At 39.3% G+C, this 144,179-nt stretch overlaps 4 protein-coding genes across 9 annotated transcripts; 2 read left to right on the top strand and 2 right to left on the bottom strand.

The window, feature by feature from the left end:
• Nucleotides 1–6,963: 6,963 nt before the first annotated feature.
• Nucleotides 6,964–23,782, bottom strand: LOC120542557 (protein PERCC1). The gene is made up of 2 exons (XM_039775089.1): nucleotides 23,742–23,782; nucleotides 6,964–8,814 (listed from the first exon to the last, which is right to left on the bottom strand). Exon 2 carries the CDS (start codon nucleotides 8,794–8,796, stop codon nucleotides 7,921–7,923), a length of 876 nt encoding a protein of 291 aa, XP_039631023.1. The 5' UTR covers nucleotides 8,797–8,814; nucleotides 23,742–23,782; the 3' UTR covers nucleotides 6,964–7,920.
• Nucleotides 23,783–46,178: 22,396 nt separating this feature from the next.
• LOC120543377 (post-GPI attachment to proteins factor 6-like) lies at nucleotides 46,179–73,152 on the top strand. 2 transcript variants are annotated; one of them, XM_039776421.1, is made up of 14 exons: nucleotides 46,179–46,494; nucleotides 52,605–52,782; nucleotides 52,989–53,196; nucleotides 55,557–55,690; nucleotides 57,280–57,542; nucleotides 58,675–59,036; nucleotides 59,143–59,236; nucleotides 61,005–61,128; nucleotides 61,421–61,557; nucleotides 61,857–62,035; nucleotides 62,386–62,532; nucleotides 65,035–65,151; nucleotides 66,108–66,355; nucleotides 69,548–73,152. In XM_039776421.1, the coding sequence occupies exons 1-14, from the start codon at nucleotides 46,431–46,433 to the stop codon at nucleotides 69,576–69,578; spliced, it is 2,286 nt and encodes a 761-aa protein (XP_039632355.1). In that variant the 5' UTR covers nucleotides 46,179–46,430; the 3' UTR covers nucleotides 69,579–73,152. The 2 variants fall into 2 exon arrangements, with proteins under 2 accessions (XP_039632355.1, XP_039632354.1); XM_039776420.1 differs by lacking the exon at nucleotides 69,548–73,152 and having other exon boundaries at nucleotides 66,108–67,244.
• LOC120543378 (post-GPI attachment to proteins factor 6-like) lies at nucleotides 69,538–100,350 on the top strand. Of its 5 annotated transcripts, XM_039776422.1 has the most exons (15): nucleotides 69,538–69,606; nucleotides 69,702–69,756; nucleotides 76,524–76,701; nucleotides 77,575–77,770; nucleotides 78,494–78,624; nucleotides 79,408–79,673; nucleotides 81,589–81,911; nucleotides 83,014–83,104; nucleotides 83,316–83,439; nucleotides 83,701–83,837; nucleotides 84,323–84,498; nucleotides 88,517–88,663; nucleotides 90,922–91,038; nucleotides 96,200–96,461; nucleotides 99,216–100,350. In XM_039776422.1, the coding sequence occupies exons 3-15, from the start codon at nucleotides 76,574–76,576 to the stop codon at nucleotides 99,260–99,262; spliced, it is 2,145 nt and encodes a 714-aa protein (XP_039632356.1). In that variant the 5' UTR covers nucleotides 69,538–69,606; nucleotides 69,702–69,756; nucleotides 76,524–76,573; the 3' UTR covers nucleotides 99,263–100,350. The 5 variants fall into 5 exon arrangements, with proteins under 5 accessions (XP_039632356.1, XP_039632359.1, XP_039632357.1 ...); XM_039776425.1 differs by lacking the exons at nucleotides 81,589–81,911; nucleotides 83,014–83,104; XM_039776423.1 differs by lacking the exons at nucleotides 88,517–88,663; nucleotides 90,922–91,038.
• A 4,204-nt stretch (nucleotides 100,351–104,554) lies between these two features.
• LOC120542626 (retinal cone rhodopsin-sensitive cGMP 3',5'-cyclic phosphodiesterase subunit gamma) lies at nucleotides 104,555–127,013 on the bottom strand. Its single transcript, XM_039775213.1, has 4 exons — nucleotides 126,933–127,013; nucleotides 125,138–125,289; nucleotides 115,903–115,943; nucleotides 104,555–104,696 (listed from the first exon to the last, which is right to left on the bottom strand). The coding sequence occupies exons 2-4, from the start codon at nucleotides 125,275–125,277 to the stop codon at nucleotides 104,620–104,622; spliced, it is 258 nt and encodes an 85-aa protein (XP_039631147.1). The 5' UTR covers nucleotides 125,278–125,289; nucleotides 126,933–127,013; the 3' UTR covers nucleotides 104,555–104,619.
• Between the last annotated feature and the right edge of the window lie 17,166 nt (nucleotides 127,014–144,179).

Genomic DNA, 144,179 nt, shown 5'->3' with positions numbered 1-144,179 from the left:
GACTTTTGATATCATGAACGTGTCTGCAAAAACTGTGGTCTCCTGCCCAGCAAAAGTCGAGCAGCCAGCGCGCGCATAGCTGTGCCGGCCTTTGAGACGCTGACTGCGCTTCTGCTTTAAGTCAAAGTGAGCACTTTTAATTTTTTTCATCCTCCCCTGCGCTATAGCCCAGACAAGTGCAAACACGGGACCCCTTTTCTACACCACGGCAAAATAATATTAAGGCGATTCACACTTTCTTTTGCACGTATACGATTATGAGGTCCTCACCTCGGATTATGAAGACACGCACACGAGTGGAGGACTGACAGTGCCATCACAGCCGATTAATGGCGGGGACGTCTCACCAGTCTACACAAGGCGATCATAACGTCAGCGAACACATCTCTCTATACTATATAAAGAAAAAGGCAACTTTCCTTTCTTTACACCTTTTTCCTTTTATCCCAAACCAAAGCCTTTCTCTCTTAACACTGCAGAGGACACAAAACTAATTTTCTTTAAATGCCGGTAAGGCACATTACCACAGGCACAAATTTGAACGTTCACATAGAAAATGTAATTTCTATACCACAGCCGTCGTGTAGCGCCTTTCAAAAGGGATCAACTACCGAGAGATGATCCATATACATTTTAGCTGCTGTTAGTTACTTACCTGTTGTGTTACAGTCTTTAAAATGTAGTTTACCTGAAACCACTCCAGTAGTGCTCAATGTACCTGTACTTCTTAAAACGTTAATGTTTTACTGTTTAATAACTTATAGACTATATTTTATTATTTTTCCCTTGCACTCAGTGACCAAAGCTATACACACATATATATATATATATATATATGTATATATATATATATATATATATATATATATATATATATATGTGTATATATATATATATATATATATATATATATATATATATATATATATATATATATATATATATATATATATATATATGTGTATATATATATATATATGTGTGTATATATATATATATATATATATATATATATATATATATATATATATATATATATATATATATATATGTGTATATATATATGTGTGTGTATATGTAGATATGTATATAGATATGTAGATATGTATATAGATATGAAGATATGTATGTGTATATATATGTATGTGTTTGTGTGTGTGTGTGTATATATATATATGACAGCAGCAATCCAAGCTGTGAGAAAACACTAAAAAGGAGGCATGTCAGACGTTGTGGTACATTTTCTGATGCAGCTAGACGAAAAAAACTTTGTGACGCTGCCGCCAAATACACAAAACAATTACTTTGACAATCATGTTACATTATTTTTAAAATGTTTCCTTTTCTTTTCATAACTTCTTTAACACATGACATCACATAAGCTGGTATTTTATATATATATATATATATATATATATATATATATATATATATATATATATATATATATATATATATATATATATAGAGAGAGAGATCAATGACAAAACAATTACATTAACAATCAAGTTACGTTGTTTTTCAAATTTTTCCTTTTCTTTTTCGTACCTACTTTAACACACTACTTCTCCGCTGCGAAGCGCGGGTATTCTGCTAGTACAATATTAAAAAGAAGAGAGGACAAGCTGCAGTCTAACATGATGAGGTAGCATAGACATTAGACATTTCAGAATGTGTATCTTAATCTGTGTTCACCACATTAAAATATACAAAATCTGAAATTAGATGGCAGAGCAGCGCATTATTTTAAGCCATGCCGTCTATAGACTTTAGTGAATTTTGTTACTCTGTCCAATCCAGATAAATGCATTGTGTGCATAGAGCTCAGTCACATGAAGCCATTTTATCTGTGATTGAGACAAAATACAATACATTTACAAGCTAATAAAACTTACAGTTGTAATGTATCAGTGCATAGCTGAACCAAATTGAGGGGAATTTATCTTGCATAGATGTTGGTAACCACCTGGCAGGACAAGAGGGATAAGTGATCATCCCCCTCATAGTGGAGGTTTCCTCCTGAACAACAAGGTCTTCAAATAGTACAGGAACAACAGAAGTTTTGCAAAGCAATGGAGACCATACACGCCATCAGTCCAGTGTCCCAGTGTTTCACCAAAATGTGTTTTAAAGGTTGACGGGGTTTATTCATCTATACATAAAAGAGAATGCCTTTCTTTACTGAAGTGGATCTAGGTAGGATAAAACCCCAGTTAATTTCTTAGTAGAATTCTCCGTCTGAAGGCTGACAGCAAACCCGGCCATCTTAAAAAATCTATAAAGGATTAAGTGTCAGCCTTTATAGATTTCTGGCAACAATTGTAATTAAAAGTGTTCGCTTTTTATTCCTCCATGAGCTCCAATTCTCTAGAATGTGACCCTTTTATGTGTTTCCCGTTTCCAGGAAATAAAACGTACTTCAAGGCATCTGGTGCTCCTCAAGCTCTCCGCAGTGGATTTCTTTTTTTTTTTTTTTGGAGGTACTGTCATGAGATGGCTTAGGTAAATATTTGCTCCATAATAAGACATGTCTAAGCTGAGAACATGTTCATCTTTTCATTTTTTTTTTTTGGATAGTGTTGTTTATTTCAAACCAGAACCTACCTTAACAATATTAGCTCCAAGAAACAAGACATCTTTGGACAGAAGGGCTAGTCCATTTCAAGATACACACTCACATGGGGCCGAAGTAAAATGGGCATTTATTGTGACACACATTTAGAATGTTTGAGGAAAACTCATACAAACACTGAGTTGGAGTCTGCACTGTTAACCACTATATCTCCCTGGGAATGACGTTTATTAATTGACTACAAGGGGAAAGTTCAGTGTTATGGTAGCTGATGCACTAAATATGATATGCAGATTTTGGGGAAAAAAAAAACAAAACAAAACAAGTAGCATAGTTTTATCAAACCACTTAATCCAGTCCAGTTGCAGGGATTAAATGTTAACAAATAAAACTAATCAATTAAAATGGCAGTTGAAACCTAGTGTAGCCATCCTCTAAGCATGATAAATCTATTATTTGCATTTATTACATGATTGATGTAAAGAAAATTATTTTTTCTTATAGCAGTGGCAAAGAATGTTGTACTTCAGTAGTTGAGCAAGTGTGCCTGCAATTTCACATCTGCTCTCTTGCACTTACTTGTTCATCTCTTGGTAACTTTGGAATGCTTTTTAAGCTTTTAATTTACTTTTCAGCCGTTTCTGGCAAATATATAGCTAATGAGGGAAAAAGCTATGATAATACTTCTATATGTATTGCAAAATTGCATAGATAGATAGATAGATATATACATTACCACCAGTGTGTGTAGATATATCATAAGTTCACATTTCCACATCTATCATCCTTAAGATCTAAATATGCCATTAACTTTGCCCAGGTGTACAATAAACAACTCCCCAGTACAAGTCACTGAAATAGCAGCAGAGTTGCGCAAAGCTGCTCTGTACATGTGGGCTGACTTTAGCATAGATTTTAACTCTCGATTGGGTACATTTTTAAAAATTTTCATGTCTAACAAGTATGGATGAAATTTGCTCATAGTGAAAACTAACTCTGCAGCTACAGGCCTATTTGGGCTTGGTTTTTAACTGCATGATAAATTGTAAAATGATATTTAAAAACAGATTTTATTTACCCTACTAATACATGTAATTTGATGTGGCTCATTGTTGCAAAAATATATGTTTTTAATTAAGTGAATAAACAAAAATTTAAAATGCATTTGATACACAGAACAAAAATCTGTGAATATGTGATGCATATTTCTTTCTGGCTTGTTTTGTTGTTTCTTAGCTGCCAAGACAGTCCTCTAGAAGATAAAAAAAAAAATTCCCATTAAATGTGAATGCAAATATATATTGATACCTTGTCCAAGGAAGATTCCTTCCTTGAGTACATTACTGCCATTACTCATTTCGGGAGAAAGCAGGGTGAATGAATAAAGTGATGCTACACACCACTGACAAATCTTCCTAGCTTAACAACTTCATAAAAGAAAAAGCTGGAGAACAACCATTGATTAGTTAATTGTGAGTCAGTCTTTTTATTTCATGTAGCACCTTGTTGTTTGCAAAGATACTAAGCATGTTAGAAAGCAATACATGTTACAATTAAAAATACACAGTAGTGCATGCATATAACAGAAAATAAATACAGTAAAGTCAGAATATCATCACATGAAAGAGGCAGGAAGATAAAAACTGAAAAAAGGCATAATGTGTAAAATCAGAATATTACCTTTCTGATTCATAAAAAAAGACCTGTTGTACATGCCTAGTGGCCTGCTTGTGTACTTTAGCACCTCAGTATTTGCACAAATTGCTAACAGCAATGCTGAGGATTACTAGCTTTAGCCCTGTACTTGAAAAGCACATTCAGGAAATGGATGCATGCGTATGTATTTATCTATTTTTATATATATTTACTAATAAAGGTTTAGTAGAAAGCCAAATATTTCCAGCAGGGACAAATAAAGTTCTGTCTATCTGTTTCTCCATCTTTCTTTCTCTGTCATTATAAATTAAAGATTTTGGTGTTGTCAAAATGTTAGAAATCTTTTTGAATCCCAAACAACCTTTCCCAGAATGAACTGGTTCTTTGTTAAGCAAAGGTTCTACAATGAATTACACAACCTAGTAAAGTGCCAGTTAGGAACCAGTATTCTTAAGTGTGTACTTGAGTTCACTTCTCTGCTTTCTTGTTGTCTGTTTGAGTGTTTTTCTCACACCCCAAGCAAATGAGGGGCAGAGGCAGGTGTTCAATTCAAAGAGTCATTCCCATGAGGCTTTAGTTTCCTGTTTATGATGTTCAACATTATTTTAGCAAAATTATACACGTTTTGTACATATGATTGGATGATTGACATGTTAATTACGGAACACAAATAACATGGGATTTTCCTTTAATCCATGGACAATTTTGAAAATGTTTTTCGTAGTACAGTATTTGTCACTATTGGCATGTATTATTTTGTAAATGTTTTTCTCCTCTTTCTGTATTAAATCATGAGATTAAACCTTTTTCTTGATCTTGACTACAAACTACATGGGGGTAAGTAACATGTTAAAAGTATTTTAGGGTAAAGTATTTCTTTAAATCCTAATTTTTAGGTTCTTTCAGAGTAATAAAGACTAATGGCTGCTGAAACATGCTACTCTTTACCACTGCTATAAACCCAGTCTATCCCAGCTGAATTGACTCTACTCCTTTGCCTGGCCATAAAGCCAGTGTGAAGAATGGTCAAGAAGGGTCTGGTGATATTGTCCCTCTAATCAAGGACACAGACATGGAAGGACGATGTGGCAGCAGCTATGCTACTGCTGATATCTCAGCAGCCACAGATGGACATTACGGATGGTTTTGGGGGACTAGAATAGCAAGACAATAATTGGCTGCCTGCTATGGGCCTATGCACTGGGTGGCAGGGTCTCTTCTAGTGAGTCATGGTATGGATGCCTGCAGGGCAGCACAGGAGTTGTGGGCCCAGGGGGCTGCCCTGTCGAGATATTGGGTGGCTACCGAGGGAACTGTTGAGTATCGACTTCCCTAAAACCAGGGTGGTCCCATCTCACCTGCACATTATTTCAGGAGACAATGGATTAAGCAAAAGAAGTACTCCCCAGCTAGATGTTAAAAGAGAGTCCTCCACTGCCCCAGGGAGTCAGAGTTGGGTGAGGAGATGGGCAACACTTGACTGGGAGGAGTGTAAGAAAATGGAAGGAGCAAAGGAAATGACTGACAGATCTATCGAGCTGTACTGTGTTGTACAGGAGCCACTATGACACTGAGGGAAGGAAGCCTGTGAAAGGTACATATTTATGAAAATAAAACCACTGGATTTAAACCCAGGACTCTGTGTGTGTGATAGCTGTCTGAGGTTTGGGGCTGAGAACAAGTCACACCACCCTTTGACTATTTTTTTTTTTTCTGCAGCAAATAAGTTTTCCAAAAGTGTCTTTGAGTTCATGTTCGTGTCCTTCTTTTGCTTAATAATATGAATTTCCTCTTTTTTGTTAATTTTGCCATGATAATCATTTAAAATAAGTGTTCTGGTCCCAATCCAGGGCATGAGTCCAACAACTATTAAACCTGCTTAATACAGTTCAGGGTCGCGGTCTGGAGCCTGTCCTGGCCATAATGGGTGTAAGGCTTTAACTCAACAATGGATGGGGTGTCAGCAATTTACCGGCAGACTCATCCACACGCACATACTCACTCATACCCAAGTGTCACCAGTTAATGAATGGCTCACTGATGTTTGAGGGAAATTTCACATGGGCAATATAAAGGGTGGGTGTGCCTCAGTCTTCTGGAACTGTATAGCAGCAGCACTAACTTCTACATGACCAAAGCAGTAAACGTGAACTTACTTTACATTTTCTGGAATCAAAGGGGGAACCTTATCAGTATTGGGTGATGCTAAGTGTGGTGTCCCTCTAGGGTCAGTGCTGGAGCTGCAACTCTTTTTAAAAGACATAAATGACCTGGATAGAAATAAACAACAAACTGGTTAAGTTTGTAGATGATACCAAGCTCTCTGGATTGGCATAGAGCGACTTGGACCGCATAAAGGCATGGGCAGATGTGTGGGAGATGAAATTTATTGGAAGGAAATATAAACTATTACATGTAGGAAATAGAAGCGTTGTATTTGAATGTACACTGGGAGTTGTGAAACTTGTAAATTCCCCTTATGGGAATGACCTTGGAGTTGTAGTGAGCTCATCACTTTCAACTTCCAGTATAGAGAAGCCATTAAGAAGGCTAACAGAATGCCAGGTTATATAGCATCTTGATGTATGGAGTACAAGTCCAAGGAGGTTATGCTCAAACTTAACAACAAACTAGTGAGGCCTCATCTGGAGTACTGGGCCCAGTTTTGGTCTACAAAAAGGACATAGCAGCACCAGACAAGATCCAGGGAATAGTGATGAGGCTGATTCCTGGGCTACACGGGACATAAGTGAATTATTCAATATTATTAGTACAGCAGATCCATACTCTTACTTTATAATGAGTTCAACAAGAACATGGGGACACAGGTGGAAACTTGTTATGGGTAAATGTTGTACATACATTAGGAAGTATTAGGATAGGATTGGTAAGCTTTGTTGGGATAAATGGACTATCATCAAAATGTTTTCTGATGTTTTACTGTACAGGAGCACTTGAGTATTAAAAGGGCAGCGAGTAGCTATCCATTTACCTACTTTTAATCCCATTTAATCTTATGGGTAGGCAGCAAGAAGATCAAGGCTGTATTTTTGTTTTTTGTAAAGAAATGAAGTTCTCCAGTCTGCCTAATCTAATTTGTGGTCACACACATGCAGCAGTACTAGATGCAAGTCTTTAACAAACTAAAAATGGGTACTAGTTCATTTCATGCCTCACACACACAATCACAATCATTAACCCTAACCTGCACAACCTTGTGGATGTGGCAAGAAAACTGGAATATCCAGAGACAAAATAACATCTGGCTGACATCCTTTTGACCGCAGCGTTATCCATTATGTCACGGAGGCACCACAGTGTTGAGTGAAAACGTGTTATTTATTTTAATTTTTCAGACCTGCACCAAACTTAGTGACGCTGTCTTTCCCACTGATGCTGGTGTCCTCTTTGTGCTCTTTCTTGGGTGCCTTTCTCATGTCCAATGTGAGCTTTTTTCCGGGTATCCCAGAGACAGCTGCTGGGTTCATTCCAACCAAAGAGGCCAATTGCTGCTTTGGACTGCAAATAAAACAACTTTTGCTTACTTCATGTAAATCTGGATCCAATGTTTGATTATTTTTTGTGGAATTGTCAAAGGAATTTAATATTTTAACTGATCATTTAAATGTAAAAGCTGGCCTTTCAAAGGTTCAAATTATCTGGGGTCCAATAAGGAAAGTGCAAAACCATGGTTAGCAAAGATTTTGATGTCCTGCTGACAACATCTCACTGCACATATGAAAATGGCCCATTTCTTGTTTTAGTCTGGCTTCTTCTGAGGAGCTTCTGCTTACCTCATGGAGGTCGTTGCTACTTTCGTAAGTCCAATTTGCCAGGAGATCACTAAAATCTGGGGTGCTACTTGTGGGGAGCATACACACAGAATTGGGAGAGGGTTCAGTCCAAAAGGAAGGAGGTAGACTCCTTTTGCACATTGGAATGATCTGGTGGTATTTCCTTTCTCCTTTCTTATTCTCCAGACCACCTGGACAGACATACCTCCGCAGGCCATACTCGAAGAGTTCTGCCAGTGGTCCCAGCTTCTGGATGCTGTCCCTGTTGCAAACTGACTTCAGAATGTGACAACTGGCCTCCCGTGGTAGAGTGATAGCAGTATTGGTTTCTTCTTCCTCAGGGTCTCCGGATTGTGCCATTTTGATCAGATCTGCATAGTATTGCTCCCGTGCTGATTTTCCAGAAAAAAACCTGTCTTCATAAATGTCACATGCATCCGGGTCATCTTCCTTGCTTTTTTTACCAAAGTATCTCTGGATATCACAGTTAATGAGATCTATGAAATGCAAAAGCTGATAGGTCATTTCAGCGTTGCTTGGGCCAACATCGTCTGCCGCTGTCCAGCTATCTCCAGCAGAGCTATGGGCATTGTCTCCGGTGCCAAATTCTGCTTCTTCCACTTGCCCATCTTCCTCCTCTTCCTCTTCCTCTTCCTCTTCAGTAGATGCATCCTGAAAATCCATGTCATCTTGAGGTTCAATAAAAGTACACAAAGGGAGCTGAAAATAGATCAGTCTGAAATCATTCAAGCTTCGTATGACTCCAGCTGCCATGCTGTCAACACCAAAGTTCTATGAAAAGAAGAAATATTCTATTAGGAAGAAGAAGTTCTGTTTATAATAAACCTACAAATACAGATTAAAAAATATATTCAAATGCATTCTTGTGCAGCCCGATGTCATAACGGTTAGTCCTGCTGCCTCAAAAATCCAGGAGTCAGGAGCTTGAATCTCAAGTCACTTTCCCTGGGAGTTTGAATGTTCTCTCTGTATGTGAGTGGGTTTTTCTTCAGCACTCGTTTTTTTTTCTCCCAACATCTCAAAGATGTAAATATTGGGTCAACTGGTGTCTCTAAATTTTCTCTGAAGGAGAAAATATGGGTGTTGTAGGAAGTGAGGAGAGATTTAACTTAGTAAAATAATGATCTGTTTTGCCTTCGGTGATGCCAGCAATTAATTGAATAATTTGGTAAGGCTCTTACGTTATTTACCAGACCTTTCTTTCGGGTCTCCAGCTGCTAGGTTTATAGCAAGATAACTGCAGCACGCTTATTTTTAAGAAATTGAATAATATCTTCAGATCTCTCCACAAATACAGGTGCCAGTCATAAAATTAGAATATCATGACAAAGTTGATTTATTTCAGTAATTCCATTCGAAAAGTGAAACTTGTATATTAGATTCATTCATTACACACAGACTGATATATTTCAAATGTTTATTTCTTTTAATTTTGATGATTATAACTGACAACTAATGAAAATCCCAAATTCAGTATCTCGGAAAATTAGAATATTGATAAAAGGTTCAATATTGAAGACACCTGGTGCCACACTCTAATTAGCTAATTAACTCAAAGCACCTGCAAAAGCCTTTAAATGGTCTCTCAGTCTAGTTCTGTAGGCTACACAATCATGGGGAAGACTGCTGACTTGACAGTTGTCCAAAAGACGACCATTGACACCTTGCACAAGGAGGGTAAGACACAAAAGGTCATTGCTAAAGAGGCTGGCTGTTCACAGAGCTCTGTGTCCAAGCACATTAATAGAGAGGCGAAGGAAGGACAAGATGTGGTAGAAAAAAGTGTACAAGCAATAGGGATAACCGCACCCTGGAGAAGATTGTAAAACAAAACCCATTCACAAAGAGTGGACTGCAGCTGGAGTCAGTGCTTCAAGAACCACCACGCACAGACGTATGCAAGACATGGGTTTCAGCTGTCACATTCCTTGTGTCAAGCCACTCTTGAGCAGGAGACAGCGGCAGAACGTTTTGCCTGGGCTAAAGACAAAACTGCTGCTGAGTGGTCCAAAGTTATGTTCTCTGATGAAAGTAAATTTTGCATTTCCTTTGGAAATTAAGGTCCCAGAGTGTGGAGGAAGAGAGGAGAGGCACAGAATCCACGTTGCTTGAGGTCCAGTGTAAAGTTTCCACAGTCAGTGATGGTTTGGGGTGCCATGTCATCTGCTGGTGTTCGTCCATTGTGTTTTCTGAGGTCCAAGGTCAACGCAGCCGTCTACCAGGAAGTTTTTGAGCACTTCATGCTTCCTGCTGCTGATGAACTTTATGGAGATGCAGATTTCGTTTTCCAACAGGACCTGGCACCTGCACACAGTGCCAAAGCTACCAGTACCTGGTTTAAGGACCATGGTATCCCTGTTCTTGATTGGGCAGTAAACTCACCTGACCTTAACCCCATAGAAAATCTATGGGGTATTGTGAAGATGAAGATGCAATACGCCAGACCCAACAATTCAGAAGAGCTGAAGGCCACTATCAGAGCAACATGGGCTCTCATAACACCTGAGCAGTGCCACAGACTGATCAACTCCATGCCACGCCACATTGCTGCAGTAATCCAGGCCAAAGGAGCCCCAACTAAATATTGAGTGCTGTACGTGCTCATACTTTTCATGTTCATACCTTTCAGTTGGCCAGCATTTCTAAAAATCCTTTTTTTGCATTGGTCTTAATTGATATTCTAATTTCCCGAGATACTGAATTTGGGACTTTCATTAGTTGTCAGTTATAATCATCAAAATTAAATGAAATAAACATTTGAAATACATCAGTCTGTGTGTAATGAATGAATCTAATATACAAGTTTCACTTTTTGAATGGAATTACTGAAATAAATCAACTTTATCATGATATTCTAGTTTTATGACCGGCACCTGTATTCTAAAGATTTGGCTGGGCCATTCAAGGACAATCACAGACTTGTCCTGAAGCTATTCAAGTGTCTTAGCTTTATGCTTCAGGTCATTGTCATGCTAAACAGTGAACCATTGCTCCAGTTTGAGGTTGTGTGTACTCTGGAGCAGGTTTTCTTCAAGAACTCTCTGTATTAAGCCACACTCATTGTTTCCTCAATTCTGACCAGTCTCCCTCTCACTGCTACTAAATAGCATCCACACAGCATGATGTTACCAGCACCATACTTCTCTGTAGGGATGGTATTAGACAGGTGATGAGCAGTGGTTGTTCTTTGCCAGACAGAGTGCTCGGAGTTTAGCCCAAAGAGTTCAGTTTTTGCCTCTGAGTTCTTTATATAGTCATATGCTTTTTACTCAAGAATGACTTCCATCTAGACACTCTTAACATAAATGGCTGAATGATGGACTGCTACTGAGATGGTCATCCTTTTTGACAAGTTCCTTCATCTCATCAGTGGACTTCTGAAGCTCTGTTAGAGTGACCATTGAGTTCTCTGTCATCTCCCTGACCAACACCCTTCTTGCCCAGTTACTTGGTTTCACTGGAAAGCCAACATTAGGAAGAGTCCTGGTGGTTCCATACCTCTTTTTTTCACAATTATGTGATCCAAGAAACACAAAATGCTTTAGAATTGTTTTTTCATAACCCTTACTCTGATCCTTGCCTTACCACAGAGAGTTCCTTGGACATCTCGGCTTAATTTTTGCCTTGACATGCAGTGTGAATTGAGTAGTTGAATCTTCCATACTCAAGTGTGTGTCTTTATTCACAGTGTAAACAAGGCGCTTTATAGCGCCCGACCCGGCACAGAATACACAGAGGCACGTGTTCACACTCAAGGTCTTTTATTTTTTCCTCTTCAGCCGTGGGCACACGTCTTCCCCGTGTCCCACCGGCCCAACACAGTCCAAAGCACAAACACACAAAGAAACCAACACAAACCCACAGTTTCCTGCTCCACCACTCCTCCCAGGCAACCTCGTCCTCTTCCTCCCGATTCTTGCCTCGATTGCTGGGAGGCAGGCCCTTTTATACCCCACCCGGAAGTGATCCAGGTGCCTGACCAGCTGGTCTTAATTGCACCTCCGGGTGGGGCTGATAAACCGTCCAGTGTGGTGGCTGGCTCTCTGCAGCACCCCCTAGCGGCCACCCCATCTCCCAACCGGGCTGCTGTGGTGGACTCCATGTCCCATGGAGCCACGGGGGAGATTGAGGAGGAATCCACTGCCAGGGAGACTGCCCCCAAGCGCCCCGGGGGAGGTATTGCAAAGTCCATGATGGCTCCCCCGGGACGTATGCATCAGAGGCGTCCCGGCCGGGCATGGGACCCGACTGTCCGTCACAACAGGTAGAGTCCAATCAATTTCTAGACACATCTTAAGGAAAACTGAAGCAATCGGGATGTGCCTGAGCATAGTTTGGAGTGGCACATTGAAGGGTCTGAATACTGATATAAAAACAAGAGATTTTAATTTTTGACATTTAATAAATTTCCTAATCGTTCTGGTAATGTTTTCACTTTGTCATTATGGTTATTTAGTTCAGATTGATGGGCAGGAATGGCAAATTTATCTGTTAAATCTGCAACACAATAAAGTGTGCAGAAAGAGATGGGGTCTGAATTCTTTCTAAATCCACTGTATTGTTTTGTGCAAGGCAAGCCAAGATGTTATTAAATGTAAGCATTTTATCAGTCGAAGATTATTTTATTTAAAAGCAGCATTCTCAGTGTTCTTTGCAATATGCGGTCACTTGTGAGCTTTTATTAGATAGCTGGTGTTTAGTCCAGAGTCAGGGGGTGAGCACAAGCATGGCCATTTATGCTGACCTGGACTAATGACGCTGAGTCATGGGATAGTAGCATGTGTCTGGGTTGTGGAGGAAAATCACTGACAGCAAAGGGAAACATACTGAAACATACTACAATAAAGTCACCTTTGACTCTGGTTAATATCTCAGCAGTATGCTTTGAGCCGTTTTTCCTCTGTCTCTTTCTCTTCTATATAACTAGATGGCTGTGCCCCCTGCTTGCTTTGTTTGCCAACCCTCGGGTATGGCTAACCGGATGTACAATTTAAAGTGATTGTTATTTTCGAGGGAACTGTTACATATGCATAATAGAACTATTTTACATTACAGCGAGTAATTAACCATAGTTAAAAATAGTAAAACAATAAATTGAAAGAAATTTATGTTTCATGTTGCGTCAGAGGTATTTGTTGAGTTATATGTTTTCGTTCTTTTTGGCTTTGAAATTAACGCGCAAATACTTTTTAAACTTAAACTTTTACTGTAACACTTCAGTAAAAACATTATTTGGAATTAACTTTTCGTCAATATCGCATTAAATTTTGATTCCGTGTTTGGACATACATCTTGACAACACAACATATAACTGCCCGTGAGTGAATATCATTTCTTTCTCTGTAATAAATAAACCGACTTTTTATGTTACAGCGAGTAAATAACCATAGTTAAAAATAGTAAAACTTAATAAATTGAAAGAAAATTATGTTTCATGTCACGTTAGAGGTATTTGTTGAGTTATACGATTTTGTTCTGTTTGGCTTTGAAATTAACACGCAAATACCTTTTAAACTTACACTTTTACTGTAACACTTCAGTAAAAACATATGCCAAACAACAAATCTTTTAATTCTCGCGGATGCGCCTCTTCATTGGGAAGAAACACTAGTTTTCCCTGATGGAAACATGAATTAGACGATCTACAAGTTTCCGACTTAAACTTTAAAGATGAGCAGTATCTACATACTTCTGTCATATTACCTATGTCCATATATTCAGTCTCTTTTCGCTGTTCCATTATTTCACCGAACAATAATTTCTGTTTGTTAACGCTAATGTGATCTTTACTATCTGTTTTGTGAGAGTTTCGAATTTTAGTACTTTCATAATCTCTAACTTGCTCTGCTTGTGTATCACGCCAGTGTTTTTGAACCTCTACTTTGTCTTCTACTCTTTCTCTTTTGTTTCCGTTCCCGCTTGGACCTGCTAGATTTTCATTTCCACTTGGTCCAGGCTGATTATTACCTTCCTTGTTTGTACTTAGATTATTGTTCTTTTTTGAATTCTTTTCTCTCAAGTGCTTTTGGGACTCTTTTTGACCGCTGCCTTTTCTTCTTCGCTTAGTCGTTGACGGTTCATCTAGAACGCATACAGTAGAATTATTGTCCAGAAATGGACTATTACGAATGAAACTAATAGATTGTATGTATAACAATACTGTCCAGAAAAGCTTCTTTAAAGGATGAAACAGAGGACTTTTCATAAACGACTTAAAATGAGGAAAAATTTATAAGAGCTTAGAGTGCAGGAAGTGTGTCTGACAAAAGCATTCACATGAATGAGAGGTGATTTGACCGTGTGCGTGGTTGAATATGGTTGAGAGGAGTGCAGAACTTGAAAAAAATCTGCTAGCAAAAGTCTAGTCTTGTGGAACTTGAAATTAAGTCTTTGAAAAAGTCTCATCCCAGGATTTCCTTTTATAATAAAGAGTGTGACAGGCGCCTGGCGTCCATGCCCAGCCGGGACACCCCTGCACACTGTATTCAGGGGGAGCAGCCCTGGACAGTGCAATACCTCCCCCTGGATGCTAGATGGCCGCCCCCCTGGGTTGGTGTAGTGCCTTGGTTTCCCACAGGGCTCCCTGGGAATTGGAGTTGGGGGCAGCCCTGTTGGGTCCCGCAGGTACCGCCAGGGGGTGCTGTGTTTGGGACTCCTGAGCCCGTGTGGGCAACAGCTTCATCACACCTGAAAGTGCCGCCGGATCTTGGTGATCTCAGGTGACCTATAAAAGGGAGCCAGCAACCACCACTCAGGGGCCAGAGTCGGGTGGAGGAGGACAAGGTTGCGAGGGAGGAGTGGTGGTGCCAGAGAAGAGTGTGCTTGTGCTGTACTGGTGTTTGGGACTGTGTTGTGGCTGGGGGGAGTACCGGGAAGACGTGCCCTCCAGCTGAAGAACAATAAAAATCCTTTTATTTTACACATGCCTCCCGTGCCCAATCTGTGTCGGGTCAGGCGTTATATAGTGCCTTTTCACAAGAGAGATGTAGTCAGTGACAGAAAAATTAAAATAACATCAATAGCTTTTTTGGTTTTATGAAGCACTATGTTAGGCTAACTGCAATATTGGGAGTGTGCATGTTTTATGTGCTGTAATGGACCTGCGCCATTCCAGGGTTGCGCCCCCTATGACCCTGAGTTGGATAATGTGGGTTTGAGAATGTTACTGTAAATTATACAGTAAAAAGAAATGTCAGCATCAAAAAGTCTGCCCACCCTTCTTGAAATGTCAACTAAAATCAAAACAAATCTTGTCAGATCTTGTAACCAACTAAATTTAAGTAGAAAAACAATGGACAGGTATTGGGGGGAAAAAAATATTTATTCTAAAAATTGTTCATTGCCTTGTAGTCATGTAAGCAGACATATTTATAAAACCTAACTATTGTTCTCCTTAACACTAGCAAATGGAGATTCTTCATTTTTTAAATGTATGATTGTGAGCAAAACCAAGCTGAGATCTTGTTTTTTTTTGTGAAACATGAATTTGATTATTAACTTATTTTACAAAAGATCTTAAATTAAATCACAGTAACTCATCTATCTGCTTTTATTAAAGCTTAAGCGAGAGACTGTTATCTGTCCATCTATTGATAATAACAGATTGTTAGATATGAAAAGCACTACAAAAGAGATATTTTATCATGCCTTTCATTTGTATCTGTCAATCATATAGGGCCTTTCATATCTTAGTCTTATTTTATTTATTTTTTTCTCCAGCCTTTGGAGTTTTTTTTTGTTTTTTCTGTCCACCCTGGCCATCGGACCTTACTCTTATTCTATGTTAATTAATGTTGACTTATGTTTATTTTTTATTGTGTCTTCTATTTTTCTATTCATTTTGTAAAGCACTTTGAGCTACATTTTTTTGTATGAATATGTGCTATATAAATAAATGTTGATTGATTGATTGATTAGTCTAAGAACTGAAATATCACAACTTTCACAACTGTCTGTCATTCTCCCAGCACATACAGGTCAGGTCAGGTCTGGTTGAGGAGCATGCACTGGTACAGTGCATTGCCTCACCCACCACATGACGAAACAGCTCAAGATTCCAGTTGGCAACCACCAGGCAGACACATGGTCCAGTTCCAGCCCCCGGAAATGACCCTCAATTTGCCGCAGCCAGGTGTTATGTGGGCGTCCTCTTGGCCTGGTCCAGCTGCTCAGGTCCTCAGCAATGAGGCTGTGATCACCCTTTGGGAAATCGCACCACATGGCCATAGTGCTGTAACTGACGCTCCTTCACAATGCAGGTAATGTGGCTCATTTGGGACTCCGTGAGCAACACAAAGTCAAACCAGCGGTACCCAAGGATTCCCTAAAGAGTCGCAGCACTGAAGGAGTACAGTCTTCGTCACTGGATAGCCTCCATGTCTCGCAACCATATAGCAAAATAGGAAGAACCAAGACTTTTTGCAGGGATATCAGGAGTGCCACTCACCCCTTTTCAGCGACCTCGTGACCTCCCACACTCTCTCAATTGGTCTACTGCAGGGACTTCAAACTCTAGTCCTGGAGGGCTGCAGTGGCTGTAAGTTTTCATTCTAACCCTTTTCTTAGTGACCTAATTTTGCTGCTAATTAACTTACTTTGAATTAGTTTTACGCACATTTCTTTCACTATCTTCAAATCAGGAACTTTGTTAAACAGAACCTTCTAGAATTTCCTCATCTTGCACCCTCATCCATGCTGGAAAAAATATTGCTCAAGCTCAAGGAGTCAGACTCCATCTCTACAATATATAAAATCATTTTACAATCCCTCCCTTTCAAAGATCCAAGAGGATACTGGGAAAAAGATTTCTCAATTAATATATCAGAAAAGGAGTGGAAAGTAGCAATGCAGAGAATTCACTCGAGCTCCATATGTGCAAAGCATACAATTATACAAATAAAAATAATATATCGAGCACATCTATCTCGACTAAAACTCTCCAAAATGTTTCCAGGGCGAGAGCCAACCTGCGAACGTTGCAACCAAGCCTCAGCCTCACTGGGTCACATGTTCTGGGCCTGCACCAAATGAACATTATTCTGGACAAAAATTTTTAATTACCTCTCAGACAGCCTTGGACTCACAATCCCTCCTAACCCATTAACAGCTGTGTTTGGGGTTCTTCCAGAGGGGCTTAAAGTGGAGAAAGACAAACAAATTGTGATTGCATTCACTACACTGTTGGCACGCAGACTTATTCTGATAAACTGGAAGAACCAAAACTCTCCTCTTTTAAGTCAGAGGGAAACCGATGTGTTATACTATTTGAAATTGGAAAAAATCAAATACTCAGTTAGAGGATCCGACTTTTTTCAAAACATGGCAGGATCTAATCAGTAATATTTTAAAACTAGCAACTTGGCGCGCGCGCGCTACGCTGCACGTTGGATGACCACAGTTGAATGACTCAATCGTAAGGACCTCTCGTCGGGTGTCTCATTGGCACGCTTTTGCCTCTTTCTTTCGCGATCACGGCGTAATCTGTCTTCTCCCTCTGTAGGGGTTTCAGTTGCCTTTCGTTGTGCGGCAGAGACGCGTCGTTGAGCTAATCTGTGTGAATGCTGAGTGTCCGTTTCTTGCGAGCGACCGTCACACCTTTGCCTCTTTGCTTCGTGATCACGCTGTAATGTGTCCTCTCTCGCAGCAGCAGGTTTAGTTGCGTTTCGTTTCGGCATTGTTCTGTAAGGTCTCCTCCGTACAAGTGCACATGGGTAGCTGAAGACGGAAAGGCATAGTGGGCATAGTGAGACACACGAATTGGTGACCAGGAGAACCATCCGACTCAGACGCGGGGCTCGAAATACTCAAGTGCACATGTTATTTAAAATTAAATTTGTTTTTTTTTTTTTTTGTTATGAACTTCCCCAAAAGAGTTGATCCCTGTAAATAGTTAATAGTATATCAACAATATAATCTAGTACGGGCGTTAATTAGCGTCACACCTCATAACCTGCACACACTACGTGTTTGGCTGTAACGCGGTGGACGCTATAAGGGTAGGTTGTGGTTTCTGTTTCTTTCGTGATTTTTTAATTTCATTTTATTGGTTATTTAATAGGCAGAGGGGAGAAGACGTTAATGTGACGCTCTGTCTATTTCTTTACTTTTGCTTTGAAAAGATTTTCGGGAACAGGAAAAATAAAAGCAAAGGGGAAAGAACGGAGGGGGGTAAGCAGGAATTCTGAGAGGGGATGGACTGGGGCTTTTCTACGGGGCGGCTATACAGCCAAAAGGAACGCGGACCCGGACCTGGACACCTCGCTCGGCTTTTATTATATAGATAAGCTCATAAAGCACAGAGAATTTATTAATTTAGGTATGTTTACAAGCCTTAAATTTCACGCCATTTGGCTTGATCTCTCTCTCAGGGGTGGGGATCGAATTGTTCTTAACTCAATTTTTCTTTTCGTAAAAACTTGATTGATTTGTATGGATTGCAATAAAATTAATTAAAAGAAAAATAGTTTTAATTGACTTGTTTTTTTAAGATTTGTTCCCTGGAATTTCTATATCATTCCTCTGAATTGCTTCCTTTGTTTTCTTAAACAGAAATGAAACGAGAAGTGAGTGAGCCAACAGAAGACCAACTAAGTCAGGTTCTGAAACTCCAACCAATTTCACTTCAACCAGTTGCTTAATTAGGCGCCGAGTCTTGTGGTTAATTAAACCCATTCTTTAATTCCGTAGCTTGTTGCTGTTCTCATTGTGCAATGGAATACATTTTCAAAATTGTTGATTTTTTTCTTTACTTTTGTAAGAACACTGTTAAAATGTTTTGGGGACCTGAGCAAATCAACATTCCTGAGACCTCCACCCTTTTTATTTTCAGATATTGTATGATAGTTGCAGTTTTTTGGTCACGTTTTGGCTCATTTTGTATCTCATTATTGTTTGGCTGCTAATTAAGGAAAAAGAAACAATGATTGGGTTTAAGTCTTTAGGAGCAGGTCAATTTAAATTAATTCAAAAGATGTTAATTAGTAGCAAAAACAGCTCACTAATTAAGAAAAGGGTTAGAATGAAAACCTGCAGCCACTGCAGCCCTACAGGACTGGAGTTTGAGATCCCTGGTCTACTGACTTCATAGGAAGAGTCAACAGTCATCCCAACTGACTGGGAAATGGACTCTTATGAAGTCAGCACATGCATCAATTTATAATAATAATAATAATAATAATAATACATTTTATTTGAAAGCGCCTTTCAAAACACTCAAGGACACTGTACACAGTAAAAAATAATAATAAAAGTAAGAAAATAAAAAGCAGGCAAAAGAGCAGGTAATTTACAAGATCACAAAAACATAAAACAGTTCCAAGATAGGAAAATGGAGAAAGTTATGTGGGATAAGCTATTTTGAATAGGTGAGTTTTTAATCTAGACTTAAAAAGAGAGAAAGAGGTGATGTTTCTTATTTCAGGAGGTAGGGAATTCCAAAGTCGAGGAGCAGAGCAATTGAAAGCCCTGTTCCCCATAATGGCAAGACGGGGGACAGGGACAGAGAGAGAAAGAGAAGAAGAGGATCTGAGACACCAAGATGGGATGATGATCTGTACCAAATCAGAGAGATATGGAGGAGAGAGATGATGAATAGCCTTAAAAGTATACAGAAGTATTTTAAAATTAATGCGATATTTGACCGGAAGCCAATGGAGCTGCTGGAGAACAGGGTGATGTGGTGAATAGAAGGGGTCCTGGTGATGATACGGGCAGCAGAGTTCTGAACACGTTGAAGCTTATGAATTGATTTTGAGAAAGACCAAAAAGAAGTGAATTACAATAGTCAAGCCGAGAAGTAACAAGGCTGTGAACAAGAATGGCAGTGGCCTGTGGAGTAAGAAAGGAACGGAGACGATTGATGTTACGCAACTGAAAATAAGCAGACCGAGTGACATTATTGATGTGTGAATTAAAAGACAGAGTACTGTCAAGGATGACACCCAAACTTTTTACACATGGGGAAACAGAGACTGGCAAGTTATTGATAGCAATAGAAAAACTATTAGTTCTGGATAATGTTGATTTAGAGCCTACCAGGAGAAGCTTTGATTTAATGCTGTTGAGTTTCAGAAAGTTAGAAGAGAACCATGTATTTAGTTCAGCTAAACAGAGAGTGAGGGAGGATGGGGGGAGAGCAGAATCAGGTTTGGTGGACAGATAAAGCTGGGTGTCATCAGCATAACAGTGAAACTGAATATTATATTTACGAAAAATATATCCAAGCGGGAGAAGGTAGATAATGAAAAGAAGGGGCCCCAGGACAGATCCCTGGGGGACGCCAGTGACCAGAGGAAAGGACTGAGAAGTGAATGATTTCAATTGAATAAACTGAGTACGATCAGACAAGTATGACTTGAACCAGGCTAGAGGAGTATGAGAGAGACCGATTGAGACTAACCTACTAAGTAGAATGGGGTGAGAAATAGTGTCAAAAGCTGCACTCAGATCCAAAAGAATAAGAATGGAAAGTAAATCTAGTACAGTAATAGAAAGAGTGCCATTTATACGAGGTGAGAAACAAAAATAACCGGATTGGTAAAAAAAAAAAATATATTTACTGATGAATTACAGCATTCTAAACATCGTTACCTTCTACATACTCTCCCTCCCGATCTCTGCACTGCTCCATACGTACGTGTGTTCACATCCTCCATTGAAGAAAAATGTGTTCCCTTCAGGTCTGATTTTCGGTAACAAGTAAAAATCACAGGTAGCTAAATCATGCGCATAGGGAGGATGATCGAGGACAGGAATGTTTTTGTCAGTCAAAAACTGCTTTACGGAAAAAGAAAATTCGCGAGAAATTTGATGTTGATTCACTGTTCGAATTTTTTCACCCGACATTATCGCGGCAACTTGTGTAGCGATTGTTGTGCAAATACTTACTGGGCTAATCACAGGACATACCAAACTGATCGGCGGTTTGAGAGGACGTGTAGGAGGGGATATACTGTAGTTCTATGATTCACATCTGGCCAACCTCCAGACGGTTTTCCAGGAAAGCCCCAAGCCCAGTCTGTTTTTTTTTTTTTTGTTGTGCCTCACCTCGTACATTGTACTGGATGGCAGGCATGGGCTGGCTTCCAGGCCTGGTTGGTTTAAGACTCCTTACCTGGACGGGAGGCCATCCTACCAAATAAGTAGGGTGGTCCCTACTGAAAGCCAAGAAATGGACAGGAATGGATATGCTGGCATCCCAGAAGGACTTGATGAAATATCCTTAACCAGCCAGTACAATGGAGGGACAGGGGAGGCAACTTACTTGGGTTATTTACTTCCCTAAAATGCCAAATGGCCGCATCCCTGGGTTAAAGTACTTTAACAGATACCCGCCGGACATGTTGGGAACTGTAGTCCTGTGGGTCAGCCCAGTTGGATTTGAAGGGTGCCACTAAGGGGCATTGAAGGGATTAATGCTCCCTACTTAATGGGACCTCAGGGTGCCTGTTCTGGATAAAGCAGCTCTGGTTCAGTGCAAGGGAGTCAGAGTCAGGAGAGGAGTTGGACAACACTCATCTAGAGGAATGAAAGGAAAGGAAGAGAAGAAAGGAGGAATTGTGCCTGTGCTTGTGTTTGTGAATGACCCGTGAAGGTATTTCTTAAAATAAATTATTCTTTGAACCTGAGACTTGTGCTTGTGAGGTTGTGTTTGGGGATTGGGGTTCTGCAATGCCCCCTAGTGGTCACAACATAAATGTGCACAGTACATGTAAACATCAAATGACTATCTCTAGAAAGTAAGGCAGCAGCAACCAGTATATTAAAGTAAAATAAGATTGTTTGGCACTGAGTAAAAGAAAACAGATAAATAAAGATGCATGGCAACTCAATTCAGAATAATCAAGGGATTATGTATGGCTTTCATAATTAGTATAACCACAAGAATATATATTTCTTCAAATGAAAATACTATTACCCAAACAGTTTACAGGAGACATTTAAAATACAGACTTCAATCTCAGCAGAAATAAGAATGACAGTGGTCCAATATCTGCAGTATCAGTGAAATATAAAATGATTTATAGCAAACAGGGAGGCTGCTGGAATGTAGCTGACATAAGTGAAGAGGGCACATTTTTATTTTTGCATAGCCAGCATTTCTTGTGCCAGCTGTTTTCCTTTTTTTTTTTTTTAGAGTAACCACTTCAGGCTGGACTGTATGCCGCCTTCAGAAATACCAGTCACAGTTATGATAACCTTCAGAGACCCTAACATTGTGTGTGAACTACTCAGATGTGTCAGCAGCAAAAATAAATCTTAAAAGATTAAGCGCAATTCACATCCCATACATGACTGACTGTGACACTTTTGTTTCATTTGTTTTCTACAGGCCCTGCTTTATACTGTTATATGGTAAATATGAATTGAACATTCAGATGGCTTATCTGTTGCTGAATTGACTTTTGGCTGACAGGTACTTCTGAATTTCATGCTTTGGTCTTGTCACCTCTGCACTTCTGCAACTCTCTGCTGGCAGGAGTACCGAGATGTGTCGCCAAGCCACTGCAGATGGTTCAAAAGGCAGCGGCACATCTGATGTTCAACAAGCTGAAGTGGGCACATGTCACTCCTCTTTGCAGACCACTACATTGGCTCCCTGCATGTATTCAGTTCAGATCCTTGATGCTTGTCTACAGAGTATGGGTCACCACCTACAGTATATGTATAAAGACACTTGTGAACTACTACGCTGTTTCTCATCCACTCATGTCAGTATCTGGTGGCATCAAATCCCAATCCAGACTCTTTTCATCTGTAACTCCTAGCAGGTGGACAAGTTGCCCACCTCCATTTGAAATTAGGCTCCCTCAATGTGTATAAGAAGTGTCTGAAAGCTTTCTTGTTTGGTAAATTTCTCTCTAACTATTTATTAGGTTCCTGTAACCGAGGAATTTTAACTCACATGTGTTTTGTTCTGAGCTCTTCATGTGTGATGGTCAATTTTATATCTTTCTCCTCTAGCACTTGTTCCTAAACAGTCCTCCCAGACTGATGCTCACTTGTAAGTTTCTTTGGATGGAAGCATCTACAAAGCAAATACGTGTAAATGTGCATAATGCAAGTGTGCTGCACCCCCCGTACTGGCAGCTCTGGTCCTTTTCTTATGCCCAATCTATCATCACGCATGTTCACTTACATTAGAATCAGTTATAGTTCTCTAACCAGCCAAATATCCATGTCTTCAGTATATTAAATGTGAATTGGAGGTCCCAGAGAAAAAACCCATTCAGATAGTGGGAGAATATGGAAGCTTCACATAGACAGTGTCTAAATCAGCCAAACAGCACACCAAAATATAATACGTGCTTTCTGAAAATATTGTATCTAGAACTGAGTTGTGGATATAATAATAATAGTAGTAACAGTAATAATAATGTCAATTTGCTGAGCCTACTGTCACAAGTAAAAAATTGTGGAGAATTGTGATTATAATCATCAGTAGTCTGCTTTTTATTTATCAAATCTTGATTGAAGACTGTATGTAGTGTAGATCATCCACAGCAATTACTAGAATTAAGATGCATCTATTTTATTTTACATTCAGTAAAGACATCATTTTAACCCTAAGCAAAGTCAAGAGCTGGCGAAGAAGTGTCAAAAAATCAATTCATTTCAATCTACAAATTTAAAGGAATATACAGACAACATGTTAACATCTAAAGCAAAGATGCTTATTAAAAACTCCCCAAAGGACTTACCTTGATTATTTTTGCAGAAAACCCTTAGTAATGAATGTCCGTGGCTAATATTTCAGTTAGTTATGTGAGACAGAATTTATACCTTGACATTATGTTGAGTTTGGCGGGGGGGGGGAGTTGGCATGTGTGTTTTGCTAACAAATATTTGATGGCCGTATTGTCTTAGCGGACTAGGCAAACAGAGCATTGGTTTATTTTAGCACCCAGCAACCAGGGAACACTGGAGAAAGGAATAGCGGGATAGAAGTTTGGCGTCACCTTAATGGCCTGCTTGCCAGGGAATTCTCAAGTGCTTTTCCTGTAAATCCCGCTATCAAACTCACAGCCCCAGATGCCCACTGCCTTCATTGCAAAGTATGCCTTATCAGCTGGCTTCTGATCTGGGTTCCAGATCAAGGATGGGGCCAAACAGGCGTAAAATTAAATTACATGCTATTTTGACTCCTGGAGTACGCTCCTTTTTAAAAAGACATCATGCTTATCACAAAGGCAGTGGACTAAAGAGGTCACTTGGCTTATGATGAGGAAAAAAAAAACTGCCTCATAATTGGGTCTGGCCATCAGTAAGTGCATAAAATCAGCCCACAAAAGGTGTTTGCAGGAAGATGGTGTAGTTGGTATAGTAAATTCTTAAAAAAGAAATTACGTGGAAAGCTATGCTTTTCTAATACACCCGTGTCTCCAGCAGGGGGCACTTTCTCCCTGGGATGGTGTTCTTTATTGAAATGCAGGACATAATTGAACCTGCATATGCACCCCTTCAGCAACCATGGTAGAAATAATCAGCCGAGAGAAATTTTGTACAAAAGGATATATAGTTATATATATAATATGCTGCGGTGGGTTGGCACCCTGCCCAGGATTGGTTCCTGCCTTGTGCCCTGTGTTGGCTGGGATTGGCTCCAGCAGACCCCCGTGACCCTGTATTTGGATTCAGCGGGTTAAACAATGGATGGATGGATATATAATATACCTCTCTATTATAAAAGGAAATCCTGGGGTGAAACTTTCTCAGAGATAATTTCAACTTCTGCAAGAGATAATTTCAGGTCCCATGAGACAAGACTTTTTTCCAAGAGATTTTGACAAGTCCCGCCCTCCTCTCAAACATTTACAACCACACCCACGGTCCAATCACTTCTCATTCTTGTGAATGCTATTGTCAGACACACTTCCTGCACTCTCAGCTCCAAGTGGGGTCGGAAATAAAAGACAAAGAGTAGAAGTCAAAGTAGAATGTTGTAAAGAGGTTCAAAAACATTGGCATGATACACAGGCAGAGCAGGTTAGAGATTATGAAAGTACTAAAATTCAAAAGTCTCAAAAAACTGATAGTAAAGATCGCATTAGCGCTAACAAACAGAAATTATTTCTCGGCGAAATAACGGAACAGCGAAAAAAGATTGAATATATGGACATAGGTGATATGGAAGAAGTATGTAGATATTGTTTGGCTTTAAACTTTAAGTTGGAGACTTGTAGATCGTCTAATTCTTGTTGCCATCAGAGAAAAGTAGTGTTTCTTCTCAATGAAGAGGCCTATCCATGAGAATTAAAAGATTTGTTGTTTGGTGAAAGTGAAATCCACATACGCGAACAGCAGAGATGACAAGTGGCTGGCGTGTAACGCTGGCCAGGGGGTTGGTGAGTGAAATGAGCAGGGGGTGAAGCCCCCCTAGTATATATATATATATATATAGTTATATATATTTAACTTTCTTGAAAATGCAAATATATAAACATTGTGGACCCCTGTGCTCCTGGGGCTCCTGGCCAGAGCCCATTGTGCCCATACGTTAAGACGGCCCTGTGTAGATACAGTGCGAAGAGAAGCCATTGGAGCAATAAAATCATAGTCCAGTTATTCAGTAGGGAATGCTGATTAATGTATGTTCAGTTCTGCGGAGTGCAGGTGGCGTTCTTCTTGCAGATTTGGCTTCTGGCTTCAAGATGGTTCTGCGTGGTTATAACTACTCACACATTTTGCATATTCAGTGAGCAATTTAATGAAACTTGCCAGGTATGGATAACTACCTGTGCTTTGTTATTTATGGACTGTGCTCTTCTAAGAGCCAAATAGCACCTTTTTACCTATCTGTGCACAGTGCAACTTCTCTAATCACTCATGGTGTCTACCTGAAAGTGATGGGTCAGACTTGAGGTCCCTACCTGAAAGAACTGTCCTCACATCAGTTACATGTATACTAAATAATCTGGCTCAGATATCACAATTATCCAATAGTTATTTTTCATTTCTTGTTAGAACCTTGGCCATCATCACTAAACAGAAGCATTGATACATTACATTCCATAAGGGCTTATCCAGCACAGGGTTGTGGGGCAGCTGGAGCCAATTCCAGCAAGCATTGGGCATGCGGCAGGAACAACACACCTGGAAAAGGCACCAGTTCATCACAGGGTGAACACACACACCACATACACACATGGGCCGGTTTAGTATAGTTATCTACCCTGCATGTCTGAATTATGGGATGAAACTCACGTGGACAGGGCGAGCACCAAAGGCGCAAACCACAGCCACCTTTCAAGTATACTCTTTATTTATTATTTTATAACTGCATGTGGTCTTCAGGTCAAAAAACAACCTGAAGACTCCCTAGCAGTTTTACTATACTCGTGAACGAGGAGAGGCATCAGCTAACTCTTAGGAATTACACAGTGCAGAGGACCTGGACCATCCTGTGCTTGCTGCCCTACTGGCTTTCGTAAGAAGACACTGGTAATACCATATCTTCACCGTGTCGCTGGTATATGAGTCCTGTTAATCTTTGTCTTGATAAAATAACACCAGAAGTGCAATGTTTTTACTGAAAACTTTCAGCCTTGCCCCCCATTGCTGAGGTGTTTCACTTGCACGTTGTTGAGCCATGGTGTATGCTTAATCTGTGTCATTAGCACAATGTTGTTGTTGGGCAAGGGCATTTTGTGCACACAGGTCTTTCGTAGTGAGAAGTGAGGGGTATGCATGCACCATCTAGTGGTTGTGGTCGAGTGTGAGCAGAGTGGACTGCTCCATACACACACACACACACACACACACACACACAGAGGTCTTTCGTTTATATACATATGTCTAATTATAGTGTCTTTCAGAGTGAGAGGAAAGTACTTAGCTATGGAAGCTCATTAATTCCCTTTGGGGTTAATAAAGTGTATGTAAATCTAATATAATAACATTAGAAGACATCAATTTTTATAGCCCACATTTATACAAATCTATAAATACAGCAAATAAAATGCAAGAAGCAGCCTCGAAAGAGGCAGCTGCACACTCACAGTTTGCACACAATTTAGTATTAACAGTTTACATAAATGCTTAATTTTGGGTAGTGTGAAATTCTAAACATGGATGCAGGTATTGTGAGGGATGGCCCAGTGGGGACTGGAATTGCATGCAGTTTGCCATAGTGCTGGGCACGCGCTGTGGTGTAAGATGCCCCAGTGGATTATAAATTGATAGTGTGCGGCCACTAGGGGGCGCACCAGCTCCCCAAACCTGACACAGACAGGCAGCAGATCCAAGTCCAGTAACACTCGTGTTTTATTTCTCTGCTGGTGGAAACTCTTCACTTTGTTCCCCAGCTACACAGCACAGTACACAAGGACCAGAAGGTGCCAGGTTGATGCCAGAGTCCTTGATGAAGTCCACCATCTTCTTGGAACGGTGCACCGGTGCATTGTTGTGGTGGAGGAAGAAGTCAGAAAGATGTGGTTTGGGGTGACCTCTCTTTGTAGCTGTTTGAAAACCAGGGTCAAACACACTTCCATGTAGGTGTCTGATGTCACCGTCTATCCCACTTCAAATGGGATCACTTCCTCAAGGCCATCATGATGGAAGAAGGTAGTGAACATGACCTTCACCGTTGACTTCACTTGTTGGGCTTTGACAGGAGACGCCTGGTCTTTTTAAGCCCACACCACAGACTGTTGATTGATCTCAAGTCTCATCTCTCGTCACCAGTTTCTTGAACTTTGACAATTTTTCATCAGCATTATCCTTGAGAAACTTCTGGCAGAATTTGACTTAACATTCTTCTGCCTTGAGGAGGCAATGAACCCATCTAGCAGATTTTTTCATGTAATCCAGCAGCTCGTGAAGATGAAAATAGAGAAAACTACTACTTCAAAGGATGGAACTTGCAAAGACAAAAATGACAAATGACTCCCTCTATGAAAGAATGCACATTAAGCCATTGGTTAAAATCATGCAACAAATGCAACTGAAATTTATTGGACACTGCCTCAGAAAACCAATGCCACTAATCAATATGTTCCCTACGAGCCACATGAAAACTAAAGAAAAGAAGCAGAAGCAGAGGCAGACCATGTTTTGTCATATAACACCTACATTGGCAAAATTGTAAATGTCATCAAAGGGAAGCGGCTTCCAAAGACTGTAAAGGTTTAACAAACCGTATTTGTAGTTGAGTGATTATGTACAGTATATATATATATATATATATATATATATATATATATATATATATATATCATACATATATATACATACACAGTAATACCTTTGTTTAAACAAATCTTGTGAGAGCCAAGCTCCTTCATTATAAAGCTGGCATAAAATGTGCTATAGTCCATTTACAAATTCAAGAACCAGCCTGCTAGTATTATTCAATACAGTATAGAGTTATATACCCCTGCAATCCTTGTGGCCTTTCTATAAGTAGAATAATATCAAAGAGTGTTTTCAGAAATTTTGTTCCTGTCTTCAACAATAGGGCAAAAAGTAAAATGGAAACACAATGAGAAACACAAAGCTCAATCATAACATTTTTAAACTTCATCCTGTTGCTCCATTCAGCCTACCGGTACAGGTTGTTGAATTCTTATTCTTCAGGTGGAGTGTTTTACTCGCTTGCCCAGAATGAACAAAACATCCTCCTTTCTCACTTCCCAGCTCTCCCCTGACCACTTCCATCTACTGCCACCAGTGAGCCTTCTTGGCTTACAGGCACACCAGGCCTGAAATCCCTTAAAGCACAGCCTCTGGTGTCCCTTGCACTTCAATAGTCATTAAAAAAGCCGGGTCTCTTGGATAGTCTCCATGAACATTCCTATTTGTCATATTAATTTTATATTTGTCAATCTTCATTGTAGAACTTTGTCAGTAAGGCGTATGCATACATTTGACCCTTAGAACTCTCATATCATCAACCAATATACATGCTCATACGAGGTCTGTCTGGAAAAAGTCCAGTCATTATTAATATAACGAGAACGGTTTGCGTGGCATCGATGTAACCTGGCAGCCAAGAAGAGTGGACTGGAAGGCACATGCGTGAACAATGATGACTTTAACGGACCAGTCAGTGGGGGAGCTAGGCACTGCTGCGTGAACATGTGTACTGTGTGGCTGTTGAATTCAAAATGACTGAGTGAGTAGACCAACGAATCTACATCAGATTTTGCGTTAAGCTTGAATGTTTGTCCACGGAGACTATTCAGATGATTCAGAAGATTTTCGTGGGGACAATGCAATGAGTGGCGAAACATCAAATCAACCAGGTTGACTCCGCCCCCCAACAGCCCAGATTTGGCACCCTGTGACTTCTGGTTTTTTCAAAACTAAAAGACTGTTGATAACATTCAGGAAAATACGAAGAGGCAGCTGATGGCGATTCCAACAATGGATTTTGCAGAGTTTTGTTATTTTGAACAGTGGAAGATGCACTGGGAGAACTGTGTGATGTCCCAAGGTGACTACTTTGAAGGGACGGAGGCATCATTGTCCTGTTTACAGTGCTTCTTGTATCTTCCTAAAACTTTCTGGACAGACCTAGTATCTACCTATAAATCAATCTAGGTAGCGAGGTAGGTCAATCCATCAATAAATCAATAACTGATAGGTTTATTGACCATACTGTCTGTCTTCTAATGACTTATATATTTCCAGGTCAATTTGGTCCCTTCACAGGAAGATGTTAATTGTTGCCTTTCATCGGCCAAGCAGCGTTTGCAACTTCTTGCTTCTTTGTAAGTTTTCTCCCAGGGTACAAATCTTTCTCTTTATCTTTCTGTTCTGGTCTGCTGATCCTGATCATTTCCCATCTAAAGATCCTTGAAAAGAACCACCATCACCTAACATGTCCTGCTTTCTCCCACTGGCATGCCAAATTGACACTCCATGCCAGTGTGGGTTTGTCTCCTCTGGATGTCCAGTGCTTGACTTTGTCATACAAATGCGCACTTGAATATATGTAGTGCCTATTTCACATACTTGGAAGCTTTTACACTTTATTGTTAAACAGCTTTGATTCACAGTGGATTTAATTTGGCTTTTTTGACACAGATCTACAGAAAAAGACTCTTTAAAGACAAAGCAAAAAAGATGCCTGCAAAGTGGTCTAAATTAATTACAAATATAAAAACACAAAATGAAGTAAGTATTTACGAGTTCAAATCGATAATTAGCAGATGCACCTTAGGCAGCCATGACAGCATTGAGTCTGTGTCCTCAGGTCTCACTATAAGATTTGCACTTCTGGACACTGCAATTTTCTCCATTCTTGTTAGTTGTATGGTCATCTTGAGTGAACAGTCTTTGTCAAGTCTGGCCATAAATTCTCAGTTGGATTGAGATCTGGACTCTGGCTCTGCCACTCCAGAACATTCAATTTGCTGATTTTAAGCCATTCCTGTGTACTTTTGGCTTTCTGCTTGCCGTTGTTATCTTGCTGGGAAACAAATCTCCCAAGGTTCAGGCTTCTTAAAGACTAATCGGGTTTTGCTTGAGGATTTCTTCATATTTTGCAGCATTCATTTTACTCTCACAAGTCTTCCAGGACCTGCTACAGAGAAGCATGCCCATAGTCGGATGCTGCTACTAACATGGTGCATGGTAGGGAGAGTGTGTTTATTATAATGTGCAGTGTTCAAACATGACATTTAATTTGAAGGCTAAAACACTCAATTTCTGGTCTCATCAAACCATAAAACCTTTTTCCAACTGACTTCAGAGTCCTGCATGTGTCTTTCTTCTAGAAAATTCTCTGTGCATTTTTCTAACAGTGACTTTCTTCCATAAAGCTGTGACTGGTGGAGCACCTGGTCAACGGTTGTTGTCTGCATAGTCTCTCCAACCTGAACCACTGTAGCTTGTAACTCCTTCAGAATTCTCAGAGGTCTTACTGGTCCTCTTCTTGCATGATCATTCAGTTTTTGTGGCCTCCCTGCTGCTTCATGCTCTTTCTATCTCTTAATGACTTACTTAACTGGATATTCAGTGACTTGGATAGTTTCTTGTTTCTATACTCCAATGTGTGCTTTTCAAAGAATAACTTGGAATGTTTGTTTGTCTTCATTGTGTAGGTTAGGCCACCATACTGACTGTCCACGGGGTTGCCCTACCACATTCAGATGCATTTATATACTACAATCGGTAGTGCTGCTGCTTTGCAGTAAGGAGATCATGGGTTCTCATCCCGGGTCGTCCCTTCTAGAAGAGTGCTTTGAGTATTGAGAGACGCGCTATATAAATGTAAAGAAATATTATTATTAATCAATGATACCCCAGATGCAATAGGTGATCTCCATTGAACTATTTGACTTCAAAAACCAGTTGGCCACACCAGTGATGGTTTAGGTGCATCATATTAAAGGAAATCAGTTTAGTGTTTCATATTTGTAATTAACGTAGACCATTTTGCGGAGATATGTTGTCGCATTCACATTAAAGTCTTTTTCTATTAATCAATGTCAGAAAAGCAAAATTAAACCCACTGATTTTCAGTTTCATATAATGGTAAAGAATTAAACACTTCCAAGAGGGTGAATACTTTTTAAAGGCATGGTACTGATGGCTTTTTCTTTGGGTATACAACTACATTACAAAGTCCATTTAGAAAATCTAGTGTCCAGTGCTTTCACATTAATACATGGGATCCTACTACAGTGCATCCAGAAAGTATTCACAGCGCATCACTTTTTCCACATTTTGTTATGTTACAGCCTTATACCAAAATGGATTAAATTCATTTTTTTCCTCAGAATTCTACACACAACACCTCATAATGACAATGTGAAAAAAGTGTACTTGAGGTTTTTGCAAATTTATTAAAAATAAAAAAAACTGAGAAATCACGTGTACATAAGTATTCACAGCCTTGGCTCAATACTTTGTCGATGCCCCTTTGACAGCAATTACAGCCTCAAGTCTTTTTGAATATGACGCCACAAGCTTGGCACACCTATCCTTGGCCAGTTTTGCCCATTCCTCTTTGCAGCACCTCTCAAGGTCCATCAGGTTGGATGGGAAGCTTCGGTGCACAGCCATTTTAAGATCTCTCCAGAGATGTTCAATCGGATTCAAGTCAGGGCTCTGGCTGGGCCACTCAAGGACATTCACAGAGTTGTCCTGAAGCCACTCCTTTGATATCTTGGCTGTGTGCTTAGGGTCGTTGTCCTGCTGAAAGATGAACCGTCGCCCCAGTCTGAGGTCAAGAGCGCTCTGGAGCAGGTTTTCATCCAGGATGTCTCTGTACATTGCTGCAGTCATCTTTCCCTTTATCCTGACTAATCTCCCAGTTCCTGCTGCTGGAAAACATCCCCACAGCATGATGCTACCACCACCATGCTTCACTGTAGGGATGGTATTGGCCTGGTGATGAGTGGTGTCTGGTTTCCTCCAAACGTGACGCCTGGCATTCACAGCAAAGAGTTCAATCTTTGTCTCATCAGACCAGAGAATTTTGTTTCTCATGGTCTGAGAGTCCTTCAGGTGCCTTTTGGCAAACTCCAGGCGGGCTGCCATGTGCTTTTTACTAAGGAGTGGCATTCATCTGGCCACTCTAACATACAGGCCTGATTGTTGGATTGCTGCAGAGATAGCTGTCCTTCTGGAAGGTTCTCCTCTCCCCAGAGAGGACCTCTGGAGCTCTCACAGAGTGACCATCGGGTTCTTGGTCACCTCCCTGACTAAGGCCCTTCTCTCCCAGTCGCTCAGTTTAGATGGCCGGCCAGCTCTAGGAAGAGTCCTGGTGGTTTCGAACTTCTTCCACTTATGGATGATGGAGGCCACTGTGCTCATTGGGACCGTCAAAGCAGCAGAAATTTTTCTGTAACCTTCCCCAGATTTGTGTCTTGAGACAATCCTGTCTCGGAGGTCTACAGACAATTTCTTTGACTTCATGCTCGGTTTGTGCTCTGACATGAACTGTCAACTGTGGGACCTTATATTGACAGGTGTGTGCCTTTCCAAATCATGTCCAATCAACTGAATTTACCACAGGTGGACTCCAATTAAGCTGCAGAAACATCTCAAGGATGATCAGGGGAAACAGGATGCACCTGAGCTCAATTTGGAGCTTCATGGCAAAGGCTGTGAATACTTATGTACATGTGATTTCTCAGTTTTTTTATTTTTAATAAATTTGCAAAAACCTCTAGTAAACTTTTTAAACGTTGTCATTATGGGGTGTTGTGTGTAGAATTCTGAGGAAAAAAATTAATTTAATCCATTTTGGAATAAGGCTGTATTCCAAAACAAAATGTGGAAAAAGTGATGCGCTGTGAATACTTTCCGGATGCACTGTATATACTGTTGAGTTCTTGGATTTTTCAGTATAAATGCCAGCCATAGAATACACCCTCACTTTATTGTATTCTCTTTTCCTCATATTCTGTGAATAAAAAATAGCTTCACAACCAAAACAACAAGTAGAAGCGCTCCCCCTATTTGATTATCTTAAAACAGAAACAAAATAAAAATGAAGACTGATTTGGTTAGAACAATGAAGTGCCAAGTGTAGCACTAGAGAATGGGTGTTCCAGCAGCACCTTTCAGCAACTGGGTGATTATTAGCCAGCCCTGGAATAATAAAGCTTCTGATGATCCGATACTGTAGGATGGAGCATATGTCTTAACATATGCTATGCTGAACTCACTTTTATACCTGGATTATAATAAAAGCAAGCTCTGTTCATCTGCCTTATCACTAGATCAGCAGCCCTCTCATCATTTTCTTTTTGCATGCTTAAAAGCCGGGATCTGCTAATTATGATTTAGACCCAGGACAGACACTTCAATATTGATTTGAGCAGATGAAAATCAGCAACTGCAATATGTCAACACTCAAGTGCAGCTACAATAAATTACACGAGCCATTAGGCACACAAGCACAGACGCACACAAGCCGCCTTGGTAAGTAAACTGATTCTCTCTGGTTTGTCTTGTAAATAGACATCATGTAAACTGAGGCAAATTAAACAGACGCACTGAAGAGGAATGGGCAGTCACAATGGGTCGCTTCAACTGCGGTTACTGTGGGCAGCCTCAGGTGACTTTGGAGAGTGAATAATTCTCTTTCCTGTTTTCGTGGGTTGCGTTGCTTTAAGAACTCTCCTTCAAAAAAGGAGAAACAATTTCAGGTTTATGAAATGGTTAACACAACATAAAGGAAAACAAAACTTGTTAGTTAAATAATTTCATGGAACACAGCTGCCACATTTTATTCTTTTAACTATCACAAAACATCAAATTTGATAAACTAGGGAGGCTGCAGCCTGTCCTGGCAGCATTGGGTGCAAGGCAGGTATCAGTCCTGGACAAAGCATCAATATATTGCAAGTCCCAACAGCAGACATGTTTTGAAGTAATACTTTTGAGTACTGTCCTATGTAATTTAGAATTACCAATTAATCTAACATGTACCTCTTGGGGTGCTGGAGGAAAAACCCACAGAGACGCAGTGAACATTAGAACATTAGCCAAGAATAGGCTATTAAGCCCAACAATGCTTGCCAGCCCTATCCACTTAATTCTTCCAAAATAACATCAAGTGGAGTTCTGAAAGTCCCTAAAGTCCTACTCTCCGCCACACTACTTTGTCGCTTATTCCATGTTGTGGTTCTCTGTGAAAAGAAAAACTTCCTAATCTTGTGTGAAATTTACCCTTAACAAGTTCCCAGCTGTGTTCCTGATAAATTCATTTTAAAGTCACCATCTCGATTCACTGTACTAATGCCTTTCATAATTTTAAAAACTTCAATCATGTCTCCTGTTCATTTTTTTTTTTGTTTTAACTGAAAAGCCTTGGGGTGGCACGGTGGCGCAGTGGTAGCGCTGCTGCCTCGCAGTTAGGAGACCCGGGTTCACTTCCCGGGTCCTCCCTGCGTGGAGTTTGCATGTTCTCCCCGTGTCTGCGTGGATTTCCTCCGGGCGCTCCGGTTTCCTCCCACAATCCAAAGACATGCAGGATAGGTGGATTGGCGATTCTAAATTGGCCCTAGTGTATGCTTGGTGTGTGGGTGTGTTTGTGTGTGTCCTGCGGTGGGTTGGCACCCTGCACAGGATTGGTTCCTGCCTTGTGCCCTGTGTTGGCTGGGATTGGCTCCAGCAGACCCCCGTGACCCTAATCGGATTCAGCGGGTTAGAAAATGGATGGATGGATGAAAAGCCTTGGTTCTTTTAATCTTTCCTCAGAACTCATCCCCTGTAGCCATGGAATCAGCCTAGTCATTAATCTCTGGACTTTTTCTAGTGCTGCTAAGTCATTTTTGTAACATGGAGAGCAAAACTGCACACAGTACTCCAGATGAGGTCACACCAGTGTGTTATAAAGCTTTAGCATAAGCTCCTTGGACACATCAGGGCACCAGACATTCTGTTAGCCTTCTTAATGGTTTCTGAACACTGCCTGGCTGCTGACAGTGTCGAGTCCACTACGACTCCTAAATCCTTCTCATAAGGCGTACTTTCGATTTTCAGACCTTCCATTGTATATTCAAACCTAATATTTTTACTTCCCAAGTGTAATAATTTACGTTTACTTATATTAAATTTCATCTGCCCAAACCAGCAAAACATGCAAAATCCTGAAGAAAAGTGTGTAGTATGCACAATTAAATCCAGGAGGCAGCAGCGCTATGTACTTTGCCCCTTTCATGCCCTATTAAACTAATCAATATTTAGAATTGTAAGATGTGACTCTGAACACACACAAACACACACACGCGCACATACACACACACATATATATATATATATATACAGTATATATATTTATATTTGTGTGCGTGTGTAAATATATCAGTATTCCAAACGTTGAATAATATGAAAAATATTTATACAGCAAAACAATAAAGAAAACCGCACAACGCATCATAGGGACTCCACTTCCGGTCATTGAGGACGTTCACAAGAAGAGATGTTTACGCCGAGCTCGTTGCATTCTTAAGGACTCCTCTCATCCAGCCAACAAACTCTTCCAGCTCCTCCCCTCCAGAAGGCGCTACAGGAGCCTTCCAACTAAAACCAGCAGGTTTAGGAACAGCTTCTTTATATATATTGTCACAAAACGAGTCAAAGACAGAAAAAGGTTTGGGGCAGCCACCCATGTAATTTGGTATCCTGGCTGCAACTTCGTTTTCTTTCAAATACCAGCACTGAAGTGCTTACAACAGAGTCCAAAACAAGACTGACACAGAAGGGAAAAGGGAAGGCTTTTAAAGGGGGAGACAGGAAGTGAGGTCATAAGGGTCGGGCACGTGTTCATTGTTCATTGGTTTAGTCCCGGATGTGACATCAGGGGGGCCGGAGCTGGCAAGGTCTGTCTCCATTGGCTCGGTCCCAGAAGTGACGTCCAGAGAGACAGGTGGAACCTCCCGGGTTAGGTCTACAGGGAAGTGAGAAAGAGAGTTAGTGCGCTCTGCCACATCCCGCATGGCTCAGAACTGCCTTCACTCGAGCCCTTTAGCTGCCTCCCATGCGCGTGTGTGACAAGGCCCCCTCAGCCCAGACCCGTCGGGTCGGGCGACCTTAACCGAGAGGTCGTAAACCCGAGAGAGCATCGGCGTTGGCATGGAGAGCCCCCGACGATGAACGAGCGAAAACTTGTACGGCTGCAGGTCAAGAAACCACCGGGTGACCCGCGGATTCGACTCCTTGTGCAGGGCCATCCACTGTAGAGGTGCATGGTCCGTGACAAGGGTGAACTCACGCCCAACAGGTAGTCCCTCAGCTGAGTGATCGCCCATTTAATCGCCAGAGCCTCCCTCTCCACCGCCGCATACCTGGTCTCCCGGTCCAACAGTTTCCGCTCAGGAACATGACGGGTGTTCACACCATCGACACTTTGGCTCAGCACGGCTCCCAGGCCTGTGTCCGGCGTCCGCCTGGAGGATGAAAGGCAAAGAAAAGTTAGGTGCCATCAAAATAGGTGCGGACGTAAGGGCCTTCTTCAAGTCACCAAATGCAGCGTCTGTTTTGCAGTCCATACCACAATGTTCGGGCCCTCTTCTTTGTTAAATCAGTCAAGGCGCCGCTTTCTCCAAAACCGGGTACAAACCGGCGGTAGTACCCGGCTAACCCGAGAAAGGCTTGGACCTGCCGCTTGGTTCGTGGACGGGGCCATTTCAGAATGGCATCAATTTTGGAGCACTGTGGCCTTACGGTACCCGACCCACCAGGTAGCCTAAATATTTGGCCTCGCTTAATCCAAAGAAACATTTCTTGGGATTAATCCGAGCCCGCCTCACCAAGTGTCCGTAATACCGCTTGGACATGCTGTAGGTGTTCCTTCCATGTGCTGGAATAGATGACCACGCCATCTAGGTAGGCAGCACTGTATGAGTTATGAGGCAAGCACTTTGTCCACCAGACGCTGAAAGGTTGCTGGAGCCCCGTAACCCAAATGGAAGGACACGATACTGCCAGTGTCCGCTAGGGGTACTAAACGCGTTTTTCCTTCGGAGTCCGTTAAAGGAACCTGCCAGTACCCTTTGTCATGTCAAGTGTGGTCAGGTATTGAGCCTGTCCAAGCCTCTCGAGGAGGTCGCCCACGCGTGGCATTGGATAGGCATCAAATTGGGAGACTTGGTTGCCGACGGAAGTCATTGCAGAACCTCCAACTCCGCCAGGCTTACCGACGAGCACAATGGGGCTGGACCAGGGACTATAACTCTCCTCAATTACACCTAGTTCCAGCATGCGCTTGATCTCAAGCTCCACTTCAGCCTTTTTTGCCTCGGGAAGACGGTACGGGCGTTCTCGGACAACAACCCCGGGCTCTGTCACAATGTTGTGCTCAATCAGAGAGGTCCTTCCGGGGTGTTCACTGACTACCTCTCGAACGGTCCGGATAACTGTTTCCAGCTCCTGCCGCTGCCTGGGTCTCAAGTCTGCGCCAAAGTTAAGGTCGTGTGTGTGAGCGAAGAGTGAGCGGGCTGGCCGGAGGAGGGATCGGGTCCCTGTCCTTCCACGGTTTCAGCAGGTTCACATGATATACCGCTCCTTTGGCCGACGATTGGGTTGACTCACCAAATAGTCGACCAGTCCCTTCCTCTCCTTAACTTCAGAGGGGCCCTGCCAGTGGGCAAGCAACTTAGAGTGGGAGGTAGGCACTAGGACCATGACCCGATCTCCGGGTGGAACTCCCAAGAGACGTGCGCGTTGTAGTAGCGAACCTGTGCTGCTTGAGCCTCCTCCATGTGACTTTTAAGGACAGGCCGAATCTTTCCAAATCTATCGCGGAACTGCGCGATATACTCCAGTATGTTAGTGGTGGGAAGAGCCTCTTCTTCCCAGCCTTCTTTCAAAATATCCAATATGCCCCGAGGTTGTCGCCCATACAGTAGTTCAAAGGGGGAGAACCCCGTGGAGGCTTGTGGGACTTCCCGATAGGCAAAAAGGACGAGGGGGAGGAGCTGATCCCAGTTCCTTCCATCCTCGCTGACCACCTTACGTAGCATTTGCTTGAGAGTTTGATTAAACCTCTCTACTAATCCGCCGGTTTGAGGATGATACACCGAGGTTTTTAAATGCTTTATTTTCAGTAATCTGGCAGTCTCCTTGAACGTCTCCGAGGTGAAGGGGGTCCCCTGGTCTGTCAAGACTTCTTTGGGGATCCCCACGCGCGCGAATACCCCTAGTAATTCCCGTGCGATGGCTTTAGAGGTAGCTGAGCGCAACGGAACAGCTTCGGGTATCGTAGCATAATCCACGAGGACTAAAATGTACTTGTGTCCTCGGCTGAGGGCTCTAGAGGTCCCACCAGGTCGACCCGATTCTGTGGAAGGGAACGCCAATCAAGGGAATAGGAACAAGAGGAGCACGGTCCCTCCTAGGAATCTGTCGCAGTTGACACTCCGGCAGGAAGCGCAAAAGCGCTAACCTCCTCATTAATTCCTGGCCAGTAAAACCGGAGCTTGATCCGCTCCAGAGTTTTTTCGGTGCCCAGGTGGCCACCTAGGAGGTGGGCGTGTGCTAGCTCGCAGACCTGCCGCCGGAAGGTACGCGGCACTAGCAGCAGCCTCGCCTCCTGCCCGTCATGCATTGCTACACGGTAAAGGAGGTCATTATCTAACACAAAGTAGGGGCCCTGTGGCATCGACTGACTAGTGCGCTGGCCATTGACAAGGACCACTGCATTTTTTACAAACTTCAGGGAGTCGTCATTCCATTGCTCCCTTTGAAAGAAGCCGGCGTCTTTTAAATTGAAACCGCAACACGGAGAGAGGGTCAGCGCCGACCTCAATGGGCGTGGTTTCCTCCCGCCCGCCGGCGCTGGTGGATGACGTGTCAGCCTGCGACGCCCGGGAGTTGCCACGTCAGCCAGGACGGCTGCTTCACCTCTCTCTGCCGGCTGATTACACGGCGTGGAGGCAGCTTGAGACGGTTCATCTCCGCCCATAACGAGGCCCAACTTAACCCCGGAGTGGTATGTGTCTCACCGCTTTTAATGTCAGACCAGTCCCGCCCTAGTATCACCGGGTGTGGAGGATCAGGAAGGATTGCCACGGTTACTTTCTGGACTGATCCTCCGTAGCTAATGACACAAGCGGCGGTGCTGTACCAGCGGGTTTCCCCGTGGACACAGGTTATACTGGTCTTGAATTTTAGCCATTGTCGCGTAGCACAAACGGCGGGCAACAATGGAAATGTTGCTGCCGGAATCGAGCAGAGCGAAGTTTTAAACCCGCTAACGATCACCACGCCTGTATGCGGGACCGCCAACGGGTTTGTCAGAGCACACCAAGCCCTCCTCCCTCCACCTGCATTCCTCCTCGCCTCCAAGCGGTTTTGCGTGCCAGCGCGCCGCGGACGCCGATGCAAGCTCCGGTTATACAGGGAGGGGCTAGGTCTTGGGACATACCCGGCTGAGTTTGGCAGAAGGACGGTTCTGCTCTCCCAGAGTGTGAGGCCGCCTCTGTGTTTCCAGAAGCTCTATGAGCTCAGACATGTTCTTAAACTGCACGCCCCAGACCGGCTGGGTGAAGCCCTGGGGAAGTGCTTTCAGGAGCAGATAGCACGCTACCTGCTCAATGACCTGGTGGGGCTTGTTTTCCAAGGGCCGTAGCCACTGCCATACTTTTGCCCATAAGGACCAGGCTTGTTTACTGGTCGGCCTCTCAGGGTCCAACCTCCACTTGTTATTTTACTCACCTGCCAGTCTGGGGCACCCCAAGGTGGTAAAGGGGCTGTGGTTTCACTGGGGGCAGGCACTCTCCCCAAGAGAGCATACTGAGTCCCTCTTGTCTCCCTCCAGGGCAGCCCACGGTGAGCCCCACCCGCACACCCTGGCCTCTCTAGATGGCCTAGTTCTGCGTGCTGGGAGCGGAGCCCGCACCGGTCTCGCCAACCACGGGCACCCTCCCGCCTGAATACTCGGCCCGCACGCCCCACCTGGGTGTTTTGCAGGTCCTGTCCCCTTCTCTTCTGGGACTTCTCCATCCTGCCGGCTACGCCACTGTCACAAAACGAGTCAAAGACAGAAAAAGGTTTGGGGCAGCCACCCATGTAATTTGGTATCCTGGCTGCAACTTTTTCTTTCAAATACCAGCACTGAAGTGCTTACAACAGAGTCCAAAACAAGACTGACACAGAAGGGAAAAGGGAAGGCTTTTAAAGGGGAGACAGGAAGTGAGGTCATAAGGGTCGGGCACGTGTTCATTGTTCATTGGTTTAGTCCCGGATGTGACATCAGGGGCCGGAGCTGGCAAGGTCTGTCTCCATTGGCTCGGTCCCAGAAGTGACGTCCAGAGAGACAGGTGGAACCTCCCGGTTAGGTCTACAGGGAAGTGAGAAAGAGAGTTAGTGCGCTCTGCCACATCCCGGCATGGCTCAGAACTGCCTTCACTCGAGCCCTTTAGCTGCCTCCCATGCGCGTGTGTGACAATATATATAAATATTAGCACATATTTCAGTCAAAGCAATATGCATTGAGGGGCAGCACGGTGGCGCAGTGGTATCGCTGCTGCCTCGCAGTAAGGAGACCTGGGCTCGCTTCCTGAGTTTGCATGTTCTCTCCGTGTCTGCATGGGTTTCCTCCGGGTGCTCCGGTTTCCACCCACAGTCCAAAGACATGCAGGTTAGGTGCTTAGGTGTTCCTAAATTGTCCGTAGTGTGTGTGTGTGCGCGCCCTGCAGTGGGCTGGCGCCCTGTCTGGGATTTGTTCCTGCCTTGCGCCCTATGCTGGCTGGGATTGGCTCCAGCAGACCCCCATGACCCTGTGTTAGGATATAGTGGGTTGGACAATGACTGACTGACAATATGCATTGAAGAGGAAATAAAGGCCCTGCTCAAGTAATTCTGAGTGGGTCTTTGGCGCCCTCTGCTGTCAAGGTGTGTTTACTTAATGGTAATGGCTAATATCGAGCTCACCAGTTTAAGGAAAATCGAAAAGTCAGTGACATTTAATGTGGGAAAAACATACAGTCGTGGAAAAGTAAGTACACTGCATTGAAATTGTTGACTTTTTCATATTTGAACTGGCAAGCAAACAGTGCAAATAGTGCCTACAGATAACGGTGATATAACTCAATAAAAGCATGGAAAATGTGCTTTTTCTATGATTTATTCAAGAAAAATATCAACAGATGAAATGACCTGATGGGAAAAAGTAAGTGCACCCTTGGCTTCAGAAGCTATTATTGCCCTTTTAACAGAAATAATTTATTGTAGGTGTTTTGCATAGCTGCCCACCAGTCCCTGACACCAACTCTGTGAAAATTTTGACCGCTATTCCATGCAAAGTTCTTTCAGCTGAAAGATTTTTGTGGATTTTCTTGCATACCTACCTTTACCCTCCATTTCTTCTTTTTGAACCATTCCTTGGGGGATTGGTAGTGAGCTTCAGATTATCATCATCATCTCTGATGGAGGATCGCAGGAATCATGGGAAAGAGGGGTCCTTTCATCGGATTAGCGCTATTTCAGCTGTGGAATGGCCAAATGAGGGAGGCAGCTTGATGAATGAGGTCTCCAGGACTCTAAACAAATCCAAATCCTATTATGTGACATCATCTACTGTTAAATTCTACTCCATGCTTCAAAAATTTTTATTTTTATTCTGTACTGAGGATTTGTTCTGTTCTATGTATTATACTGTATTGTATTGACCCCTTTCTTTTTGACACCTACTGCACGCCCAACCTACCTGGAATGGGGTCTCTCTTTGAATTGCCTTTCCCAAGGTTTCTTCCATTTTTTTCCCTACAAGAGTTTTTTTTGGGGAGTTTTTTCTTATCTTCTTAGAGAGTCAAAGCTGGGGGGGCTGTCAAGAGGCAGGGCCTGTTAAAGCCCATTGCGGCACTTCTTGTGTGATTTTGGGCTATACAAAAAATAAATTGTATTGTATTGTATTATCATGTTGAAATGTCCATTTCTGCTTCAACCTCAACTTTCAGACAGATGGCCTCACATTCTCCTCAAGCACACTTGAGTTGACTTGATGACTGCAAGCTGCCTGGGCCCTAAGACAGCAAAGCAACTCCAAACCAGAATATTACCACCACCATGCTTCACAGTTGGAATGAAATTCCTCTCGCTGCAGTCTTTGGTTTGTACCAAACATGTCTGGTTACTGTGGCTACCAGCTCTATCTTTGATTCATCTGTCCTGGGCACATTGCTCCTGAGAGGCCTAATCTTTGCCTATGTGTTCAATGGCAAACTGTAGTCTTGTTCCAATATTCTTTTTGGGCAGCAAAGGCCTTTTCCTAGCACAACTCATATGCAGGTCAAATTTCTTCAGTCTCTTTCTGATTGTATAAGCATGTCTAGTAAAGACCAGGCACTGCTCATTACCTGCCTAATACCATCCCTTCGCTGATGCATTGTGGTGGCAGCAGCAAGTTATGGAGGTGCTTCTCAGCAGTAAGACTCTTGCCATTCGTTATTGAGAAACAAAATGTTTGCAATAAATAGTGCAATAATTATCCAGATATAATGTCATAATAATTGCAAAACAACACTACAAATTATTTTGAGAGGAAGGAGTCAGCTCCCTTAGCAAAACTGTTGCTGTGGTTACAGGATCATCTGTGGGTGAGAACCCTGATCAGGAAACAAAAGAACCCATGACTGGGAGCAGCGAGAAGAAAAGAGCAATAAGCGGCCATAACTGGGAACTTAAGGAGCAGTCAAAATGGTTAGGACTTTCAGGCACCCCTTGATTCAATGGTACGAGAAAATCCCTACACATGATATATACCATTCAGCTTGCCACATTTTAATATTTCAAACATCAATTATTTTTTTTATTACATACATCTATCTCATAAAGTAAATCCTTACATTTCTTATCAATGCCCCTTGCTGGAAAGGCTTATAATTCAGGAATTTTTTTAATATGATTTTCTTTAAAGTGAATTGTACCTCTCTGTTGGTACTTGCAGTCTACTTAGGAATGAGGCGAGAGGCTCTGCTTTCAATCTCTAGATGCTCAACTTGATATACAATAAAGTACTAAATATGGCTACTTCAATATATCTATCATTGCTATATCCCAAACATTATGATGGCATGAAATGGGGGGACCATGTAGAAAAAGTGTTGTCATTTCTACCTGGTGTGACCAAAATGTGCAAATACCCTCAAATGATAGTCTGCAATCTCATTTTAACCATGTATGAATTGTTTGATTTGTAAGTTTAAACTGTGGGGCAGAGAAGGAAATCAAGCAAAAGTGTTTTTTTGTCTCAGCTATTATGGAGGGAACTATAGATAGACAGTGTGGCGAGTCGCTGGGGCTGCAACCCGGCCAGGACGCCTAGAAGGACCGGGAGGTGGCATGTACGTCCTCTGAGCCACGAGGAGGCAACTGCCCTGGATCAGAGGAGGACCACGGGAGAAGAACACGGAGGCTCACACCAATTGGGACCCATGGTGACCGCCAGGGCCCGGGACTGATTTACTTCCGCCACACCCGGAAAGATGGAGGAGGATCCCTCCAGGGACGCCCGGAATGCTTCCGAGTGCTCTTCCGCCACACCAGGAAGTGTCGTCAGAGGGAGCACATCCGGGTGAGAATAAAAGGGCCCGCCTTCCTACAGTCTGGGAGCTAGAGTTGGGAGTGGGAGCAGGACAAGGCTCCCGTGGAGAGAGGAAAGGCGGTCCAAGGACAGAGAGAGAGAAAGAGAAGCCCTGAGGACTGGTGATTGGTGTTTGGAACACAATGTGCTGTGCAGGAATGTGTTGTTATGGAGGAGAAAATAAACGTGCTTTTGATAAAGATGTGGTGTCTGTCTCGTGGTGTTCGGGCATATCTCACAATAGATAGATAGATAGATAGATAGATAGATAGATAGATAGATAGATAGATAGATAGATAGATAGATAGATAGATAGATAGATAGATAGATAGATAGATAGATAGATAGATAGATAGATGAAAATGTGTATAAAAAGCAAACATTGGATTAAAAAAGAAAGAAACAAAGAAAGAAAGAAAGTCAGTGGAACAGAAGATGGAATCACACTTGAGGAAGTGGTAAAGGCAATCAAAAAGTTGAAGATCAAAAAGAGTACTGGTAGACAGAATATCATCAGAGCTAATTAGTGCATAAAGAAAAAATATAACCAAAGAAATGCATGAAATATGTGTGGAAGTCTGGGATACATGCAGATAAACAGCCAGTAGACAAGTATTAGCTATGGTGACTTGAAAGGCTGTGTCAACTACAGGTCAATAGCATTGACACCACATACGAAAAAGTTATTTAGAATGTCCTTCAAGAGCAATTTCTGATAGCCTTGGAAGATGAACATTTGAGTGAGCAACAGGCCGGCTTTAGGCAGGACAGGAGCACTGTCCAACAGACCTTAATATTAAGACTGTTATTACAAGATACAAAGTCTAACTGCCATAAAACATCTACCATTGCTTAGTGGATTTTAAGAAAGCACTTGATTCGATTTGGCAAGAAGGGTTGTGGCCAACATTGAAGAGTATTGCAGTACCATCCAAACTGGCTGGAGCATTGAAAGGTTTATATAAAGAGTGTTTAGTGTCTGTTAGTGGGAAAAGAGTTGCATAACTGGATAAAGGTAACAGTGGGGACCAGATGAAGAGAACCATTGTTTCTACTTTTGTTTATAGTTGTTTATGGCACTATTAGAATGAAAAACTAGGGAGTCTCGTTGCGTCGAAGGATTTTTTAATATAATAGAGAAACAGAAAAGATGGAAGCAGATTTAAGAGGAGGAATTACCGTTAGAAAGCAAATAGTCATAAATCTTTGATTTGCAGATGATATTGACATGCTAACAACGAATGAACTGGATCTTCACGAGCAACTGTGTTAAGACGAAAGCGGAAAAGAGTACAGATTTTTTTATTAACAGGGATAGGATAAAAGTAATGGTAATGAGAAACAATGAGGCTGGTATAAATTTGAAAGGAGAGAAGGTGGAATGTGTAGAATGGCTGGTTTACTTGGGTAGCCGTTTAAACGAGTGAGGCTGTTGCTCAAAGGAAGTCAATAGAACAATGAACAGTTCATTTGCTGCGGTGAATGAAATGTGGAAAAGTGGCAATATCTCAGCGAAAGTCAAAAACAAAAGATACGTGTGCGTTCTCTCTGTAAACCATCTGGAGGAGAATGAAAAGAACCATCTGCCTCCGCGGTCCTTAGACGGACTAAATAGGTTCTTCTTGGTCTAAACGGCAACTCTAATGTTGACATCGTAATAAAGATTTCAAAAACGCAATATTAACACATACCAGATACACTTCGTCTGTTCCGTTCGCTTTTTTCACTTTAAAGTAATCTGTATTAAAATATGAGCACGCGCGTTCACTTCACAGACTTTCATACACTACAAATGTAACGTAGCGCATGCAGTGAATGCATCTTAAGTATTAGTAATCTCCCTTGTTCACAATCTCAGAATGTCAGCGAATCGTTTTAGAGAGTTCTTGAATTTGACAGCAGGCTCTCCTGCTTTATCTGAGGGTGAACTGGATCAAATACGTTTTAAATTTCACAATAGTTTAAAGTCTGATGGAAATTGTGAACTCTTACTTATATTCGAGACTTACAACACGACATCGCGACATGTATCTTTAGAACTTTATCTTTGACTTTAAAAGCTTGGGAGCACAAAGCCGACTGACCAATCATCTCACCCGTTGGTAGGCGCTTCCACACCTGTTTCCGCGCGCACGTTCGTCCTGACGTCAGACGCGAGTATTAAACAGGAAGTAATGTCTGTAAACAAAAAGAAGAGAAAAACCTGGATTTATGTAAACCTGTATTAGGCGGCCGTGTGTTCTTCTTTAAAACGGCAGAAATATAGGTGCACCTAATTGATTTTAGCAACCTATGTATGCGTCTATTTATTTCCTTATTTATTTTTACCGCTCGACGCTAAATGTTCACCTCCAAAGAAGGACGATGAAAGCTCCGGTTCCGTGTTGAAGACTCTTCCAGCACGATCATGAAAGATCGGATAATTTCGGGTCTCATTTTCACCGTTTTCATAACCAATTGCGCTGCTAATGGTGAGATTTGAAATATTTTTTAAATAACTTGGTATTATTTGGTGACCCAGTCCGTCGACTACAGATCACTGTCAACGGAATATTCACTCTGTTATATCTTACTCGGTTGTTAAGAAATTAATGTATACCGATAACAATCCTGTTATATATTTTAGTTTGTAGAATTAACTGTACAGTGACTCCATGGAAATGTCTTTTGTTATATACTGGAGGTGATTCGAGACTTTTACTGTAACAAGGCGTCGCTATAGGTCTGTTTTTAATGCTGCTGAACCAGTTTGTTGATTTATTGTAGAATTAAAGTAATTCTGTACTGAGAGGCTTTTGACAAAAAAAGTTACGCTATTAGAAAACGGAGGAAAGGGGTGCATTGTCACCCCATGTAGTTAGATACACAAAGACCGTTATTTTAGTGGGCCCCATAGCTGTCAATTAACCATACATGTTCTATGGCTCTTCCCCGGGTGTTCAGAAAAAACTCGTATTGTTTGATATTTCTTGCGTTTTCATTACTGAATGACTTGCTGACGTAATACAAGTTCAGTCTGGTTTGCTGTTTTCAAAATTGCTACAGTTAACTATTATAATTTGAAACTCTAATTTATTGTGTTGCCTACTTTTCTTCTTTTTTTATTATTATAGCGGTTGGCAGATCAACTTAAGGTTCATTGCCGTCACCAACTACATTTTTAAACGTATTTCTTCCAGAAATATTTAACCGCATCTGTCTATTTTTATAAAGTTAAATCTGAATCCTCAGTCATCAATCGGAAAAAAAATCACTTTCAACAGGATGGCACATCAAATCTCAAAACAGGTGCCTATTGGTAACAAGCAGCACGTTTGTACAGTGCTTCCGGAAAGTATTCACAGCGCATCACTTTTTCCACATTTTGTTATGTTACAGCCTTATTCCAAAATGGATTAAATTAAATTTTTTTCCTCGGAATTCTACACACAACACCCCATAATGACAACATGAAAAAAGTTTACTTGAGGTTTTTGCAAATTTATTAAAAATAAAAAAACTGAGAAATTACACATACATAAGTATTCACAGCCTTTGCTCAATACTTTGTCAATGTACCTTTGGCAGCAATTACAGCCTCGTCTTTTTGAATATGATGCCACAAGCTTGGCACACATATCCTTGGCCAGTTTCGCCAATTTCTTCTTTGCAGCACCTCTCAAGCTCCATCAGGTTGGATGGGAAGCGTCGGTGCACAGCCATTTTAAGATCTCTCCAGAGATGTTCAATCAGATTCAAGTCTGGGCTCTGGCTGGGCCACTCAAGGACATTCACAGAGTTGTCCTGAAGCCACGTCTTTGATATCTTGGCTGTGTGTTGGTCGTCCTGCTGAAAGATGAACCGTCGGCTAAGTCTGAGGTCAAGAACACTCTGGAGCAGGTTTTCATCCAGGATGTCTCTCTACATTGCTGCAGTCATCTTTCCCTTTATCCTGACTAATCTCCCAGTTCCTGCCACTGAAAAACATCCCCACAGCATGATGCTACCACCACCATGCTTCACTGTAGGGATGGTATTGGCCTGGTGATGAGTGGTGACTGGTTTCCTCCAAACGTGACACCTGGCATTCACACCAAAGAGTTCAATCTTTGTCTCATCACACCAGAGAATTTTGTTTCTTATGGTCCGAGAGTCCTTCAGGTGCCTTTTGGCAAACTCCAGGCGGGCTGCCATGTGCTTTTTACTAAGGAGTGGCTTCCATCTGGCCACTCTACCATACAGGCCTGATTGGTGAATTGCTGCAGAGATGGTTGTCCTTCTGGAAGGTTCTCCCCTCTCCACAGAGGACCTCTGGAGCTCTGACAGAGTGACCATCGGGTTCTTGGTCACCTCCTGACTAAGGCCCTTCTCCCCGATTGCTCAGTTTAGATGGCCGGCCAGCTCTAGGAAGAGTCCTGGTGGTTTCGAACTTCTTCCACTTACGGATGATGGAGGCCACTGTGTTCATTGGGACCTTCAAAGCAGCAGAAATTTTTCTGTAACCTTCCCCAGATTTGTGCCTCAAGACAATCCTGTCTTGGAGGTCTACAGACAATTCCTTTGACTTCATGCTTGGTTTGTGCTCTGACATGAACTGTCAACTCTGGGACCTTATATAGACAGGTGTGTGCCTTTCCAAATCATGTCCGATCAACTGAATTTACCACAGGTGGACTCCAATTAAGCCGCAGAAACATCTCAAGGATGATCAGGGGAAACAGGATGCACCTGAGCTCAATTTGGAGCTTCATGGCAAAGGCTGTGAATACTTATGTACATGTGCTTTGTCAATTTTTTTATTTTTAATAAATTTTTTAAAAACTCAAGTAAATGTTTTTCATGTTGTCATTATGGGGTGTTGTGTGTAGAATTATGAGGAAAACAAATGAATTTAATCCATTTTAGAATAAGGCTGTAACATAACAAAATGTGGAAAAAGTGATGCGCTGTGAATACTTTCCGGATGCACTGTACGTACACACACAATTTATATCCATATACTGTATGTAAAATGTTGACACACAATTACTTGTGAACCAATGGGATTAGAACCTTGACCTTGGTCTTAATTGAAAGCTTATGGATATTCAAACCATTTTAAGTAATAAAATGCATTTTATTTTAGGACTGTAGGTGTTTGTTTCTCTAGTAAAGAAAAAAAATAGGCAAATAAAATAAATGTGGCAGTATATTAAAAATAGTGAACGATGAGAGGCTAAGAGTAGACACAGTTTTTTCTTGTAAAGCTGTATGCTTTAATAGGTTCTTTCATCCTCTATATGTGAGAATAAATATATATGCTTATATAGTCACATAACTGTATATTAAACTTTTGAATCTGTATACTGTATAAAACATCTGAATCTAACCTCAAATGACAAATAACACATAACTGATTTTAATTTGTCAAATTATTCCACAATGGATAAGACAACTTAGAGTACAGGGAAATGCTTACTTGTTGCCTCACCAACTTGTAACATCACACCACTCTCTGACGCCATAATAAACAAGAATGTATAAAATGCATACCACCATTTTAATAGCAATAGTTTTGTCAAGTACTGCAGAAATTTGACAAATTAAATGTATATATTTTTTATCTATTAATAAAAATATGCATATCTTTTAGCTACATATTTAACATCAATTCATATAGACATTAAAACTGTTTATACTGTTTCTTAGTTGTATTTTAACATTTCATGTCTGCTCTTGCTGACATAGTAAATTTAGGAAGGATATGCAAAGGGCTTTGGGAAACACAGAAGAAAGCAGAATTCTGTTTTATACAGATGGTAGAGTAAATTTCAGGGGATGTCCAGTCTTAATGTAATCTGCACCCACCTACAATAAACCCTCACCTTGTATCCCATAATATGTCCACCTTTCAGGTGGAATTAAACAAAGGGCCTGAGCTTAGGGAGAACATGGCAGAGGCAAAGGGGAACCAACAGCAGTAGTTCAGACATGAATCAGGTAGGTATAAGTGAACCTACTCCGAGTTTGTTGAGGCCCACATACGCAAAGGTTTATAAAACGTTTTAATCAACATTCACTTTGAGAGTTTCCTTTTTATTCCTTAGTGGCCCCATAGATGAGCCTGGGACCCAGTGTTACAGTACACCCAATATGAGGGAAAGTCTTTTTCATTAAAGTTGACCAGAGATACATTTCACAGAGGGCTATGGCCAGTACTGGGAAAAGCTTGTATCGTGGTAGCTTAAGCTGCCCATAAATGATGCACACCTCCGCACCGATTGCTTACAACAAAACAGATGTGATTGAGACTATTGATGGTAGGTAGAATGCCCAGTGAGGGCTGGGTGGTCTCGTGGACTTGGAACCCCTGCAGATTTTTTTTTTTTCTCTCCAGCCTTTTCTGTCCTCCTGGCCATTGGGCCTTACTTTATTCTTTGTTACTTAGTATTGCCTAATCTTTGTTTTTTGTTTCATATAAACTTTTCTTTCTTCGTCTTGTAAAGCACTTTGAGTTACAACATTTGTATGAAAATGTGCTATATAAATAAATGATGTTGTTGTTGTTGTTGTCAAGTGTACCGAGTTCAGCAAAATTCCTACTTGCATGTCGGCCTGAAATGCAGCACATCACTATTATAAACAAGAATTTAATACAATACATAATTCTGTTCAGTTAAAATCTCAAGTCGGATTACCTGATGTGTCCTTGTTTCCATACCACTTGTTTAGTTATTCTTGCTGTTCTTGAAACCTTGCAGGGTGAAAAAAAACACCCTGCGAAAAATTCCAGTTAACATTATACATAAAAACTAAATTCAGAGCAGGGTATTTTTAATAGTGTAACCAGCTAATTTTGATTTCAATTACTTTTTTATGGGTAAAGAAAGGTTAGGTAAAAAAAGTGCAGCCTGTAATGTTCTGGCCAGTAGAACAACCTTTGTCATTGATAGACTTGTGCAAAAAATGATTAATACATGTTTTCATATAATGTATTGAATTAGCAGTGCAGGACTCTGCTTTAATCCATTGATATTTTCAAGACATTCATTTGTGCCCAGCATTTCGGTGGGTTTGAGTTTTGAACCTGGGATATCCCGAAACGTTTTCAGTCAGTAAAGTTGGAGACTTGTGATCTAACTACAGTTTGCAAACCAACAACATCAAATTCTGTTTAAGACCTATCAGACAGAAAGCCTAATATATTCCACTGGAATATCCAGATATAAAATTTCTGTGGGTGCAAGACATTAGTAAATAATTACTTCTTTAACAATGGTGATTTACAGTTGGTATTCTTCTGGTGATATGCCCTGTTTGTTTATTGTCGAGCCTGGCATTGTGCATAATGTTTAAACAGCTCCACTACAGCCTTATCTCACCCAAATCAGAAGTCTTGTGCCTTATAGAAATTCAGCTTTGTAAATGTAATACTATTGCCATGTTCTTTTTTGGAGAGAAAAGGTTTCCCAGGAAAGCCATACTTTTTAAATTCTTTTCTGATGAGATCATTATGAATTGTAACATTTGTGTGAGGGGTCATATTCACTAGCCCAGTTAGTTTAAGACGGCTTCTGAAGCTCTGTTTATGTGTGGAAATATTTTTTTGTGCTGATTGTTTTTTTTTTTAACCCCAAAAAAACTGTTTTAATAGTTAAGGGGGTTAGCTGTGAAAAGTTGTTAAATATTGGGTTTGCAGAAAAAATGACAATATCTTTACCTTATTTTATACGTGGAATCTGAAATTTGTCTTATTTCTTTTTCATGTTCTATAACAACTATTTAACTGCAGTTTTACATTAATTTTTTTCTGTAGATGAGATGTGGTTAAAACACTGTTAAAAGGTCCATTTGTGTTGTTTTGGGCATTATTTATAACTGCACTAATTTAAAAAAGAACAAAATTGTGGTTTTGTGCATGTAACAATGAGACATTTGTCATGCATGATGCTGATGCTTGCAGTACCATCCCAGGGTGAGAGAGGGTGCTGTTGCTAACTATAGTATCTCTTTTTCCCTTCGCAGTGCAAAGATAACACCCAGTGAGAGCAACTGAGCCCTGCCCCTTCCCGTCAAGCTCTATAAATACCAATGTCCCCGTAAAGAGTGGATTAGCAGTCCTCCTGCATGATGGACGTCCCCAAAACTGATCTGCTTAACACAGCCTTGAAACTAGAGAATCCAAATAGGCTATTCCTGCAGTTTTTACACCTATTTTCTGTTATTGCGATACAGAGCCCATGTTATAGTTCTATTCTTTGGAATTTTGCATTAAACGTGGTGACCAAGTTGGTCCCCCAACTTTTCTTACGGACTCCTCTGCTCATTTGACCTTTGACACATTACAACCTAAGAAAAATATTTACTTCTGAAACAGTCTATAGGAACACTGGGGTAGTTTTATTAGAGTCACTTTAATATTCAGCCTGTTTGGCCTTTAAAATAAGTTCTTATTTTTATCGTCTGTGTTCTGGCAAAAATATATTAACTTGTTTCAAAATATTTAATGATATTCATGTATTGTAACTTGGATAACAACAAATAAACAAAACTGAATTACTACCATATCAATTAAATGATTGAATTAATTTCTTCTGCATTTATTTATCTGTTCTTTTTTTAGATTTAACATATGTCTCAGAATATTCCTCTGTGGTGCCTCAGAAGCTTGACTTCTACAGTTGGTATGGGAATGTACGACTGGCCCTCTTTAAAGTGCCTGAAGATACGGTACTAGTCCGATGGTTGTTAACTGTTAGTCAAAGAGGTGACTCAGACTGTGGAAACACTAACATAACCATGTATGTGCAATTTTTAAAAACATTAAGAGCTCCATGTTATTCTGTGTATTTGATAAGTAGGTAAAATTAATTGTTTTGGTAAGCAGTAATTTATTCACTATTGGATTTTCATTTTTTGATTATATCGACAACTTCAAGTATATTTCTTTTGATTCTGATTTCAAGTATAATATACCTTTTAATGCATTTTGTTTGTACTTTTACAGCCATATTCGAGCAGGAGCTCCTCCTGTAATTAATCCATTACAAACTGAGTTTCCTACGCATACAGCATTCGTTATAGCATACAATCTAACCTTAACATTAAATTCAAATGGCCAAAACCTGACATTTTTAAATTTGACCAATCCTGTGGCGGGAGATTGGTTCATGGCTGCACATCTTCCCAAACATGATGGCAAAATTGAGCAGAAGGTAAGAAAGTGTTGAAGTGTTTTGCTCTAAATAAAAAATAAATATAAAAATTGAAGTCAGTAATGTTGCTAGTGTATAGTGTAAAGTTATAGTATACTTTAAGTGTACCTGGATTAGAGAGAGAGAAAAAAAAAGTACTTTGTGGGATAATGAGAAGTATCATGTAGTCTAGTTTTCATTACTTTTTTTTGTTTGTGTTTCTTTTGCCTGGAAATGGCTATGAATTTAATGTGTAATTTATTCTTGTTCATCCTCCTTTAGGGGTCAATTGTTAGACCACAAATGTTCAAATTGTTTGATTTGGTTGCTAACCATTCTGTGCCTGTATTGTTTAATGCAGCATATATGAAAAATATATTATTGAATTTTATTTATAGTGATGAATAAGTAGAAACAAAGTGAAGAAATGAAATTAATTAATTTTAATGGATGCTTCTGAAACCAAATACCTGGAAAACACATTTTTATATACTTTAAAACTGAGAAGGCGAACAAAACGAAAGCTATCTTCATAATACAATGCACTGCTTATAGTTAATCATGACTGAGCCACAACATTTACATTGTCAACGTTAAATCAATTAAGTTCAATTAATTAAAAGACGTTGCGTTGTTATATGATATTCTGTCAGTGAGGACTGATAAATAATTGTTAGTACTCATTAATTTTAATTATTTATTAAGTTGTTTTGAATGGAAGTGCCTACTTTATTTTTAATCGGTGTAGGTAATTTGTGCATATACAGCAGCAGCAGCAGCAAAAAAAGGTATTTTTCATTATCTTATTTATTGTCCCTTTTATAGTTTCAAATTTTTATGTATCTCCAGTTTTCTTATAATTAAGCCCCAAAGTAAACTTTGGTTTCAACATTTCAAATTTATTATTCCACTTACACCTTTTATTTTTTCACTAAGTTATCTGCTACAAAAGTTATATACCTGTACTATTTTTATTTTTCCTGTAGTAAACACTGGCAATGTGATTTTTATAACATATTTAAAATGAATTGACAGAAGTAATTTTTTAAATGTGTTTTTTTTAGTAAGCATATACTGTATTGTTTCTGTTTTTATGTTTTCTAAAGGTAATTATTTACAGCCATTTGTATTTTAGATTATTTTGTATTTTATCAGTAGTACGTGAGTATGTTATAGTTTTGTCAACAGAGTGAGTAGTAGCTGAGTATACTGTATGTTGCTGAAAACTATGGTTTAATATATATCCCTGAAAGTCTGTTAGTTTTAATGACAATAAATATAAAAATGTGTAAATGCAATGTTTTCTCTGTTATACAAATTAGAATTTAAGGTTTTTAAATTACTGTAATGGTTTGCAAACAAAGCAAAAAGAAACTGAGGTGATCCTGAGGGCTTTTTGGTTATAATAGAGCAATTCATAAACTGTGATGGACTAAAGGTCCACTCAAGGTTGGTGTGATATGCCCATTGCTGACAGAACAGTTCACACACAAATCAATAAATAAGCACACACAAATTTTAGGAGATTTTTGTTGTTTAGGGGATTCAGTATGGGATAAGCTTGCAATCAATGCTATTGTGGTCCTTGACCTCAAATAGTACAAGCTTATATAAAAAAATACTCCTGTTATTAAACTACTCCAATAAAAATTTTGAAATGTTAGCTTACTAGCACTTAAAATTGGTAGACATCCACAATTCCAGAAATGCAAAGTATAAAAACAGAACTTATCATCATTTGCTATAAACTGGTATCCAACTGATGGGATGATTAATGTCTTGCGTCCAGTTTTGCTGATGTATATACTGTAGATTGCTAGCAATGGTGATAATAACCCAATGTATATTCAACTGCATGACTAGCCAAACATATACTAAAGCTAACCATGATGGCAAGTCTAAATTGTGAAAAACTGGCACCCATAGCATGTCCGCACATGTAGACTTGTACAGTGCTTTTGAAGGGGGTTAAGAGGGTCTAAATAAATTGTATTTTCAATGATTAAATTCTAAAAGGGTTAGTTTCTAAATTATTTTTAAGTATTTTCAAATTTTGCTTGCTTACAATTACTAGTAATTTACTACAGAACTGTTTTCATACCATTTCTGTATCAGAAATCCAAAAGAAAGAATGACTGATTTTTTTTTAAAGATTTTTGTTGAGTTGTCTAAATTTTAAATGAATGTTTTAAAGTACAGGATAAGTAGGTGCTATTGCTGTATCTATCATTATACAAACAATTATTTTAATACCAATGAACAGTAATATTATTCCTTAGTCATAAAATGAATCTACCCTGAGGTAGAATTTGCTTGTGTTAATTGAACTGAACTGAACAACTCCTTTTGCCAGTGTACTAATTTTGTTCCCTTGTTTGCAGGGTTTCTCCTCACAATGCTTATACCTTTTTCAGTCTCAGATGTTTGTGAGAAAAGTAATTGATATACCTATATTAGTACCTGGAGTTGCAGTGCAGAATGCTGTCTCTTCATCTGATAGACCAGCGTTGTTTAAGTAAGCAACATTAACTATTGAAAAATGTAACAAGTGAATGTCTTTGAAAACTGATTCTGTATTTATGTTGTGGGCAGAACCAGCTTGTTTCCAGGTAACGTGCATTCTGTAGCAAGTCACTTTTCATTGGTCTCAACTCCCAAGTGATTATCACTGTTTTGGAAAGAAATGAGGAAATAAACACATTAACTATCACTTACATCTCAAAGACATGCATACTGTAGTTGTATGCAATAGACTGGTTTCACACCCAGGTCAGGTTCCTATTTTTGTGCCTGCTTCTTCATGGATGGGCTCCAGCACCAACTAACCTTGACCCAGATTAAGTGTATTTGAGAATTCTATACTATTTCCTTTGACAGACACAGATAAGTGAATTATTGAAAACACTGCTAAATTTCTGTCAGTACTGACTTTGATTGAAGATGTCTGTGTAATATATGAAATAAACAAAGGAGATTCTAGTACAAGTTTAGTGATATCGGCAAAGCTAGAATGTCAGAAAATATACAGTCGATTCCTGTTAATTGGACCACATCGGGACACTGTCATTTTGGTCCTAATAACCGGCTGGTCCGATTACACGAACATGCCCTATACATGTGCAACCAAGACGGGACGTGCTATAAGTAACATATTAAAATGTCATTATGACTTTTATTGTGCTGCACACACGTATGGCGAACGTACAAACAAGGACTATGTACATGTACGGTTGCTTATAACTTTGTTTATTGAAAAAGAAATCTACAAATTCTTTGAAATGATCTACACGACACTCAGCATGCAAAGCACAATAAAAAAAGGTTACATTACCAAATTCCAGTCAACGTTTGAAGAACTTGTCTAGTGTGATCTGAAGCATTTTGTTTACGCACTGCACTTGTTTACACTCGACTTCATGTTGCCGGCTACTGGGCGGTCCGTTTTTAGGAAAGAAAGGGCAAGCATGTTCACCCCCACTGGTTTGCACTTGGTACAAATTTTCCAACTTCCTGACCTTTGATAAAACCATAAATTCTCCTGGGGAGCCCAGGGATCCTCCCGATGTCGCTGACCCGTTTTACATCCGCTTTCCGCGGACGACTTGTGGCTTCTTTTTCTTATTCTCTGTCATGTTCTTTGGTCCGATTAAACGGAATTTTGGTCCAAATAAGTGAATAATATTAGGCTTATGTAATATGATCTGTTTCGGTTCTTTAGGATTCGGTCCGAATAAGTGGCTAGTCCAATTAAACGGTAGTCCAATTAACCGGAATCGACTGCATTATGGCTCTGGTAATATGCGGAATACAGTTAATCACAAATCTATCAGTGTCAAATCAAACAAGGTGTAGCCATGGATAAAAAGGTCCTACCATGTGTTAATAATAAAAGGTTAATTACAGGGAAACATTAAAGCAAAAAAAAAAAGAATAAATAAACACATTTAGCTGTCAGTTTTTCTAAGAATTGGTTAGGTTTTATGAAAAGAGGCGATTTGTTACACTTGAACGATTATCTTTTTTTCATAATTTTAGGGTCTTAAGTGACCAGATTTATTTTCATCCTTTTGTTGCATAAAAAATGTCTTTTCTTGCTCTTTTTAGGATTTATATTCCAGATTACACCGTGGATTTGTCTGTTCAACTCACAAATTGCACACAGTGGACTGCAGGGGGATGTCCAGTTCTGCTGACTGTTGGATCAGCTACACTTCTCCCAGGTTCCACTAAAACCCTCAACTGTTCTTGGAGTACCAATTGCACAGCTGACCTCCAGTTCCTGCCATGGCAGAACTGGGTACGAGTTACAGTGGAAAGTATAAATGCCAACATGCCTGTTTCCTTCCAAATTAAAGCTGATCTCACAGGTATGGATATCCTTGAACTTTGTTGTAATGTGGCATATTTGTGTGGAATAAAAGACATCAAATACCTATAATAGACTAAGTTACATTGTGAAAATATTCTTCCAAAAGAATTCAGTAATATGCATTTTTAGCAAATATTTTACATTTATGGTTTGCAGTGTGGTGGGCGGCTGGGGGCTATACCCAGCCGGGATGCCGAGAAGGACCGGGAGAGGGACTATACCTCCTCCGGACCACGAGAGGGCAGCCACCCTGGTTTGTTTGGCATGGAAGCTCGACCCTATAGGGGCCCGTGGCCACCACCAGGGGGTTCCCTGAAGTCTTTATAGCCCTGGACGTCAGCACTTCCACCACATCTGGAGGTGCTGGCGGAAGGATTACCAGGGACACCCGGAAGTGCCGCAGGAAGCTCGTCAGGAGGCACCTGGAACACGTCCAGGTGAATATAAAAGGGGCCGCCTCCCTCCATTCGTGAGCTGGAGTCGGGTGAAAGAGGATAGAGCTCAGAGGAGAGGAATGGAGGTGGTGAAGGAAGGCTTGGACATTGAGAGGCCCAGACTGAGGGTGTGTGGTGCGATACACTGTAGACATGAATAAACCGTGTATGGTATTTAAACTATCGGTGTCTGCCTGTCTGTGTCGAGGCTGGTCGCCACAGCACCAATATGTTTATTAACAGTCCGCATTTATTTATTTTTTTATATATGGCTCACTATTTGACAAACGGCTTTTCTTTTTTATTTTTAATAAATTTGCAAAAACCTCAAGTAAACTTTTTTCACATTGTCATTATGGAGTGTTGTGTGTAGAATTCTGAGGAAAAAAATGAATTTAATCCGTTTTAGAATAAAGCTATAACATAACAAAATGTGGAAAAAGTGATGCGCTGTGAATACTTTCCGGATGCAGAAACAGATTAAAAAAGAGGAAGCAGAGTTGTGTGGAAAAAAAACTGTCTAAAATTGCAGGGAAAAAGTGAAAAGAACTTGTGTTGAAAATTCTAGTTTATCTATGTGATCTTATAAATATGCAATGTTTTGTTGGCTTTTCAGTTAATCCAGTGTATTTTCAAACAGCCTCTGCAATCCTATATATAATTTGACTTCTTTCTTTCTTTCTTTAAATCACACAGTGGGATGCAAACCTCATACTGCAGGATTGTTTGGTGGCTTTTTTACCAACTTTAATGGCAATAATACTAATCAGTCAGCAGTAAATGTTAATACCTCATTACCTGTGGATAACCTCACTTTACTGAATGACACTAACAAGGTGAAATTAGATAACAAGACAATAAACACAATCCTGCCTACAACGTGTTTGCTCAGCCAGTCAATGTTTCGAGAAGACCTTGATGTTGTTTCTGCACGTTTTGCTGTCATCACTAAACCAAACTTTACAATTTCCTCCATTACTCCAGCATTATTTTCATTAAATCTAAACAGAATTGCAGACAGTGGTGGGACCCTCACTCTGGAACTAAGATTAAACAAGGTAAATATATAATGTTGACAAATCCGTAGTCTTGTGTTTTTTTTTTTTTATACTTTATTTGTAGCTACTGTGAAACAACATTACTGAAACATTTGTTCTTTTTTAGACTTCTCTTACAAATGAAAATTCCACTATTGTAGCTTGTTTAAATGCTAGATCTCCTATCATGACGAACAACGGAACTGAAACATGTAGCACAGGTAGACTTTTTTGTTTTTTTTGGATATTGCTTTAATCATTCTAAAATATCTAGGTATATTATATCAACTTACATTGCATAGAACTGGGGGTAAAAGAATGCTATACCATCTATGTGTACAAAAATAAATAGAATTTTATAAATAACATGAGGAATCATTTTAGAAATTGTGGTGTGGGACAAAAATATAAATCACTTCTCTGTGCTAGGATTGACACCTGCCTGTGTACAGTTTTTGCAGTGCAGTTCCTCTCCTTCTATGCTCTTTGTCTTTTTTGTTTTCCTTATGCAAGGGATCTCTAGTCTTTACCTTCCACTTTGATTGCAATGAAACTCCAGATTGGCTTTTCCTAACGGGGCTTTTCTCACATCTTTTTATTTCATAAGTTTCCTCTTTCCTTTTCCCACCACCTTATAGTTTTATAGTTTACTATAAAAATGAAATGTATTTTCCAAGAGTTGCAGGTGCAGCAACCCAAGCCTTTTTTTAATGTAATTTCTCTCTATTACAATAAAAAAATCCAGGGACGAGTCGAGACTTTTTAGCCTGGGTTGAGACGTGACTTTTTCAGAGAGATACTTTCAAGTCCCACGAGATGAGACTTTGTGCCAAGAGATTTAACCACACCCGGGGATGGAAATAAAAGACAAAGAGTAGATGACAAAGTAAAATGTCGTAAAGAGTTCAAAAACGTTGGCGCGATACACATGCAGAGCAGGTTAGAGATAATGAAAGTACTAAAATTCGAAAGTCTCAAAAAATGATAGTAAAGATCGCATTAGCGAAAACAAGTGGAAATTATTACTCGGTGAAATAATGGAACAGCGAAAAGAGATTGAATATATTGTTCGGATTTAAACTTTAAGTCAGAGACTTGTAGATCGTCTAATTCGTGTTGCCATCAGGTAAAAGTAGTGTTTCTTCCCAATGAAGAGGTGTATCCGCGAGAATTAAAAGATTTCTTGTTTGGTGAAAGTGAAAATAGATCGTAAACACGTAATTCATTAATGTTAGACATTATAGTACTGTTGCTAAAATGCTAGATTCTGCTAGTTTTGTCCCCATAACTTTTTGTTTATGATCCACACCAAGTTACTTTACTTGACAGTACTCTTTACATTTGACAATGTACTACTTAAACTATCCAGACTTGTAGAAGTTTTAAAACTGTTGCACGATACATCTTTGGTTTGTAAGTTTGTGCATTAATTTCCATATTAGTCTTATTCCACTACAGATTTGTGGAGTGTATCAGATGCAAAGCAGAAACCCAACTTTGGGAGGGATCCTGTCAACTGGGAAGCACTGTTGCATATTTATGCATATTTGCAAACATTCATGAAATGGGAAGAAACCCATATGAACACAGAGAGAATGTGTAAATCTAATCCAGTAAATGACTGGCCTGAAATTTGAACTCCTCTCCCAGGTGCTGTGATAAAATAGCCTTAACCTCTGTGTTGCCATAATCCTAATCACCTTCAATAAAAACAACAACTGAATGAATAAAGATAAAAGTTTACATGTAATATTTGCATCATTCAGTTTAATTAGGCAGTGTGCAGGTCTTATTTACCATGAAAATAAGACTGTGACCCAATTAACTAGTCGTTAACTTTGAAAATGTAATAGTCATAAAGTAAAATGTAGCATTTTTGCAAAATGCTTGATATTTTTTATGAGTACCCATGAATTACATTTTTGATATTATTCTTTTAACTTGAGAAAAAATAAACAAGCAAACTTTTGTTTTGTTTTATTTCAACAGCATTTTCTCAGGGTTATTCTATCAAACTGAACATCACATCCCCAGAAGCAACACTTTATATTCCCTTTCCAGAGTCTGCCTGGTGGTATCTTTCTATTCTTTTGGTCTGCCCTGAAAATATAAGGTAAGATACTAAGGCATGTAATAAAACATGAGTTTATATTTAAGGAAAACTGAGGTACTTTGTTAAAGGTGAAATACTGGATAATTTGAAATTGTTAAGTAGGACAACTCTATACTCCTCTGAAACATTTCTTGCTGTGCAAGATATATAAAGGCACAGATAAATGAAATGAATAATTCTGTGAATTTGCATGAATTAGTAAGCTTACTGACTACTCAAGTAATTATGGTGATTCATACTTAAAGATTAATTTTTCAGCTTGTGTAACTATATTTATCTATTTGCAATTTAGTGAATGTGGAGAAGTGTCTGGTACAGCTTTAGCAGCTGCTGAACTGAGAGCTTGCATTAATGACTGTGGTACATATGGAGAATGTAGAATGCTCCGGTCATATGGCTACCTCTATGCTGCATGTGTTTGCAAAGCAGGTATGTTGGATTTTCTTTCCTTAGTCTTGCGTTATAGCAGATATTTTAACGTGCTGCTTCTTGTATTTTGTATATTACTGTCACAGTGCACATACTTCACTAAACATTTTCCCTTTATGTGGAATCCCTATATTAAGCAAAATTAATTTTTTTTAAGAGTTTTAAGGAATTGTATTTCCATATGAATAGAAAATAAAGGAATGTGCTTTCATTTTTTAAGGATTTGTATTTTATTTAGTTGATTCATGTTTCATTGTTCCATGTTAAATGTCATTTAATTTTCATTGTATGTTTTACAGGATGGGGAGGATGGAGTTGTACAGATGAAACAACTGCACAGTCCTATGGTCGTCAGTTACTTGCTGCCCTTTTATTAACACTAAGTAATCTACTGTTCATTCCTCTCATCGTAGTAGCTGTGTATCGTCACTTCATTGTGGAGGCATCAGTGTATACCTTTACAATGTTTTTTTCTACGGTAAATATTTCTATAATTTTTTGAAGTATGTATTCTGCATCTCATTTTTAATTAATAACATACATTACATCCTCCAAATCTTCTTGGTCCAAGTCAAGATCAGTCTTCTTTAAAAAGAGCGATGTTTTTTTGCATTTATTTTTCTGCTTTCAAATGTTACTGCTGTAATAATTCAGGTTGAGTGCACAGAGAAAGGTCATGTATAGCAAAAAATGCAGCTAATCATATACATGGGTTTTTGATGGAAAGTGTAATTTTTAACTGTATTTTTAAAATTTTCTTTATTAAATGAGTGGTTAAAACAGTGCAAAAGGCAAAAAAAATATGTTTTCTTCTGCTTGATATTCTAGTTCTACCATGCATGTGACCAGCCTGGCATCACAGTAATGTGCATCATGGAGTATGATACACTTCAGTATTGTGATTTCCTTGGTTCTGTCTCATCTATTTGGGTAACCATTCTCTGTATGGCAAGAGTGAAGGATATACTTAAATATGTAAGTTGTAAACACTTATAAATTCTAACTAACAGAGTTCCCAACAGTCAAGTTTTTTGGATGTTTTCTTTACAGATACTTGAATTGCGCCTTTAAGTTTCAGCTGGGATATATATTGAAAATTTACCGTTTCCATAAGATAGGGCCCTAGCTAAGATGACATAATTGGTTCCAGAATTTGTAGCATCAACCAAAATCTTAGTTTGAATAGTGTCATAATTTGTTTATTCCAAGACAGCCTCAACAAAGCATAATCCTTACTGCAAGCACAAGTATAACAGTATACCATTGCAGTAAGACATGGGCATGAGTCTTTGAAAGTATGCAACAGGTGCAGAATGAAAAAGTCAAGTTCAAAAAATAAATACATTTAGTCTCTCTTTCATTTTTGTAGAAGAAGGTTACATGTGGAAATGTGCTTTCTGTTGAAAAGCGATTTGAAAAGTATTTTTTCATATGACATAGTTACACAATGTCAATAACTGATCAGAAATTCTTCTGAAAATAATTACATTATGTCAAAAAATATTAAGAGTTAACAGTTAGTATACATTTATTCTTGGTACAGGATATAGGACATAAAAATACAAGTTAATTTGAAAACGTCATGTGTTCCTCTAGATCTCCAGAATATATTTTGCCAAAGTCAGTTTTGTCTTGTCTTGACTTAAACAGTGTTTGCTTATGCATATATTTTCATTAATTTTCACTGTAAGGCAATGTATTTGCACAATCCCACATCATTGTCAAATAAAGAAATTAAGCAAAGTGAAACCCAGGATGCTTTTGTATATGTATTGTCATTATAAAGATGTTACAAATTACCATTGATACCTTACTTTATTAAAAATATTTTATTCTGTTGTGTGCATTCCTATACATTTCTTTGCTTTGTTAAATGGTGTAAGATATATACACACCATAATGTTAAAAAGATTATTGACTGTACTATGCTACTTGTAAAGGAACACTAATAAATCATTCTATGTAATTTTCACAAATGCTCATTTTAAGTGCGTATACTGAGAAAGTGTGAGGAGTATGTGGTATCCTGACAGACCTCATAGTTTTTTGCATAGATAAATTGGCCAGTCCTAATTCGTAGTCTATAACTGCAATGTGCAATGCTTGTAGTATGTGTACGGCTTTTCTTTTCAATTGCTTACCGATGACATGGTTTGAAAGGGATAACTAAAAGAAGTGGATACAACTAATGTAAATACATGATAGAACCAACAAGAAAATGTATCCCTCTATTATAAAAAAAAAAAAACTTGCGATGAGACGTGATCTTTTGAAAAGAGACAGAGACACTTCTTCACATCCTGCGAGACGGTCAAGTCATGTCATACTTATAACCTTTGGCAGCAAGTCCCATGAAACATACAAAGAACATGTTAGAGATAATGGAAGTTGGAAAATTTGAAAGTTTTAAAAATAGGAGAGTAAAGATCACATTAGTGCAAACAAACTGAAAATATTACTCGGTGAAATAATGGAACAGCAAAAAGAGACGGAATAGTGTTTGAGGATGTCTGGGGGAGAAGAGAGACAAAATGCAGATCACGCGGTACGGCAGCAGCAGCAAACCAGCAGCTGACTGAGCAAAGAAGAGGTTAAAAAAAAAAAACATCTGTTATTTGTTTCCCATTGTAGCACTGTTAAAGAGGGGTTTCAGAGGAGCGACCGCGACTCCTCTTCACAACGGTGCTTAGCACTGGCATGGTTGGTAGGGGTAGGCTAGTGAAGTGCAAATCATGTGGCATGGCAGCCACAGCAAGCTAGCAGCTGATTGAGCAAAGAGGAGGTAAAAAAACTGGAAGGAAGTCCTGTGATGCACATGCAGAGCAGGTTAAAGATAATGGAAGTAGGACAATTCGAAAGTCTCAAAAAAATAAGAGTAAAGATAGCATTAGCAGAAACAAACAGAAAATATTACTCTGTGAAATAACGGAACAGCAAAAAGAGACAGAATAGTGTTTGAGGATGTCAGGGGGAGAAGAGAGATGAAATGCAGGTAACGCAGCACGGCAGCAGCAGCAACATCAGCGGCAATCAGCAGCTGATCAAGCAAAGAGGAGGTAAAAAAAAAACCCCAACTATTTGTTTCACATTGTATCACCGTTTCAGAGGAGCGACCACATCTCCTTGGGCTGCGTTCAGTCCTCCTCTCCTTCACCACGGTGTATATTTAGGGGGATTTGTGATAGGTTATTGGGGGAAGAGGTTTGGTGAGCAAAGCGAGCAGGTGGAAGGTCCCTAGTTATACAATAATAAAATGACAGCGCCATAAATGTTTGTAGAATTTAAACCAGTATGTAGAGAGAACAAGATATTTGGATAATCAGCCTATTTATGTATACTAAAATATCATCCTTTTGTTGTTTTGTTCTGTCATATCATGAATTCTAAGTAAAATTAAAACTAAGGCATGACATTGATTCTTTTGACTTTGTGTGTGTGATCTATGAGTAAATATCTGTTTTGTCTAAATTATTATAGATGCTGTTTATGTTGGGATGTTTGATCATCGCCATGTCTATGCAACTTGATCGAAGAGGCTTATGGAATATGTTGGGACCCTCTCTGTTTGCTCTTATAACTATGATAGCAGCTTGGGTAAGAAAAATTACAAGTTTTTTTTTTTCTCCATGCACATATTAAATTCTCACATTTATCATACATTTTATAGGATTGTATATATACTACTTTGTGTCATATTTCACAGTGTTTAAACATAATTCTAAATAAAAAATATTGCCCCTTTTCTCATATTAGTTTGTGCTTCAGATTCATATACAGTATGTACACTTTTAGATAATGTGTTAAGGGCATTAGATAAAAAAGAAACTTGGGAGAATACTCCAAAGAAGCAGACTGGTAAGGAGTAAGTCACAATACCAGGGCATAAACCAGGAACTGCCCTAATAAGGACTACAACAGTAACAGCTAAAAAGTTTAGGATGAGTTAAGTAAGCAATACCCTTTTTTGTAAAGGTCACTTGAAAGGATTGTGCACTGTGTCACGCAGACAATAGAAACAGCTGTGTTATTTTTGTCTCACTCTCTTACTCAAGCTCTGAAATACTCTACAGAAGTCACTTGTCTTCTGCTAAGGAGACTTCTGTAATATTGTCTCCTCTAGGTTCCACAGGTACTCCTGACTCTCTTATTTAAAGAAAAATTAGATTCAAGATTCAAGAGTATTTATTGTAATTTCATCCATATACAGTAGTGCAGCATACAGTGAAATGAAACAATGTTCCTCCAGGACCATGGTGCTACATAAAACACAGGAAAATGAAGAATCCACGACGCATAAAATAAAGACACATAATAAATGACAAGGTGCATGTGAGTTGAATGTGCAACTCTGCAGAACAGAACACATATATCGATACATCAATCAATTAAATAAGATAAAGTTAGTCCTGATTGTCAGTCTGCTATTAGAACTTAGTGTCTCTCTTTGTGTATTAGATATTTTAACAGTATTTCTAAGAAAGCTGAAAAATAGTGATTGATCTTTGCCAATAGTGAGTACAACATTGTTATGTCTTTTTTTTTTTTTTCAGACATATCGTGGTGTCAAGCGGCGTCACTGCTATCCATCTTCATGGAAGCGCTGGGTCTTTTTTCTCATCCCTGGTTTAGGAACAGCAATCATTGGATTGTGTGTATATGTATTTGCAGAGACTGACGACAACTATTACTACACACACAGCATATGGCACATAATGGTGGCTACCAGTGCAGCTTTTCTTCTCCCACCACGGGACAAACATAGAAAACCATGGGGCTTGTCCCAAAGGTTTTTCTGCAGGTATCAAATTTGTAACAATGAACGGGAAGAATTGTATACTGTTACATAGAAAATAAAGATGCAGTATTTTTATTAGGGTTCCATTTGAGTTTTTGAGAAACACTACAGCTTCCAAAATGTCTGGTTACTACTAAAGATATTCAAATCAGTAACATAAACAAAAGTGCAAATAAAATAAGTTTTTGATATGTATTAATTTGTATTATGTATACTCAAAAAGACTGTTAAAAAAAAAAAATGAAAATACAGGATTTCATGACAATAATAACATTCCTTGTGAAGCATGTACATATGTAGTTTTAATGCAAGAAGGAGACATTTGGGTTAGGAAAGGTGTGTGCTATTTCCAAATGGTAGTGTTAGTTTGAATACTTTTCCTTTTGTGTGCATAAAGTAGTTGAGAATTTCTTTAGCAGTTAATAACAGTCAACATTTTAGTAAGGGTTTTTAGAAGGGTGTGGCTGGAACTCGAAAATTTAGTGGTACAATTAAGGTAGGATGCCTTTGTAGATATTTAACTTACATTGTGCAGGGAAAAGTGAATGGGAGATGCCCCTTTGATATAAGCACCTGCAATCATACCTTGAAAGTTATACCTTGACAAATTTATAATAGATTAGAATGATTATATGGTAGTGTTGGTTTAAAGATGGGATCAGAAAATTAATACTGCATCTTTAGTTTACAACAATTATTTTCCGTGTATATATGTATTATATTGTTAATTGGATTGAGTTATAGCTATAGCAGTATTTATAATTTTGCATTATAAGAATGTCCTTAATGAATATGGCACTGGAAAATTGTGACTTCATCAGTGTCATGTTCTCTTCTTTTGACGCAAATAATTTGTTATGTATGAAGACTATTAAACTTAGACTTTCCCAAAGCTTAATTGATATGCAGCATACCCGCACTAGACTGAAAATTTTAAGACTATGTATAGGATTTATCAAGAAGCCTTATGTTTGATCCCATACATATACTATACATCTCACATGCAGAGAGGGAAACTTTCTTTTAAAAAGCACACTTACTTGTTCATTACCATTCAGATTATCTAAATGTAAATTTTGAATAGTTTGTGTTCCTTTTAGTTTATTTAAATGCGATGGGCTGGTACCCCATCCAGGGATTGTTCTTTCCTTGTTCTGGTTGCTTGTTGGCATAAGCTCTAGCTACCCTGCAACCCTATTCTAGATAATGGGGCACGAAGGGAGTGTTAGGAAACACTAATATTGGCTTGTTGAAAGTGAAGAGTTTATTTATAGGATGAAAAAAGTATAATGTTATGAAGACCTTCTAAATAATTAAAGCTATTTTTTGAGTGTTAAAATTTTAAAACGACCTCTTGATCAGTTTTTATGATTTCTCTTTGCATTAGAGGTTTTCTTTTTATTTTGTGTCACTATCAATTCATATCACAGTACCAGCTGCTTATTTCCAAAATAGTTCAGTATACAGAACTAATGCTCTTGCTGCTTTTTAATACTGCACTTGCTAAACAGCATGTGAGAATGTAGCCAGATACATTCTTTGTTTAAATGAGAGATTAAAATTAAAGTCAGAAATACCTAACTACTCCTACATAAGTGACACAACACATTGGGATGTTGTTCGAGGAGAATCTCGAAACATGATGCAGTCGTTTCATGGTTGTGAAGTACACAGCTGAAGGTTTCGTAAACCACATTCATTTATAAAGTTAATTAGCATTTGTATTCAAAATTTAAAGAAGCCTACCAAAATTAGTCCTAAATATGTTGCCTTTTAAATGTCTTATCAGAGCAGAAAAGTTCAGAAGCAGGAGGATTTCATCAGTCAAATACTGATCTACCAATCAAATGAAATGAATGATTGGAACAAAACTGATTGGAACAAAACTAGAACAATTTCTGAAAAGGAGCTTTTTAGAGTTGAGTTTGTTTTTGTCTGATCAGTTTGGATTAGAAATTAGTTTTTAATGTTGGTAAATGTACGTCTTGTGGTGTTTTAATTACAGTAGGTTTATTGCTGATGCAATGTTAATATTTTTTATCATTATTCAGAGTGGTGTCTGTTGTTTCTTCCCGTGGTTTGTTGTATACTGCTTATAGCCAGAAAGATACCGTAAACAAATGCTAGTTGTGTGCATTTGCTTGTGAATTGTTGACACACAAAACTTAATAATTTATCCCTATATATGACTGTATGAATGGGTTGATATTTCAGGTACAGGTTCAGGTAATACTTGGATCATCACATGCAAGTAAGAATGTCACAATCTCTGTACAACCTTATAAACCTAACTTTATATATACACTGATGTGTCTCACTTTAAGTTGTTACATATATTTATATTGCATTAAAATGCAAACGTGCAATTGCAGTAGATAATATGGCATAGCCACTTTAAAACAGTGCAGAATAATTGTGATGCCACCTTAGTGAGTTGGTCAAAACTAACACAATAATTAAGTCCTCACCCACCACTTATTATTTATTTGACAAGTTTTATTGTTCATTTATATTAAACTTATTTTCCATTCGGAAGCATTTCAAGCCTAATTATTATTTTAGATCTGTTTGCAAATTCAGTTGCAGTTATGTTAAATATTATATTTATGTTAAAACATTTTATGCAAAGTGTACAAATATATTTCGAAATTTAAGAAACTTTAAAAGCTTGCAATAGTTTTATATACACTAGTGTTTATTTTCCCTCAAATATACATCCCTCCAGAAAAACATGCTTAGTAGGTTTAGTTTTTTCACTGCCATTGTAAGCATGTTGGGTGATTTACCTGCCAGTTTGCAAGCCTCTATGAAAAGCATTACTGCAGTTACTACAAGACTGGAATGTATTATTTTTACTCAGGATTTATACTCGGTCTTCCTTATCAGCATTAATATTATAGACTGAATTGAAAGTTGCGGGGAAAAAGTCAATATCATCGATAATTAAGTTTTTCAGTGCAATTAAAGGAGCGGCTTGTAGGCTTGCTTTTGAATAACTTGGTGTCATATGTTACCATTACTGACAAATTAAAAAAACAAAACAGAAAGTTCAAATTTTAAGGGAAATGATTTTCTTTGTACATACAGTATAGGTTAAAGTGTACTGTACAGTAAATTGTACGTATATGGCTTTGCCATTCCATTTTAAAGTTACTTTTGGCACCTGTCTTAAAATGATATTTATCTTTTGCTTAGATCAGTTATGCCCTTACCAACGTCCAGATGACTATTGAAAAGCCAGTTCCATAGTACAGGTATTTGCATTTATATATAGATTTATCTTGACTAAATGTAGATGGATACATTCATCTGAAAACTAGTCTTACAATTTTTTGTCTCTCGCGGCCAGCTGCTTAACAAACCTGATTTGATTCTTCCTACCATACTGGCTGAGCAGCAGACCTGTAAGTATGCTTTAGCTTTAACTGAAAAAAAATTTAATCAGGGTCAAATTGCTTCCATTAAACTAGTCTATCTTGATGAATCACGCATTGAAAACAAATTAAATTTGCTGTTTTTGTTGGTTACCTGAAATGTCTGGGGAGATCACTTTCACTCTCGCAGTGCTATATATTTCATGATTCATAGCCAATACGAAAACAAAAGTGAAATTCAAATTTATATTAAAATGACACCAGTTTTGAGTTTTTTGTTTCAAGAAGGAGATTTGGTTTGCTTGGAAGGATGCTTTAGAAAGACTGAAGTCTCACATTAAATTCGATAGATAAACTTAACATGCATATAATAACATTGTATTCAAGAAGTGTTCATGTGATTATAATATCAAGCTGTTACAGTAAAATTAAAGTTAATACAACATAAGCTGTCACCCTTGACCATGAAGAACTTTACCTATGTAGACCACAGATTAATTCTACAGCTATCTTTTAAGGAAAACATAATCAAGAGTGTCCTCAACAGCTTGGTTTTGTTTTAACATTTAAACACTTGACATTGCTAAAGATTATGTTTGACATATTTTGAAGTTTATGCACTTTATCAATATTGCTGCTTATGGGGTTAGATATGTAAATTATTTTTTCTTTATCAAAAGTATGCAAATGTAAAGAAGTTAACAGTTCTATTAAATATACAAATTTTTTTGATTAGTATAAACATTTTATTACCTATCTTTAATAGATATTATACTGTAGGATATAACAACACATTAAAAAAAATTAATGAAAATTTTAGGCTTTCCTAGCAGTTGAGGCCAAAATAAGACTGGAATAATGTGGACATTTACCCTAAAGCATTATTATTAAAATGTAGTTTATTTTGTATTAAAATTTAATCAGTATGTTTTTGTGGAAAATCTTTTAGAAGTGTATTTTCTGCCATGGGACAGTATGGTAGAGTAATACCTAGTCCATTTAACAGGTATGAATGAATGGGAATGAATTTGGGTTCAGTGCATGTTTATTTATTTTTTATTTCTCTTTTATAAATCAGTCCACGATATCTGAATGTCAGAACACTGTTGAAACACCAAAGACCAATAGGTCAGGAATTCATTATTCTGTTATACTGGTCTTAAAAAGTGGCCAGTGAACTCCTATTACCTCTACTGTTGGTTTTAAATCTAAATAAGATCTAGTCCTTTGTCTTAAACCATACAGTTTGACATTTCTATGTGATGTGTTATATTTTGCACCATAGCTATTTTGGCTAGCTAAAATTATGTTTTTAAACTGCTTTAATTTTGAAAAGGCTGTATATAATCTTTTGTAAAGCAGTATAAACGTTTTAAGATCTGTGCAAAACTCCTTGTATGTAATTTCACAATTTTATATTTGTATGGATTAACATATACATTTTTGCAGTTGCACTACTATGTTTTTTCCCAAGGCATGTATAAAGATAGGCAATTTTAAATTCTAACATTTAGATTACAAACCTTTTTCTTTATCTATTGACCTGGTTGACAGCAGCTTTTGAATGTGGTATATCAAGAAAATATTTGCAATGGTTATTTGAGTGGTGCACTTAAATTAAGCTCTTGTTAAATATACCAAATATATTGTTAGAAAGGGTGACTCAGGTGTACTCTTGAGTCTTTTGTTATTTTCTTAATGTACAAAGCCAGAGCCTGCAACAGGCAGGGTATCTTCAGAATCTTAATGTTGGACTGAAATTGTGCAAAGGATCAGCTGTAACAAGGCCTCCAGTAATACTTGTTCCCCTGCTAAGGAGTCGATTTACATTACAAAAACAAAAGTATCAGAATGATGCAGATTAAATTATTTCATAATGAAGAATGCATCTATGTTACAAATGTTATTTTGAGATCAAATTATGCTCTGAATAACTGCATAGCCTGTCTGTACTCCCAGGAAACTAGACATTGGCCAATTGAAGAAAGAAGGTATCTACTGTGTAACAAATTTGATCAATTTATTTCTGTGGCATTAGGATACTGCTGTATTCATATTTACCTCCATGGAAAAAAAGATTTTTGTATTTCATGCACAGTCTGTATCAGTATACAGTATATAAAATTGAAGTTTGAAAATTAGCAAAGTAATATTTTTTATGAAGTAAAATAATTTTAGAGCTTATGTCATAGAACATTATTTAGATGTTTGATAACCTTAAATGTATATTATATTTTGATGATTTTTGTTTTACATTTAGTTTTTGTGTTTATCATTTCTTAATGTTTCTCTCAGTTACTTTTAGAATCATTATTCTAAAAGAAGTGTCAAATATCTAAATGAAATGTTTGTGGTTTGTTGTCTCTAGAGTTTATTAGTACACTTTATTTGTATGTGTCTTGCTAAGGTTGTATGTGCTTTCCAGTGTCCTGCAAGGACTATAGTTTATCATTGTAGATTTATTGGTCACGGTTTAGTTGTCCATTATAAGCAGCTATTAACAGTCTACATGTTGTACAACATATTATAATCCTTTTTAACATAAAACAATGAAAAATGTCCGCAACCTATTTCTTGAGCCTTTTTGCACTTAGTGATAATTTATGTACCATTAACAGTATAGTTAATAAAAAAAATTAACAGTCTATAAAAAATAGATACTTTTTTAATAGATGATTTGTAATGGATACCTAAACTAAAGTGTGACCAATTTGTTTTTCTTACGGTGATTCAAAAAGATGTACAAACATTTACGTAACTAGTTGTTTCAACATTAGTGTCAGTGAGGCATACGGCATTTTTTGTTCACACTAAATTAAACTAGATTTTTTTTCAGTTTTTTAACAAGTGTTTTAAAATCTGTGTACATCTTTTTGTGACACATTATATTGTTGTTTGATTTTTTTTTTGTTTCTTGTAACAAGATGTAAACATAAAATACTAAATTCAGTGAAACATTTTAGATTTTTTTGTAATGTTTTCAGTTTCAGTAAACCACCTAATTGCAAGATGTTATACTGTATACTCAGTCTAAATACTTCTCTGCACATGCTACATATGCGGAAAACATCTAAAACTGGTGCTGTATTCTGTCGACTTGCTCATGGAAAACTGTATTTTCATAGATAAATAAGCAATATTATCAGTTGTGATTGATGCTGTTTAAACTAATTGCAATATTGTATAATACAGATTTATTTGATAAAACTTAGTTTAAGGTAAATTGCCATTTAATTATATGATTTGTGAAGATGATACAACTGCTATTATGCCAGAGTATTTTTAAGTTAAGGACAGTTTTTGTAATATTTTTATAATATGAATATGTTGAAGTTTAATTAATTTCTGTATATTTTGGTGGGGAAAATTCACTTAATAATGGGTAATATATTATAAATCAGTAGAAAAAATAAATAATTTTTCAGATTTGTGTTGTTTTTTATGTATTGTAGTTTTTTCTATAGGCCTACAAAATTGACATTTTTTATTTTTATGGCACATTTACTGTAGAAGCTATTTTTAAAATCACTTCTTCTTTAAAACTTAGACATCTAAATTCTGAAGATTTTAGTAGGTTCCATTCTGAACAACTTACCCTCTGCAGCTGGAGAATTAAAGAAGCTTGGATTTAATAAATAAAGGTGGCAGAATAATGGGAATTCTCATTTCTTGCAGCATTTAAACCTTTTGATCCATGGTGAATTTTTAAAACCCTATCAAATATACACTTTTAATATCAAGATAATGATTAAAAGCTCACTTGCCCCAAGTTCCTTTGTGAGGCTTCTCAAAGTACTCTAAATTTTTTTTAAGGTTGTGTTCACTGACATAACACCCTACATGATCATTTTTATTTATCCTTTTCTGCTCTGAAGTTCCTGAATATCGATTTTTTTCCATGGCTGGTAATACAGTACAGTTTTAATTTGGCTGCTGCTTTTAACATGCTGTTATTTCACAATTTTACAGTTATTACTTCAGTCGGGGAAATTTCCAACATGTCCTTTCACTTTGTATGAGAACTGAGCAAGATATTCTAATCCTTATTATAATGGTACTCCTCTGTTTCTTTTGAAATGTCTTCATTATGTAAGCCTTTGCTTGATAATAACCACTGGTATAAAGGAGCTGCTTCTCTTAAGTATAACTCTTGTAATCACTTGTCATGTTAAATAATCAACTAATAATAAAGTAACTGATATAATTATTATGCATATACTATTTCTCTACTTATTAGCATTTGGTAACCAAATAAGCCTATGCTTTCTATAGATTGAACTTGTATTTGTGCAATTTTTTTATGGCCCAAATTTAACAACCTATTTGTGCTTGTACTATATGTAATTTATATTTTGGTCATGTATTTTAATACACATGATCTGTAGTCTTCATTTCCTAAAACTGGATCCCAGTAAAACTATTAAGAAAGATAACGAAAGAAGGCCTTGGAGAAATGTTAGCTTTTGTTGGGTCATTCTCTGCTAATGATCATGAAACAAAAATGCAATTACAAAAAACATAATATGTGAAAACTTTCAGGGTTAGGAAAACATCTGTCAAGATCTAAGTACAGTAGTCTTATCCTGTTATGAAATTCTGGGTTGACACAATAAAGAAACTGGGAATTAGGTGTGTTTAATTAAGGAGAGGTTTCCAATAGAAGGAAAATAAATGGGTAGCCAGACTTTATTGTGTAACAAATATATTCTCTTAGGCTTACGAATTTATATTTTAAATTTACTTAGTACACCGGGCAGTCTAAGCATCTTTGATATTGGTGAAATCAAATCTTTTTTAACACATTTTCAGTGCATTATACAGGATAATTAGATTAAATTTCAATAGTCCAGGTAAGGGAATTTGCATAAAATGTAGTATTTTAGATATGTTTCTATTACAGTTTAATGGATTACTTTGTCACTAATATAACATATTTTATCCTCACTATATTTTTTTATGTAATATTTCTATAATCCAAGGAACTTTACTGTAGTGATTAATATAGTAGATACTTTTGCTAAAATCTGCTTTAAACAGAAAACATATTTTCAACAAAGTGATGGAGTAATTGAGTCATTTCATTATATAGCATAATAATTGATCCTTATTTCAGGTTATATATTGGAGAAATTAATTTTTTTGAATGGGGAAAATATTTTCGCTTGAAATTGTGAGGAATGGAAGGCTTTCAGAGAAAACTATAAATAGGACCCTGAATATAAGCAAGTGTTGAAGAATGTTTTAACAGAATTAGTTTTTTTAAATGTTCTGCAGTTGTATGTTAAGAAAATACCCCAGCAGAGCCAAGATTGCTACAAATTATATTTGCTTATTACATGTGTAGGTAAAACCTAATTTTAAAGATGGGCTGTACCATTGGAATGGTTGAATTGGTAGTGCATATTGTAGGTTTATGTTGGGTGAGTGATTAATATCTACAAAAGACAAATATTACAATAACTTACAATAAATAACTCCGTACTGAGTGTTACATTTTCATGGCAGTAAAAACTATTTCTTTTAAAATTCTTAAGTGATATTTAGTACCAGAAAAAGCGGTTACCCCTGCATAATTTTTAGTATGTCCGGATTGAGTGCTTTCAAAGAAAGTGTGATATAAGTCTTTGTGTCCTGTATAATATCTTCAGAAGCAAAACTGCATTCTAGACATCATATTCATGTTTGCTGCAGTTTCCAGCATTTAAGGCTTAAATTATGCAGCACTTCCTACCATTTTTTGCTTTTTCTGCTAATTTTTTTCTTGTTAATACAAATGGTAAGTAATGCATCAGTTCTTATTAGTATCCCCTTACATGGTCTTACAAGTTGAGAGATTTTGTTTTATAACATCCTTGGTTTACATAAATACATCTAAAAGAACCCTTAATATTTTTATTTGGCTTTGCACTTTTTTAAGACTTGATTACATTACTATGTATAGCTTCATTTACTGAGTCACAATTGTTAAATGTTCATTCTGAAACTGGCTCCAGTATTTTTTTATATTTACTGTAAGAACTAAACTACTTATGTAAGATTATAGTGGTAAATTGTTACATTATTAATTGGTGATTCAGTGGCAAGCTTTTTCTACCTTATAACAATTCTGTTAATAAATCCCAGACTGGATATTGTTCCTCTTCTCTGTTCTCCTCACATATCCCCAACAGATTTATTTAGTTTAATGGTGACTATATTTATTTGCTGTTTAGCGGTAAGTGTGTTTTTCTATGGACTGATACCCTATTCAGGTTTGGTTCCTGTCTTATACATATTGTTGTATGTTGAGGCGTAAGCCCTGTAATGAAGCAAGAAGGTTGCGTAAAATTAATATTTGTCAAAGGCTGTAAGTAAATGCAGAAGGTCTAATAACTTGTATATACATTTTTCAATATTAGGGATGCCTTTCTTGGAAATTAATGTGTACCATACAATTTGTTTCAAGGCCCAATTAATAAAAGTGACACAAACTCCTAGAGTTAACTGTGAATCTCAATTGAAAGTTGGAGAAAAAGCAACATTTTAAACTAAGAGCAGGACAAATATTTCATTCTCTACATAATACCTTTCATGATGACCCTATAAAACTATAGCTATAGTAATTATTCCAAGAAGATATTACAAGCACGAGAAATGTTTAAATAAATAAAATCGAATGACAAAAAAGTATTGCATGTGGATTGTGTGAGAAACTATTACCTAAAGCCATCCCACTTCATAATTATCATTTGTTTTATTTGGTTAGTGGAACATGTAGATTTTTAAAATAATTTTTCTGTTAATATTTTTTTTCTTAGATTTAGTTTATGAGTGGCTTCCTGTTGACCCATCTTCTCAAGGTCTCCACATGTATTGGTGGTATGGGAGCATCAGTCTGTTTCGTTTTCAAATTCCAGAGGATACCTTCCAGGCAAACATTAGCTTGGATTTCATCTTTGCCAATAAACAGTACTGCAGTGATGTGACCATACTCTTGTATGTTAATATGCTTTTACGAAACTTGCAATAATCTTGGTCTAAGATATAATTAAAGTTTGTCTTCTGTTTATAACTGTCATCTATATTTTTGATCTGTGCTGTCTGTTGATTAGTGAGGACTGTTTTGTCAGTATTATATGCAACACCTTAATATCTACTTTTGGGTTGAGGAAAGGTTTCCTAAGTAGCCGGAGTTCTTGGCAATGGGCATGGGGGCTTGAACCAACCCTGGGTGTGAAGATGAGAGACTCTTTGCAGGACCCATTCATCAGGTGCCTACATTAATTCAACTGGGCCAGTGTTCACCAACCAACCTATAAAAAGATCTGTGAAGAGTGGGTAGGAATTGGAGTCAACCCAAGTGAGCACTTAAGCACTTGTAAACTCCAGGACCATTAAGCCTCTGTAATACCCTGTCTGGATGTATAGTATATGTGTATTAATTTGACAATCAGGTTGGCATGGCAGCAAAGCATTTTAAGTATCCATTGACTTTTTTGAAACTGAGATTGAATGTCTTGGTTAAATAAAATACAGATTTTAAATATGTAGATGGCTATAAAATTAAAACTTTGTGAAGGTAGCCTTTTCACATTTACCACACTTGTTCTGACACTTGTACATCAAGACAGTATCCACTTGGTATCTATTTTAATTGTATCAGGTGGCTTTATAACTATCAATAACATATAATAGAAAGCAGAAGGGTGGGAGTGATTGGTTTTAGTCCACACAAAATGGTGTCTTTAGCCTAAACCTATTGTAAATAATAATCTCTTTTGTGCAGGCTCTGCATTTGGCAATTCCTTCATTTAATATTAAAGTGTTTTGAATTTTCTGAATGTCAGATTATTTGTTTTACTTTTTTAGACATTGCAGAGCTGGTGCACTTCCAGTTATTGATCTCAAGGATGTTTCTTCTTCTGCTGAATTTACATCTCTAACTCAAACTATAGTGGCTTATAATGGGTCCAGATTTTGCTGTCTTACTCTTGACAATCCTGCAGAGGAGCACTGGTTTGTGGCAGCATACATTCCACCTGGAAATTTCAACATCAAAGCAGAGGTAATATTTTCTGGGATTCAAGGATCCCAAATAATTGCTGCTGCCTGTTTACTGTGTGTGACTGGGACCGTGTAATTTTAGGGTCATCCATCCATCAACCTTCCGAATTCATATTAATAAATGTACTGCAAAAAGTCATAGAAATGTTTTGTGAAACCAGTTATAGCATTCTCAAAAAATGCTTTAGTCTAATTCAGGGGCCTGGAGCCAATCCTGGCAACTCTGGCCACTGTGCCCCCAACAACAACAAAAAAAAATTCTAATATTTTGAGGTTCAGGAAAACATAAATCCCACACGACCAACATCCAGCCATGGGATCTGATCCCAAGACACATGATGTGTGTGCAATTTGTTTTAGAAAACCAGACTTTTCTCAAACTCTAGCCTGGAACCTTAATTTACTGTCCATCTGCGTCCGTGGCCAGCCGAGTACGCGCTCATCTTTATCATTGTTTCCTACTCAACAGTAAAAAGAAGCAAGTGAGCCTTCAGCATCTTTTATCACCTCACACTGCAACACCGTTAGATCTTAAATGTGTTAACACTGTGATGCTTTGCCTTCGCAGATGGTACCCACCTAGTTTTTCACCCTCCTTTCCGAGCCCCTCTTTTGTGTGGTCACAAGTTGTATGACTAAGAATCCTGTCAGAATATTTAGTTGTTTTTATTTTGTTGATGTGTTTTTTTTTTTTAATATAAAAAAATGATTTGTTTCCCTGTAGTGCTCAAGTACTCCATGCTATAATGTGCTACCACAAGTGAGGATTGCTAAGCGGAAACATGCACAAATTTTGAACTTTAACACCACCTTGGTGCAGAGTGTGCATGCACCCAACACGGCAGCTTATTTAAAGTGAGCAGCACTTCTGTAAGGATTTTATTATCATATTTACTTTTGTAAAGATAAACTGTCTACTGTGCCAGCATATTCATGTTATTTATATAATAAAGGTGCAGAAGTTTATGGGCCATCCTACTATATTTTTAAAAGGGAGGTGGGAGGTTATGCCTTTTTCATTTGTTACTATTTCTTTGCAGTGTTTACAGTTCACTATATAAAAATAACAAAAGAAAACTGTTAGCGGGGGATGCTGCTACTTCGTGTTACTATTGTGTCTAATTCTTTTTATTGGTCAATGGTTTTCCCATTTGCAATTTCACAATTTTGTGTTCCATTACTCTGTAAGAAGGGCTAACAGTCAAATCATCTATTAATTACTTTATTAGAAATAATATTATGTAAGAAAGATTTACAAAAAAACTATGTTGAAAATACATCCAGCACCATTTCACCTGCTGTGCATTGTTCACTGAACTGCAATATTGTACTTAGCTTTTTTAAATAATGAAGTTTTGCTTATTCTACATCCCTGAGTGGAGCTGGGGGGACTCCATACTGCAGTAAGAGCAAATTTCAAACTTACTTAGAGAAAGCGCTAGATCATCATATAGCACATACAGATATGCCCACACACTTTTAAGAAATGTAAGCTAAACTATTGGTATGTCTTTTGGATTGTTTGAGGAAAGGTGAACCACTATACAATTCCACTTCCCACATTCATGCATATTTCCATTATTATATGTACATTTTGTAAAGTATTAAAATGTATGTTATTGCATTCTCTTCTTTTAGATTGTTCATTCCTGAAAATACAAAAGATGTGACCTTCCAGGTCATAAACTGCGCGTCAGAAGCCTGGACTACTAAAGACTGCCCCATATTACTTACTGTAGGATCAACAACTCATCGTCCAGATTCTGTGACGAAGCAAAACTGTTTAGGAAGCTCCTTTTGTGTGGTGAGACTCCACCATCCACCCTGGAATAAATGGGTGCCAATTTCACTGAATGGCCTGATTGCTTATATGGTCTCTCTTCATATTCTAGCCACTCACACAGGTAGGGCTGTATATATTTTTTCTGTGTCACTTATGCAACAAACTATTTGTGGGAGTGTGTTTTTATGTAGGGTCCATTCAAAAAGGGCTTGCACAGATAAAGTAGCTCTTCAGTGAGTGTTTAAATGCGTTTAACATGGTGGGAGTTGTTATTTACATGTAGTGGAAGTCTCTGTGCATGAGTTCATCGTCCTAATTTTAACTTTAATATATACATGTAATTACTGCTTCTGAATCATCGATACCAGTAAAATATTGTAAAAATTAAAAAAGAATCCGTTCTAGTTGCTTTGTGCGCAATAGTTACAGCCATCTAGCTCTCACTTGTATTAGTTTGCTTATAAATCTGAGTTTTACTGCAACACCACTGTGTTACCCATAAGCTTAAATAATAGTAAATTGAGCGATATTACCATAAATTTAAATCTATTGGCATAGTAAATCTGTTGAGTAATTTTCATGTAACAAAAACACCTTAGATTTGAGAGGTACTGAGGCATGCTTCCTGATTTTAATGCATATTCAGTTGTAAACATATAGGGAGAAAAGAGAGAAGAGCAATGAAACTGCAGGGATAAAAATAGAGACAACATTTGGCTTCAATGACGGAAGCACAGTTTGATAGATTCAAAGCTTGGAAAGAATATCTTCATGTGAAACAGCCAGAATAATGGAAACACATATTAGTGACACAAAGCCATTGAATATTCTTTTCATGCCAGACAGACTGGAACTGTTTGTGTAACAGTGCAAAAACAAAAGTCTTGCTTTCTTCCCCCTTCTCTTGCGTTCCATGGGTCCTTTGCTATCCTAAATAAACAGAGCAAGCCACGTAAACAGAAGTGCTTTCTTTTATTTGAAAAAGTTTGCTGAAGCTTTTTTTTTTTTCTTTGTTCTCGGCTCATCCATGTACAAACTGCAAAATGATCTTGGCTATCCCTTTATATAACCATCTGGCATCATATCATCACAAGGGAGCCATCTTTCATTCTTCTCTTTGGCCTTACTGGGATGACTGGCTGGACTTGTCTCCTTGCATATCTGGTATCCTCCCAAGCCTGTCCTATCTGATGTATTTCTGGTTACCTACTGAAAAGAGAGCTGAACATGTGCTGTTCTCAGTTCTCTCTCTAGTTGCAATCCCTTGTACTTCCTGCTAGGGACAATTGAGGAGGACAAGCAAACTTTGAAATGGGGTATAATTAATATGCATATGTGTGTATAAGTATTTTATTTTTTTCAACTGCTCCCTTTAGGGGTTGCCACTGCAGATCATCCTGTTCCATATCGTCCTGTGAACCCCCTCCTCCCCCTCACCCCCATTCACCTGCATGTCCTCTTCACCACATTCATAAACCTGTTAGGCCTTCCTCTGTTCCTCTTCCCTGGCAGCTCTATCTTTAACATCCTTCTCCCAATATACCCAGCATCTCTCCTCTGCACATGTCCAAACCAACACAATCTTGCCTCTCTGACTTTGTCTCCTAACCGTCCAACCTCAGCTGACCCTCTAATGTCCTCATTTCTAATCCTGTCCATCATCATCACACCCAATTCAAATCTTAACATCTTTAACTCACCTCCAGCTTTGTCTAATGTTGGTGCCATCGTCTCCAACCCATGAAACATAGCTGGTATAAGTAATTCACATATTTTCTCTGATATTTCTCTGATATTTTCCAATTTTTGTGGTGTTTTTTACTAACTTTTACAATTCTTGTGTGTTATTTACCTCATCTGTTTATGTCTTTTAACCTCATTTTAGTCCTTAGGCTAATTTCCTTACATCTCATTTTTTTATCTTCATTTCTTGGCTGTCTTACACTGATATATATATCATAATACACTTGCTATTTTTGCAGTTAGTCTCTTTGTATAAATGTAAATGACATGCACTGTAATTTTATTATTTTCAGCCTATACTCCAGAAAGCCAACGGGGCTTGCAGCCCATGATGTCTGCAGATAGAAACAACATGTTCTTGTGGGCCAAGTCTGTGGACTCCATCCTTTGTCCACATAGTCCCCTTGTCACACCCCAGCAAGCAGAAGTAAATCTTCCAAGCTTCTTCAGTGAGCCTGTTAGCAGAAAAGACATCACACTTCTTTCTGTGAGATATACACTGCTGAACGGGCCTTTGGTGAATGTCTTCCCACGCCTGCCATCTATGATTTCGTTCGATGTAAATGATACATTGGATGTTGGTGGCACTCTCATTATAGACTTGGAGCTGAGTAAGGTGGGAATTTCAAAAATTTCCATGTTCTATTTTGCAAATTTTACTTTTATCTTTTTTTTTGTCAAACTGCTCTTCAGTATGCCAGGTGCTTTGAGTATCAAAAAAGAATAAGAAAGTAACTGAGTGGCATTGTAGTAGAGTGGATTATGTATTACTGTGGTGTTAACAAACAAACCACATGGTTACATTGTATTCTACTCATTTTCATTGCTGCCACCACATATATATACAGTGTTGATTGTTGTTTTTTTTTATTTTTAATAAATTTTTAAAAATTCCTAAAATCCTGTTTTCACTTTGACATTTTGCGACCTTGAGTGTTGTTTGATGAGCGAAAAATGAATTTAAACGCTATTAGCATACGGCTCCATCATAATAAAATATGAAAAAGCAGAAGTGGTCTGAACATTTTCTGAAGGCTCTTCTATGCATAATCCATCCATCCTTCTTGTTTTTTGTTTTTCAGTACACTCCGGGAACCTGGGGTGTGCCTGATAGATGAAGGCAGGCAGGTACCTCTTAAGTTTACCTGGTAGAAGTGAGCATTAGAAAGGTACCCCTTAGGTTTACCTGGCAGACATAAGCAGACAGATACCCCTTAGGTTTACTTGGTTGAAGTGAGCATTAGAAAGGTTTACCTGGTAGACATAAGCAGGCAGGTACCCATTAGGTTTACCTAGTAGAAATAAGCATTAGGAAGGTACCCCACATCTGCTCAAGGGTGATTTCTAAACTCTACACTTAGAACACCTCAGACTAGTGCACACTAGTCCATTCAGTACTCATAAACCATTCCCAGTTCTTCATGAACTGTGGAAATTTATCCTTGAATGCATTTTAGTCCTGCTGATGGGTTTCTGCCTTTGAGCTCTTCATAGTATAACATGGTGAAAGCTGCTCAGAGAGGAATCATATCTTAACAGCATGACCAAACAACCTCAAATATCCTTCAATAACAGTATTTTCTGAATGTGTCAGTAGTTCTGTTTGCATTTAATTCTACGCTTTTCTTTCACATTTCAATAATTCACTAAGCGTCTTGTTAGGCTCTGACTTTGTTTTATTTGCTTAGTAACAAATGGCTGTTTTATATTTTCATCAGCCTTCATTTTTGAACAAGCATGCTTTGGTGTTTACCTGTTTCTGTGCTCTGTCTCCTGTACTGATCCTGGAAGAACAAAACTGCAGGACAGGTTTGTAGCTGGGTGGAGGTGGATTTTTAAGCTAGTGTGATACAGACATTTTAAACAGTCGTCTAGTATTCTACACTTGGAATAACACTTAAATAATTACTGTAAGAGATATTCAAGTAACTAAGAGTTACTCAAGCCTTCCAGATGATAAGAAAATACTTTTAAAATGTAGTCATGATGATCATGTCCTCTTCACATTTTTGTTCCTAAGCGTTTTTCAGTGGACACTCCGTCCAAATGACCTCGATTGCACCTGTGGGAAAGATTCAAGTACAATACCCTGAACCTGGAAGATGGTACCTCACCATGCAAATCTTGTGTCCTAGCAACATATGGTAGGCTGGCAAAGTTTATATAAAGCTTCCAGAAGATGCTTGGCATAAATTTGAAAAATTCCCATGTGTCTAGAGAAGCTGCCCACATTGAATTTACATTTTTTTTAGAAATGTTTAGTTAAATACTTTTACATGTTGATATATTTTTAGGTTCTTTACAGCTACTTTTTTGAAAGATCTGAATTTAAAAAAATCTCCACCATTTAGCCCTTAACATTTCTCATTAATCTTTTTTATCTCCTTAATGTTTCTCCATGTCAGCGATTGCGACGATACAGTTGCCAAGGTGAATGTCTCAGCCCGCATTGCCTGCTGCTCTGACAAATGTGCGGCCAGTGGAAAATATGGCATTCGGGAGGAGAAAGGCTATTATTATGGAGCTTGTCTGTGGGAGAATGGTGAGTTAGTCTCTGTCTACCATTTACAAAGCATCACTTCCCTATGTGACCATCTTTTCACAATATTCCATTTTGCCCCTTTGTTTAAAGTATCGTTTATGCTTTGCATTGTGTCAAATGATCACACAGTTGAGAGTTCCTCGGGAGGTTTGTCACCCATTTTATTACCTAGATATTACTAACAACTGCCATCAGTCCTGTGCGTTTCCAAATCTTTGGATACAGATGCTGAAAACTACAAATTGGCCTTGTCAAGGTGATTATGCATGAACCTAACTTCTCCAAGGCTGGTTCCTACATTATGCTCAGTACTTGGGTAGGCTCTGGCCTCAAGACCCTTCACACTATTCTGCTTCAGGACCTTTAAACTGCAAGTGCAGGCAGTTGTTGACATTACTAATGGTGGCATCTCCATGCCTTTGGAGTGCCCCATTTCTTTATCTGAAATAGTCATTTTTACTTATTGTCTGTTTTTATAAATTAAGTTACAGCTCCATGGTTGTGTCTTGACACAAGCAATTCAACCTATTTACATGACTTGAAAGCAGTCCTTTTGCTAACCATAAGCAATGGAATCTTCATCCCTGCTATTATACTGGCAGCACGGAGAGGTCACTTCACAGAGTCCATCATCTATGTCTTCACCATGGTCTTCTCCGCAGTATGTTAATTTTAAATACCATATATTGCACTTTAGAATTCTGATTTGTGATGTTCACTCATCAAATTATAATAAGTAAGAAAATGTTTCAAGTGTGTTTGGAGAGTTGCTTAGCTTGGTTTGAAAATTGGTGCATTTATTTTTATCCAGTTCATCAAAGAATTTGTTATCACAGTTTTATTATATATTTTTGTAACAGTGAGTCATTTAACAATAATAATACAATACTATACTTCTACTACATATTTCGTTGCTAACAACTCTAACTGTACCACTTAAGTTAATAATACTTTTTTTCTAATAGTTTTTTGTAGTTGGTCGTATTTTTTTTAGTGATGACCCTCTTCAGTTATAGTTGTGCAATAACACTATATAAACTCGAGCGTCAATCGTCAGATCATGCATATCATCTGTTAGAATGTTTGTGTAACAACGCAGAGGAAACCTGTCAGCCTTTCACTCGAATGTATTTGTAGGTCAAGTGGAAAAGAAGATTGTGTGAAAACCATAAACCTATAAATTTAGTTCTTTGGCTCAGAGCTAATCAATTAATCTGCCTCTGCCTGTAATGTAGAAGTATATTGCTGTTAACATGTCCAATGAGAATACGGCTTATGTACAGTAAATCCCTTTGGGGTCATTTGCTCTATAAAATATATTTCTGTTATAAAAGAAAATCATGAGATGAGACTTTTGCCAAGAGATTTTTTCAAGTCCCGCCCTCCTCTCAACCATTTTCAGCCACACCCACGGTCCTCTCGCCTTTTATTCGTGTGAATGCTTTTGTTAGACACAGTTCCTGCGCTCTCAGCTTTTATAAATTTTTACGTTTTCCTCACTTTAAGTTCCCAATAAAAGAAGACTTATTATGTCCAAATCTTATTGAAGAATTTCATCCTGAAGGGTTATCAACAGAAGAAATGAGTAAATGGGCAATCCTAGCACCAAGAAACGATGAGGTCAAACGAATTAGCATGAAAATTGTTGATGAGTTACACAGCAGATTGATTAAATGCGTATCAATAGACTATACTGCTGAGCAATATTCTGACATGTAAAATTTTAACAGGTGACAAATAAAGTAATGTAGTATATCTTCCGCTGATAACATTAGACACCAAAGGAGATCTTGATATGCCATTTGTATTAAAATATTTACAGTTTCCTGTTAGAATAGGTTTTGCTATGACAATTAACAAATCACAGGGACAAACATTCGAAAAAGTCAGTTTATTTATCAGAGAGAAAGAAATGATATTCACTCTCGGGCAGTTACTGTATATGTTGCGTTGTCACACTCTAAGTCCAAACACGGAATCAAAATTCAATGTAATATTGATGAAAAGTTCATTCAAAAAATTGTTTTTATTGAAGTTTTACGGTAAAAGTGTAAGTTTAAAAAGTATTTGCGTGTTAATTTCAAAGCCAAACAGAACAAAAACGTATAACACAATGAATACCTCTAACGCAACATGAAACATAATTTTCTTTCAATTTATTATGTTTTTACTATTTTTTACTATGGTTAATTACACACTGTAATGTTACATATGCTTAATAGAACTATTTTATAATTCCCATGAAAATAATCTGTTTAAATTGTACATCCACTTCTCCGTACGTGAGTGGCAGATCCATGAAATGGCTGGCGCGTAGCGTGAGCGAAGTGAGCAGGGGGCAGAGTCCCCTAGTACTATCTAAAACAAAGATTGTTTGATTTTATTACACAACCTGGTGCCTGTTTTGCCCCTTTTTACTCTGATTTTGGCTTTCAGAATAAAAGAATTACAAAATGAATGCATGTTTAGTTATAAAACTTTTGGATAAAGTGGGGAAAAAACTAAATGCAATTAAAGTGCAATAACATGAACAGTAAATCCCACAAAACAATGTGTCATATTGGGTAGCAATAAATAAATTCTGAATAGACATAATAACTTGGACTGTAAATCACACCAACAATGAAGAAGCTCTAGTAGTATAAAATGGGGATACTTTACCAGACTACATGATCAGCATTGGCCCTTAAGTCAACCACTGGCTAATCATCCTATCTTTAGTGGTTTAATTTTTAGCTGCTAACATCTTATTCCTTTTGCTTCTGAAATAGGGCTGTTACATGTGCAGATAGATTTATTTTAATTGTAAGAATGTAAATTAAGGGATATTATACTCACACTTTATTAATCATACTAATAAGATAGTGTGTTTCAGTAGTGTGTAAAGGCCTTGTCACTAACTTGCAAAAATAATAATAATAATAATAAAACATAAGGCATCCATGGACTAAGTGGCATATAATGTCCTGAATGGCTAAAAAGAATAAATCTTTTGTAGTCTTTAAGCTGGTTATGGACCTACTCTAGCTCGTCTCACTTCTTAAATCGATAAAATAGATTTATCACAATTTTAATTAAATAGTGCTTCAGGTACTTGAGGACACTGCAGGAAATTAAGGGTAAGTGCATGTTAACACTAAAGCCAGGAAGCGTGTCTCCACATCAGAGGATTTAAAATGTAAAAAAAAAAAATACATGGATTAAATTTGGGGATAACTTGGCTACTGGTGCACCAAATGAGCTTGATGGACTCCATGGTTACCTCTGTTTGTTCTTATGTCTTTCTCTGTTTTGATTATGATTGCTAACAGTTCAACTCTAACCCTTAACTTCCCATCTTTAATGATTCTGAAACTCCAAACTAATGCCTTAATTTTGACCATAAAAGGATTGCTTGAAAGGATTCAGGAGAGGCACAAGAGGTTTTTCTCATTCAGACACTCTGGATCTGATTGCTGCAGTGTGCCAAAGAATTAAATAAGTACAGTAATAATTCTGATTTGTATGTATTGTCTAAAATTAGAGAGAACACACCCAGGTTCTGTGAGGCTGTAATATACTGTAATTATGTTGCCAGGAATGCATACATGCAGATAAAAAAAAAAAGAAAATTTAGACGTGAACGTCAGTAGGCTTTTGGTCCCCAGGAACCAAGTTACCTGAACTATTCTATAACATTCCAATAATTATTTACCACTCTGATGCAGATCTTTCTGATCATCCATCCATCCATCCATCCATTGTCTATCCCACTGAATCCGAATACAGGGTCACGGGGGTCTGCTGGAGCCAATCCCAGCCAACACATGGCACAAGGCAGGAACCAATCCTGGGCAGGGCGCCAACCCACCACAGTCTTTCTGATCATAAAATAGGTCATTACAATAGCAATTGACAAGAATAATTTAGAATTAATTGCAACAACAACATTTATTTATATAGCACATTTTCATACCAATAATGTAGCTCAAAGTGCATTACATGATGCAGAATTACGGTATTTGAGGGTTCTTCTGGAGTGCCTCTTTCTCTTGCACGATTGGTCTCAAAAACTAATCATTAGCACATCGTCCTCTCGTAACAGGCTTAATTTTTGAGTTTGGTATTTTTCCATCCTGCTGTTTTAGCTGAAAACTGTCCTCAAGAAACTGTGACACACAGACAGACACACGCCCATCATCGAGATATTTATTTTGTTTCGGTATCAGAGTGCCCTAAAATGGCGAGATCCGTCAAAAACTGAAGTTCGAAATTTTTGACAGATCTAAAGCTTTCACTCCTCTTTCACAGATGATAGTGCAAATCAAAAAAAGATCCTGTATACAAGAAAATGCATGATTGGCAAAAACATTTAGAATCCAGTTTAGGAGTACCTTTCACTTTGTTTATGCTCTGGTTTTGCCATTTTATCCAAATCATTTGGAAGCAAAATGAACAATGTTACACATTATTTTATGATGGAATGCATTTTATGACCTAAAAATTAGAATCGATTGTTGCAGAAATTGAAAATGAGGATGCAGTCATTTTTGAAACGGAGTTTGTCACCTGCATTATGTAATTACTGTATTCTCTTTAAGAGCTGCTAGGTAGTGCAGTCTTTAAAATATTAATTGCACTAAACTAAACTGCTTTTGTTCATTATTATTTTTGTATTTATTGTTTTTTTTTTGATGTAGCTGTATCACGCATGTGATATGGATAGAATGGTCAGAATGTGTGTGACTGACCGCAGAGTGCTACAGTATGGTGATTTCTTGGCCTCCACTATCTCCATCTGGTCAACACTTATCTGCATGGCCAGACTGAAGTATCAGCTCAGATGTGTGAGTTTTCAAAACAATATGTCACTGAGAAGCATTCAATAGAACAGTATACTGTACTTGGTATATCTTAGCTGAAGGTTTAGTAAATAATTAATGCTCTGAGTTGTAATCTTGGGCAGTTATAAAATCGGGCAGCTCAACATCAGATTAATCTAATAGGATTTTATCATCTTTATTATAACCACAGGCTACTGCAAGTCAGAATGAAAACTCCTATTAATATTTTACCATCAGAATAAGAGGGTTAATATTTAGCAAATGCAGTGGCGCCATTTACTATTCCTTTCAACTGACATTTTAGCTGAAATGTCCAGATCCCAGATGATGAACTGTCTTAATGTGTCACTGGCTGGGGGCCTCAGGAGCAAGGGGCCCACAATGTTTCTGATGCCTATGTATGTTTCTATTTTGCTATCAAAACAGGGGCAACAGCATACTACTTTGCCCGGGGGCCTATGATGCTGTTAAGATTGCCCTGACCAGATCTTTACAATTAAACATTTCTCCTTCATTTCATAAATTATAAGATGAAATGTAGACAGTTTATTTAAAAGAATTTAAAAAAAGAAAAAAAAAGCATTTGGTTATTATTATTTTTGTACATTTTTCAATGCAATGCAATTTACTTTAATTTAGTAATTTATTCACTTAATGATTTATTCTTGTACAGTGTTGAAGCTAATTCTGGCATCTCTAACTTAAGGCAACAATCAGTTCTGGAGGAAGCACTACAGGGTGGGCCATTTATATGGATACACCTTAATAAAATGGGAATTGTTGGTGATATTAACTTCCTGTTTGTGGCACATTAGTATATGTGAGGGGGGAAACTTTTCAAGATGGGTGGTGACCGTGGTGGCAATTTTGAAGTTGGCCATTTTGGATCCAACTTTTGTTTTTTCAATAGGAAGAGGGTCATGTGACACATCAAACTTATTGGGAATTTCACAAGAAAAACAATGGTGTGCTTGGTTTTAACGTAACTTTATTCTTTCATGAGTTATTTACAAGTTTCTCTTTGTTTACAGCCATTGACATGTCGCAGAGGTTAACACGTGAGGAGCGGATAGAAATTGTGTTGATGTCTGGTGAACGCAGTAACCGGGTCATTGTAGCAGATTTCAATGCAAGACACCCTACGAGACCACCCATCTCCCATGCTACAGTTAGCAAACTGCTTGCTAAGTTTCGTGAAACTGTTTCAGTGTTGGATTTGCCAAAATGTGGACGCATGAAAACTGTCACTAATGAAGAAACATCAGTGGCTGTCCTAGCTTCATTCAGCAAGAGCCCACAGCGTAGCACTCGCCGCATGTCACTGAAGAGTGGCATTAGTCGAACATTCCTTCAGCGGATATTAGCTACTCACAAATGCCACCCTTACAAACTCCAGCTACTGCAGCATCTCAACAAGGATGACCCAGATCGGTGCACTGAATTTGCAGAATGGGCAAAACAAAAATTGGAACAGGACCCTCAGTTTACGCAGAAGATTTTGTTCAGTGATGAGGCAAACTTTTATGTGAATGGTGAAGTTAACCTCTGCGACATGTCAATGGGTGTAAACAAAGAGAAACTTGTAAATAACTCATGAAAGAGTAAAGTTACGTTAAAACCAAGCACACCATTGTTTTTCTTGTGAAATTCCCAATAAGTTTGATGTGTCACATGACCCTCTTCCTATTGAAAAAACAAAAGTTGGATCCAAAATGGCCGACTTCAAAATGGCCACCATGGTCACCACCCATCTTGAAAAGTTTTCCCCCTCACATATACTAATGTGCCACAAACAGGAAGTTAATATCACCAACCATTCCCATGTTATTAAGGTGTATCCATATAAATGGCCCACCCTGTAGTTTATAGCAGGCCATGCTCACTCAGTTCCTCATACTGGGTCTATTGCCCATCAGCCTAACCCCTACATCTTTGGGAACTGGGAGGAAACTGGAGAGTCTGTCCAAAGTTGTAGACAACTGGGGTATCAAAGGTAAACTCGTGTAGACATTGGGATAATGTACAAACCTCAGATATAGTGCCCGGGCTCGGATCTGAATCGAGGACTTTGAAGCTGTACCGGAGCTTTGACAATCACAGTGCTACCTTCTTGCCCAGCATCTCAATGTGTATCCCTAATTTTCATGTGAATACTCTTTGGTGGTGAATTCAGTCTGTGTTCCATGTCATATGTTTTAAGATTTTTGTACTTTTTGACTAACTTAAAGCTAACAATTATTTTTTTTAATATATTTTTCAAGGCAATGTTAGTGATTGGCTGCATGTCTGTCAGTATTTCATTACAATATAATTTGCTTGGTCGTTGGAATATCATCATCCCATGCATTTTTGCATTCGCAATTATGGTGGTCTCTTGGGTAGGTGACTTTTATTCTTTCCTCACTAAGTGTACTGTGTTTATTTTCTTTTAATGTCACTAAACTCAATTTTGAACAGTATTCTAACTGGTTGAGTTATAAAAAGAGACACAAGAAACAGTACTTTTTATCCATTGATTAAACAGAAACCCTCTTTAGACGGAGTGATTAAAACCGTCTGCACTGGTGAAGATTTTGAAAATGGCTACTGTATTTTGAATGCAGAAAAATGTGTTCTTTGTGGTTAAATTGGTTCTCCTTGTTACAGGTCATTGTAATGACAAAGAATTCTTTTGTATTCGTACTATACGATTCTTAAACCTGCATTCTTAACTGTAATTTAGCTTCATGAAGTGTCCCGACTCTTTCCTGGCAGCATCAAACACTGGGTACTAGTCCATTGCACACACCCACACTGGGCCAATTTAAACCTGTCATTTAAACTAACGTGCATATCTTGTGGGCATATCAAGTATAGCACGCCAGCTATCTGTGATATTGCACCCACAAGGCTGCAGTCATAACCACTGAGGTACTGTGCTGTCCCAAATTTGTATGAAATAGTTTGACAAGGTTTTAGAAAATGGTATATGCTTACAATAATGAAACTCATCTTTGTTGGAGGCGGTTTAGGGTCGGGGATAGATAGATTAAATAGATCAATGTAGTGGTTGATCTTCATTTTGTCTGAAGGGATAAATTTCGGCTTTTTACAAAAGCAGAAGGCAGTAAGGAAGCAAGTCACATTGATTATGACAAACAAATGCACACTGGAGAGATAGAAAAGAGCAGATAGCTGATAGTGGAGTCTTTTACTTTAGCAGAAAAAGATTAGATAATTTGAGATTAAATACTTTACACCCAAGGGGAAATTCAGTTGATTTAATTGTGCTCCAATTAAAATATTCCAAAAATGTCAGCACATTTTGAAGCATTTTATATGTAAAATAATATAAATGATAAAATGTTAATAACGGATTCAAAGTTAATGCTAAAGATGAAGAAAATATTTCATATATCCTTAATGAGTAAGCGATAACAAAAATAAAAATAGTTTTCTTGCTAAATGAAGTCAAAGTAATGTGCAATCTTACATCCTATTATTTGCATTTAATCCAACTCTGCAACTCGGTTTTGTAAGAATGAAATGATTTCCATTCATAATTATGAGATGATAAAATCCATTGTTAGGTGTACATGAAAAGGAGCGTGGGCATATCTGTGTGTGTTGAGTGCTGTGCTACTGATTGGTATTGTGTTTCGGGTTGTGTCTTGCCTTGCTCTTGATACTTCTGGGGTAGAATATGCTGAATAAGAACAAGCAAGTTAAGAGTGTATATGTGGACTTATGCAAAGCATTTGTATGTATTATAATGTTTATTGGTAGCGTTTGTATGGCATAAGAATGGGAGTCGTTGTAAATGTTCAAACACCAACTGTGGTGGTTGCAAGAAAACAAATTTTATTTTTACTATGAACTGTGACAAACAATTAACTCACTGATTCAAAAAACTGTGTTGTAAAGCCATGCTCTGTTTAAGCTTAGCATTAAGTCACTATTACTTTCTTGCCAAAATGTGAAAAAATTTATCTCCCCTACAGGTATAAAGTAGGCACAGTGTGCAACTCTCTTAAAACCATTAATGAAAAATCAGGTCTAATAATGTCCAGTAATTAAAAAAAATTAAAAATGATTTTCATGTGCTAATAAGAAGGTAATGATGATGAATTTTGAATGTTTTTAATTTAATGTAAAATTAAAGCAACGTTTACTGTTTGAATTTTAGATCTTGGATGTACAAATTCTTTTGAATGCTTCTTATGTCTGCTCACTTGAACATCTTTCAAAGTTTTATATGTGTGATTGTAGTCCCTGAGCTGTTGTACAGTCTGAGGAGCATGGGGATTTTACTGCACCAGCGTAGGGTCTGACAATGCTAAATGTAAAAACCCTTTCACGCCTTTCACATATACTCAGGGTGAACCTGCTCTCATCTGGGGTGAGGCTTTCCTAGAGTAACTGCTACTACCAGCCCAAAAGATTAACAACCCCTCTGCTACTTAACTGACCAGGTTTCTTTGTTAGGCCGAATCTGGACGATAGATTGTACAATCCTGATTTAGAATAACTGTTTGGACAAGGTGCACTTGGTATTTATTCTAGGAGGCTATAAAGGATTAAGTAATTCAGGGCTACAAATGAATTAATCAAAAGACAGTTCCTGATTTGAAATAAGCGGTTTTAAACAAAACCATCTTTTGGCATTGTACAACATATACAAATCATTATTTTATGTAATTGTGGAACTTAGAGGCTCATTTGTCCTGCTTGTTTAATGCCTTTTTAACCAAAACTAGACTACATGATGCACAGTGAGACCACGTCTGGAGTATTGTGTGAAGTTTTGGTGAGCACTCCATAAGAAAGGTATTTGAAGCCATGCAGAGGAAAGCTATCAGATGCATGGCGAGACTTGAGGACATGTCCTAATGTCACTGTTTCGTCTTGAGTGACCCTAATCCAGATTTTCAAAAAATCCTCAGACACTGATGAAGTTTTCCAATGTAACCATGAAGCACGTACTCGAGGATGCCCAGTGGAAATTTAAGGGGAAGTGCATTTAGGACTGAAGTCAGAAAGCACTTTCTTATTTAAAGGGTTGTGGGAATCTGGAACTGGCTGTCAAGTCATGCAACTGAAGCAGCAATCTTGACAACCTTTAAGAAGTATTTGGATGAGATATTGGGACAGCTTAGCTACTAGCTAAACAAACAAGCCTAATGGACTCAATGCCTTACATCGCCGTGTTTTAAAATGTCGTGTAACTTGTATTGAACAAGCATGGGCATGATGGAGACTGATAGTTTTGTCCTGAAGGGGAGAAAGTAATTGTCACCATCGCCTACAGCTATTATGTAACATTAATCTAAATTTTAGACATTACAGGAGTAAGCATTTTGGGAACTGCAAAAAGTATTCTGAATAATGTTCTGATAGCCAGATATTTTAAACTTAGTTTAGCTTGTTCATATTTTAGTGTGTAACCAACAGAGTTATTTCAATTCTCTAGTTTAGAAGCAAAATCAGTACACAGGAAGTTGTTTAACTAGGAGTTGAAAGAGGCCAGAGCAAACCTCAAATTAAGGGGCTGGTCATTACGAAAATTTTCAGGTATGCAACCCATAAGTGGCCAAGAAAATGTAAAAACATTTCCATGCAAAACTATAATTAGTTATAGTACAAATCTAGATGATTTATATGCAAAAAAAAGAAAAAAAATACTCTCTGAAAGTGGCCTTTGAGTGGTTCAGGAAAATCTTAAGTATTTATCCTATCCATTTTTTCTTTAGGTTTTGTGGACTTAACATGTTTATCTTGGTGCTTTCCATGAGTCCAGTAGGTTAAGATCACATCTAACTTGTAATCTTCTCTTGTTTATTTCTGAGTTTCCTAGCAGCCGGTGATGAAGCCCATGGGGCTCCATTGTATGTTTTGAATACCTTTTAGACAATGTACAGTCATTGGCAACGTATTGTTAACCTTTCCTGCGTCAGTCATTTTTTTGTTTCTTTATCAGTTCAGTTTTCCTATCAGCCTTAAGCATTGCCGTACAATTGTTCCATCACCAATGCATTTAAGTTAGCTGGGAAGGAATATCTTGTTCTATCACCCACAGAGTCATTGATCTTCTGCTTTATGGCCTGCAGATGACAGCAGTGTTGGCCCGCAGCTGCACTTCTGTCTTAATCCTTTGTCTGATTCTTTGAGCTTCCATAATTTGCCATTATCAGCAGAAATTGTTTTTGTTTCTGGGCATTCTTGCTTCACACATACAACATACAAAGACTGAGGTTGAAGCTGGAAAAAATGTAGGAAACCTTATATCAGCACATCTTTACAGCAAAATCGTATTTGATGCATCAACTCATGCTGATAATCTAATAGGCCAGTGCCATAGCTTGTCCCTATAAATTCCTGGATGACCGGTAACCAAGCCACAGACAGTATACTTCTTGTTTTATTTCCACTAGAAGTATTTTTTTTCTTAGCATGTTGCTAGATCCCTATATTGTTCTATTTTTTATTTAATAAGAATAGTAACCAACAAATTATCTATATATATAATTCACTAAGGGCGCGCAAGACAGTGAGCGCAAGGAAGACGGAGCCCTACCCGCCAACTCTAAGACCATGGGATACGCATGACAGAGCCACGCACGCCAACTGTAACCGTCCTCCCGAGTCCAGCGTCGCTCTCGAGGCACGCAACAACTCGCCAAATACAGCCTCAGTCGCCTTCGTCTGTGCAAAAATCCACATGCACCTCTGAGCCATGTTGACTTTTCACCGCACACAAGACAGAGAGCCATGATCGCCAACTTACAGAGCCCCGTCCGCCAACTCTAACTAAAGGCAAGCAAGACAGAGAGTGCATGCAAGACAGAGAGCCACGCCCGCCAACTCTAAGGGCACGCAAGACAGAGAGCCATGCCCGCCAACTCACAGAGCACCGCCCACTAACTCTTAAGACCATGGGATATGCACGCATTTAGTGTATAAATGGATATAAATAATTGCATGTAAACAATTCGCCAAAATCTGTTGTATGTAAAAGATACTGTTTAATACGTTATTGTTTTTTCATCAGAAAACCCGGTTTCCAAGTCTACCTGTATTAGTTTAAATGGCACTTTTACCACTCGCAATAGGGCGGACGTGCTGACTTATCGTGTCGACTGGGCAACACAGTGAATGCGGCACCTATCTATATATGTCTATATTTTCGGTAGCCTGATACAGGAAGTTACTCTCGACCATTGGCATTGGTTTCGCTCCTTGCTATTTTCGTTATACTGCGACGGTGGTTTCCTAAGCCTTTGTTATACTGAATTCCTTTCACACCGTTTTCCGATCCTATTCTTGCACCACCGTATGCTACGGCGGGCTTCGGCTAGTTATTTTTTATTTTCATACATAATGGCTTTGAAGCTTGTCTTTTGATCTGATACCCTAACCCACCCATTTTCAGAAGTCACCTTTGGCAGAATGAGGAAAACTAGCATACGCCTCAGATCACCTTTGAAAATGTAATTTGTAGAATGTTGCTCTTAAACTGTTTGGACTTTTTTTCTGTTAACACTGTTACTTGTTATCCCTCAGGTGAGACGTGGAGTTTTACGAAGGCAATGCTACCCAGTGACTTGGAAGCGCTGGGTCTTTTATCTGCTGCCTGGTACAGTAATGGCTACACTTGCCTTAGTGGTGTTTTTATTGTTGATAACCAGAGAGAACTATTTGTACACACACACCATCTGGCACATCCTGTGTGGCATCACTATACTTTTTTTGCTTCCACCCAGTCCAGCAGAAGAGGTGCAAGTCCAGCAGAAGAAGTATGGAGGAGAAATAACGCTTATCTTTTGTGAGTCCCATTGATTTTTCTGTACATATGAAATAAAGTAAATTAAAAAAAATTAAACTGCTGTTGCATTTTTGTTAGAAAGATTAAATGGTTCCATTGCTGTTGCTGCAACTCCAGAAGGTTTTCTTCTCCTTGCTATTGAACTGCAGATGTTTGTGGATGTTCCAATGTTTGTGCTGTTTTACTGAATGTAAATTTTGGAATATTTTAACATTCTGTTTGCTTTAGCAGTCTTAGTGGGATTATATTCTTTTCTGGTCTTGCAGTTCTTTTGGTGTTACTGTCCTGAATGGGCTGGTGTTGCCATTCCCACAAATTGCAAAACCTCTGCACTGCATTTCCAGAAGCTTTTTCTGTAACTAAGTAGAGTCCCATGGTCTTTAGGCTGCATCCACACTGCTGCATTTTCATGTAAAATCTTCTTTTTCAAATGAAACAATCCCCATCCACACTAGTGTTTTCATATCGTTCAAAAGTTAAAAGTGTCTGCGCCCACACTAAAACAACCAAAAACACATTTGACGGAGCTGTTCACCTACACAGGGCATGTGCACGTTGGCAGAAACGGGAAGAGGAGGTGTCCTCCATGCTAGATATTTATTTACAGCTTATGTATACACATGGAGAATAACAATAGCAAATACAAAAAACAAAAGCAGACTGTTTTGTTTGTACTGACCATGAGGTGTAATTGTTATTGAGAGTAATAACATATGAGGTTTATTTCCTGCCTTGCGCCCGGTGTTGGCTGGGTTTGGCTCCAGCAGACCCCCGTGACCCTGTAGTTAGGATATAGTGGGTTGGATAATGGATGGATAACACATGAGTGTAGGGCAGTTAAAGCATCTGAGGAAATCTAATGAGCAGGATCCAATCAGGGAAATGGCACATACTAAGAGTGAACCAATCAGGGCGCAATTTAAGTGTGCATTTTCAAAGCGGCCCGTTTTCACCCATTCACACTGCTGTACTGATTCGCCGTTTTCAGTGATATACGGCTCTTAAAAGTGTTTTCATTAGTCTTTATTTTTGGGGGTTAAAATTAGTGAGGAAATGTGGATAGAAGGCATAAACATAGAATTGTGTGAACGTAGGCTTAGGTGGCACTATTTTAAGTCTTCCCTGTACCTGGTAAACCACCTGCTGTTTTTGATGCACTCACAGATGGTGTCAAGTGCTGTTTGAAGTTTGACCATCCACCCTTGTTCTGCAGTCCTGTATTAATCAAGTCTTTTGATTGGTGCTTTAACCTTCGCATATGTTAATATCATTTTTGTCATATCATGTTAAATGGGAAGTCCCATAAGTGGCTTAGTGTTAGCTGAGCACTGAAATATTACTCTGGTACTGTGGAAGTATATATTATATATTAGATAGGTACATTTTTGACAATGGCATAATACATGGATTTGCATGCTGCACACAAAAGCCCCTTCATTCACCTTTCATTTTTGAGAAACATGGTACACGTTTTTTTTGACACATTCATACTTTGGCACTGTGTGTGTGTAAAAGACTGCTGCTTCTGTGCTCTGATATTTGCTTTCTAAGCACCAACTCCCTTTAAAGAGTGCACTGATCAAGGATTTCTTCTGTTTGTCCCTACACATTGCTAATGACTGGTGGGAACTGAAATCCCCTAGGCAGGCCTACAACTGGTACATTGCAATAACAGGCTCAGTTATTGACAATAATAAACAACAACTCTGAAGATATTGATCTTGTTAGGCTCCTGGGTACAGTTTCCCTTTTTTACGGGCCATAGGAAACTCCTATAAAACAAGAAATACAAACTGGGAACAAATTGCTGCTAATCTAATGCTACCTCTGGACACTTGTCAACATCACAATACTGTATTGGCAATCATCATCACATTCTTCATAATTACTGAGGTGATGCTTCACACAGGAAAGTACTAACAACTACTTGGGGCTCCGGTTTGTTATTTGTATATGAATGTCTGTTGAATTCTTCTGATTTAATGGATATGCTCCACTTCTTTGCTGGTAACATTCTTTTAATAGTCAGTCATTTTCCAATGTGCTATATCCTAACACAGGGCCAATCCCAGCCAGCATAGGGCGTAAGGCAGGAACAAATCCCAGGCAGGGCGCCAGCCCATCACAGGACACACACACACCAGGGATAATTTAGACCCGCCAATACACCTAATTTGCATTTCTTTGGATTGTGAAAACTCACACAGACACAGAGCGAATATGCAAACTCCATGCAGGGAGTATCAAAACCCAGGTCTCATTACAGGGCAGCGCTACCACTGTGCCACCAGGCTGCCCATAGTTATTTGTAGAAATATTGATTTCAGCCTTTTTGCAGTGACAGTCCCCCAGGACCCCCCTGTATTTTGCACCTTGATTCCAGTATCCTCGGAGTCAATGACCCACACCCTTGTGGCCTACAAGTCAACTAGTTTTGCTGCCTGTTCTCCAAGTTTTGAATATTTTCCTGTTTTTCACTACTGCATTCATAAGTTCAGGTAGTCTTAATATTCTGTATGGGCCACACTCTGTTAGTGTCAGGCTCCAGTGTACTTGTAGATACTAATATCCTGATTACCATCCTGTCCATTGCTGTAGATCCAGATTGGCACAGTGCCCTAGTAGAGGGTTCTGTTCTTATTGTTGAATGAAGACTTCCCTGGTTGCTCTCAGTATTTATTGAAACTCTTGAGTTTCCCTTTGCTATTAATATTACTACTAACACATACTACTGTTGTTGTCTTTGATCTACAGGTTCCAATCCTCCCTGTAGAAATTTGAAAGACTTTGTTCGAAAATGATTACAAGACATTTTCACTATCTTGATTGCTGTTGCCTGTATTAATGGTGTGGCCATGAAGGATCACATCGGTGCTGCTTTCAGACTTGAACAAATTGGAGGAAGAGCTGTGAACTCGGATGGTGCTCCAGCTTGGAATACAGTTTCTAGTTTCTCTCAAAATATGGCATAATTCTTCAGCCCAAGCAGTTTTTGTAAACTGCACTTGAAGTTTACTTTCAATACAGGTGTATCATTGAGCAGATGATAGACAGGACCATTGGAGGACATAAAAAGAGTATTTTTGGATGAGATATCAGGGCAGCTTAACTATAAGCTAAACAAATGAGCCTGATGAACTGACTAGTCTCATCTCATTTGTCAAATTTCATGAATTTCATGTTGAGCATGACTTGTGTAAACTGGATTTTATTTTGTCCCTTATAACACCATTTCATTACATGCATGGAATGTTACAGGACATAATTAGCCAAAAAACAACAATTGGCTTGAGTTTATTTTTTATTACTGCACTTTCACTCTCTGAAGCTAAGTTGCTGCCATCTAAGTTTGTTCAGATGGACTGATGAAGGCATGCTGCCATCACACTTTGTATACAGTACAGTTTCCATCAAGGTTGATTCATTTCAGTTCTAGCAATTGGGCCAAGTGCATTGACCTTTGCATTAAGGAGAGGAAGCATGAAAGGGAATTACATTTCTGCATTTGTCACCAATCATTTTTACCCACAGGCACAAGTGACGCCATTGACTATTTTGCTAATGTTAAACAGATTAAAGTTGAGACTCTGAACTGACTAAACATATTAACTAGCCATGCCACTGATTCCCATATATCCTAAGTATGTTTTATCTCCATCAAATCTGCTTCTAAGCCAGGGATTACAGATTTTCAAGGACTTTCTTTGGCTGCTAAAGTGGATTGCACTTCTGGCAGCTGTGACGTCTTTGGGCCGCCAGCCATATTTTTGAATGTTTTTTTTTTCTTCTAATCAAGCTATTGACAAAAGAGGACCTTATGAATGATGTAACTTCCAGATTAATGTGTGGAAGCTCATGTATTTTCTAATAAATTCACATTTAATAGTCACTGTGGCACCTGGTAAAAATGATTAAAAGTACGTCACCTGAACTACTTCTGGAACCAGATTCTCCAATTCAAAGTGCCTTAATGGCACTCTGGAAATGTTTTCTTCATTGTGAGTACCACAAAGAATTTAAAGGAAGACAAAAGAAAACTCTTTGAAAGATACTTTGCCTCTGAAGGTACTGAATGTCAAGAGTAAATGGTATCAATGTGACAATAACATTTCTAAAAAAGATATGTCTATAAATGTGTATATAGATTTGTTTTTGTGAATTATTGCCCTAAAATAGACTAGCATAATATTTTGGAGGTGGGCTGCTATCTTGCATATATCTTGGACTCCTGCAAATGTACTTAAAGAACATATATGCATATCAAAAGTAAGAAAATGATGACATTTAAATACAGTAATCTAAGAATGATTGCTATAATCACTATCATAAAATTCTTGAACCTGCTATGTCAAATTATGGATTGCAGCAGCACTGCGTACAATGCAGTGAACTTGGAAACTCTTGTTAACCTGACCTACTTGTCTTGTGGGACAACAAAGGGAGGCCATGCAAGCATGATACAGATTACAACCAGGCATAGGATTGGAACCCAGGATTCTGGACTCATGAGTTAGCAGCATTAACTACTGTGTCATCAGGCTACCACTATAGATTGATAAATAGATAGATGAAAGGCACTATATAATAAGATAGATAGATGAAAGGTCCTATATGATAGATCATATATGAGAGATCGAAATAGATAGATGAAAGGCACTATATAATAAGATAGATAGATGAAAGGTCCTATATGATAGATCATATATGAGAGATCAAACATAGATAGATGAAAGGCACTATTTAATCATATAGATGAAAGGCACTTTATGATAGATTGATAGATAGATCGAACAAACTTTATTTCTGGCCAGGTGTCGGTCTTGTAATATGGCAGTTTTCCTTAAATAGTTTATTGCATCCTTTCCCAGGAAGCTGTTTTGTGTAATGTGGAGGAACTTGTCTGGTTTTCTGACTGTTGATCTTAAGTGTAAAGTAACACAAATGCATTAGGCCAGGTCTGTAAAATCTAGGCTGTAGATTTACACTTAAAAGTGTTCTGTTTTTATAATGTGGATCCTCATTTTTGAAATATTGAACCATATTCATGCATATGTATACTCCAAAACGACTTGCAAGGGTGCACGCTATACCAGGGATCTCAAACTCCAGTCCTGGAGGGCTGCAGTTGCTGCAGGTTTTCATTCTAAATCTTTTCTTAATTACTAACCTGTTTTTGCTGCTAATTAATTTCTTTTCAATTAATTTTAATTGACTTGTTTTTTATAGAATTGTTCCCCTGAATGTCTTCATCGTTTGGGTCTTGTTCAAAAAGCGGATGCCAAAAGGGGACACAACTTGCTTTTAAGATTAGGCACCCTGGTGTAACTGGCCTTTCCCCCACGAACCTTAAGTTTGGGGTTTGTAGTAGGGGTAGGCCAGTCCATACAAGAAGGAGATGGCATCCGCTTTTTAAACAAGACCCCATCGTTCCCCTGAATTACTTAATTTCTTTCCTTAAACAGAAATGAAATGTGAAGACCAACTAAATCAGGGCCTCAAACTCCAACCAATTTCTCTCCAACCAGTTATTTAATTAGGCACCGAGTCTTGTTGTTAATCAAACCTGTTCTTTAAATTGATGGCTTGTGGCTGCTCTCGTTGTGCAATACCAGACATTTTCAAAAATCGTTGATTTGTCCTTTACTTTTCTAAGAGCGCTGGTCAAATGGTTTGGGAACCTGAGCAGATCAACATTCCTGAGACCTCCACCTTTTTTTTTATTTTCAGATGTTTTATGATGGTCACAGTTTGCTGATCATGTTTTGGCTCATTTTGTATCTCATTATTGTTTGGCTGCTAATTAAGGAAAAAGAAACAATCATTGGGTCGAAGTCTTTAAGAGCAAGTCAATTAAAATTACCGTATATACTCACGTATAAATCGAGTCTTGAAACCCGAAAAATCGATCATAAAATCAGAGTTTGACTTATACGCCTGTTCAAACATGCCACACACACACACACACACACACATATATATATATATATATATATTTTACATCTTCTTGCCTCCTCCAATCTCTCCTCAGGTTCTCAGACGCATTGAATTTTGTTGCAGCAGCGCAGTTACCAATTTCAATTAGCACTTCAACGACTTTTAATTTTAAACCAGCTTCATATATTCTTCTGATCAAATGCTCCATTGTAGATAAGGGACGCTCTTACGATAAAGGTGTATGAGGGTGTGAGATACAAAATGCCCAAATCAGTGCAAACGTCGCTGCCGAATACCTTGGGTATTACCATTTGGTCATGTAGGAACAATACAAAAAAAAAAGGCAGTGTGCTCGGTGGTTACACTCTCAGGTGGGCGATAGCATATCATAATCTCTGGGGCCAATAGCGTGAGTTTTCCACATTTGACTTATACGACCGACATTATAAAATACCAGAAATTATACAGTAAAATCAAGCCCTGACTTATCCATGGGGAGAACTTATCTGCGAGTATACTGTATACAGTAATTCAAAAGATGTTGATTAGCAGCAAAAACAGGTCACTTAATTAAGAAAAGGGTTGGAATGAAAACTGGCAGCCACTGTGGCTCTCCAGGACTGGAGTTTGAGATCCCTGCACTATACAGAAACAACCTGTAAAATAAAGGGTAGTTGTGTTTGTAGATAATTGGCTAATGAAGGTCTGCATACTAAAAGACACTACACCAGGGGTCCTTAATCACGGTGGTCCTGGAGAGCCGCAGTGGCTGCAGGTTTTTGCTCCAACCCAGTTGCTTAATAAAAAGCACTTATTGCTAAACTAACACTTCTGCTTCACTTTAGTGATTTTGAGCCATTATTGCTTAATTTTGTCTTAAACAGCTATTTTAATTGCTCCTTATTATCAATAAAATGCAAATGACAAGAGAGAGCAGCATTTCTCCATTTAGCTTATTTACATTTACACCTGTGTGTATTTATCTGCACTATTGGGTTTAATTAAATACTTGGAAGAAAAATGAAGAGAAAGAAGTGAAAGACTGAGAATTACTCGTCCATTTTAGCCTTCAAATCATTTGCATGATAGAAAGGGAATGAAAATCTAGGATATGAGAATGACCTGACATAGCAGAGTTAATTTAATTTCATAGCTTGTTAGTGCTTTATTGGCAAGAATTGCTTTCTAATTAAGCAACCAGGTCAGAACAAAAACCTGCAGCCACTGCGGCTCTCCAGGACTGGGATTGAGGACCCCTGGTCTACACAGATTGTTGATTAATTCTTCACCTACTGTCTTGAGGATAGATCTAAATAATCTCCTCTTAATTGGAACTATTTTTTTTTTTTTTAATTTTTTAACAGGGCCGCTATAGTCTTTTCAAGACCGGAGTTTGTCACTCCTACTTTGGTTCCTGATCATAGTAGTACAGTATATCAATAGAGATGCAGCACTCATTGACAGCCACAGGGTGGTGGTGCTGAGCAGATTCTCAGCTCAGGAGTTTGGCTCCTTTTCAATGCAGCATGTCCACTGCACTATCTTCAATGACTGTTCAACAATGTTTTTTTTCTAACTTATTGTCACAGATTCAATGTGTTTTAGCTGTAATTGTACAGTGTGCTTTGGGAGTTGGCTCCTCATACTGCCTGCAATGAGAAGCACAGCATTTGGGGGCTAAAACACAAAAAAAGCTTTCACGCCAGTTTTTAATTTAAGATACAGCCACAAACAGAAAGAATCTTTTAATAAAATGAGTGCATAAATTACAGAAAGAAATTAAGATTTTCACTACACCAGGAAGGACAGCAGCAGCAGCATTTGAACAGGCACATTCTGTGATTGTGTGGTGACAGTACAGTGAGCTACTAGTAACTTACTGTGTTTGCAATAGACAAACATTCAGCAGATAAAACATTACAACTTCAAGAAATGAGGAAATCACTACAAGACCATCAAAGTCATAAGGAGCTAATGGGGGGCCAAATCTGCACTAGTAACTGCAGAAATGGACGCAGATTGAAAAGTGTATTGGTATGATGCTATAATTGCACTCTACTGTATCCTCCTTGGCTTGATGCCATCATTTTCTTTGCTTCAGTCAAATGCTTGGCATTCAGAGCTGAAGTGTCAGCCAACGTGTCTGTGTGTGTGTGATGAAACCTAAAAGGAGTGTGGGCTGGTAACGAAATTTACAGACAGAGAGACAGCTGCAATTTCCAGGTCAGATAATACCAAACTGGGCCAGTTCATGGAGTTCCAAATGACTAAATGCCTCCCATGGACAAATCACAGTGATATCTGCAAAAGAAAATAGAGGCCAGAGGTCACTCAGAAGAAAACATAAGAACATTTCCTTTAAATGTTAGTTTAAATCCTGTAAACGTAATAGCATTAATGAAGGAAAATGGTTAAAAAAAATCACAGATATGAAAAAGGCATCTGAGATGATAATACATGTTATTAATTCTTTAAAGAGATGAAGTCTATCGCAATGATCTTCACTTGGTTACTTGCTACCATAACACGTTTAGAACTGAATGAAGTGTGCACCCTCATTTTGTATAGTTGTATAATGCCATTCTGGCAAAGTTTCCACATTTATTTGGTTTCCAAATTCCGGTAGCTCGCCGAGTCTGGGTAACATCCTAACTCAGTTTGGTGTCCTGCAAGTTTCAGCTGAATTGTGAACATAAGTGTCCTATCGATCAGTTTGCACCAAAGAAGAACAATGAAGCGTTGGCAGATATTGGTAGATAGGAAGAGTTAAAGAATCTGAAATGTTCACTTGTTTATGGCCTCAGTATAAGAATAATGTTTTTACCACGTCAGAGTGTAACCAATAAGAAGAGGCTGGACAAGTGGGACAGACGTAGAGCGCTGCTTAGGGCCATCGGGATGGAGGTGGCAAGCTGGGCCCATCATAGTCACCAAGGGTAAAGGAAAAGTAGGAGATGTCTGCTTGCATATGATGAGGAGGTGAAAGAGAAGTGGATAACTGGCATTGCACTCAACCAGATACCTCTTTTTCCCATAGTCATTCTGATTGCTGTAGACATGTGGTCTACAAGGGGAAAGCAGGAAAACAAGCATTACCAAGTTAAATGACTGGGTGAAGCCCTGCAACCCACACAGAGATGATGGAAGAATGGAAGTGAGGACCCCAAAATAGGTATATTGCTTAGAGGCTAAAAAAAGCCAAAAAGGGAGGCTACGTTGAGAAGTGAAGCAGTCTGAAAAAATATGTGTGTATATATATATACACACACACACACACACTAGGGGGCTTCGCTCGCTAACCCCCGACCCGGCCTGCGCTAAAGCGCCATCCACTTCGCATCTTTGTCGCCTGTGTATGTGGATTTCACTTTCACCAAACAACAAATCTACAAGTCTCTGACTTAAAGTTTAAATTCAAACGATGTATTCGATCTCTTCTCGCTGTTCTGTTATTTCATCGAGTAATAATTTCCGTATGTTTGCGCTAATGCGATCTTTACTATCATTTTTTTTAGACTTTTGAATTTCTGTACTTCCATTATCTCTAACCTGCTCTGCATGTGTATCGCGCCAACGTTTTTGAATTCTTTACAACGTTCTACTTTGTCATCTACTCTTTGTCTTTTATTTCCGGCTCGCGGGATGTGAAAGTATCTCTGAAAAAGTCACGTCTCGTCCCAGGATTTTTTTTTATTATAATAGAGAGATATACTGTATATGTATATGTATATGTACATGTAGTATATTTACATGCAGTACACTTCGATACTGGTTCTTTAGTGGCACTTCACTGGGTTCTGTGGTTTCTCGTAAAACCATTGCTTGACAAAGAACCATTTCCTTATGTGAAGGCTCCCTGGCATATGAAACTGGTTCTTTGGACTTTGAAAAGGTTCCTACGATGTGGACAAAACAGACATCTTTAATGTATAATAGGTACCCAACAGCATACAAAAGATCAAGAAAACCCAAACTTCTGCTGCGTTATTGTATGCAGCAAGAGTTCTTTAAAAATTAGGAACCCTTTGGAACTTCACAAATCTGTTCTCATCTATTCAAGGCTACTTCTTGGACCTGTTAATGACCTAAATAAATGAGGTTTATTGCTATAACATTCATGTGGATGGTTCTTTTGGGAACCAAAAATAGTTCCTCTATGGCATCGCTCTGAAAACCCACTTGGGCACCTTTATTTTTAAGGGTGTGGAGATATGGAGATTCCTTGGTTCCTCTATGCAGGAACACTTCTGGCAAAAATAAATATGCAAATAAAGAACAACACAATGATATTTGAGCATAAATAATTAGATATCTTATGAAATATATATTTTTGCTGCTTACTATTGTTGCCTTGTTGCCAGCAGCCATACCACCTGCACTTCAGAACAGGTAACCGACCTGAAGCTCAGCATGTTAGGATCCTGCCAGTGCTTGGATTTAAGACCATCTAGGACACGGGTGTCGAACTCCAGTCCTGGAGGGCCACAGTGGCTACAGGTTTTCATTCTAACCATCTTTCATTAGTGACCAGTTTTTGCTGCTAATTACCTTCTTTTGCCTTAATTGTAATTACCTTGACTCAGGCCCCTTAGTTGTTTCCTTTTTTTAATTAGCAGCCAAACAATAACGAGACACAAAACAAGAATCCATATGACCAGCTCACCTGTGCCCATCACAAAATATGTGGAAATAAAGAAAGGTGGAAGTCTCAGTAAGGCTGATCTCACCAAAACATTGTGACGGTGGCCATAGAAAAAACAGAAAAATCAACAGTTCTGGAAATGTCTGCTGTGGCAGAATGAGAACACCAACAAGCCATGGAATTAAATAACGAGTTTAATTAACAGCAAGAATGTGCTCTGGTTGGAGTGTGAAGCCCCGATTTAGCTGGTCATCTGTTGGCTCGTTTCATGCCTCATTTCTGTTTGGCTGCCATTTAATGAAGAAAGGAATCAATTCAGAGGAAAGAATCCTTAAGGACAGGGCTATTAAAATGAAGGGAAAGGGAATTAATTAGCAGTGAAAACTGGTCACTGATTAGGAAAAGGGTTAGAATGAAAACCTGCAGCCACTGTGGCCCTCCAGGCCTGGAGTTCAACACCCCTGATCTAGGAACAGGCTTGGGCCAACATGGAGTGCTTACCCTGTGGTCTTAATGCAGTGATAGGGACACTGTGCTATGGTTGTGAAGTAAAAACGAGGTGCTGATTCTCTGTGGTCATAAAAAGATCCCGTGGCATCTTTAGTAACCTGCGGTGGGCTGTCGCCCTACCCGGGGTTTGTTTCCTGCCTTGTGCTCTGTGTTGGCTGGGATTGACTCCAGCAGACCCCCGTGACCCTGTAGATAGGATATAGCGGGTTGGATAATGGATGGATGGATGGATGGGTAGGTGCGTGCCGATGTCCTGGATAAATTACTTATCATGGAAATTCTGCCCACCTATTAGTTGCCTGTCTCTAATGGGCTAACTCTCTCTCTCACCCCTTCACCACCTAATAAGTAATGTGTAGTGAGAGTACGATGTGCATAGCAGGTCTGTGGCTTAACAATCAGGGGCTATTTTAATAAATAAATAATTAATTGGCCGGCTCAATCTCCGTGGGTGTGCTGCCGTATCATCCAGGTGGATGCTGCACTTTAGTGGTGGTTGAAGTGGTTCTCCCCTCTCTATGTAAAGTGATTTGAGTATCTCCATAAATGCTGTGTCTTGTTTTACTACTTGTATGCTTTTTTTTCCCTTCATTTACTGTAGTTGTTCCAGTGACACTGTGCACAAAATGAAATGCAACTTGAAATTAAAAAAATGGTCATTTTCACCCATCAAATTTGAGAAGATGGGCCTCTAGCAAGTACCACTCTATAACTGGTATAGCGTCAGTAGAGTGCCCATAAATCTTTGGCGATCAAGTCCTCCATTTATAGGCACACACCTACACGTCGGATTCAGACTCCCAAGAGGATGATGTATTCGGAGTTTCTTGAATTAAACTGGCATGGCTGCTTTGTGCAGTAATTTCTGGCCAACGTTTTCTTGCCCTTCTATCTGTCATCAAAGTGCACAGTCACAGCTTTTGAACTCCTGTGGTTCATAGAAGTCTGCAAAGTTGTGACTGTGAGCATTCCCTCGACCACAATATTCACCAGAGCCCACCTGCTTAACTTCAACGGGTCAGTAGGACAGCTTCCATTTAAAGTCGTATATACATGTCAGATTTTTCAGCTCATTTAGAGTATGAATGGCAGAGAGGTAAACATTGAGTGTCATTGTCATTAGTGATGGGTACAGATCGGCAGATGCCTGCTTCAGTGCTCTTCATTATTGGCTTAATTGCCCTGTGTGTAAGATGCTTAGACCTTCAGGCCTAATTAGGGCCATGCAGAGCTGAGAAAAGAAAAAGAATCTCAAGAAGGAGGCAGTGGCCATAAGCGGTCTGCCAAGTGTTCAAGAGAGCTGTGGGACAAATAACATTTACCTGCTCGCTAAACTGAAGATGGGACATTCACTTTCACATTGTTTCTCTCAATATTTTATAGAGCAGTACAGTAATACGTTTTTCGCATGATCTCAAAAAACATGAGTGTTAGGTTTACATTTTCCAAAGTGGATGTTTTTACCACAGCTCTTATTATTTTTAGATATCAGCCTTTCTGTCCGCTTCAAAGCACAATTTATTACAAGCCAACTACCTCACACAGTTAACCTTCTCTATAGCTTAATTCATCCCTGGTAAATTAAAAACTCTCCACCTCTTTAACAGTTCTTTAGATTCCGCTGCCTCTGCAGTGACGAGGGTTGACTTCCATAATGAAACACCCCTCAAAGATGACCCAAAGTCCGGCTGACTTGTTGACCTCCACCACAGAACAAGACAAGGCTACTGTGGAGAAAATCATAATGGAGAGTCGAAGAATGATAGCACCTAACACAGCATACACTACGTAGATTAGTTATGGTCATGGGAATCCATTTCTTACATACATTTAAACATGAACAAGGTGTGCGCAAACTGATGGCCAACATATTGACTCAGTCACTTCTGATGTTCCAAGTGTACAGATTCTTAAAAGTGAGACAGATGAAGGAATGAGACGTAGCCAAACTATACGCAAAATTCATAAGCCAAAAATGAAACCAATCTTTTGTCAAACCCCAAAAACAAAGCCAAGAAATAATAGTCAAGAGAGTTGCCTAATTCCATAATGCCTGAGAGGAACCATAACTATAGGGTGGTCCAAATCTAATTATGCAATTTTCATTACACTATAACTTAATAAGTTTATTACATAGAAAATCACCCAAAACATCCCGGACCATCGAGAAGTGTGTGAACTGACTATATAAAGAATCATCTTTGGGCCGAACTGGAATCGTCCCCGCATACATCAAAGTCATCCAGACGATCTGGATCTGCATAATTAGATCTGGACCACCCTGTAGAACTGCATGCAAAGTCTCTGGAGTATTATCCTCAAATTCGGATGATTACAGAAGTAAGAGAGCTCAGCTTTATACAGTCACGTCAATAATGTCATGTGTGGCATGTCTTGATCGACCATACTTGGTAACTATACCACCAATATGTCATTGCTCATGAAAAAAAAAATATACTGTCATGGAACAACACCAAAATATTTAATTAATTAAAGTTTTTACATTGAAATGTATCACATATTTGAAATATCCATGAGGCATGTACTGAAACAACAAACATAAATCCTGAGAAAATCTGAAAACAAAATTGAAATCATAACACTAAGGAGATTCTCAAACTAATGAATTCAGACTGGAAGAAACTGAAAAAGTGTTTCTTAATATATGGAGACAATTGTGAGGTCCTTTGCTCCTTCTCAGTCATTCAGGTGTGCTGAATAACAGCATCTGGTGATGCCACCTCTGCGTGGCATCAAATCTCAGTGCGGATTTTGTTCCTGTGACTCTTCTAGCTGGTGGAACAAACTGCCCACCTCCATTCGGAGTGCTGACCCCCTCAATGCGTTTGAAGACTCTCTTGTTTGATGAACGTCTGCCTAACTGCTGTTAGCTGTTAGGTTTTTGTAGCTGTGGAACTGGAAATTGCTTGTATTTTTCTTCTTTTTTTTTTTTTTTGGAGCTTTTTACTTGTGATTATCAATTTTGTAATCTTGTCCTGTCCCCCAGACTGATGTTTACTCAAATATGTTCACCTCTTTTGTAAGTTACTTCGGATAAAAGCATCTGCTAAGCAAAAAAATGTATAACTAGGAAACGTGTAAAAATCCCAAACACTAAGAGTCCAAAGAACATTTGAAATAACTAAGGGGGCTCCACGCCTTGCTCGCTTCGCTTCGTTTGTCCACCCCCGGGTTTGGTTTACCGGATATACAATTAAAAAAAATTGTTATTTTCATGGGAATTGTTACGTATGCATTATTTTCACTTTTACTTTAAAACTTTTGTAAAAACAATATTTCGAATGAACTTTTCTTCAAGATCGCATTGAATTTTGATTCGCATTGATTTTTGACTTACATCGTGACAACGCACCGTCTATCTGCCTGTGAGTGAATATCGTTTCTCTCTCTCTAATAAATAAAAAGACTTTCTCAAATATTTGTCCATGCTCTTTCTTCTTCGCTTTGTCGTTGACGTGTCATCTAGGACATATAAAATTATTTTCCTGTTAAAATTTATAAGAGCTGAGAGTGCAGGAAGTGTGTCTGACAAAAACATTCACACGACTGAGAGGTTAGATGACTGTGATCTTGTTTGAAAATAGTTGTAAGTAGGGCGTGATTTAAAAGAATCTCGTTTTAAGAGTCCCCGTCTCACAGGACTTTATACCACAACAACGTTTTTGGGATCTTTTAATTGTTGCTGGCAAAGCGAATTAGACGATCTACAAGTCTCTGACTTAAAATTTAAATCCGAACAATATATTCGATCTCTTTTCGTTGTTCCATTATTTCACCAAGTAATAATTTCCATTTGTTTGTGCTAATGCAGTCTTTCCTATCCTTTTTTCATACTTTCATTATCTCTAACCTGCTGTGCATGTGTACTGTGCCAACATTTATGAATTCTTTACGACATTCTACTTTTTCATCTACTGTTTGTCCTTTATTTCTGGCCCTGGACGTGGTTAAATCTCTTTCTTACGGGACGTATAACACTGCTCGTGTTGTGAATGGGGGGTGCTGAACGCACGCTAAGGAGATGCGGTTAGATCAGCTGCTGTCTTGCTGATGCTGCTGGCGAGCTGGGTGTTCTGCTTGTCGCACTGCGCGTAGATCATTTAAAAACCTGTACAGCAGCTGTCCTTTTGTCTTGCTGCCTTGTCTCGTGTGACGTCAAAGTGTCTTCCGAGAAAGATTACGTCTCGTCTCCCTCATCTCCCTCCCAAGATTTTTTTTTATGATAGAGAGATGGATTGTTGTTTCTCAAACACCAAGACATTCAAGATCAGGAAGCATGTGTACTGTGCCAACATTTATGAATTCTTTACAACGTTCTACTTTGTCATCTACTCTTTGTCCTTTATTTCTGGCCCTAAGCGTGGTTAAATCTCTTTCTTGCAGGATGTATAACACTGCTCGCGTTGTGAATGGGGGAGCTAAATGCACGCTAAGGAGATGCGGTCGGATCAGCTGCTGTCCTGCTGGCAAGCTGCATGTTCTGCTTGTCGCACTGCGCGTCAATCATTTAAAAGCCTGTACAGGAGCTGTCCTTTTGCCACTTTGCGTCTCTGCCGCTTGTGTTGTGAATTGGGGGGCTGAACGCACAATAAGGAGATGCGGTCAGATCAGCTGCTGTCTTGCTGATGCTGCTGGCGAGCTGGGTGTTCTTCTTGTCGCACTGCGCGTTGATCATTTAAAAGCCTGTACAGCAGCTGTCCTTTTGTCTCACTGCCTAGTCTCGTGTGATGTCAAAGTGTCTTCTGAGAAGATCATGTCTGGTCTCCCTCCCAAGATTTTTTTTTATAATAGAGAGATGGATTGTTGTTTCTCAAACACCAAGACATTCAAGGTCAGGAAGATCAAGGATTCCATTTTTTATGATGTCGAGGATGTAGCCCTACATAACCATTCAATATTATGCTGTGTGGAAGGCTGCCGGCTTCCCAGGCCGGTCCGCACCCCCAGGCCGACAGGAGGAGCTCTCCCGACACCAGGATCGTGCCCCGAGGTCCAGCAGGGCCTTATGGACTTTGTAGTGTTTATACACAGCCCTGCTGGATACCTTGGGGACCACCAGGAGTCGCTGTGGGAGGACTTGTGGGATCTGTTGTGCCCTATGACCCGGGAGTACGTCACAGTCACGTGACGGGAAGGAATGGCGTGCTCCCGGGGTGAAGTAAAAGACTGATTGCCCTGACCCGGAAGGAATAGGGAACTGTGGACTGCTGGGACAGGAACACCTCCGGGTCAGGGGCTATAAAAGGACGCTGCCTCAGTCCAGACACTGAGCTGTGCTGGGTGGGAGAGGAGCAAAGTGTCTGGGCGAGGAGGAGAGGTTATTGTGTTTATTATTAGAGGATAGTGATTTGTTGTGAGATTTATGAGTAGTGTGGGAGGTGCTTGGTGCACTGTGAAAAATAATAAAAAGGTCGTGGACTATTACCTGGTGTCAGGAGTCGTACCTGAGGGTTCAAGGTGCACTACTGCCCCCTACTGCCACACTGGCGTAGTCGGCAGGATTCTCTGGCCGTCTGTTGGCAGGGGACCTGCGCTAAAAATAAATTTTGTGTGGGCAGACAACCCTCGGTGGGTTCCACATCTTTTTACGGAGGTGCAAACACCACCCGCTACAGAAGAAGCTACAACTGTGAGCGTTGGTCCGATCCGGAGTAATGGGGAAAAAGACCGGGAAAAGAAGGTCAGTCCCAGCTGGCTGCAGGGCCTGACGGGCAACGAGGAGTCCTGGACCTACCTGACCGGGAGCGAGGAAGACAGAGCGCTGTTACGGGCCAAACAAGCCCGGGCCGCGAAAGACCCGGGACACGGACAACTGCCGAGCGCATCATACTCCCTAGACGGTCCGGGGTGCCGATTCCATTGCGGAGGCGGCTGCAGGTAAACCGCCCGACGTCCCGTCTTTGTTTTTATCATGTTTTGCAGACGCCCGCCGAGAAACTTGCAGCGGTGCCGCAACTGACTACCTCGTGCTTCGGCAAAATGGCCGCGGCTCCCAGAAGACAAGCCGTGACGCAAGACGGCTAGAGACAGCCGCAGTCGGCGACAACAGACTGGTCACCCGCGGTGGATGTCGGGACGGTGGAGGAAACCCGGAGTCCGCCGACGAGGCCGGTCGTCCCCTAACGGGCCCGAGCCTCCTGGAAGGGGAGGGGAAGACGGGCGAAGCGCCGCCGAAACAAAAAGCCTCCGACAAAGAGGGACGGCTTGTGGCTGACGGGTCTGCCGCAGAAAAGAAAAGGCAGATCTCAGCCGGCTTGGGGTAGCCAGCCGTCCCTCTGAGGACTCCAACTCCCAGGAGCCTTTGCGCGACCCAGCGGAACACGTGCCTGGAGGCGACGGGCTCATTGGCTCCCGGCCGGACGGTAAGCAAAACGCGGAAGCGAAAATGCAGCCGGCCGTAATAACTAACTGTTTGGACTTACAGGGTCTCGAGAAATACCTCGAGCCCCTAAACAGTTTCTTACAGGAATATGCTGTACTAAAGGAACGTGTACTGGAATTGGGAGCGATGGCGGCAGCTCCGTTGAAAGCACTGAGGGAGTTCGGCAGCGGCTGCGCTGGGAAGCTCCGGAGAGGATCGATGCGGGAGTACAGGTGAGTCCCTCCCGTGTCGTAGAGAGTAAGGGGACACAGTGCGATCGGGCACCGCTGAGATTGAGTAGCGCGTGTCAAAGCACTGTGTGCCCGACAAGAGACTGGGGCATGATGACCGAATGGTCGGGGACTGGAGCAAACAGCCCGGGGCATGCGCGTGGCGTGGCTTTCGAGCAGTACGGCTCGGAGACCCGACCGGTCTTAAGTGCGGGGTAACGCCGGTGATGGGAGTGCCGGGGGAAGCGCCGCTCGTACCGGTGCAGCTGACTGGTGCTGTTCATCGGAGCGAGACGGTGCTAATGACGCCGGCTCCTAGTAAGCGGAAGGAAACGGGTGTGCAGACCGTAAAGAGGCTCTCCTCTTTCCTCGGGCTGAGCGCAAGCCCCAGATCAAGCGGGAGATCCCCAAAAGGAAAGGTGGGTCCCCCGACATAATGGAGAATAGGCTTAAGGGCCGCCAGGCGGCCGTGATGACTTCCCTGGCAGGTGAAGGGGCGGAGACGGCGCTGACGGAGTTCCCGAGATGTTTTTGGTCCCGCAGAGGGAAGCAACCAGGAGGGCTTCGTAGGTGCTATAATTGCCGCAACCGGGCCACGTGAGGCGCCATTGTCCCCGGGGAGACAGGAGGTACACCGTCCCCCCAAGGTTCGCTCGAGGACAGGGGCAACGCTTCAAGGCCGGATGACGCGGCCTCCTGGAGGAGGACGTCCCTGGGGCCGGACGCTCCGCCCCAGAAGTCGTCGCTAAGGGGGGGGAACTGTGGAAGGCTGCCGGCTTCCCAGGCCGGTCCGCACCCCCAGGCCGACAGGAGGAGCTCTCCCGACACCAGGATCGTGCCCCGAGGTCCAGCAGGGCCTTATGGACTTTGTAGTGTTTATACACAGCCCTGCTGGATACCTTGGGGACCACCAGGAGTCGCTGTGGGAGGACTTGTGGGATCTGTTGTGCCCTATGACCCGGGAGTACGTCACAGTCACGTGACGGGAAGGAATGGCGTGCTCCCGGGGTGAAGTAAAAGACTGATTGCCCTGACCCGGAAGGAATAGGGAACTGTGGACTGCTGGGACAGGAACACCTCCGGTCAGGGGCTATAAAGGACGCTGCCTCAGTCCAGACACTGAGCTGTGCTGGGTGGGAGAGGAGCAAAGTGTCTGGGCGAGGAGGAGAGGTTATTGTGTTTATTATTAGAGGATAGTGATTTGTTGTGAGATTTATGAGTAGTGTGGGAGGTGCTTGGTGCACTGTGAAAAATAATAAAAAGGTCGTGGACTATTACCTGGTGTCGGGAGTCGTACCTGAGGGTTCAAGGGTGCACTACTGCCCCCTACTGCCACAGCTGATTTGCTGTGGTGGAGTCAGTCAGAGAAAATTGGCAAGGAAACCTATCAGCTCCTCCCATCTGCTTCTTGACGATCCCTGCTCACACTATATGGGTTGCAAAGGCTACTCTGCAAAAGACCCTGGTCTCCTCATCTGCAATTTTTAACACTACCACCTGTCCTCCAATTTGTAGGGCTACCTTTGTGGGATGCGTTATGCCAGTGAAAGTACAGATGGGAGACACACAAGCAAGTCAAAATGTTTTATCTGTGTGTCATAGAAAAACATCACGAACATGCAGAAATATAAAACAACTTGTCGAGTTTTACTAGCATTTCTCAAAACAGGCCAGACTTAAAACATTGTGACTTACATGAATTATTATACAGATGCTTTAATGTATTTTTATTAAACACATTACCTGTGCCCAGGCCTTCCATTCCAGGAATGTCATCCCCAAATCTGTAAAAGTAAGAATCATGTCAGATGTATTCTAATATTTTACGCAGTATACAATAAGCATGCTTTATCTTTAGGAAGTTACAGCTCCAATGCAACACTGTGTGTATAAATGCAAAGAATTAGTATTATTACTAGGGGGCTCTGCCCCCTGCTCGCTTTGCTCGCCCACCCCCATGTTTGGTTTACTGGATATAGAATTTAAAGAGATTGTTATTTTCATGGGAATTGTTACATATGCATTATTTTCACTTTTACTTTAAAAACTTTTGTAAAAACCATAGTTGTCCTTTATTTCCGGCCCTGTGCGTGGTTACATCTCTTTCTCGCCAGACGTATAACGCTGCTCACGTTGGGAGAGGGTTGGCTGTACGTACACTAAGGAGATGCCGTTGGATCATCTGGTGTCTTTCTGCTGCTGGTGAGCTGCCTGTTCTGCTTATCGCATGTCATTGTTTTGAGAGCTGGGAGCACATGATGCGTGTCTGCCAAAAGCAATCCAACAACTGCTAGGTTAGATGTCTGTGGACTTGTTTTAAATGATGGCTCACTGCCTGGTCTCACGTGACATTGTAAAAACAGTAATTGTCCTTTATTTCCGGCCCCAGGCGTGGTTAAATCTTTTTTTTTGCAGGATGTTTAACGCTGCTCGCATTGTGAAGGGGGGCAGCTGCCCTTCGATCATTTTAAAGCCTGTACAGCCACTGTCCTTGTTGCCACTTCATGTCTCTGCTGCTCGTGTTGTAATCTCTTCTCCGTGATCATAAATATACACTTGACCGAATTGTGTTTTCTTTGAAATTAAACTTGTCGTTGCTTTAACTGTTACGGGACCACAGCTTCTCATAGTGTATGGTCCATTATTGTGTAAATCTACCTTTTGTGCATTGAATGATGCAAATGCGAAAAAACTTTGTTTTCTGCTCTTTGCCTTTTATTTCTGACCTCGCTTTGTCCTGCTATTTTTTCAATGACACCTGATCCTGATGATTAATTTCCTTTCGTTTGTGCTAATGCGATCTTTTAGTCGTCAACGTTTCATTCATAATGTATTGTCCTTTATATGCACTGAGACCCCTGTATCTGTGTGTGCTGCGTGCCTTTACATTACTGATTTTTTTTTTTTGCTGGCCGTGCTCTAATATTGCTTATAAGTAGGGCATGTCTTGCAAGAATCTCATGTTCTATATCCCCGCGAGATGTTCCGTGGCCATTCTCTTTCATCTTGCAGGTCTTTTATTTGTCTTCCGTGATCTTAACGTGAAGATCATGTATCGTCTCCTAGTCATTCCCTCCCACAGGAATTTTTTTTTATAATAGAGAGATTTGTGTGGGATAGCGTAGCTGTTAGCTTAGCAAACAAGCCTGATGGACTGGATGGCCTCCTCTCGTTTGTCACATTTCTTATGTCTGTCTCCATTACCACCTAAATTATAAGCTCTACCAATACTATTATATATGCCGTATATACTGGCGTTTAAGTTCTCCCACGGATAAGTCGGGGTCTTATTTTTACTGTATAATTTCTGGTATTTTATAATGTGGGTTGTGTAAGTTGAATGCAGAAAACTCTCACTATTGGTTTCAGAGATTACGATATGCTAACACCCACCCGAGAGAGTAACCACCAAGCCCTCAGCCTTTTTTTCTATGTATTGTGCCTACGTGACCACCCGGTAATATCCGAACTATTCTGAAGCGTTGTTTGCACTGTTTTGTGTTTTTTGTATATCACGCCCCCATACACCTTTATTTTAAGAGCATCCATTACCTGCGATGGAGCATTTGATCAGAAGAAAATATGAAACTGGTTTTAAATTAAAAGTCGTTGAAGTGGCAAAAGAAATTGGTAACTGCGCTGCTGCAACAAAATTTGATGTACCTGAGAAACTGATGTGAGATTGGAGGAGGCAAGAAGATGTAAAAAAAAAATTAATTGTATTTTTGAACGGGTGTATAAGTCGGGGTCTGATTTTATGATCGATTTTTTGGGTTTCAAGACAGGACTCATACGTGAATATATACGGTAATATTTTCTTCTTCTGGTCATTCCAGTTTGCTTCTCATTTGTGCTTATTATAACACTGCCGGCTGCACGTTGGATGTACAAAGCTTACCCAACCCAGGCACTTTGTTAATTACTGTTTACCAAGGAAGAAGCTGGAACTACAATGGTGCGATTAACCATCACAGGCAAATCAGTCATGCCATTCATGAGACAGAAAAGTCTTGAATTAGCATTAGGTGCCTCCAGACAGGTAGTGTGGCGGTCCAATGACTCACTTCATATTAACATACTCCGTAACCTTGAGCAGGTCGTCCAGTTCACCAGTGCCCTTGTTGTACTGGGGGGTGCACTCTCTATTGTAAACTTTATCCGCGGCGATGAGGTGAAAGTAGCAGGAAGACCCTATACAGGATTTTCATTCATTTCGTTAGTTCTGTTATAGTGCCATCTTTGTGGTTATAAAGATTAACCAAAATTTTTAAACTAAATATATTTATAATATATAAAAAAATCTTTATTTTTCCAACTTAATTAGACCCAACACAAAACAGTCAGTCAGTCATTACCCAACTAGCTATATCCTAACACAGGGTCACAGGGGTCTGCTGGAGGTAAGCCCAGCCAGCACAGGGCGCAAGGCAGGAACAAATCCTGGGCAGGGCGCCAACCCACCGCAGCGACACAAAACAGCTGAATCTAAAATGTACGTGAAGCAGGGGTAAGCAACGTCAGTCCTGGAGGGCCTCGACGGCTGCAGATTTTGTTCCACACCAGTTTCTTAAATGAGAGACCAATTATTGCTGATGAAGCATATTGCTTAAGTGCCATTTTAATGCTTAATTTTAGTGCTCTTGCTTGTTAAGATTCACCACCCTTAATTGCTTATTTCTCTTTTTTAATGGCTCCTTATTAGCAGTAAGATACAAATGACAAAGGAGCCAGCAGTACTTTCACCTGACTTGTTTCCATTTACACCTGTGTGGATACGTCATGCACTATTTGGTTTAATACTTAATTAATACACTTAATAGAAAAATGTGACAGACTGAAAATGATCTGTTTTAGGATTCAGATCATTTAGATGATATCCTTGGAAAGGAAACTAAAACTATGATATAAGAACTTAACTTTGCATACTAACAAGTCATAAAACTCAATAAGGTCCGAGACTTACAAGGATTGGCTTCTAATTAAGCAATTGGGTTGGAAAGAAAACCTGCAGCCCTCTAGAACTGATGTTGCCTGCTTCTGATGTAAAGGATTTGCATAAAATCAATTAGTTTCAACAGGCAAGGAAAAGTAAAAACGCTACCCCACCTGCTTTTACCAGCAAAAAATAAGAAAAACCTGAAACTAAATACTTTTTAACAAATTAATACATTTTGTTTGCTTTAAATAATATTTGATGATGTGTTTGTCACACATTCTGTTAGACCTGTTCTGCTTCCCCTGCTGTAAATGTTTTATTGTGTAAGCCTATCGGAAATTTGACATGGCCTATATTTTATGCTGGGTCCTTCTCATAAAGGCACCAAGACGCTAAATGCTTTCCTCTGGAACATTTGGTGACCTCAAAAGATCTATAAAATCATCTACCTCCATCGTTAATGTAGTAGGAATCTGCATCATGACTCCTGGCTTCTGGGGCTGACAGAATGTGGCCCTGAATCAAATAGGCCTACATTTCTGCTCTTATTTAACCGTGCGCGCGCATTCAACGCACGCGATACTCAGATCTTCTCGTGCGCATGAGAAATAAGATTTTTTTTTCGCCCCTGACCTGACCGAAACCTGATGTCCCTTTAGGGCTCCGTACATTGCTGATGCATGCTGTACTTCGTTATTTGTCAGTACTGTTGGTTTCTCTGCTAACGGCACCCTGTGCTAAATGTGTTCTTGTGATTTGACATAATGCACATTTTTAATTAGCCCAGGGGTCTTTACTCATCTTTTTGGATGGCTAGCAGTGACTTCAGGTTTTCATTGCAACGAGTTTCCTAATTAAAAGACAGTCCATACTGGTAGTGAGACTTGGTATTTAACTTTTTGGGAAAGATTAATAGAGCTAAGCATTTTTAATTTAAGCAAAAGAAGATTAAGATTAAAAGGTAAAAGGTTAACATTTAAAGAAATGGCAAAAAAACCCCACACATTTCTGAATTTTATTTACATGTAGATATACTAGCACATATTTCTGAATGAAAAATGAGGTAGGATGAGGACTAATTAAACAATTAGATCATTTACACGTAAGACGGAAGCATTAATGTGTGAAGCTGATTGGAACTAAAACCCGCAGCTACAGTGGTACTCCAGCACTGAACCTAGGAACGCCTGGCTTATGGCGATAAAGAAGACGCTCCTGTCCAAATCAGGTACGTATTCAAAACTGACAAGTGAAATAAAATCTCTACATCAATTTGAGAACAGAATGCTTACTGCAAATTTAAACGTTAAGCAATTGGGACTAGCTGAACCAGATGATCTTATAAAACCCAAATCGAGTGACTGCGGCAAAGCATTAAACTTTATTTAAGGACATTCTATCAATATGAGGAAATCTTTGTGAAATGACTGCGGCGGATGTACCGAAAGAACTTCAATTCCCAGCAGCAAGTAAGAGTGCGCAAGGGTCGATGGGAGGACGCGCGCGGTTTAAAGGGAGTTAATGCTCAGCACAGTGGAGACGGCGACTACAAGATGGGCTTTGTGATGTTTGTTTACATGTACAGTAATACTTAAGTGTGTATGCGTGTGCGGATGAATTCAGTGCTTGATACTTATACGATACAAGGTGGCGTGGCTTTCGCGCAGAGTGCGTGTTGCTGTGTGATGCGATTCGTTTACTTAAGACGCGTCTTGCCATTTTCTAATATGTTTGATCCAGACCATGGTCGAGGGAGGTTGGCTGGAGACTATCCAAGCTCACATAGGGCGACAATTTCACATATGTAAATCCTAAATAATATCATTCCCCAATGCTGATTCAATAACATACCAGTATCAAGCAGATACTGCTTGAAATACCCCAATTTTTTGTTATAATAAGAAAAATATTCAGCCACATATTGTTTTATTATAATGACTGACTACTATGCCCTCCACTTATTAACTGGAAAAGCGTATTTCGAATGTGACGCTGTATTTTCATACAGGCGCCTTCAAGTAGATAAATAAAGGATTTATTGCACAATACTGTACAACGTTTTGTACTTTTAAAACGCCCAGTTCTGCAAATTGAAAGAAAAATCGGCGTACAGTATTACTAATTCTGTGATCAATGCAAATCCTTCCATCCGTACCTCACAGGTTGTTGCCTGCATTGTGTATTGTATGGAATGAAGTTCTCATTAGTCGATGTGGCGATTATCACAACAGACAAAGGTCATCAGCACTAACGGATCAGTTATGTTCTTGTATTATCAAATAATGTTATTAACTAACAAAATAACTTAAAGCTTAATACTTACGATTATTTTATCACTTTGTGATATTAATCACATTCACACTAAGACTGGGCTGTTTTTTTCGTGCGTTTAGCTCTATAATTAATTCATAGTGCGTGTATTATGCATGAATGACCAGCACTGCACAAAAAAAAAAAAAAAAGAAACAAAATATTCCTGCATATAAATTAAACAAGTCACGTTTTTATTTTTATATTTTTAGTTCAGGAAAACAATGAGATATATTAGACAGTTCACTTTCATTTAGGTGTATGGTACTTGACATGATCTCCTTGATTTACCCTTTTCTGTGACAGCCCCCTCTCGGACCTCTTAAGACTGCTTTTATGCTCTCTGGACCTTTGCAAATGATCTGCAAGGCTCGGTGAGGACATTGTTAACACCTTTTATGTATCCGACTAGGCTGACCCGCCTTTTAAGGCGACCGACTTTTAAGTTGACCACTTCTTAAGGCAATTCAATATGTAGATCAATGTGATATTTTATACAAACTCATTAATTTGGTTATATTGCATTTGAGCGGTATTACTTTAATACTCGTAGTTTCTGTTATTTTTGTGATGAAATGTAAACTTTTTTTCTATATTGAGATCGCCCTTTTGAACCCCCCTGATATTTACAAAGTGGTGAGGCATTTGTACTCCATCAACATTAATTATTTCCAGAGACATCATTTTGTCTATTTTTCCAGCGCATCGTGCACAAAAGCAAAGGAATGATGGGAGCACCAGAACTCTGCTCACATCATGTCGCTTCGTACCGCAAGCTGCAAGTAGTAAGTCTGTGATAAGCGGAATACCGCTACGCTTTCCACTCACGGGTCGGAAGGACAATCCCGACCGCTTTTATATGGAAATTGTAGAGGGAGAAGTGCTGCTCAGATTAAATAAGATAAAATCAAACAAATCACCAGGCCCAGATAATATTTATCCTCGTGTTCTTAAGGAGGCTAGTGAGTACATATATAAACCCTTGACACACATTTTTAGGAAGTCACTGTGCACTGGAGAGATTCCAAAGGACTGGAAAATGGCAAATATCATCCCATTATATAAAAAGGGTGACAGGGCAGATCCAAGCAACTATAGGCCAGTAAGCTTAACAAGCATCACAGGAAAATTAATGGAAGGAATTATTAAGGATAAGATTGAGCAACACATGACAAGGACAGGAGTTATTCTGAACAGTCAGCATGGGTTCAGAAGGGGGAGGTCGTGTTTTACTAACATGTTGGAATTCTATGAGGAGGCAACAAAAGGATACGATCAAAGTGGAGCTTATGATATTATTTATCTGGACTTTCAGAAAGCATTTGATAAGGTGCCACATGAGAGGTTGGGCATCAAGTTAAAAGAAGTGGGAATTCAGGGTGATGTTTTTAGATGGGTGCAGAATTGGCTCAGACACAGGAAGCAGAGGGTGATGGTGCGAGGAACCTCATCAGAACTGGCCGATGTTATGAGTGGTGTTCCACAGGGGTCAGTGCTAGGGCCGCTGCTATTTTTAATATATATAAATGATTTAGATAGGAATATAAGTAACAAGCTGGTTAAGTTTGCAGATGATACCAAGATAGGTGGATTAGCAGATAATTTGGAATCCGTTATATCATTACAGAAGGACTTGGATAGCATACAGGCTTGGGCAGATTTGTGGCAGATGAAATTTAATGTCAGTAAATGTAAAGTATTACACATAGGAAGTAAAAATATTAGGTTTGAATACACAATGGGCGGTCGAAAAATCGAGAGTACACTTTATGAGAAGGATTTAGGAGTCATAGTGGACTCCAAGCTATGAACTTCCAGACAGTGTTCAGAAGCCATTAAGAAGGCTAACAGAATGTTAGGTTATATAGCGCCTTGACGTGTGGAGTACAAGTCACAGGAGGTTCTGCTCAAGCTTTATAACACACTGGTGAGGCCTCATCTTGAGTACTGTGTGCAGTTTTGGTCTCCAGGCTACAAAAAGGACATAGCAGCACTAGAAAAGGTCCAGAGAAGAGCGACTAGGCTGATTCCAGGTCTACAGGGGTTGAATTATGAGGAAAGATTAAAAGAGCTGGGCCTTTACAGTTTAAGCAAAAGAAGATTAAGAGGTGACATGATTGAAGTGTTTAAAATTATGAAGGGAATTAGTACAGTGGATCGAGACTTGTATTTTAAAATGAGCTCATCAAGAACACGGGGACACAGTTGGAAACTTGTTAAGGGTAAATTTCGCACAAACATTAGGAAGTTTTTCTTTACACAAAGAACGATAGACACTTGGAATAAGTTACCAAGTAGTGTGGTAGACAGTAAGACGTTAGGGACTTTCAAAACTCGACTTGATGTTTTCTTGGAGGAAGCAAGTGGATAGGACTGGCGAGCTTTGTTGGGCTGAATGGCCTGTTCTCGTCTAGATTGTTCTAATTCTAATTCTAATTCTAATTCTATATAGTAAGAAAGAAGAAGAAGATATCGCACAGTCTGGAGTAGAAAATCATCTTTTACCTGGAAAAACGAAACTACAAATCCCATCGTGTATTGCAAAATGGACGGGGCGTGTGTGAAACACTCACGGCACGGAAGGACAATCCCGACCGCTTTTATATAGAAGGATACTAAGGTGATTTCTCCCCACTGCTCCGTTGGGGTTCACAGAACGTCAAAGCTGACCTTACACACTAAACTCAATTTGCTTTTGTGTTTTTTTGACCAAAGAGACTTTGTCCTTGAGTGCTGTGCGATTTAGAGCTGCAGTGTCTCAGAAAGGAGAGCACATCAAGATGAGTAATGCAGGATACTTGGGGGGTGGGGGGTATGCAAAAAAAAGTACCTTTTTCTGATTTAAAAAATAAAAGTTTCAATTTCTGGTTCCACTATCAAAGAGTATGTACTATGACTTAAACACTAACTGCATGTCTACTTTTATGAGCACCTCTAGCTGTAAAAGTATTGTAATGACCCGGCAGTCAGCGCTGGCGGCATGGTGCATTGTGGGTATTTCTGTAACGTTACTGTTTGTACTGGGCAAGCAAGGCAAGTGATTTCCTGTTGTATTATAAATGTTATATGTGTTTGTGTTGCAGTTGCTAGGGTGGGCTTGGGTCATTTGCAGCCCAGGAGTGGTAAGTGTAACAGTTACCATCATGGAGAAGGATGTCTATCTGAATGACCTTGGCAATGGCCTTGCAATATGTTGAGCTTTGTTTCTGACTATCTGCTCCAATAAAGAGAATCAAAAGGACAGAGCTGTGTGTTGCTAGATTTCATCTATGCAATTATGTACGGAGACACTCGGGGTCGTGCGGTGTATGGGACACGAGTGTTCGCTTGCTTAATAAGGTAGGTACAGCTGCGTGCATGGCACTGGCATTCCGCTGGCCGACCAGCTTGGGGGAAGTGCGCAGTAGAGTTCGGCTCCGAGAACTTCAATACTCACCCACCGGTTGTTACAGTATGTACGTACATAATTATATTCTGATTTGAATTCTCTTTGCATAGAGACATCATTTAAATAAATTAGCATAATTGTGTCCTCTCCTAACCCAACCCCTGAATCCTGTCTGCAGAATCTTTAAATAACCCTATTTTAGTCTTGTTTCTACTTGTGTTAGACACATTTATTTGGTTTTACTCTGTTAGGATACATTCTCATTCTGCATTGTGAAGCATTTTTAATGATCTGAATAACATCCACAACATCCACAAAACACTAAAGAAACCGTCCGTTCTTACCCTTTGACTCCTTTCTTTGGGGGTTTGCTTTTGAACTGCCTCGTCTGCCTCTGCTTAAATTTAGGTGGTCCTTTCCTTGGAGTTGCAGGGCCGCCAGTCACGTTAGTTGGGGCATTTACAGCTCCTACAGAAATGTTCATTTCTCAGATAGACTTGGACAAGAAAGGGAGAAAATTACTTTCTTTAAGAAACTGATTATTAAGAGAGGCTTTATTTTCAATTGTGTCTTACATTGTACAATCATTTAGGAAGATAATTTTCATTTCACGTGGGGGTCTTTTATTGTGAGCTCTTTACCTGAAATAAGGTATAAGCCAATTAACAGCAATAATGAAGCCAAAGAAAAAAATATTTACACACATATGGGCTGCGTGGAGTGAAGACAGAACAATAAAATTAAATTTTTTCTGTGTTAACAAAATTTACTCTAAAAACCAAGGCAATCAAAAAGCAAAAAATCTATTACTCTATTATATATCTAAAGAATTATTTACATGAAGCTGTATACCATATAAATAAATATTAATAAATCTACAGAATTTGAGGAAATACCAAAACTCAAATGGGGAAAAAAAGATTGTTTATAGATTTTAAAAAGTACTCCTGATCTGTTTGCATGGGTGCGTTACTCAGGTCCAGATTTCCTCTGCAGTTCTGAGATGTGCTGTTATGTTAATTGGCATTTCTAAAATGGCCACATTTAGTGAGTTGCTGAGCCCTACGATGGTCTAGTGTCTGTCCGAAGATTGGGCTTCATTCCTGCACCAGCTACTGCTCAGATACCTGCAACTCAGTTGGAATAATGGGATTTAGAAAAAGTGTGAATAGAGGCAGAGATTTATTTTGAAGGTAATTTATTGCCTTGCTGAACCACTGCTGTATCACAGCCGAGCATTCTAAAAGGACAATTCCAACTCTTACTGCAAGGATGCATGAAATATCACTTTGTAAAAAATTATTGCTTGTTTCATCCTTTTTATTAAAAATTAACTTGTTCTGATATATTTAGGAGTGAATGACCATTACAGTAAAATGATCTTGTTTAATGTACTAATGTAAACTTAAATATGGGACAGTTGATCTTTTCTGTCTCTCTAAAGCTTGTTAGAGACAGTCATACAGATGTCTGTCTTATAAAAAACTTCACGCAGACCTGCCTCTTTAAATATATTCTAAACGGTAAAATGATCACCTTGCTAGAGATAAAAATATGAGCCTGTGTTGTTGATGGCTTCTTGAACTGTGACTGGTAAAGGCTTTTTGGAGTTCTATCTATCAGCCAGCCAGCCAGCCAGCCAGCCAGCCAGCCATAATAAGCAACCTTCACACCTGCCAGTCTATTGATATTTCCAATACATCGCCTTTTACTTTTGTACCCAGGGCACCACTCAGAGTCTGTAAGTTCACACTGTTTCTCAAAGTCAGATAAAAGTTGGACTCTTCCTACTGCAGAGCTGCTCACTTCCAGTCTACTTGAACTGGGGTGATCATTCTAGTTTTTCCAACTAATTTCAAAATTTATTGTCAATCTTGCCATTAATTGACTCTTCTTTCAATCAGGCATCTTACTCTAAATCTCCTACCCATAATTAATTGAAAATTTACTTCTACCATTACTTTTATACTGCACAGGTGTTTCTTAATTTTCTGCTTTTGTTTAAGTCACATGCTTGCCAACAATTTTAAGATCTATCTATATATCTATCTATCTATCTATCTATCTATCTATTACAAGTTGCCATTCCTATCACACAGTCACATTTAAAGTGATTTGTACAAGTGGTTCAGTACTTACCAGCCTTGTGAATCCACTCAGCGAGAATTGTGCCTTATGTGGAAGGCTCTCTGATTGTGAATCCCTTTCAGTTCCTTAAAGCTGTGAAATCCCTTGTTGCATCCCTGAAGTGGCAGAGCTTCATATATAGTCTTGTAGTGTAGCAGCTGACGTCACCATTGCGCAGTTATTCTATGAGATTGACCCTGACGTAGGCAGCTTAACGTCTTTTAAGTTGTGTTCTGGCTGTGACCTGACCCTTTTCTGTTGCAGCTGCTCTCTGAACCTTAGTGTCTCATTTATATGTTTTTCCCCCTCATCTCATGCAAAGCTTAACTTCAAGGCTTAGTGGGACTTGGTCATGGGAGCACCTAATTTTTCTAATATCGACTGGTAGCAATGCTGGTTGAAATGCCTGTAATGCAACACACAATTGTGCTACTACTGCAGTGAGCTCATTTCTCATTCATAATCCTTTAAAATGTATCAATAGCCACTTTTAAATTGTTCCTTGTGTGATCTAGCAGGACCTCAGATTGAATAATTGGTATCGAATTTGTTTAATTTGTTATACTCGGCTGGATGAGAAGATCCTTTCATGTTTACTGTCATCACATCACTTTTTATTATAAATTACACTAGTGGAGTTTTCCAGCATTTTTGCTCTAGATAATATTGGTTATCTAGTTCATAAATCAGTAGTTTGTTGTGATGCGCAGCAAACAGATGGCATAATTCCCTTTTGTCCTCTTACTTAATGTTATCGGCAGTGAAACATATAAAACTGAGGTGAAGATTTTGTACAAATAGTTTAATGCACTTTTTAGAAGATTGCACCGGTTTATGAAAGCTGAACGTCTGCTGTCTGTGGTATTTTCTGGCACCCCTTTTAATCTTCAGCAAAATTTGGTCCCAGAAGGGCACTTTAAGTAAACATTTACATTTTACTTGTTTGGCGGATGCCTTTATCCAAGGCGACTTAACAACATTTGAGATACATCGGGTTACGTTTCTTTTTGTTTTTTTCTAAATGGAGTACAAGCAGGTGAAGTGACTTGCTCACGGTCACACAGGGTCACACATCAGTAGTGGCATCTGAATCCATAGTGTCAGGGTCTGAAGTCTAAAGCCTTAACCATTACACCATAAGGACCAAAGGTCTATTGTGGACGTCTTCACCAGGAATCGTGTGCTTCCTAGTCGAAAGTAGGGTTGGTAATGATGATGGACCTGCAGTGACTTCTTCTCTTATATACAGTAGGCCCCATGACTGAAGGGCCAGAAGAAGTGTTATTGTTTGTCCTGAAAATCGTTATCCGATTTGAGAGGAAAAAATGGGGGTTTAGTTAAGGATGGTGTAACAGTCTTATGCTTCCTTGTACAGTGGAACCGCGGTTCACGAACGTCTCGGAACACATACAAATCGGTTTACGACCAAAAAGTTCACCAAACATTTGCATCTGTTCACGACCACACACTTGGTATACGAACAAGCCAGTTTCCTTTTTGGTTTGTGCGCCGATGATTTCCGCACGTGGTTAGTCTCTCCCTGTGCATTCCCTGTGCAGCAAGCTAGAGAGAGAGAGAGAGAGACACACACACACACACACACACACACACACGTGCACGAGAGACACACACAGACAGACACAGACACACACACACACACACACACACAGACACACGAGAGACACACACACATGTGAGAGAGAGAGAGACACACAGACACACGCGCGCGCAAGAGAGAGAGAGAGAGAGAGAGAGAGAGACACACACACACACACACACACACACACACGTGAGAGAGAGAGAGAGACACACACACACACAGACACACACACAGACACACACACAGACACACACACACGTGAGAGAGAGAGAGACACACACACAGACACACACACCGACACACGTGCACGAGAGAGACACACACACACACAGACACACACCCCAACCTCGAGACAGACACACACACACACACACACACACAGAGAGAGAGAGAGAGAGAGAGAGAGAGAGAGAGAGAGAGAGAGAGAGAGAGAGAGAGAGACACACACAGCACACACAGACACACACACAGACATGTGAGAGAGAGAGAGAGAGAGAGACACACACACACATGTGAGAGAGAGAGAGAGACACACACAGACATGCACGCACGCACACACACACACGTGTGCGAGAGAGAGGGCTGGCCGTATAAGGTCGAGAAGGCAGTTAAAGATGCACCAGGCTTGTTTTTAAAGAGACAGATTCGAGCATTGTTTTAACCTCGTTGTATTTAATGAAGACTTTTTTCTATTGGATTTTAACCTCCACTTCACTTCTGTTTACAGCGATCGGTTTGTAGCGTGCATTGTTGCAATGTTACTTTTCTTGGTGGTTTATTAAATTACGGATTTTTCAAATGTTAATTTTTTCCCTGTGCTTAAAACTCATTAAAAAAAGTGTTTTTAGCGAGCGGTTCGTAGCGCTATAGCGTGAAGTCTTGCAGTGTTAGTTTTCTCTGTTATTCAATGTTTTTACATTTAGTTTACTACTACGCTGTGCATTCTATGGTATAATTAACTACATGTGTGCTTAAAAATCTTTAAAAAAATTTCTCGATTAGAAACAGGACCTTATTGGTGACCTTTAACCTTATGATAAAAGTGACATCACATGCTGCCAATATCTGGCTTGTTTTCCAAGACAGTGGCTCAACAAAACCTCACAAAATGGCGGCACCTGTAAGAACACAAAATGATCTGAGAAATTAACAGAATAATTTTAATAACTTTTAAAGAAAACGGTAAATAGAAACTAAATCAGATTCTCCATTATTGAAAACCCATAAAACATAACAGAAAAAATTAAATCACAAAGTGTCATAGAATAGCTGGTTCATAACATTAAAATCTGATTGATTTTTTTAAAGTATACAGTACACTGATGCCCTGCAAGAAGTTATGTTGAGTCTCCCGTCTTATTATTACAAATATTACCTAAACTAAAGTCTCTTATTACACTTTCTGCCAGTACTAGTAAAGTAATAGGCCTAAGGCTGTTTCTAGGCACTACTAAAATGCAAATATGGGGGGAAAACATTTCCACCATTTCTCATCCCCTGTGTCAGTGATCAGTAAACGTGCACACATTTTCTTTATATTTTATTTAAGACTTTATAGCCTCGTAAACTGGCTGTCTGGCAGTCACTGAGTGAGTAGTGATTTAGTGATTTCCAGAAAATTCTACTGGAGAATGTCACCTCATCAGTTTGTGAGCTGTAGCTTAGCAGAAAGTGGGTCATGCAGACTGACACCAGACCTAAATACTCACATAAATCTACCAAAGCGTGGCTGAAGCAGAAGATGTTTAATGTTGTGGAGCAGCTGAGGCAAACTCTCAACCTTGACCTGACTGGGATGCTGCGGTAGAACTCATAGTGAGCAGTTCTTGTAAATCAACCAAAATATCAGCGGGTTCAAGATAAAGTTCTGGATTCATTGAAAGGTATAAGAAACAGTGGTGGTGCTGATATTAAAGGTGTTAGGAAATGAAAAGGATGAAGGTAAACATATGACTTCATCATCCATTAGAGTCCAAAAGCCAATCCGATACACTTTGTCCAAGAAAGACAGTCAATTTTTGACCAATTTATTTAAAAAAGACATGATGAAGGAGAATTTCATATATCTGATTCTCATTATTGTTAGAATTTGATGAAGATCATGGTACATTTTAGGTCAAATTAATACAGTAATGCAGATCATTGTAACTGGTTCACGCTCTCTTTGTTACCACTGTGGTGCCTCTGGTCACATCAGATCCAATGAGGATGAGTATCCACAAGGCACAGACCTTCAAATCCTAGGAGATACTGTAGCACCCGACTCTTGTCTTCCTTCCTCAAATTACTCTTTGGTCATATTACATTCAAAAGGCACCATTGTTCTTACAGATAAATCGTTATACAGATTTACATCTAGAACTCTACTGATTATTGTTGGGCTTTGCAAATAACCATTAAATATTTAAAGCAGTACTCTTCAGATTAAGTTTTATTTTTTGCATTTAACAATTATAGCAGAAATTCATATTTAGGTGTGTCACAATGTTTTAAAAAAATCTACTTCTTAAAAATTAGAAAAAAATAGGTCTGAGTATTGTAATTCTGTAAATAAAGTACAGACTAGCTGGGTACCCTGTTTAGTCAAAGTCAAAGTGAACTTTATTGTCATCTCAACCACTTACAAGTATACAGTGTCACAGGCGGCTGCGGATGGAGCCCAGCCAGGACGCTCGAGGGGACTGGAGGAGGGCTGGTGCCACCTCCCGACCACGAGGGGGCGACCGCCTTGGATTTGTTGGTGGCCTCGGGTAAGGGGCTTGGAAGCCCAACCCTGTAGGGGCCCGTGGTCACCGCCAGGCGGCGCCCTGGTGCCTGAAGAAACCTGGAGCCCAGCACTTCCGCCACACCAGGACGTGCTGGGGGGAAGAAGACAGGGGACACCGGAGGGCTGCCGGGTGCGCAGCCGGCACTTCCGCCACACTGGGGCGTGTCTGCGGAGGAATGCCGGGAAGCAGCTGGAGCCCATCCAGGGTGTGATAAAAGGGGCCACCTCCCTTCATTCGAGAGAGGAAGTCGGGTGGAAGAGGGCGGAGCTGGAGAGAGGACTGGAGGCGGCCTGAAGGAAGGCATAAAAGGGATTGTGGAAGGCCCGGACTTTGGGGGATCGGTGCTGGAGGCACTGGGTTTGTGCACTGACTTTTGTAAATACTGTACATAATAAACGTGTGTTGGGTGGTCAAACGATGTCCGTCTGTCTGTGTCCGGGTCCCGCTCACAACAGATAGACGAAATTGTGAAGCTCAGGGTCCACAGTGTAACAACATGAAGTGCAAATAATAAATTAAAAATAGAATTAAAATTAAAACACAAACAAGACAAGACATTACACAATGACAAGACAAAGAAGTAGCAGCAATATGAACATTGATGCAATGTATGGTATTTGCAATCTAGATACATGAATATAGTCAATAGGCATGTAATATAATAAATAAATATTAAATATAGATAACACAGAAATGATCAGTGTATGATAAGAGTTGTTTAAGACGTATAAACAATGACAGGTCAGAAGGTTTCACAGCAGAAGGATATCAAGAGTCTCAAAATACTTAAAGGTCAGTATGAGATTTTCAGTTCTTTTCTTAGTTTAACAAACAAAACTGAAAATAGTCGAAACAAAATTAGAAAAGTAGGAGGTTTCAGGGCCTTTGTCTTTTTTTAAAGGCTTCTCAAGAATGTTCCACGACATTTTGGAGCTGCGTAATTTGATTAGATTCCAGGGCGGAATGGTCTCATCCAAAGAAAGAGTACCTGAAGTTACAGCCCACCCTGAGACTTTTTCTATAAGGAAGAAAGAAGAAGAAGAATTTTGTGATTGCGTTCACCCTTGCCCTGCGATCATATATATTTTTTTGTGCCTCATTTAGGTTGTTTAGTTGCTTCCTAAGTGCTTGCAATGAATAAAAAGGCTAGTTCAAATGACCACAATGCATATATTGTACTGCATTGACTGTTAAGTGGAGCAGCTTATTTGTGCTAATGGGCAGGTGGACACCGACTGTTTATATATCACATTCCAAAAATGTGTGTTAGTTTGATGAGAGATCCTAAAAAATTAAGGTTGCCTGCATGAGGTCTCCACCCTAAGTTGTTTCTGTTAAGAACTTGCCACACAAAATGGTGAAAATGCCTCCAAATACCACCATCCAGGCCAAGACTACTGAGAGGTTAGGAGCTTACGCTAATGCCAAACCACCTGGACTGGGTCTTGAGTGCAGTAGGGGTGACACTTCAGCCACACTTGGAACGGTGTGAGGTTTTTTTTCGGGACTGAAGTGCCAGTTCTGCCACCAACCACCACATTTTCCCTGTAAGTGGAGGGACCTGCAGATTAACGTCACACCCTGGACAAAGCAATTGCAGGTTAAGGGCCTTGAGTCACTTCTGACATTTACAGGATTCAAATCACCAGCCTTCCGATTTGTGGCACAGATCCCTAGCCTCCAAGCCACCACTCTGCCCAAGACTACTGAGTTTGACCCCGCATATAGGCCTCACCCCAGGCAGCTTGCCCCCCAGGCTCAAAAGGCAGGCTTCAAGGCCTTATATGGAGCTTAGGCTTAATATACTTGAAAAACAAAAAAATAAAATAAAAATGCCCTTTAAAAACAATCGTAAAGCCTCTAGCTCGGCGGTTCTCAACCTGTGGGGCACTAGTTAAAAAAAAAAAGCGGGCGCGAAGATGTGAAAAAAAGAAAACAAGAATTGAAAATATGAAAAAATACATCTATTGAAACCAAAACAAATGAACTTAAACTACATTCTGATACTAGAAAAATAAATATACAAGAGTTAGATAAATGTCGATAAAAGTTAAGTATGTATAATAAAACTTGTAGTGGTGTATCTGCAGCAAAAAATATAGGAATACATTTTATTAGGGTTTCAAAAAAAAAGTTAGGGGGGTGCAATTAAAACTGTTATGAAAACTCGGGTCGCAAATACTTTAAAGGTTGATAAACGCTGCTCTAGCCTAAATTCACAATGCAGAATAGTATTCCTTAAAGTGAAAGAATTTAATAAATACAGTAATCCCTCCTCGATCGCGGGGGTTGCGTTCCAGACCCCCCCGCGATAGGTGAAAATCCGCGAAGTAGAAACCATATGTCTGTATGGTTATTTTTATATATTTTAAGCCCTTATAAACTCTCCCACACTGTTAGCATTATTAGAGCCCTCTAGACATGAAATAACACCCTTTAGTCAAACGTTAAAACTGTGCTCCATGACAAGACAGAGATGACAGTTCTTTCTCACAATTAAAAGAAAGCAAATATATCTTATCTTTAAAGGAGCGCTGTCAGGAGCAGAAAATGTCAGAGAGAGCGCTCGCAAAGAAAAGCAAACAATCAAAAAATCAATACATGCTTTTAAGTATACAGAAGCACCGCGATAAAGCGGCATTTTGTAGAGGAGCGTCCGTGTCCTCTGTGCAAACAGCCCCTCTGCTCACACCCCCTCCGTCAGGCAGAGAGAGCGAGAAAGATAGAGAGAAGCAAACAAGCCACGCGGGAAGCATATCTTATAGCATTGAGGAGTTTTAGTTAATATATAATACATGCTCTGATTGGGTAGCTTTTAAGCCAACCGCCAATAGCATCCCTTGTATGAAATCAACTGGGCAATCAAACTGAGGAAGCATGTAACCTAAATTAAAAGACCCATTGTCCGCAGAAAGCGCGAACCAGCTTAAAAATCCATGATATATATTTAGATATGCTTACATTTAAAATCCGCGATAGAGTGAAATCGCGAAAGTCAAAGCGCGATATAGCGAGGGATTACTGTAATCAAAAATAAATAAAAAAAGAGTCGAAAAAAGGAATGCCTAAAAAAGCAACCCAAGACAAACAAGTCACAATCACTATCCCAAGACAAAATCCAGAAACCAGAAACAAATTGAATGAACTAGCAAAAACCTAAGGATAGCGATACATACAAGAAGAAGCAGACTCCACTACAATCACAATGGCGCTCTGCTGGAGCCATCTCCTCAACCTCAATATGTAATAGTGGCGTCATGCGGCCCCACTTCCTTTGGATCCACTCGGAAAACTCGAGGTGTAAAGGCGGTTTTATAAATACAGTTTCAAAGCCACTTCATCCGCTGTACAGATTCCTTAAAAAAATATTCAGCCCCTTGAAAGTTTTCAAATTTTATTGAATACAACATTGAATCACGTTGGATTTCATTTTTCTTTTTTGATACTGATCAACAGATAAAGACTCTAAAATGTTAAAGAAAAAACAGATCTCTCTGCAAAGTGGGCTAAATTAATTACAAATATAAAACACAAGATAATGGATCTCATAGGTGTTTAATATGACACCCCTAAGTCATCATTGGTGCAGCCTAATGGCTTAAACAGGGTGTAACTGCAGACCACAGTACCTATGAGATCAGTCACGCAACACCCCAACATCACGTAACGCCCTCAGTGTCAGTCATGAAACTACCCATTACATGATTAGGGTTATCTGACTCAAAGGGTATTTAGTGACTGACATTGTGGGAATTACGTCAACTATATCATAGATACTGCAGGCTGCAGTTAGACCCTTCTTAATAACTTTAGAAGCCACAGAATGAGTTCAATGGAGGTCGCCTGCCTGTGGTGTCACTTTATTGTAGTCAACTTGTGGTGAGTCATTATGGCGACCTAACCTACACAATAAAAACAAAAGAACACAGCCAGGAAAGGTGGATTAAAAAGCACAAGTCATGGGATGGAGACAAGAAACTATCCAAGTCACTGAATATCCAGTTAAATCAATCAAGGAGAAAGAGTACGGCACAACTGTAACATTGCTACAGCAGGCCATTCACAAAAACTAAATGGTAAAGTAAGATAAGTACACACTCTGAAGGAGATACAAGCTACAGTGACCAAGACTGGAGAGACTGTGCAGACCACAACTGCTGTCTGAGTGCTTCACCAGAGGCAGGCTTATGGGACAGTGGAAAACCGATAAAACACACAGGAAGTCTCAGAAAGAGTTTGCCAGAAGTCATATGGGAGACGCTAAAGTCCTCTGGAAGAAGGTTCTATGGTCTGATGAGACCAAAATGGAGCTTGTTGCCATTCAAACTAAATGCCATCCCCACCATGAAGCATTGCGGTGGCAGTATCATTTTATGTTGGAGGTGCTGCAGGGCTTGTGAGGGTAAAATGAATGCAGCAAAATATGGGAAAATCGTGGAGGAGAACCTGGAACAATCTGTATAAAAACCTGCACCGTGGGTGGAGATTTGTTTTTCAGAAAAACAATGAGCCCAAGTTTAAAGCTACAGCTGGACAGGAATGTCTTCAAAACAACAAGGTGTATGTGCCAGAGTGGTCGAGTCAGAGTGCAGACCTCAGTTCAGCTGGCAATTTGTGTCTGGACTTGAAGAAGGCTGTTCACTGGTGAGCCATATGCCACCTAACAGACCTTGAGCAGTTTGGAAAAGAAGAATGGTGAAAAATGACAGAGCGCGAGACCTGAGCACACGGACTCAAGGCTGTCATGGCTGCCAAAGGTGCATCTACTAACTACTGACTTGAAGGGGCTGAATACTTATGCCATTGATTTTTGTGTTTTTTATTTGTAATTAATTTAGACCACTTTGCAGAGATTTGTTGTCACTTTTACTTGTGATCAGTGTCAAAAAAAATCAGACCAACTCCACTGTGATCCAATAAAATGTGAAAACATCCAAGCGGATGACTGCTTTTTGTCAGCATTTTGTTAATGTGTGTGTAGTGTGAAGAAGTTGTTACTGTATTGGAAGGGCTCTCCACGACACTATAACTGTGCTAGTGTTAAATGAACTCTGAGTGTGCTAGAAATGCCATGACACTATAACTGTGCTAGTGTTAAATGAACTCTGAGTGTGTTAGAAATGCCATGACGCTATAACTCTGCTAGTGTTAAATGAACTCTGAGTGTGTTAGAAATGCCATGACGCTATAACTCTGCTAGTGTTAAATGAACTCTGAGTGTGTTAGAAATGCCATGACGCTATAACTCTGCTAGTGTTAAATGAACTCTGAGTGTGTTAGAAATGCCATGACGCTATATCTCTGCTAGTGTTAAATGAACTCTGAGTGTGTTAGAAACGCCACGACACTATAACTGTGCTAGTGTTAAATGAACTCTGAGTGTGTTAGAAATGCCATGACGCTATATCTCTGCTAGTGTTAAATGAACTCTGAGTGTGTTAGAAACGCCACGACACTATAACTGTGCTAGTGTTAAATGAACTCTGAGTGTGTTAGAAATGCCATGACACTATAACTCTGCTAGTGTTAAATGAACTCTGAGTGTGTTAGAACTCATTTCAAAACCCATCGTGTATGGGATTTTCTGTGTACATTTTTGTTTCCTTCCATTTTTTTATTCCATATCTCTCTACTATAGTAAAAAAATCCTGAGATGGGACAAGACGTTTTAGTCTGGGACGAGACGTGACATTTTCAGAGAAATACTTTCATGTCCCGCAAGATGGGACTTCGTGCCAAGAGATTTAAAAACGCCCGGGGATGGAAATAAAAGACAAAGAGTAGATGAAAAAGTAGAACATCATAAAGAATTCAAAAATGTTGCCGCAATACACATGCAGAGCAGGTTAGAGACAATGAAGATATTAAAATTTGAAAGTGTCGAAAAATGATAGTAAAGATCGCATTAGCAGAAACAAAAGGAAATTATTACTAGGTGAAATAACGGAACAGTGAAAAGAGATCGAATATATTGTTCGGATTTAAACTTTAAGTCGGAGACTTGTAGATGGTCTAATTCATGTTGCCATCAGGGAAATGTAGTGTTTCTTTCCAATGAAGAGGCGTATCTGTGAGAATTAAAAGATTTGTTGTCTGGTGAAAGTGAAATCCACATACGTGAGCGGCAGAGATGCGAAGAGGCTGGCACGTAGCGCAGGCCGGGTTGGGGGTTGACGAGCGAAGCGAGCAGGGGGCGAAACCCCTGAGTTATGTTAAAAGCTAAAATATGTAATTTGTTCGGCTGGTTTTCAATGTCATGTGGGTGCATTGAGCTCAGGATTTTTGCAGGAAGTGGCAACTCTGACTAGAATTTACTATATAAATATGCTAAAGCTGCTTTCAGAAATGTATGCAACGCAACTTGGTGGAAATTCTCGAAGTTTCCACACACACTGAGATTTTAGCAAGTACAGTTGCAAGGGCCGGCTCATTGGATTACAGCACAAACCTGCTTCTTACAGCTGCGGCTAACAGAGATTGACAAATCAGTCAGACGGAATCGTGGGGTTCTTAAGAGCCTTAGAAACAGAATAGGAAAAATCCAATTAGTGGCTGGCCCGTGCACATGCAGGCTTTGTCTCAACCAACATTCTACATATAGGCCACCAAAGACATATGTTGTAAAGTGACAATGGAATCAACTAGAAAAGACTGTATGTGTGCAAGAAGTTGAAGGTGGCTAGAAACAGTGAAAATTTTCACCCACACTATGCAGGGCTGTTTTAACAGCATTATAGACACCCGGGCAAAGCAGTGGTCTGGGGCCCTTACCTACACAACCACTCAGCAAGGCACAACAGACATAGATTAGCATGGGCCCCGGGGTACTACCCAGTGTGCCCATGCGTTAAGACAGCCCTGACACCGTGGATCAAGCATGAAACTCCTGCTCCGAGCTTCTGTATGGGCTGATCCATGCGCTGCGGCTACCCAGGCGGCAAGTATTGCCATTATTTGCATGACAGATGGCACTTGCATAGTGATCACTTCTATGCGTCTATTAGTTCATTTGTCTATACCCAATTTTCTCGACAAGACTGAAGTTATCAATTTTTACAAACTCCCATCCAAGCAATTGCAAATACGTAGATAACTCCAGCTTCATTCAGCAACATTAACTAGCCAGAAACAATTCTGGATGGGATGCCAACCCACACACAACCAAACACCCTCATGATCTTAAACTGGGCTCATATGGATTTTCCAATGGATGTACTGTACATCTATTAAAATCAGTTTGAGGAAACCAATTCTTTGTCGCAGAGAAGATATTCATATTCACGTCACTTTCAGAAATTCTCTGATTCTGCACTGATGAGGTGTTTTGATAAGGGCTGTGAGACAGAAGAGAGAACTTGAATGTGTGATCAGCTTTGTTTATTTGAAATTTAGAAATAATTAAAATCAAATATTTTATGTAGATTTTGTTGGTCCCAGAACACAGAGGGCTCAAAAGACCCGGGCTGAGCTTGAGCACAAATGAAGTGCTGGTTGTGTGCTGGATGGCAGGTTGCTGTGCCAGTACTGTGGGTGACAACTTGAACTTTTCCTGTTATTTTGCATCTCTTGCATTATAAGAAGCCCCATTGCAAGCAGGGCACCTGGGCATGCACCCCACCACCCAGATGGTAGATCTGGGCATGGTATAAGCCAGCAGTCCTTGTTATAAAATGTATTCAACTTTATTAACAATTCAGCACTTCATAGTATCTTCATTTCATGAGTAAAATTGGGTTTTGGAGTCTTTGTTTAGGAGTTCAGCTGGAATTAAATCAACCAGACACTGAGGCCACAGTAAAGGAGATGAGGAGACACAAAATGGTTTTGGTGTAGCAGCTCGCCCTGCAGTTTCAACTTCAGAAATCTCTTGGCGCCCCCTGATGTCCATCTGTAATTCTGCAACAGATTGACTGCACAGGAAATGCAAATTTATAAATGCACTCCTTCATTTTACAATAACGTCGGGAGGAACAGCATGATATGCTCAGCTCAGCCTTTTACAATGTAATAAACCAGCTATTGATTTACCAAACCTCCTAAAGGAGGTAACGCACAAGTGATGTGCTGCCGATCCACTTATTATAAATTGTATTCCATACAAAGAATACAGAAAGTTTTCTGATCTTCACTTTATGCACACTTTATTGTGTTCTAGATTTAAATTTATGGGGACACATTTACCATGGTTGCCCACCAGTAATCCATAATGACAATTTGCAAGTGAAAAGGCTTGTAAATTTATTAAAAATCAAAAACTGAATTTTCTCTTATGAATGACGTGATTTTCCTGTAAACACACATCTATATGAATATACAGATACTATCATTTATTTAAAGAGCTTCTGTAAAACTACACTTTCCCCCTGAGGACAAATAAAGCTGACAAATAAAGTGCTTCATAATTTTCTGCCTTTGTTTAAGTCACATGCTTGTCAACAATTCTAAGTTCTATCAATTTATCTATTGATCGATCAATTGAACTATCGATTGTATAGTGCCCTATCTATCTATCTGCATTATATAGTGCCTTTTCTATCTATCTATCTATCTATCTATCTATCTATCTATCTATCTATCTATTATATAGTGCCTTTCCTATCTATCTATCTATCTATTATATAGTGCCTTTCCTATCTCTATCTATCTATCTATCTATCTATCTATCTATCTATCTATCTATCTATCTATCTATCTATCTATCTTTCTATCTATCTATCTATTATACAGTGCCTTTTCTATCTATCTATCTATCTATCTATCTATCTATCTATCTATTATATAGTGCCTTTCCTATCTATCTATCTATCTATCTATCTATCTATCTATCTATCTATCTATCTATCTATCTATCTATCATATATGTGTGTATATATTTATATATATGTATTATGTAAAGTATATACACAGATGAGCCAAAACATTCAGAGCAGTCCCATATGAAGCTAATGACTTGGATTACCTTGTAACAACGGTGGATGTCAAGGCCAGGGACATACTGTATTAGACAGCAATCTGACATTAGGCACTAACAATCGATGTGTTCAATACAGATGAACTTTGATAAAGTCCATCTCGATACAGCAAGATGACTGGGTTAAAACATTTCTGCAGCAGCAAGGCTTCTGTGGCAGACTTTTGGCGGTTGTGAGGACCTCATAGCAGTCCAAGAAGGGGAAAAAAACACAGACCACTAACAGGTTGTTGGATGGCCAAGACTCATTAATGCAAGAAGTCAATTAAGGCTATCTCATTGGGTAGCTGCTGTGGCCCAAATCAACAATAGTTTCAATGATAGTTACAGGATTAATGTGTCATGACACACAGTGCAGCACATGGAGTCCGAGTGTCCAAATGGAGAATCAGAGTGCTCATGTTAACTGTTGTCTACCACAGAAATTGCCTACAATGGGAACACAAGTGTCAGAACTATGTGTTGGATCAGTGGAAGAAGGCTGCCCTGTCTAATGAATCCTGTTTTCTGTTGTAGATAGCCTGGTGCATGCATATCATTTACTTGGAGAAGAAATGGCACCAGGATGCACCAGTGGAAAGAAGACAAGGAGTTGTGATGCTTTCAGCAACATTCAGTTGAGAAACCCTGGGACTGAGCATTCATGTGGACGTTAACTCAATGCATACCACCTACTTAAAGATTGTTGCAGATTAGGTACACCACAATTGTATTTCCTTGAAGTAAATGACATCTTCCAGCAGGGTAAGGTACACTGCCACACTGCACACATTGTCTGGGAATGGTTTGAGGAATTTGCTGCCATGACCCCCAGATTCCTCAGGTCTCAAACCAATTGTGCCTCTGTGGGATGTGGGATGTAAACAACACATCCAATTCACAATTTACAGAAGGTAGAGGATCTACTGCTAATGTTTTGGTGCCAGATACCACAGGACACCTTGAGAGGTCTTGTAGAGTCCATGCCTCAGCCGCAGTATATTAGCCAGGTGCTCATAATGTTTGGCTCATCAGTGTAAGTATGTGTGAGTAGATGGGTAAAGGAGGTGCCATTAAGATGATCACAGTGGGGGATAAGGTATCATATAAGATTGGCTGGCAATCAGTTGCCCCGCAACTAGCTGGACAAAGATACACTAAAATCAGTGGGAATGGTTATGGATTTGAGGACACATTTGTCCTTCAGCAAGGATTATTTATTTAATTATTTATTTAGCTTTAGGAGTAGTGAACTTTTGCACCTTTGGGTTTTTGAACCTATGACTTATTTGTAAATAAAAGCACTTAGGCATGTGCTGCCTGGGTGTGTCCTCATTTTCACGACTCATTCTTGGGTACTTAATGAACAGTCCTGGGTTCAAGTGGCTTCCAGAAGCTGCCAAGGTGGGTGGAGCTACCCCGGACTGTCACAGATGAAACAATGTGATGATACATTTTAAACTGTCCTTCTAATGTGTGAAGTCAGGCCTGACAGACAAAATCCTTTCAAGGAAAATGATGGCAGGTAAAGGGAGAAAAAGTCTGATCTTTACTTTCTATCTTAACACAGTGGAAAAGAAGATAATCAAAGTAAATTTTCAAATACTTAGATAGATTCATGAAATCTTCCATTTCTATCTATCTATCTATCTATCTATCTATCTATCTATCTATCTATCTATCTATCTATCTATCTATCTATCTATTAATTATATAGTGCCTTTCATTTCTATCTACAGTTAGGTCCATAAATATTTGGACAGAGACAACTTTTTTCTAATTTTGGTTCTGTCCATTACCACAATGAATTTTAAATAAAACAACTCAGATGCAGTTGAAGTGCAGACTTTCAGCTTTAATTCAGTGGGGTGAACAAAACGATTGCATAAAATGTGAGGCAACTAAAGCATTTTTAACACAATCCCTTCATTTCAGGGGCTCAAAAGCAATTGGACAATTGACTCAAAGGCTATTTCATGGGCAGGTGTGTTCAAGTCCGTCGTTATGTCTTATCAGTTAAACAGATAAAAGGCCTGGAGTTGATTTGAGGTGTGATGCTTGCATGTGGAAGATTTTGCTGTGAACAGACAACATGCGGTCAAAGGAGCTCTCCATGCAGGTGAAAGAAGCCATCCTTAAGCTGAAAACAGAAAAAACCCATCCGAGAAATTGCTACAATATTACGAGTGGCAAAATCTACAGTTTGGTACATCCTGAGAAAGAAAGCAAGCACTGGTGAACTCAGTACTGCAAAAGACCTGGATGTCCATGGAAGACAACAGTGGTGGATGATCGCAGAATCATTTCCATGGTGAAGAGAAACCCCTTCACAACAGCCAACCAAGTGAACAACACTCTCCAGGGCTTGGTCGGTGTATCGATATCCAAGTCTACCATAAAGAGAAGACTGCATGAAAGTAAATACAGAGGGTGCACTGCAAGGTGCAAGCCACTCATAAGCCTCAAGAATAGAAAGGCTAGATTGGACTTTGCTAAAGAACATCTAAAAAGCCAGCACAGTTCTGGAAAAACATTCTTTGGACAGATGAAACCAAGATCAACCTCTACCAGAATGATGGCAAGAAAAAAGTATGGAGAAGGCGTGGAACAGCTTATTATCCAAAGCATACTACATCATCTGTAAAACACGGTGGAGTCAGGCAGTGTGATGGCTTGGTTTATTGATGATGTGACACAGGACAGAAGCAGCATGAAGAACATGAATTCTGAGGTGTTCAGAGACATACTGTCTGCTCAAATCCAGCTAAATGCAGTCAAATTGATTGGGCGGTGGGCGTTTCATGATACAGATGGACAATGACCCAAAACATACAGCCAAAGCAACCCAGGAGTTTATTAAAGCAAAGAAGTGGAAAATTCTTGAATGGCCAAGTCAGTCACCTGATCTTAACCCAACTGAGCATGCATTTCACTTGTTGAAGACTAAACTTCAGACAGAAAGGCCCACAAACAGCAACTGAAAGGCCTGGCAGAGCATTAAAAAGGAGGAAACCCAGCATCTGGTGATGTCCATGAGTTCAAGACTTCAGGCTGGCATTGATAGTAAAGGGTTTTCAACCAAGTATTAGAAATGAATATTTTATTTCCAGTTATTTCATTTGTCCAATTACTTTTGAGCCCCTGAAATAAAGCGATTGTGTTAAAAAAAATACTTTAGTTCCCTCTCATTCTTATGCAATTATTTTGTTCAACCCACTGAATTAAAGTTGAAAGTCTGCACTTGAACTGCATCTGAGTTGTTTAATTTAAAACTCATTGTGGTAATGTACAGAACCAAATTAGAAAAAAGTTGTCTCTGTCCAAATATTTATGGACCTAACTGTATCTTTCTATTATATAGTGCCTTTCCTACCTATCTATCTATCTATCTGTCTATCTATCATATAGTGCCTTTCATATCATCTATCTATCTATCTACCTATCTATCTATCATATAGTGCATTTCATATCTATCTATCTATCTATCATATAGTTCCTTTAATATCTATCTATCTATCTATCTATCATATAGCACCTTTCACATCTATCTATCTATCTATCTATCATATAGTTCCTTTAATATCTATCTATCTATCATATAGTGCATTTCATATCTATCTATCTATCTACAGCAATGGTTATAAATGGTGTGCAGTCCATATATTTCTTGGTGCCACTGTTACTCAAGCACATGTTTTTTTTTTCTCCACCATCTTTAACATGTTCCAGTTTTATATGAGTGTCATTGAATGAGATGGCTAACCCGGTCTTCAGCATCTCTGTAACGTTCTGGTTTGTCAGAATGTCTCCTCGCCCACATACAATCAGAATAATTGTTGGCTTGTGGACTCCATCGAGGACCTACATGTCCAGTGTATACATTTCACATCAGGAAGCACACAGGTAATATACGCAGGACAACACTGACCAGGTGAACATTA

This window comes from Polypterus senegalus, chromosome 13, assembly GCF_016835505.1.
Source record: "Polypterus senegalus isolate Bchr_013 chromosome 13, ASM1683550v1, whole genome shotgun sequence".
In the NCBI taxonomy this organism is placed as follows: domain Eukaryota; kingdom Metazoa; phylum Chordata; class Cladistia; order Polypteriformes; family Polypteridae; genus Polypterus; species Polypterus senegalus.
This window is presented reverse-complemented; position numbering and strand designations above follow the sequence as displayed.

Excerpts from the sequence above, each read along its gene's own strand:
- LOC120542557 (XM_039775089.1), bottom strand. The coding sequence starts at position 8,796 with ATGGCAGCTGGAGTCATACGAAGCTTGAATGATTTCAGACTGATCTAT.
- LOC120543377 (XM_039776420.1), top strand. The coding sequence starts at position 46,431 with ATGAAAGATCGGATAATTTCGGGTCTCATTTTCACCGTTTTCATAACC. Across the intron at positions 46,495-52,604 it reads AACCAATTGCGCTGCTAATG|ATTTAACATATGTCTCAGAA; the intron begins GTGAGATTTGAA and ends TTCTTTTTTTAG. Across the intron at positions 62,533-65,034 it reads TGAAGGATATACTTAAATAT|ATGCTGTTTATGTTGGGATG; the intron begins GTAAGTTGTAAA and ends AAATTATTATAG.
- LOC120543378 (XM_039776422.1), top strand. The coding sequence starts at position 76,574 with ATGTATTGGTGGTATGGGAGCATCAGTCTGTTTCGTTTTCAAATTCCA. Across the intron at positions 79,674-81,588 it reads TATTCTAGCCACTCACACAG|CCTATACTCCAGAAAGCCAA; the intron begins GTAGGGCTGTAT and ends TATTATTTTCAG. Across the intron at positions 96,462-99,215 it reads AGAAATAACGCTTATCTTTT|GTTCCAATCCTCCCTGTAGA; the intron begins GTGAGTCCCATT and ends TTTGATCTACAG.
- LOC120542626 (XM_039775213.1), bottom strand. The coding sequence starts at position 125,277 with ATGAACATTTCTGTAGGAGCTGTAAATGCCCCAACTAACGTGACTGGC. Across the intron at positions 115,944-125,137 it reads CCAAAGAAAGGAGTCAAAGG|ATTTGGGGATGACATTCCTG; the intron begins GTAAGAACGGAC and ends TTACTTTTACAG. Across the intron at positions 104,697-115,902 it reads AATGGAAGGCCTGGGCACAG|ATATCACTGTGATTTGTCCA; the intron begins GTAATGTGTTTA and ends TTTCTTTTGCAG.